At 43.4% G+C, this 118290-nt stretch overlaps 12 protein-coding genes across 20 annotated transcripts; 5 read left to right on the forward strand and 7 right to left on the reverse strand.

Moving 5' to 3' along the window:
• Positions 1-15251: 15251 nt before the first annotated feature.
• On the reverse strand, positions 15252-21883 carry LOC133899187 (uncharacterized). Its single transcript, XM_062340155.1, has 12 exons — positions 21263-21883; positions 21105-21166; positions 20933-21012; positions 20756-20851; positions 20584-20666; positions 19653-19704; positions 18979-19071; positions 17800-17868; positions 17606-17707; positions 17327-17395; positions 16810-16866; positions 15252-15615 (listed from the first exon to the last, which is right to left on the reverse strand). Exons 1-12 carry the CDS (start codon positions 21334-21336, stop codon positions 15529-15531), a joined length of 924 nt encoding a protein of 307 aa, XP_062196139.1. The 5' UTR covers positions 21337-21883; the 3' UTR covers positions 15252-15528.
• A 2641-nt stretch (positions 21884-24524) lies between these two features.
• LOC133899396 (uncharacterized) lies at positions 24525-32581 on the reverse strand. The gene is made up of 2 exons (XM_062340385.1): positions 32159-32581; positions 24525-25280 (listed from the first exon to the last, which is right to left on the reverse strand). Exons 1-2 carry the CDS (start codon positions 32499-32501, stop codon positions 24742-24744), a joined length of 882 nt encoding a protein of 293 aa, XP_062196369.1. The 5' UTR covers positions 32502-32581; the 3' UTR covers positions 24525-24741.
• Positions 32582-37733: 5152 nt separating this feature from the next.
• On the forward strand, positions 37734-40555 carry LOC133899740 (probable adenylate kinase 7, mitochondrial). Its single transcript, XM_062340795.1, has 4 exons — positions 37734-38219; positions 39327-39467; positions 39620-39856; positions 40112-40555. The coding sequence occupies exons 1-4, from the start codon at positions 37863-37865 to the stop codon at positions 40262-40264; spliced, it is 888 nt and encodes a 295-aa protein (XP_062196779.1). The 5' UTR covers positions 37734-37862; the 3' UTR covers positions 40265-40555.
• A 2059-nt stretch (positions 40556-42614) lies between these two features.
• Positions 42615-46678, forward strand: LOC133898962 (COP9 signalosome complex subunit 3-like). Of its 2 annotated transcripts, none has more exons than XM_062339801.1 (11): positions 42615-42980; positions 43096-43217; positions 43332-43578; positions 43657-43714; positions 43794-43883; positions 44704-44769; positions 45245-45334; positions 45525-45683; positions 45759-45880; positions 46250-46322; positions 46405-46678. In XM_062339801.1, the coding sequence occupies exons 1-11, from the start codon at positions 42793-42795 to the stop codon at positions 46471-46473; spliced, it is 1284 nt and encodes a 427-aa protein (XP_062195785.1). In that variant the 5' UTR covers positions 42615-42792; the 3' UTR covers positions 46474-46678. The 2 variants fall into 2 exon arrangements, with proteins under 2 accessions (XP_062195785.1, XP_062195786.1); XM_062339802.1 differs by having other exon boundaries at positions 42616-42980; positions 44707-44769.
• Positions 46679-48041: 1363 nt separating this feature from the next.
• Positions 48042-50825, forward strand: LOC133898963 (uncharacterized). The gene has a single exon (XM_062339803.1). It carries the CDS (start codon positions 48152-48154, stop codon positions 48944-48946), a length of 795 nt encoding a protein of 264 aa, XP_062195787.1. The 5' UTR covers positions 48042-48151; the 3' UTR covers positions 48947-50825.
• Positions 50826-52744: 1919 nt separating this feature from the next.
• Positions 52745-55585, reverse strand: LOC133899541 (uncharacterized). Of its 5 annotated transcripts, none has more exons than XR_009906370.1 (4): positions 54986-55585; positions 54699-54869; positions 53696-53806; positions 52745-53154 (listed from the first exon to the last, which is right to left on the reverse strand). XR_009906370.1 is itself a non-coding variant. In XM_062340534.1 (3 exons), the coding sequence occupies exons 1-3, from the start codon at positions 55583-55585 to the stop codon at positions 53759-53761; spliced, it is 819 nt and encodes a 272-aa protein (XP_062196518.1). In that variant the 3' UTR covers positions 52745-53758. The 5 variants fall into 5 exon arrangements, 2 of the variants coding, with proteins under 2 accessions (XP_062196518.1, XP_062196517.1); XR_009906371.1 differs by having other exon boundaries at positions 52745-53206; XR_009906369.1 differs by having other exon boundaries at positions 52745-53211.
• A 1286-nt stretch (positions 55586-56871) lies between these two features.
• Positions 56872-57774, reverse strand: LOC133899542 (photosystem II reaction center proteins PsbY, chloroplastic-like). Its single transcript, XM_062340535.1, has one exon. It carries the CDS (start codon positions 57597-57599, stop codon positions 57018-57020), a length of 582 nt encoding a protein of 193 aa, XP_062196519.1. The 5' UTR covers positions 57600-57774; the 3' UTR covers positions 56872-57017.
• Positions 57775-59682: 1908 nt separating this feature from the next.
• LOC133899540 (succinate dehydrogenase [ubiquinone] iron-sulfur subunit 1, mitochondrial-like) lies at positions 59683-63682 on the reverse strand. 2 transcript variants are annotated; one of them, XM_062340532.1, is made up of 2 exons: positions 62949-63682; positions 59683-60046 (listed from the first exon to the last, which is right to left on the reverse strand). In XM_062340532.1, exons 1-2 carry the CDS (start codon positions 63599-63601, stop codon positions 59869-59871), a joined length of 831 nt encoding a protein of 276 aa, XP_062196516.1. In that variant the 5' UTR covers positions 63602-63682; the 3' UTR covers positions 59683-59868. The 2 variants fall into 2 exon arrangements, with proteins under 2 accessions (XP_062196516.1, XP_062196515.1); XM_062340531.1 differs by lacking the exon at positions 59683-60046 and adding an exon at positions 60065-62156.
• An 18362-nt stretch (positions 63683-82044) lies between these two features.
• LOC133898264 (protein STICHEL-like 2) lies at positions 82045-86194 on the forward strand. Of its 2 annotated transcripts, none has more exons than XM_062338891.1 (6): positions 82045-82222; positions 82742-83971; positions 84104-84320; positions 84565-84750; positions 84856-85065; positions 85452-86194. In XM_062338891.1, exons 2-6 carry the CDS (start codon positions 82820-82822, stop codon positions 86075-86077), a joined length of 2391 nt encoding a protein of 796 aa, XP_062194875.1. In that variant the 5' UTR covers positions 82045-82222; positions 82742-82819; the 3' UTR covers positions 86078-86194. The 2 variants fall into 2 exon arrangements, with proteins under 2 accessions (XP_062194875.1, XP_062194876.1); XM_062338892.1 differs by lacking the exon at positions 82045-82222 and adding an exon at positions 82233-82403.
• Positions 86195-87174: 980 nt separating this feature from the next.
• Positions 87175-93329, reverse strand: LOC133898265 (MA3 DOMAIN-CONTAINING TRANSLATION REGULATORY FACTOR 1-like). Its single transcript, XM_062338893.1, has 4 exons — positions 93204-93329; positions 92772-93084; positions 89489-89583; positions 87175-89288 (listed from the first exon to the last, which is right to left on the reverse strand). Exons 2-4 carry the CDS (start codon positions 93046-93048, stop codon positions 87498-87500), a joined length of 2163 nt encoding a protein of 720 aa, XP_062194877.1. The 5' UTR covers positions 93049-93084; positions 93204-93329; the 3' UTR covers positions 87175-87497.
• Positions 93330-98961: 5632 nt separating this feature from the next.
• On the forward strand, positions 98962-101518 carry LOC133899136 (small ribosomal subunit protein bS21c-like). Its single transcript, XM_062340085.1, has 2 exons — positions 98962-99494; positions 100341-101518. The coding sequence occupies exons 1-2, from the start codon at positions 99118-99120 to the stop codon at positions 100456-100458; spliced, it is 495 nt and encodes a 164-aa protein (XP_062196069.1). The 5' UTR covers positions 98962-99117; the 3' UTR covers positions 100459-101518.
• Positions 101519-104428: 2910 nt separating this feature from the next.
• LOC133898914 (glycosyltransferase family 92 protein Os08g0121900-like) lies at positions 104429-107219 on the reverse strand. 2 transcript variants are annotated; one of them, XM_062339724.1, is made up of 2 exons: positions 106795-107219; positions 104429-106264 (listed from the first exon to the last, which is right to left on the reverse strand). In XM_062339724.1, exons 1-2 carry the CDS (start codon positions 106994-106996, stop codon positions 104706-104708), a joined length of 1761 nt encoding a protein of 586 aa, XP_062195708.1. In that variant the 5' UTR covers positions 106997-107219; the 3' UTR covers positions 104429-104705. The 2 variants fall into 2 exon arrangements, with proteins under 2 accessions (XP_062195708.1, XP_062195707.1); XM_062339723.1 differs by having other exon boundaries at positions 104429-106291.
• Between the last annotated feature and the right edge of the window lie 11071 nt (positions 107220-118290).

Here is a 118290-nt window from a genome sequence, read left to right on the forward strand (position 1 = left end):
CTCGCTGGATGTGGCGAGGGAGAGGGAGCGGATAGCAAGCGCTCAAAGATAAGGAGACAGGTGGAGAGTCAGTTGAAAATATTTTTTGGATTGATCCTTATTTTTTTATGATGAGGAATCGGATAAAAAGTCGGTTGGAGTTGATGTGAGCCTCTAAGTATGTGTTTGGTTTAGAAATGAGGTGGGAGGGGAGGGGGTGACCCCTGTTTTGGTGGTGTTTGGTTCAGAAACAGTAGAGATAGGATCATGTCTCATAAGGAATATTATCTCAATATGCTGAATGAAGCTATCCCTCCAAATCGGTGGGACGAAGTTATTCACCTTTGCTAATCATGTTCATTAGTAAAATGATTAGTGATATTAGTATGTTTGTATTATTTATTAGTATATATTACTATGAGATTAGAATTTGTAAGGGTTAATGTACTAATTAGTGGTAATTAATGAGCTAATTAAAGTATGATTAGGGTTAATTAGTATATTTTATTGTTAATTAGTAATGACTATGGTAAAAATAATATTAATACGAGTTAGTGCATGTTAATTAGTGTATTATTAATAATTATTATTTAAAATTAAAAGATATAATTAGTTGATAATTCTCATCCCATCCGTTCTCGTTCTTAAAAAAAAAAAAGCTCGTCTCATCCATCCAACCAAATAAAAAAGATGATCATTCCATCATAAAAACAGAGACGACTCTATCACATCTCACTTTTCCTCCTAACCAAATACACCCTGGAGCTCCTAGTCAAACCTACGCTATTCTTCTCTACGGTTTCACACATTGGGTGGACGTGTTCATTGCCTAGTCGGAAATTCACTGCTGCAGCCGTGCTGCAAAGCTTTTTTTGGGTTTTTATATGTTCAGAGGTCAGCCGATTATCGTTTTCTTTTTGACGACTCTTTCAGCACGACCCTTGCCAAATTAAGTACTAGATCATTGTCACCTGTAGATACATACAGCAGTACTAGTTCCGTCAAAACTGAACTGATTGGTAAGCATTTGAATTAACAAGCAAAACTGAAGAAATCTACAAAAACAAAATGGTTTATGTGCTGTTGCTACGTCTGATTATAGAGTTCTAATAAAGTATCTATGACCAAATCAGATCCATGCGCCAAAGACAAAGGGAGTTCCATTCATTAAGATAATAAAAATATCACCGGCTCTACATCTTTAGATGTACGTAACCGATATTTATTACAAAAGTTTTTGCTATGAAATAGACAAATCTATCACGTAGCCACCACTCATTCTCCACAAACGAAGGTTTAAAAATAGCAAATGTTCAACATTAAACACATATCATATTGATAAACCTCCACCTGTTCTCGGCAAAAATGTCCATAGTAATTGTCTTAAAAAACGGCATACGGTACGCATTGCGCCTTACTCCTTCTCGTTAAGTAACAACACCTAAAATCTAATCCAATCTATAGCCTTGTAGATAATCCGCATAGGAGAGTGAATCTTTATCTTTACTTTATCAAACACCATATCATCTCAACAGAGTCATAACACTCAAAACATTGCACTTGGTGCAATCAAAATTTTAGTATTAAGCTTTTGCCCTAATCCTATTAGCCATTCTCCAAACAAGTTGATACACCAAGAGCAGGTTGTAACTTGTAAGCCAAGAGTAACTTGCACAATTCTCCAAATAAACACAATAAAAAGGTGTTGAATAGTCTCGTTCATATTAAAAATTAATATTTTTCACTTTCCTACCAATTCCCATGGGGACACTAATAGGGGACGGCATATATAGGTGAACTGGTATGCTTATTCCAAGTGCGAGGGAGACAAATTAAAGCTGCCCATCGAATCATAATTGACTTTTGAATTAAGCAAGCGTTTTCTTTTATCATTTGACTTGCCTTGCGTTTCAACTTATCAGAGCAATGATTCCACGTACTACTTTTAACTCGGTTGACAAACGAAATAACCCTTTTAAAGAAGAGTACAATGAATTCTGGTCAAATTTTATAAAACGATTTCAGTATTACTCCGTGCTATTAGTCGATCGCTGGCTCCTGATGAATATTCAACCGCACGCGACTGCGGCTCCTCAAACGCTCAAAGGCTGGCCGATGCGATGTTCAGCCGGAGCTAAACGAAAGGCTCTATTGGACCAGAGTCGTTTGGCGCAAAAGCCAGGCTGCGACGTGCGAGTCGACGGTGGATCGGTATGAATGCGATCCATGATTTGGCATGGAGTGCTCGTTTCCACCAATGGGCTGTCGCCATGATCGATCGATCCAGGATTTCAGACGAAGATCGATCCAGGATCATTGCATCAACTCAACACACCGTGTCACATCCGACACCTGCATGAACGCTCTCGCTGAAAACTACGCTTTTCCCCGCGAGATTCTATTGGATAAACGCGCTTTTAGATTTAATTAAATTCTTAAATAAGCCATAAACGGAAACTGATAAATAGAAAATATGATTAGAGCGACAGTTCGAATAGACACGTAGATAATAGAACTACGTATGTAACTCCCTAATACAATCGCTAACATGAACATTGCATTATTGCACAGCATGGTAAACATGAAAAAATAGGGACGGAGCAAAGCACACGTACCGATCGGAAGCATAAGACGCACAAGCCCCCATGATGACGACGTAGAAGATGATGATGACCAGAAAGCAGAACATGAGCACTTGATGGCGATGAGGAAGCAGATCACGAGCAGTCATACAGAGCGCTTCTTAAAAATATTATTCGCTCTCTCATGATGCAAGGTCTAAAAAATAACGGGTTTCGAAGACATGCTCTCTCGATACCCGGCGCACGCCAGCGCAGCGGGACAAAGTAGAATACATGTGGCAGCGTAGCAGAGAGAAATAGACAAAATCCTACATGTCTTTTTTGGCGGCAGCCGATAGGTGTATATAGAGAAAATCGCGTGGTTGAGACATAGCATGATCGGATTCTTAAACGATATTGTTCTATACATATTTGTTTACCCACGTAGCAAAAGAAGATTGCACCTCTGGAAAACTACATGACTATTCACACAGGTGCCGCGCACCAGCACCCTTCGCCCCACCACAACCACGACCATGGCACGATGAGGTGAGTGAGAGCACGTGTGTTCTCTTAATCCTCTCATACACATATTCCAAGTTGGTGGATGAGACAACTTCCTTTTAAGTTGCTCTCACTCTAACTCTACTAGTAAGATGATACTAAAAAATATAACTCCACCTCTATTGAGTTGGGCTTTGAGATTTATTTAAAATTCTTCTTAAATATAATGAGCTAGGCCCATATTTCTAACATATTTATATGCTATAATAAAAGCGAGCTCTATCCGAAGAAGAAATGGATTTTGAAACGAAAAATCTAAATTGCACCCGGGCATTTCTTTGGAGTATGTCACCCACTTTTGCTGGTTAAAGTATATGTCGGCTATCTGCGCATGGAGCTCTTCTCCAACTCCGGCAATGCTCTGGTGAGGTTAGGGTAGGGGTTAGAATCAAAGTTGGTGGCTTATCAAAGTGTGGCGAGCTTAGAGAGGAGGCTGCAGTTGCAGGTGACTCGGAAACGGCGACATGTGTTGATGAGGTAGCGGGGGTGGTGGAGGATGGCTAATGGGATAGGTTTGGGCAAGGGCATCAAATTGAGATGAGCTAGTGTGGTCGTGGACGATGGTGACAGATCCACCGATGAGAGTATGGATGGCAATTGGACCTGTGGGTCTGGGTACCCGTGGGTTCTGCACCTGACGGATCCGAGTTCGGATCTATATTTTCATCCACAAGTCTGGCGGGTTGGGTTCCCGAAAGAAGTCGGGTCAGGTTTGGGTTTTTAGTTTCACCCGTGGGTGCCCACAAGTTGCCTAAAATTTATTCTCAAAAAGTAGCACAGGCCAACTCCCCCCTCAGCCCATCAAATGCACGGACTCCCCTTGTCTCGAAGCCTCTAGGCGTTATTCATTTTCGAATTTACTCGCTGTGATTAGATTATCTAGGTTGAGCCCAGAACTTCCGGATAAGACCGGAAGTTTCGAATTGAACCCGGATGTTTCAGATTCTGATTAATCCACTGCAAAGTTTTTAATTTTTTAGGAACGCCTATTCACCTGCTCTAGGCGACATCTTGATCCTTCACCCGACCCGTTGTCATCCCTAGACGAGAGCCTCTGGAAATGAGGAGGTAGGGCAGGACAGGGCAATGGGGTCTCGAGCTATCTATGGTGTCTCAATGGAAGGAAAAAAAGTGTGTTGGCGATGCCCAAAACACTCAAGCCTTGGGGTGACGGAGCCTTTTGAAAGATTGAGGACCTCAAAGTCCTAACCATGCAAATCGAGTATGAAACTCTTTAGTCCCATCTTACTAGTAGGGGTGAATAAAGATTAAATAGAATTGTGTCATCTACCCCATTAGCTAATGTGAATGAAAGGACTAGAAAGAACATATATGCTCGGCACGATTGACTTCCTCTAGGTCGTGTTCAACGTCAACATCTATTCCAAAAGGAGGCCAATCTTCTCCAGCTGCTTCTCCCTCTGTAGAAATTTAGTACGTTCACTGTAATCGTATATGTTATTTCCTTATGTCTATCATGATTTGTCTTTTTTCTATTCATATTATCAATTATATTAGAGAGATATTTGTGGAACACAATTACATACTGTCTAGAGTTTTCCTCTGCTAGTTATCTATTCAAGTTCCTGATTTATTTATGATTTAAATTAAGTATGAAAACTACTGTTGTTGTTTTTTTTTTTTTTTTGCAACAGAGCAACCATCGGGAGCCCAAAATTTCAAAATGACTCCGTCTGTTGATGACTATTTTGATTTGCCTCAAATCTCGGCTTTTCTTTTAAGAGAGCCCCTGGCGATTCTGACAAAAAATAGAAAGCAAACGAGCTGGTCCGATCAACTGTTGCAGCGCAGTGTTTCTGCATCTTGATACAGACACGTATAGTACCTCGCAACAGTACTAGTGATACAGCTGATCTCCTACGACGCTGAGCGAGATCGATCCATCTGTGACAGCTGAGCCGCGGTCGTTGTCGTTTCGAGTCGGCGTGAATCCTTGCACCCTGTCCATCTCTTCACAACTACTTAGAATCTTTTTTAAGTAATTTTTATTTTTTCAGTATTTTAATGATTTTCTTTGAGAGGATTTTTAAGTTTATTCTATCTAAAACGAAATTCTTTTTTTTTTATAAATTTCTTCAAAGATAAACTATTAAAGATGACAGTAATTTTTATTACTTTCAACACTCTAATGATTTCTCTTCACGATTATCTTTACAAAATGATTCTCAAAACCATTATCTACATGACGAGATTCTCTACTTTACTTTTACGAATTACTTCATAAAAAAGTGGTTAGAGACGAGAGAAAATAAAGAAATAAAAATAGAAAACGAAATCAGAAATAAAAGAAAATAAAAAAAATAGTTGGGATAGTCTCATGTGGCTAATCGCAGGGACACGATCACCCACACCGCCGCGCCAGGAAGAAAGAGCTGGAAAAGACAGGACCGGCGGGGCAGGAGAGCGGAGAGGGAGGGGACGAGCAGAAGAGAATCGCTGACCCCGCGCGCCGCGCCCAGCCAGCGTTCTGTCCCCGCACCGCAGAGCGACTGTTTTTTCGCGCCAAAACGTATGAACTCTCGGGGCGTTGGCGCCAAAACCGCTGCGGAGCCCGAGAAGACAGGAGAAGGAAAGGCGGGCAGTGATCGTCTCGCAGAGATTTTGGCGCCAAAACTGAACGGCCTCCTCCCTGGCTCGAGATCCAACCGGAGAAATTTAAGGAGGGAGCGCTATTCCATGTCAGATGTGACCAAAATACGGAGTATTGTGCTAGGTAGTCGAGCCAAAGTGCTAGTAGCACATTTCACATGGAATCAGTTGCAGAATTTGCTCAAAGTTGTCAGGTTCTTGTGTTGAAACAGATAATCTCTTTTATATAAAATACGAGTGATTTTGTATGTTATTTTTTTTCATTCTCTTCTTTCATCTAGTAATAAAATTTTAATATTAAAATAATTTATTTATTTTTATCATCCATCCTTATTATCTTATAGCATACCTACTTTATTAGCAGCTACGGATATAATATTTATTTTCTAAATAAAGAAAATATGAGAGAAATTAGCAAATAATTTTTTTAATATTATCTGAAATCAAACTACAAGATCACTTCTAACGTATTCATTCAATATCGCTCATATAATGCATTCGCATCTTCATAATTTGAATTTGTACTTAATATTAACATGCTTAATATTTATACTTTTGTTAAACAGACACTTAGCTGATGAGGAGTGAATTTGCAGTTCCCCAAGAGGACGGTGTTGCTGAGTGGATCAATGTGCCGCCGTTTGGAATCAAACCGTTAGCTGTGAAATTCCTTTTCCAACAGGCGTACGTGGTAAAATTCTTGCTGTAGCAGTAGCGTGTAGTAGCAGTACTAGTACGATGTTAGTGTAGCCTAGCATGCTATAGGCGAAACTAAATTTTATTGGATTCCGTACTATAAAAAACTTTTTGTAAAAAAAAGATAGTGTTCACTTTTTCTTTTTTAGCTCAATTATTAAATCACAGGATAAATAATATAAACATAATCTCACAAAAACCTTTATAGATATAATATTATAAAATGTGCTTCTAACCTAAGCAGTGCGCCATTGTCTCACCGGATAGTGCACTAGCATCCCAGGAGTGGTGCTACAGTAGTGTCCCCCAAAAGTAGCAGACGCCCGGGCATGGCCAGACCGGCCACTAGTGCATTGTCAGCATGCCCAAGCTGTGCATGCCTGGCTTTGCTGTGTCCGTTGTGCTCCGGTGGAGTTGGCAGCAGTCAAAAGTTTCAATCGATGCCCGGGGATCGTTGTTGGTCGTTGGGTTCGGCGATCCACAGCAGCGACAGGCAGGCAGTTTCCGGGGGAGCAGGGCATGCAGTCCCTCGGTTCGTGGGTGGAAGCAACCGCACGCCGACGGCATGTGCCCTGCCCGGTCGCTCGGTTGCTTTTGCGCGCCCGTTTTCTGGAGGCCCCTCCTCTCCTCTCCTCTCCTCTCCTCTCCTGCTGCAGGGACGAGGCAGGGCGCAGGATCAATCCCACTGCAGCCGGCCGTAGCTTTTTTTTTTCTTCTTTTAGACATATATGTATATATATTTATGGAAATGCATATTACGCGTACCTTTCGCCAAAATGCCATCATACAACACTATCCTATACTTCGCCATGAAGCATGGCTAATATCTCGCTCCAGAGTATTTATAGAAATATCAAATATCATAGCTCTTGCAACACTTAGAATTGTTTACACTGTGAGATATACATTGCTTACTAGTTAGACAACCAAGCAACCCCTTCAACCAAAACCTCTTATAAAAGCCGAAGTATTGGAGAAGAAAAGATGAAAATTAGGAAATCACATTTATCTTGCGAACAAGTACTTCAACAACAAACACCAGTTTAAGCCTAATAGTCATTGTTCCCAGGAGTTTTTTCAAGGAGCGTATGAAATCAAGGAGTTTCACCGTATATAATGACCCAATGTATTAGTACATGTAACTGGACATTCAAGAATTGGGATGACGATATTAACCATTACCACATGTTAGTTTTTGTAGTTTAGTAGATGCGGTCGTTTTGTACTGCGGCTTGCCTCCGTGGCTCCCCACGACTCTGCATTCCCATGCCTGGATGTGGACGTTGTCGTCTCTGGCATGTAGGCCCTATATATGCCGCATGTGCTCCTTCCCTGCTGGCCAACCTTGTTGTCCCGAGGACACGCCTGCTACCTACTCACATGCTTGCAAAATTTCATGGTTGTAAACCCAGCAATCCATAACATGCTAATCTATATAAAAAAAACTTTAATGTTTGAAGATTTGCAAAAAAAAAAGTAGTATCAATAGCTATTTTTTAAGTTGGGTGTTTTCAGTTGAAGTTGAGAACTTTCGCCATGCGCTCCACTCTAGTTTGTTTCACGAAGAGAAACACTCCTTGAAGGAGTTGTTCTATGCATGAGTTTAAGAATAAGTGTGTGGGCGTGCCAGTATACAAAGTATACAAAATAAAAGATAACACATATATGGAACACTGTATTTCATTAATCCGTGATAGAATTACATGTACAAGTTCCCCCTGGAATTAAGTTGTGCCTAAGGAATACATTTGACTACCAGGCGATTGTCAATTTTATGGTTCTTGGTTCTCGTGGCCTCATGAAGCCGCGATTGTCAATTCTATGATTCTTGGTTTCCATGGCCTTATAAAGCAGCGATTGTCAATTGTATAGTTCTTGATTCTCGTGGCCTCGTGATATCTCCGGTTAATTATATACACGGCTTTGGGTCGTAGAAGACCTCCGATTAAGCTACGCTGATGGTCGTTGTCTTGAAGTCTCAAAATGTACATGAGCTGCAACATGACAAGATGATGATAGTAATGTGTGCTGGGAGCAAAATTAAAGCTTTGTTCACTCACCCTCGTCAACTCAAGATTTCATTGACACCATAACTGGCGTCTCAAAATGCATTAACAAGTGTGAGTATGACAGACATCCATCTACAATCGCATGGGGATACCGAGCAAGTTCATAAAAGGAAGGTAAAAAAAGAAAGGGAAATTGACCACAAGACCAATATCAGAGTTAAGACAGTTACCTTAACCTTGCTTCATAAAAGGTCTGCATACATGCCGTATCTCTCCAGTACCACGGCACCAGCAGAACCTGGTGTTACCTTAAATCTTATTCATTTTCATGTGACGTTCCCAAGCGAGAGCTTCCTCATCAACCATGTAAAATGTTTGATGCTTGATATCCTCTTAATAAGGCCTCTTTCTAACAACAGCACAACCCCCATGAAACCTTTCAGTGTATGTGACAGCCACGCAGAACACCTCATCAGCAATGCATCAGTGTTCAGAAACAAAACAGTGTTGGTGGCATCATCGCTTGCACGTCAGATCATTGACGAAGGAAGCAACTGGTGGTTCGCGGCCAGCATCCGGGGAGTGTCATTTTCCCTTTCACAATGATATCTAGCTTTTGTCGGTTTTGCTACAGGTCGCTTATTTTGTTTACTGTACAGTACTCTAATCTCATTCCGTGCCATGTGAGGTGTATGTCTCATGTTGACGGATAAAAAAGAAAATGGTTGCTTGTATGTTGTGTTTCCCAGTTCTCTTAATGAAATACATGCACCGCACCCTCTCGAGAAAACAAAAGATAAAGAGTTTCAGACTGAACGTCCCAAAGGACACCTCCTAGCTGCATTAAGAATTCAGGCAGCTCAACACCCACATCTATCATCCGGGAACCTGGAACATGGTATCTACGACTGCATTAAGAATTCAGTAAGCATTAATGCACTGTTCGATCAGTCTCTTCGTTAGTTCGGTTAAGAAGCAACTTGGTGAAGTATGAGACTGAGTACTGAATTTGTGAGATGAAAAAAAAAACACATACATTTGCCGGGAGTTGAACCCGGGTCTATTGCTTGGAAGGCAATTATCCTAACAGTTGGACTACAAAATTTATTTAAACAATTTTATGTCGCAATGTAGCGCAGCTGATAGATCTACAACGAGACTGAAGTGTTAAAGTAATTCATACATGTGTTCCTCTGAATGAGGTTTGTCGAGAAGTTTGCATATCTTGGCTCCCGACCTATGGTTCATTCCCTGCCTCAATTATTCATAAACTTTGTCCAGTAAATTTAATCATCCTCATTTCCGAGCATCAGGGTAATCTGGCAATATATTGGAGTAGAACATGGAATCCGTGTGTTATGAGTATCTACAGCTTGAAGCGATTGATCGAACACCAGTTAGCATATGCAATCATGTACGGGAAGGAGCACTTATTTAAACATCACAGTTCCTAATTTCGTACCCTTGCATGGCAAGTGAAGTGAGAATTGAGGGTAGCAGGCTAGCAGCTAGCTCAATCCATTTTTTTCCTGGGAACTTCAGCTGAATCCATTATCTTTACAAGGTCCAAGCAAACCCAGGAGTACATTAGTAGTGCATGTCCATGTCCATGCCCATGCCCATGCCGCCGCCGACGTCGGCGAAGTCGCCCTCGGAGGCGCAGGGGATGGTGAGGCCGCCGCTGCGGTGGTCGAAGCTGAACTCGTCCTCCACGCGCTTCAACATTGTCACGAAGGATCTAACCTTTAGACAATCAAACCAACTAGGAAGAGAGGTGCGGCGAGAGAGTAAGGAGGAAGATCGTGAAGCCGGAGAGAGAGCTGGCGGAAACACATCTAGCTAATCAGTTTCTCGACTTTAATACTCGGTGAGAGCAAGAGGCCCGAGGGAGAGAGGTGAGAGAAATATAAAAGAATGATGTGGTGAGGATTTTTTGAGCTGGCAACTGAAGTCTGCTGAGGAGGACGTTGGATTTCTCTAGACTCATGCGGGGCAGGAGTTAGCATGAAATGAGAATGCAAGAGAAATGTAGAGGGAGGTGACAAGATTTTTTTTAAGTTGGCGACCAAAGTCTGCGGAGGAGGACACTGAATTTCTCTAAACTCACGTATATGTATATATATGTAGATATATACAATTGGTGAACAGTACCTGCAATTGTGAACAGTAGCTACAATAAGATCATCAGCTGCATTGCATTGCGCATGAGCTACAGTACTCGAGCAGTATGCACAGTGACAGGCGGGGCTCACCTGTTGTAGCGCGTGCTGCATGAGCTACAGTACTCAACGCGTTGAGAGTGTGCACGGTCCTGCCATTTAGTATGTAAGTTATACTAGGTAGAATGGCGTGTGTTGCTACAGCATCTCAAATAAATATAATGTTAGAATATTATGTGATTTGTAGGTTGCAATTTAAAGGGTAAGAACGGTCTTTTTTTATAGCCACACTCACTGAAATATTATGATTGTAGTTTTTATTTAATACATCAAGGCCCATGTATCAATTATGTGTTCTTTTTCTATCAGGTATTTATACGTCAAGCTGATAAACTGACAACGGCGCAATTTTTTATATCTTATTTGTATCTCATTTTTTATCATTGCCTTTTTTTTAGTAAGAATAGTTAGTGATGAGGGAAGCGGATCCAGAATTTTGACTCAAAGAAATTGACAAAAAATCTTTGTCAGCCCGCAGGTAGAGAGAGAGTCAGGGAGGAAGACCGTGAAGCTGGAGAGAGCCGACGGTGAGCACGCATAGCTAATCAATTCTCCGACTTTGCTATTCGGTGAGAGCAAGAGGCCAAGGGAGAGAGGGGGGGGGGGGGACGTGGATGAAGGAGGTGGCGAGAATTTCTTGGACTGATAACTGGAGTCTATGGAGGAGGACGTTGTAATATTTGGACTCACGTAAGCTCGGAGTTGGGATGGAGCAATAATGCGAGAGAAATATGGAAGAAGGAGGTGGCGATGATTTTTTGGCCGACGACTGGAAACAGGTAAAAATATTAATTTGAAAAAATGAGATCGAGAGGATTTTTTGGCACGATGACTCGAGTTTTCGGAGGAAAACGCTGGTTTTTGTTTGGTCTTACGTGTATGAGGGAATAAATGAGAGAAGTATTAATTTGAAAAATGACATCGTGAGGGTTTTTTGTCGGCGACTAAAGTGAGCGACATATTTAGTTGTTTTTTAGAATAGAATAAAAATTAAAAAAAAAATATCTGGCAACATTAGTTGCAGGGCGACACAATGTTTCCTCATACAATATTTGGTGCCATGGTAGTGTGGCAACAGTGCATTTTTTATTTCTGGTGCATGGCTGAGCTCACGGCATTATTGTATAAACATATATATACTTTGAAAACGTGTGAGCATCAGAACTCACCGGAACATGGCGATCTGCTGGGAACCAGATCCTCTGACGTAGCTATTTCTACGTCAGAGGGCAGTAGATGCTGCCAGCGCCGTTCGTCTTGTATCGAACGGTAGATTCCATGCTCAGGCTATCTCACCTGCGTCGTGCGGCCCAACAAGAGAGGCCCAGCTCTCTTCATGAGCTCGCTCGGTGCTCTCTCTGTCCTGGTTCGCTCTCGCCTCCAGCACTCCGCCGCTGGGACGGCAGTGCGACGCCGATCCCGTCCCACCAATGGAGGTCGTGGGTGCGCTGGCCTCGCGCCGTGGCGCCGATTCAGCACTGTGCACGGCTATTGACCCGGCCGCCTCGTGCACCTTGAGGAAGTCCGGCATGACTAGCGGCTCGTGGAGACCGACGACGTCCGAGACGATGCAGAGCACACGCCCGCCGGTCCTTGGGCCTCTTGCACGAGATCGACAGCAGCAGCTTCAGAAGCCGGGCTTCAGACGCAGCAGCAGCCAACGCTGGGCTTCAGAAGTATCTTCATTGAATGTTTTGGCTGAATGTTGAATTGATATTATAAACGGGAAAGAAGAGAAGAGATCAGAACATGGTTGTCAATATAACTCTTGGCGGGACCAATCAGCGATGATCTTTTTACTGAAGAGTTGTTTAGTAACGGAGTTGTGTTTGGGAGAGCAACTCTAGTAGTTTCGGTGCAAGTCTGTTGGAGTTGGATATGGACTCTACTTTCGGTGCAAAGAGTTCTGAACAACAACTCTAGTCCTGTATGTATGTATAGTTTTCTTTTGCCATTTTGCAAGCAAGCATTATGGGAGCATGACCACACATCGGCAGAAGTCTGCATATATGTTCAATCAGCACATTCTGGGACCATGGCCATTTTGCATGCTTAGCGTTCTGCGAGCATGGTCATATTCGGTCATCACATTCTCTATTCAGTGTTCAGGGAACTGCCACACTGTATTCTGTTCTTCAACTTGTCAAAACATTCAGTGAAATCAATACAACATTCAGTGATCTCAATCTTAATTCACAGAACATTCAGGGATCATAATCTTAAACTGACAAAACATTCAATCATCACATTCAACATTCAGTCACAATCTCGATTTACAATCTCAATTCACATCAAAAAAATTTCGAAAACCAATTCACATCAATTTACAATATCAATTCAACATTCAGCCAAAACATTCAATGAAGCTACTTCTGAAGCCCAGTGTTTGTTGCTGCTGCGTCTGAAGCTCGGCTTCTGAAGCTGCTGCTGTCGGTCTCGTGCAAGAGGCCCAGGGACCGGCGGGCGCGTGCTCTGCATCGTCTCAGAACGTCGTCGGTCTCCACAAGCCGCTAGTCATGCCGGACTTCCTTAAGGGGCTCGAGGTGGTCGGGTCGATGGTCATGCGCAGTGCTGAATCAGCGCCACGGCTTGAGGCCAGCGCACCCACAACCTCCAGCGGCGGGGCGGGATCGGCGTCGCAGTGCCGTCCCAGCGATGGAGGCGAGAGCAAGCCAGGACAGAGAGAGCACCGAGCTAGCTCGTGGAGAGAGCTGAGCCTCTCTTGTTGGGCCGCACGACGCAGGTGAGATAGCCCGAGCATGGAATCTACCGTTCAATGCAAGATGAACGGCGCTGGCAGCATCTACTGCCCTCTGACGTAGAAATGGTAACGTCAGAGGATCTGGTTCCTGACCGGGGACTGAAGTGGCAGAGCCTAACTGTAGGCACTGGAGCTACAGTGAGGAAGAGGGGTTGGGAGCGCGCCGATTCCTATGCGCATAGTAATATATATACATGTATATATGTATATACATACATATATATATATACATACATACATACATATATATACATACATACATATATATATATATATATTAAAACTTCAGGCAATCAGGAATGAAAGAGAGAGAGAGCCGTTTCTTGTTGGTCATGAAGCTGGACATGTCACAAGCTGACATGCCTAAGTAGGATTGACTGAGATAATTCACAATCTATCGAGATAATCTAGCTAGTGGTGTAGACTAGATACATATGGGCCAGGGTGTTCGAGGCAACAGTACGGGTGCATTGTACTTTGCACGGTGACTGGCCGATCACGGCCAGCTCAAGATGTGGCAGCTCTGGCCTGCCGGCTGGCCGGTCCATTCTCGGGCATGTGTGTCTCGCTCATCTCAAGGACAGACACTTGACACAGATGAGACCATACTCCCCAGATGCTTACTGATCAATCTGAGCCAGCAGTGAGGCGTCGAGTTGAAGAAGGCTGGAGGTCGACCGACATTATGGTGGCTCAAATCTGGGTCGAGTTGGATAGGTGGTGCGAAGCTGGGGCAGCTCAGATGGTCAGCCTCAGGGCGCATTTGAGGACGTTTGGTTCTGTTCTCTAGATAGTGTGGCTCTGTAACCTTATTCAGTCGATCATTTCATGTAATCTCCTCATTCGCTCCGTAAGTGACTATGGCCGGCTCGATGTGGTTATTGCGTAAGTTAAAACTTCTTTTTTCTCCTACTTAATATAAAGATATGTAACTCTCCTGTGTATTTAGAAAAAAAAAAAAGGCCGGGGGACTCGTTTGCACTTTAATTCTGATTGTGAATTTTCTCAGTGAAACGGTTCTTCCATGCGTCCGGAGAGTTCACGGCTGCATGCATATGAATTGCAGATAAGCTGCTTGTGGCCCATTAGTCTAGAGATTGTGAAAAAACCTATGTGTAAGATTTAGTACCCCTACAAATCTCATCCGAAATAGGGAAGCCAAAGAAGACCTTTTTATATCTAGACTACTATAAAAAGCACCAGTTGATTATCCTATCCATCCAACTAACTCCATCTAATGGCTCATGTTGATTTTGTGTCCTGCCTTCCTTCAACAGTTAATAGCCCTATTACAGCTAAATCACCATAAAATCACCTAACTAAAACATGCATTTCATGTGCACAGTTACTAGTAGTCTATATGGAGCAGTTCTTGATGGATAGTGGTTGACTATGTTTTTTTTTTTTTCTGTATCCAAGAAGGACAAAGAGGACCTGTTTCCCCGGAAGGACAATGGCATAGGGAAGCCGTCGCGGGTACAGCGAAACTTCACTCGTGTAAAAGAATGAACGAATTGTACTGTCTCAACAGGGAGATGAGTGCACAGCTGAAACCTTTTCTAGCACAACCAACGACATTTCTCAAGGGAACCATTCATCAAGCCTACCCACACACGATTGCTCTAAAATTCTGCCCACAGCTCTTGAGAACAGCGAGTGACAACTGGTCTCCCACAAGGCAAGGTGACACTAAACACGAGTTGGAAGGCAAAAGTTGAACAGAAATTCAAGCAACTATGCGAGTAGAACGCACATGAATAGCACCATGAATGATACGCACAAAACCGACAGCGGCATCACCATCTCATCAACTATGCTGTACAATGCAATTGGCAAACGTCTAAAAGCAGGGTACCAAAGCACTCAAGCCTTTCCTTCATATGAAGCATCAGGGGTAGGGTAAATATCTCTAACAAAAGTGTAAACTGAAATAGCCTGTACCTTCTGCTAAAAAGAACAAAAATAAAAAGACTACCATTGCCGTCTATGCTCGTCTCAAGATCCCATTAGACATCAGTTAGACAGGAGAAAAACAGGATGGCGGAGCAAAAAGAATTATTGAAACCACTTTGCACAATAGAGGCCACCGTTCAGCTCATTAGGACCACCATGTGCTCGCCCAGATATTATTACAGTTTTATTCTTCCACATACACGCCAATATGCCCCAGGGTGAAAAAGGGATCTTTCAAACACCCATATGTCTTTCACAAGTACCTACAGAAATATATGTAGATACCAGAATACATCATGAGAATGTATAAGCCTGTAAGCCTGATTGTTGCATTTAATTATGAATGAGCAAGAAAACAAAAGCCCAGTATACCTTTGAATTATATATAACAAAATTGTTTCTTAAATATGCAGCACGTTATTTATCTAGACTAATATAAAAAGCACCAGTTGATTTCTCTCCTACATCAACCAACCTTATTGTACAGTTGATTATCCTATCCATCCAACTAACTCCATCTAATGGCTCATGTTGATTTTGTGTCCTGCCTTCCTTCAACAGTTAATAGCCTTATTACAGCAAAATCACCATAAAATCACTTAACTAGAGCATGCATTGCATGTGCACAGTTACTAGTAGTCTCTATATGGAGCAGTTCTTGATGGATAGTGGTTGACTATGTTTTTTTGTTCTGTATCCAAGATAGTTCAAATTTTGTTCAAAATGCTCAAGATAATAATATGAGACAACAGGACAGACGAAAATAAATGTTCAAGTAAAGCCACTCAATATTTGAATTCCTGACGAGTGATGGTAACCAGTCAGATAGTAACTAGACAGGGTAAACCAGCTATTTAACTAAAATGAAACTGATTATCCACCATACTATTGAAGATTAGTTGCTCAGGCAATCATACTTATGATGGGTTAGGTCAATCTGGTATTGCATAATCTTAATTGTTACAGACAAGTAAATCATCTATAAAAACATCAACTAGTTACTATCTGGTACTTAGCTAAAAATGGTAGTTTTCGTCCACCACCTATCTAAGCTAGGGCCTCCTGCAACTGACTATATGTTACTGCCGGGAACTGCCCACCAGCATAGAACCACTAACATAGAACCAGCTAGATTCTGGTTATATCCATCACCACTAACATAGAACCAGCATAACAGCAAATACTTTTTCAACGTTTGACCTTTTGCACATAAGAGTGTTACTTGATATTAACGTAATGTTAGCATGCATGAAGTGTATCAGCCAGTAAAGCAATGTAAACAAGGTCAGCAAGGAAGACATTCTGAGGACAAATTGAACAAGGAACTATTAAACTTTGATAGAAATGTAAGCCATTTGAGGATTAAGTCATACACTTGGTGTTTTCTAGAACCTAGCTAATCTCATTCTCACTTGTTTGACACTAAAATTTCAAATGCCCTGCCATATTTAATTTACCTCCTTTGACTTGTCTCCAGACACAATCTCACCCTTTGAATTATAGGCTTCAAATTTCTACAGAACAAATAATTAAGAAATGGTCACAAGATGTACATGAAAAATGAAATACTACATGAAACAACTGATAGCATAACATCACAGGGGGTATCTAAGAAAATAAACTCACTCTTGTCAAGGTATCCAGACTAGATCTTAATATCAAGAACAAAAAACTCAACATCATAGGAATATTGCAAAAAAAAAAAAAAAAAAAAAGCTCTCATGCTTGTTCTATGTAAACAAGAGATATGTGCATTTTTAAAGATAAAGACCAGAACTTAAGTGGCAGGACAATCGATGAAGATACAAGTTTAAACTATGAACTTTGAAAAAGGATGAATATAGATAAAGATAGAGAGAGAAAGCAACCAGTGAATCATGTTCAGTATCAAGCCAATGGTTCAAACGCAAACAAAATATATGTATATGAACTGCATTGAATCGCAAGAGCACTTGAAGTCTGAGAGAATGAAACCTGTTTGGTGACAAACTCAAGTGTAAGCTGTATAAAAGCTTTATCGAGGTCATTCTTATCGAGGCCAATCTGCAAAGAAAAAAGTACTTAGCCAATTAAATCAACTGCATGGTCCAATCATGAAAACATAGTACAACAAATACAAATGTATTAGACAGATTATTATTAGAGTTAAAAATTTAGCATGTATACCTTGATCTTATATAGATGTACATACCACAGTATGGTACTTTGTCTACAAAACCTATAGATAATCACAGCGTAACAGAAGTTGCTTACCATGCGGGCCCTCAAAGTTCTTATACTCACAGCAGGCTCCACCAGTTCCCAGTGCACAGAATTCCACATGGATTGTCTTCTCTTTAGTTCATTTTTTATAGTCTTTAGCCAAAAAGAAAGAGGAAATGAGAAACAGAAAAGTCCCCACAAAATACATAATCTAGCACGAATTAACAGGCATGGTGAAAACTTACAGAATGCATCCTCTCTGTCAGAATTTTCCGGAGAGATGATGTGTCTCCATGTGCCATCAGAGTGTTAACCTGAATCAAGTAGATTGAACAATGTCGACAAAGGCATTCCTCACACAAAATAATTTGTATTGTGCAATTGTACTCCCTCTATTTTTAAGTATATGTTATCCTGAGTTCTTGCATGGGCAGAAGGGAAATGGCAATGATACGATGATAGTGTTATCTGATGACCATATTTTGTACTTTCCCATACTAAGAGGAACTAATTTCTCTTGGAATTGAGGGAGAGTGTATGGGGGAAATGTATAAATGTGCCTTGAAATGGTAAGATGACATGTATACCTAAAAGTTGGGGTAGGCTAGAGTTGAAACCCAACAAGATCCAACAATAAAGACAATGAAAAAGTAAAAAAGGTATTAATGATAGTAAATAGTATAGGAATAGTATTAATAGTAAAAGGAGACCAATAGCCTAAGTCATGGTTCGGGCATGTGGATTACTGATTTCCACGTGCTCCTATCCATGGATAACTCTTTGGGATATTCCATGTATCTAACATCAAAATGAAAAGGCTAAAATGGCACATGTTTAGTAACAGAGCAGACAGCCAGCAATATCAGTAAGCACTTCAATATGTGTCAAGGCATATAAACAATATTCATGGGAGGACACCCTTTCAGAACTGGGAAGGGGGAAACGATCAAAATTTCATGATTACAAAATGATTAGACTGCCAACACAAGTCACATATGCTATGTGTTGAACAGCTGTAAGATCATGCCATAAAGATAACTCGAGAAGAAAATCCGTATCTTAGCAACTATTGCAATTCAAAAGATGAAAAAATTCACCAGCCACACAAATGTGATCAGAACCATGGCTGCTTCAGTATTAACGTCATAACCATAAAGGATGTAGACCGATAATTTGGACAGTTGATAGGCTACAAATGAAACTACACTCGCCAACCCAGGTTGGGAATTATTTCTATTTCTACGGATTTAAACACTGATACACAGTAGGGACCTCCCCTACTGTTTTATCCTCAAAAAAGGATTTAAACACTGCATAAACCTATAATCAGATCGCCATACACGGAAGCAAATCTGAAACTCTCACCAATGAAGTCTAACTGCTTAAATTATATGAGCTCTCTCCAACTGATAAATAAGCTGTACCTCCTTGTATATTTTTAATGCTTGGTCATAGAATTGCTTTTTGGTATACCCAGTTTTCTTCCTCAACCTCGAAACGGCATATGCATTCTTCATCTGTCAAGGCACCTAATTAGTCAGCGCATATTTGGTGAAAGAAAATAGCATAAAGAAAAATTGCTAAACACCAACCAAATCAAGTATCTGACACCCTCATATCCACATAGTTGAAAACTAAATTACCAAAAGGAGATTATTGATAAGATCGGATCAAAAGTAAGATGTTCAATCACATCATTCATCATATGCAGCATTACACCATTGTAGTAAGAAATTTTAGAAATGAAGAGAACCCAGATTTTCATGAACCTAAATCAGTAGTACATCAAAACAGCTTATAGATTTCTGGTAATATATTATGACTTTTTATGTGATGTAAACAAGCAATGCTCTGCTGTTGAATAACCATGCACAGCCATTTACAATATATACTAGGTTGATCAGCAGTGGTGCACAGGTGTCTAGGCATTAAAAGAGAAATGTGCACCCAAGGATGAGAAAGCAAAGCTTTTGGATTTCAAACCCCTGAACTAAATGGTTGAAAAAAGATGAACCAACACAATAGAAATCAAAGTTAATCAGCAGAAAAACAAAGAGTAACTAAGGGGAAAATAGGTTTTCAATAGAAGTGTCAATACCTCCAAAATGATGTCCTCCTTTGTCCTTCTCCAGCCACTTAGTGTAAACCATCTAATTCAACAAATTAAAGTTATGGTGACAGAGAAGTTTCTTTTTTATCATACAACAGGAAAAAAAATTAAGAAAAAATTGCATCTGTGAAACTATAACACACCAAAAAAATGTGTAATTTTCAGAACTAAGGCAACAATATTGAGTACTTATTTATTTAATGCAGGAATAGACAGGAAAATAACACTACTCTCACTTGTTATTATCCCTCATACCAAATATGATATGCTTGAAACCGTAGAACGAAAATGTCTAGAATGCCCCAGACCTATGCAGCATGTCTGAGTCTGTTTAGTCAATAAAATATACTTTTTGTGTTCTCTCCAGTCAGAAATAGTCGTATCCTACAATGCTTGCTGTCAAACTATTTTAACTTTGAACAACCATAGATTTATGAATTGCTTAATCAAAATATGAAATGGAATGCATATGTTTGTAACAACAACTATTTTCATAATATTACAACTTTTAATAGGTTCTGAAAATATATTGCAGTAGAAGTTGCAGATCAAACTTGTGTTTCAAAGACTGTGTTAATGTCCAGAACATCATTCATTTGTGGCTATAGGCATTACATGCCACGAGCATACAACAAATAAGTTAAACGAATTTGGCCTGTAGTCAGCAAGCTTATCGCTCCCCTTGATTCATATGTGATAGGGATGGAACAATAGTACGTTGTTCCATGATCTTCGTTCACTAGCAGAAACTGTCAAACATAATGTTAATTTTTTTAGGCGTGTAGTCTAATGGTAGCTAGTACCGGAACACAAGCAGATGTTTCCCACGCAAACAGATGAATAGGAATATGCATTGAGTGCCATGTACTGATTTTTCTAGGAGAATCACACATGGTAGAAATATATACTGAAAACTTACCTTTTCCAGAAGGAAATACGTTCCCGTGGGCTGTACGGCTCATATACAAAACCAGGACTCATCATGACAACCTTCAGACCAACCTGCACGTATGATATAAGCATAACTACACTTAATATAGCACTCTTCCAAGTGGAGAAACTATCAAAAGTAAATCAGAATGTCCTCACACCTTCCGGGCACCAACAGGCACCTTTGACGATGCCGCTGCTGGCGCTGCTGTTGACATCGGCCTCGCATGATTCAGATGGACTACAAGATCCAGAACCTACAGAAACACAAACTTGAAACCAAAATTGAGCAAGACCCATTACAAAATCCAAAATTTGCACACTCAATTACTCGGAACCTTCACAACTTGGACGGGCGATGGACCCCCGAGCTTGTGACCAATCACGCTTTTGTCACTGTCCGTCAAGCTTGCAAAACCTAATTCCCAAGTCACCGACCAGATGGACTGATTGAAATGAGTCCAGGTGGGGGTTAAACACGAACAAACAAGCAAGCGTTCGTTGGATCACCTCTTACGCATGCGCCCGCGTGGATTGGCGCTAAGGATCGTGCAACGGTGGCATGGTAATCTCTGAAATGGAAACGGAATAGGGTGTAAAAATAACCGGAATCGCGTTGAGGGAATCAATCGAGATCTAGGCAGGTGGAGAAGGATGAGCGGGGTTACGTGACCGGCGGTGGCAGCTGGAGCGTCCGGTGGAGGCGACGGATCATAGACTGCCCGAGGCGAGCCAAAGCCATAGGTGAGGTTCCTTCTCAGTGACAGCGGCGGAGGTGGGAGCCAGGGGCTCGGCGGCGAGGGTTTTAGGGAGGGAGCTGTTATGCTTCGCCTGGGGACGGACCCGTAGCAAGTGGTCATCGCCGACCCCCGTCACCAAACAGCGCAGCCCACCAGAGCGTTCGACGGCCCAGCAAAAGCACCTGTGGCGGCCCAGCTCTTCATGAGAGCGCTGCCCCAGTACCCAACGTCGTTATCGTCTCCGACTCCGGCGAGCCATCTTCGGTGACTCTCGACCCCAATAAAAAAGGTTCCAAGCCCGGGAACAAGTTGTTCCGACAGAAGAAAAAAAATGTTCCAAGCCATAGAAAAAATCGTTCCAACCACAGGGATGATTTGTTCTACGGTTTCCCAGATGAACATCTCATCCTCTTCATCCTCACTGGCGCCGACGACCGGAAGCAAGGGGAGCAGCGGCGACCGTCGCAGCGCCGCCTCTCCCTTGCGCCTCCTCCTCGCCGCCTACCCTAATCGCGCCCTCTTCTGCTGTCGCAGCGTCGCCTCCCCATTGAATCTCCTGGTCACAGCGGACGGAGATCGAATTATGCACAAGCTTTACAAAAATGTTTGGCACCCAAAAACCGGGACCAGGGATTTTCCGATATTCACGAAAATCGAAAATTTAAGAATTCGGATAAATATACTTGATCAAATTTATAAATCAGAGATAAAAATCGACCGAACCGAGTCATAAAAACCTGGTCGAATTCAAAAAAAGAGCAAATTCTCTGATTTATCGACCAATTTTATCATATTATGAACGAACTTGTCGAAAACCAGTCGATTTTTTATTTCCCGAGTGTATTTCTCGAATTTTAGTGAAATTAAAAAAAAATAAAAAATAGCTCAATTTTATAAAATCAAAAACTAATTTATGATGCTTCAAATCAAGTGAAACAAATTTTGTTGATTTCCATATACATTATCTACGTGATAAAAGTATTTATAATTATAAAAAATTACTATGAGAAAATGTATTTGCTAATCCTAGTTAAATGCATAGTTAACTTTTTACTAATCCAAAAATAATGAAACCAATTTTGTTAGTCTTCTTACATGATATTATGCCTTTTAAAAATAAATTAACTCATGAAAAAATTATTTGAACATGCAAAATTAGTGAAAATGTGTTGTAACTAGATTAATTCATAACTAACCCATCACACCTCCAAAATTAGTGAAATAACTTTTATTAGTTTACTTATACTATGCTTTATATAGGAAAAATAATGGTAAACAAGTTAATTGCAGTGTTATTTCTTAACATGTCGATGCAAAAACATTGTGCTGGCCTCTCTGTGGAAACAGATTTCATCCATGTTTCTCTCGAGCCAGGCCAGTCCCGACGCATGCGCGAGGCTGGGCAACCAAATAACATTTAGATTTTGTTTGCTGTTTAGTACACTCTACCTTGTAGCTTCACGTCATATTTTAAGATTATAGATTAAAATAAAATAGTTTAATATTAATTTTTAATCTAAAATGGAAATAAGATAGTTCATTTAGATATTCTCAATGTATCTACAGCTCTAGCTTAAAATAATTTTTAGTCTAATCGACAACAATTGACTAGAGACATTCTATTACAAATGGGGATCAAAATAACATTTAAGAAATGATGGGGGAGTTAGACATTTAGAGAAAATTGTGGAAAAAATATTTGGTGGCAGACACGTGGGACTTGCCGTTCATAGTCGTTTCATACGAAATAGTTTGTGTATAGAGTTTTCCTTCTCAAAATTCTTTCTTTTCCCTCTCTGGACACAGAAATGCCAAAAGGAACAGCATAATAAAGCACTAATGCTTAGTGAATATTTTCATTATATGATAGATGAACGTCATTATTCAGTACACTACACCATTTGACACTCAACACCTGTGTTCTGAAGCACAACCGAACAAGTTGGTGGAAGGAGCTATATCAAGTACACTTGATGATCCTGCATGCACTTGCAGGATGATCAAGCATGAGTTCTCAATTATCACGGTGCGCCGTGATGTTCCTTGGCATCGTCGCACCTTCAAAAAAGGAAGAAACAAAAAGAGTACCAATTCTTCGGTCTTCAATCGTTTCAGGTTTTTAAAATGCACTGAAAAGAAACTGCATGAGAAGCGCCTCTCCGCTTGCGACAACTCTAGCAGCAACGGAGTAGTGGGTGATAGCAAATCTTACTCTCGTGCTTCAAAATCCAGACTTGCTATTTCTAAGTTACTTCAAATTTTTCATTAGTTGGAGTCAGTTCTTGAGACAGTCATGTACAGAGATTGTTATGGCATAAAAATTTTAACGTGCCTTTAGAGGGGCACTGATACAGTCGGTACCAGTGTTACGTACTGGGAGCTGTAGCAAATAGTGCAAGAAGTGCAGTTGCAGTAGAAACCTGGTGTAGATGATCGCCCTCTTCGGTGATCAATGATTGTAATCTAATTCGTGCCGCCGTTTGCATACGAGGCAGCGATGAAATACCGTGCTAGAGAGCAAAGGCCATTGTCGCAAGTGACCGTGTTCGTGAGCTCTCGTGCACGCTCAAAACATATTGATGACCAGTCTGAAAGACCACAAAGGTTCTAGACATGGAACTGAATATTACCCAACTTCAAAAAAGCCATCGATGAAGTTTTGGCCCAACTTCAAATATTCAACTGATTTGTTAGTATTGCTTAGCATGTTTTCATGAATTGCTGGCACCCGTTTCTTGCTTTGTACCAAGCATGATTTAAGCTATCAATTCAATATTATGAATATCGGATCTATCAAATCAATTCATGGTTGATAGTGGAATAATATAATATAGGAGGACCCCTTATCCATACTAAGACCAAAATGGTTTTTTTTTTTTATTGGATTGGGAACCCCCTCTATTTTTCATCTTTTTCTACTTTTGCTTTTCTATACGTATAACCCAGAATCTTTCTTATCTTATCCAATTTCCCTTCCTTTTTCTTATAGTTATACTCCATGTTTGACTCACCATGGTTGCAGATTAAGACTAGCGTGGACTCATACTGGCACAGGGCAGATGGGCAGGGCAGCAGCAACGACAACACGGCCTTTGTCCCAAGCAAGTTGGGGCAGGGCAGCAGATAAAAAAAAAAATGCCGAGTTGCCCAGGAAACTAATAACCTAATCAAGGAAAAGCTATACAGAAAATGACCAAATACGAAACGCATCCCATCCTCACAAAATCTCAATTAGAGATTAGCAGTCAGCAAAAACAGCAGCGAGTATAATTATACTCACCCAACCAAAATAACACAACAGGCTTACAACACATGATATGCGCATGACTCAAGCACTGGTATTTCCAACAACCATAATGATACAGCACTTTGGGGAAATATGCAATTGTAGTAACTAGGAGCTAAAACTAGTTCGGCCTTGGTGTCGCCCACTCCACTCGGAGGATCAGGTTATCATAACCATACCCATTGAGCTTGCTGATAGCCTTCTCAGCATCCTCTCTGTGAACAAAGTTGACGAAGCCAAAGCCCCTGCTTGATCCAGTCTTCTGATCCACCGCAACATAGACGCGGCTAACAGGGCCAAATGCGCGGAACAGCTCAAGGAGGTCAGGCTCACGGGTGTCCTCTGAGAGATTGGTCACACGGACAGAGTTCTCGTCATTCCTACGCCGCATCACATCTCCTCCACTCCTATCAGCACCTCCTCTCATGGTTGGAGGAACATACGCTCCCTTAACAGCACCACCTGGTGGTGCAGGGCCATCAGACGTCGGAGGCCTGTCCACAAATGTTTCAGTTGGTGGTGCAAGGTCCTTGTAGGGACACTTTGAGGTCCAGTGGTCACCCTTCTTCCCACAGGTTCTGCAAACCATGAGAACAGCACCTCCCTTACTTGCCACAGCCAGTGGATCACCAGAAGCAGCTGGTTCCTCAGCTTTGCTTCCTGCAATTAAGTGAACAGTTAGCACATATAAGAGCACAAGGCATGACAATGTTACTGCAAAGCCAGTAAGTTTAGAGGCCCCGGAACAAAATAAACGAATACATTCTCAACAAGAATAGCATACTGTCAGCTATTTAAGAGAACACTCTAGCAGAACATTAGCAATGGCTGAATGACAGACCAGTATCCATACGATGTATACTATTGAGCTGACAGATCCTTTGGCAGGTACTGCTCAAAAGTAACTACGTCATAATTTGTGAATGATTGGAAACAAAAATAGTAAACAAGCCAAGAAAAACTGGTATGACACAAAGTAGTTGCGCTAGATTTTTGTGGTACGCTAGCATTCAGGAGCAAGTGTAAGTTATAACGTAACAAAGAACCCTTCAACATACTGAGGCCGCCTGCAGTCGGTGCTACAACTACATACCAACTACGGGAAATCTCAGTCACTGGACGGGGATATGGAATTTGAGTCTTTGAGAAGAAGACCAAATAAATTCTGCCCAAAAAACTTTAATATACTAAACAACAGCATGTATTAGTGAGACTTGACTAATACAATATGAAGATGATCAGCGGAAATGATGAGTCATACAAAAATGCAGAATGGTAATTTCAAGTGTTTCATAGCTGATGTAACTAAAATATAATTCGGGTACAACATATGTCCATGACTAGCAATATGGTTAGCACTGCAACTGGAAATCCCACGACCAAACATTTTACATGGTCTAGACCTGCACAGCACAAAGGGTACCACAATAACCTACCTCACTCTTCAACAGAAACACATCTCCAGAACATAATAGAGCTGTCCCATTTTTTAACCTTTTGGTTCGATTAACAATGTCAATATAAATTCAACCACAGCTTCTCTTAAGCTTGGGGAATTTCGAAGTGAAATATATACTACATTTACAAGCCCACACATCAAGCTACAAATGCTCGGTACTGTAACATAAGGTAGTTTAGTTACCCATCTATTGCAACATCTACCGCCTACAAAACCCAATTGGAGATATTATCATTATAAAGCCAATGCTATAGCTAGATTGGATGAACATGTAAACATAACAATCCCAACCAACCATGATTTTTTTTAGATAATAACAAACCATGAAATGGATCAAACCACCCCCCCTGTCAGATCCCAGGATGGAATCGAACAGAGGGAACATCAAAGCGATGAAGAGCTCAACAAGAACAATTGAGTTGGAACCAGAAGCTACTTTTACTTAGGCTAAACTAGAGCAACTTCTTTTCACACCCCATCTCACCTGCTCCCTCTGCCTAAATATCCAAAATAACTGTTCAAAAGTTACAGGCAAAAAGCTACAGCGTTCTGCTGAAACAGTAGACAATAGTAAAGGAAAATAGTATATTCCAGGATGCTTCCCAGCCATCGGATGAGTTGAAACAATATCTTCTGAAGTGGACAGTTGGATCTTCAGTCTCGCGTCTCTGTCTTGCTCTTCTCTGCAGCCGTTGCCTTTAGCTTCTTCAGTTCATCAGGTTCTGATAGCTGCAGTGCCTGACAATTCCCCTCCCCTTGAGATGATCCTTGTCCACAAGGATTAGTATCAGGAAACCACTCCTTGATGGTGCGATAATAGAATCCAGGGAAAACAGCCTTGATGAATGATTTGTCTTCCCATGTAGCTTCATTCTGATGAAGATTAATCCATTGAATGAGCCATTGAGTAACTACAGTCTCTCCTCGTGGGACTGCTCTTGTGTCTAGTACTGTCAATGGTTCAATCTTGACATATCCATCACGTGTGACCAATGGAAGATCAGTTTGAGGTACAGCTTTTAAACCCAAATGTTTCTTCAACTGACTGACATGAAAGATAGGATGGATTTGAGCTGTGTCAGGTAACTGTAGTTTGTAAGCTGCCTTGCCAATCTTCTGCACTACTCGGAATGGACCATAGTATTTGGAAGTAAGTTTCAGGTTTTGTCTGATGCTAAAAGCAGCATGTCTAAAAGGTTGGAGTTTTAAATAAACCATATCTCCTTCACTGAAGTGCCTTTCAGACCTTTTCCTATCAGCATACTTTTTAATGCGAGCTTGGGCTTGAGCTAAATTGTGCTTCAGCTTTGTGATCATAGATTGCTTCTCTGCGAGGAAGTCAACAGCTTCTGATTCAGGCCCTGGAATCATGACTTCACTCAATAATGGTGGAGGAAAACCATATAGAGCTTGGAATGGTGTACATTTGAGGGATGTGTGGTAATTGGTGTTGTACCACCATTCTGCAAGTGGTAACCAAGATGACCATTTTTTTGGTTCCAGAAAAACCATGCAGCGAAGATAATTCTCTAGGCATTGGTTGACTCGTTCAGTTTGACCATCACTTTGTGGGTGGTATGCAGTGCTGAAATGGAGAGAAACCTTGAGATTCTTGAAAATGTCTTGCCATAAACTGCTGGTGAAGATTCTATCACGGTCAGTAACAATTGCTATTGGCAATCCATGTAATTTAAAGACATGATCAATGAAGAGTTGAGCAACATTATGTGCTGTGAAAGGATGGGACAAGGCAATGAAGTGTGAATATTTGGTCAGTCTATCCACAACCACTAGAATTACATCTTTGTGGTTTGATTTTGGCAGTCCCTCTATGAAATCCATGGAGATATATGTCCAAGCCATCTCTGGAATTGGTAATGGTTGAAGTAAACCAGGGTATTGACATGTTTCCCCTTTTGCTCTCTGACAGACTGGGCATTCACTGACAAAGATTTCTACATCTCTTTTTTGGTTTGGCCAATAAAAGATTCTTTTGACTCTCTGGTAAGTAGCTCTCATGCCCGAATGTCCACCAATAGCTGAAGAATGTAAAGATGTTAGTATTTTGGCTTTAAGTTCTGCTTGCTTGCCAATGTATATTCTTCCTTTGTATCTCAGTATACCAGCATGAAGTGAGAAACATGCTGCAGCTTCAGGATTTATTGACAGTTGTTGAAGTAATTCCTTGCAATGTATGTCATCAGCATAAGAATTCTCAATGTCAGACACCCAAGCTGGAATTGCAGTGGTGATAGCAAGGCAATTTGAATCTCTTCTGGATAATGCATCTGCTACAATGTTTTCTTTACCCTTTTTGTATTCAATTGTATAACTGAATTCCATCAGTTTGATCAAGAGCTTCTGTTGGATGCCTTCTGCTACCCTTTGTGTCATCATGAATTTAATGCTTTGGTGATCTGTTCGTATTATAAGTTGGCCACCAAGAAGATAATGCCTCCATTTTTTTAATGCTTTTAATATTGCCAATGCTTCTTTGTAATAGGTTGACTGAGCAGATGCTTTGGGACCCAATGATTGGCTATAAAATGCTAATGGTTTCCCTTTTTGCATGAGAACAGCACCTATTCCTTGACCTGATGCATCTGCTTCGAGTACAAATGGTTGTGTGAAATCAGGCAAGGCTAGTACTGGAGCAGACATCATGTGTTGCTTGAGGGAGTTAAAAGCTTCAGTATGTTCATTTTGCCAAGAAAAAGAATTCTTCTTCAAAAGATTATGCAATGGTCGACTGATGAGGCCATAGTTTTGGACAAATCTTCTATAATATCCAGTGAGTCCCAAGAAGCTTCTCAGCTGAGTGATTGTTTTTGGAATTGGCCAATCAAATATTGCAGAGATTTTTGCTGGATCAGTAGCAATACCTTGACCACTAATAATATGCCCTAAATACTCAATCTGGTTTGCAGCAAACACACATTTGTTCATATTAGCCGAAAGTTGATTATCCCTCAAAATCTGGAAGACTTTCTGCAAGTGTACTCTATGATCTTCAATAGTCTTGCTGTAAATCAGGATGTCATCGAAAAATACCAAAACAAATTGCCTCAGATATGGAGCAAAAATCTTATTCATGAGGGCTTGAAAAGTAGCTGGAGCATTGGTGAGTCCAAATGGCATGACTACAAATTCAAAATGCCCAAAATGAGTTCTGAATGCAGTTTTATGGATATCCTCCTCATTCATTCTGATTTGATGATAGCCACTTCTCAGATCCAATTTGGAGAAAATGCAAGCCCCAAATAACTCATCCAACAGATCCTCAATCACAGGTATTGGAAATTTGTTTTTTATAGTCTGTGCATTTAAATCTCTGTAATCTATGCACATTCTCCATGAACCATCTTTTTTCCTTACCAAAATTGCTGGTGATGAGTAGGGACTAGTACTTGATCTGATAATTTGCTCTGTCAGCATTGATTTGATCAATTTTTCTACCTCATTTTTTTGCTTGTAAGGCATTCTGTATTGTCTTATATTTGGAGGTTTGCTGTCATTTTTCAATGGAATGGTGTGGTCACATTCTCGCACTGGTGGTAAATTGACAGGTTCAGCGAAAATATCCATGTATTGGTCCAATATATATGCTACAACAGGAGGTATGGATGGTGATCGGTGCTGTTTATCAGGGTTGATGAAATTAATCTGCAACACATATCCTAGTATCTCTTTACTGGCCATTTTCGCCATTTGTGAGGTGCCAATGAGATTTAGTTTACTTGGATTTGTATAATCAGGAAAGGAGACATGTTGAACTCCATCTTTAGTGATAGCCAAAGCTCGTCTATCATTTCGTAAGTCCATCCGAATTGGACTGTGTTGCCTGACCCAATCACATCCGAATACAATGTCATATCCTTTCAGGGGCAGTAACTTGAAATCATTTGTAAATGTTTCTTTGTTGATTTTGTATGGGTATCGCAAGATCAAAGCACCTGTTTCTAAAAATCCTCCACCTGCCACTCTCACTTTTGTAGCCTTAGTAGTAATGATACTACAAGAAGTCTTTGCTGCAAATGCTGAATCGATGAATGTATCAGTGCTGCCACTATCCACCAAGGCTACTGCCTGTTTACCACCAATTTTGACAAGCAAAGAAAATGTTGTTGTAGTGCAAGTGTCTTGAACTGCATGAGATGATAACATCATAACTTGTTCTGCATGTTCTGGGCTGCTTGGTGGTGTCTGAAAGAGTTGTGTATTTTCGTCCTCCATCTCTTGTTCTACTACCAACCAATTTTCAGGGTTGATTGCCATAGCATTGATTGCTCTCCTGAATTTGCAAACCAGCTTGTGTTGTGGTGTCCATGGCTCATGACAGCCCCAACACTTTCCTGGCTCTCTATTTCGAGGTTGCATCGGTGGTTTGTTTACATCTGCAGGTGCTTGATTTGGAACTGGTGGAGCAAAGTTGAAAGCATTTCTGTGAAACTGAGGAGTAGGTTGGAATGCTTTCTTCACCAAAAGGCCCTTTTCTAATTCTTTGGCCTTCCAATAGGTTTCACAAAGAGTGACAGGACTGTGTGGAATCAAATAGTGCTTAATTCCATCTTTGAGACCAGCAATGAAACTCCTCACATAATAATGTTCTGTCAGGGCAGGATGCTCCATTTGTACTAAGGACATAATTTCTTCAAACTTCAGAATGTAGTCATTCACAGATGAATTCTGTTTGATTTGATGAAATTGCTCAATAATGTTATAGGTGCTGCATGCTGAAAATCTATCACACACCATAGGACGAAAATTTGCCCAGGTGATTTGATTGGCAGGTATCCTGAGTCCTCTCCACCAATGCTCAGCAGGACCATGGCAGTGAAGTGTAGCTAATGGCACCCAAACATCCAAAGGGACATTTGCTAGATGAAAATACTTTTCACATAGCTTTAACCAGCCAGCAGGATTATCATCCGAGAATATGGGAAAATCAAGCTTAGGTCTAGCAATAGAGAGGCTGAAATCGCTATTTGATGGAGTTGTCCACATGGTAGTTCTAGGTTCAGCGTGTTCAAGTGCTTTAGGTGGGGAAATAGCTATTGATTTAGGAGAATCTGCACCATGATTACCTGAACCAGTTGCACCTGGTGCACTTGTGCCTGAAAACTTGACTGGAGTATGTTGAACCTGAATTTTCCCAGCCGCTTCCTGCTGTTTCAGAAAAGCCATCTCTTCTTCAGTGAGATGAGCTTGTGGTTCAGACTTTGATGCACTGTCCGGGTTATTGAGAGTGTTCATCTGAAGAATTAGCTTGTAAATCGAATCCAACTTGTCATCCATGGAGGTGATATGGAGTTTCACCTCTTGAGTATTGGATTCCAGTCTACCCAGACGATTTTTTGTTTCCTGCACTTCGAGCTTGAGTTTTTCTACCGCCGCCAATGCCGCCTCACCTGCAGGATCTGGATTTTCCATAGCAGATTTGAATCCTGACTTCCGTCGTCGCCACTATGAAAAAGTTTCTCCCGCGCACCGGGATTTCACACCAGAACAAGCCTGGAAACCGATTGCTGGGGAAAAAAAAAAAAGCCAAAATTTCGATCCGAGGAACAAAGGCTCTGATTACCAATTGTCAGATCCCAGGATGGAATCGAACAGAGGGAACATCAAAGCGATGAAGAGCTCAACAAGAACAATTGAGTTGGAACCAGAAGCTACTTTTACTTAGGCTAAACTAGAGCAACTTCTTTTCACACCCCATCTCACCTGCTCCCTCTGCCTAAATATCCAAAATAACTGTTCAAAAGTTACAGGCAAAAAGCTACAGCGTTCTGCTGAAACAGTAGACAATAGTAAAGGAAAATAGTATATTCCAGGATGCTTCCCAGCCATCGGATGAGTTGAAACAATATCTTCTGAAGTGGACAGTTGGATCTTCAGTCTCGCGTCTCTGTCTTGCTCTTCTCTGCAGCCGTTGCCTTTAGCTTCTTCAGTTCATCAGGTTCTGATAGCTGCAGTGCCTGACACCCCCCCCCCCAATTTGACATAGAACAAACTGAATCGCAAAACATTTCAACAATCCATGCAGATCTAGGTGGTGCAAATAGCATAGAACGGGAACGACCTGGGGCACGCGGGCGCTCGAGGAGGATCTCCTCGGTGGAGACCATGGTGAGCCTCGACCCGGCATCCTCCTTGACGGCGTCGCCGAACTTGGGCCACTGGCGGCGCTCGACGGCGCTGCGGGAGAGGCGAGCCCGCGCGAGCCTGCGGACGCGGGTGGTGGTGGTGACCTTGACCTTGTTGCCCTCGTCGTCGAAGCGGTACTCGATCACCTTCTTGAGCCCGTTCACGTCGGGCCCGACGACGACCCGCGGCGGGAGGAGGAAGTAGAGGTCGCCGCCGTCGTCCTCCTCCTCAAGCTCGCCCCACCGGATCTTCTGCTGCGCCGCCGCCGCCGCCACCATGGTGCTCGTTCGGCCGCTCGGCCTCTGCGTGCGCTAGAGTTTGGGTGCGGCCGGCGGTGAAGGGCCGCAATTTGGGGTTGGATTGGGTGGCCCGAATGCTTTTATGGGCTTGCGTGGGCTTTCAGGCTCGAAATGGGTTTTATGGGCTGAAACATTTTTTTTATGAATTTTGCTATTTATCTGTTGACATAGTTAGAGGGGAAAAATCCGTCAAATTTCGTACCATATGATGAACTTGTAGATTCGTGCAGCCATCTCCTCTGGTGAGCGCGAAGAGGATCTGAAGAAGGAATTTTCAAATCTCTTCGACGAGCTTTTAGAATCTTGATGTCGAGATTCTGTTTAAGTGGGGTAGGTTTTTAACATTCTGAGTTCGAGCATGTTTATTTAGTTGCAAATTTAGTCTTAAATTAAAACTTTTAAGGATTTATTAAGCTAACTAAGCTTAAAAGGATAAGTATGTGGATGTATATATACATTCATGTACATTAGATATGCTAAATTGAATAAGTGTTCCAAATAACACTAGAGTCAATTTCAAAATAATCTCTGCATTAGGTTGATTCATATGTTTTGGTTTGAGATTCTTATGGTTCTTTGTGTGGTGGTTTAAAATTGAATGTCTCTCAATTTCAAAATCTACTCTTAGATTCTATTCATCTCAAATCCAATTCAAATTCAAATTCTTGGATTCAAATCATCTTCAAAAGTCTCGAGATCCAAGTCCAAATCATAAATCAAATATGTTTATTTGAGTTGACCCTAATCCAAAGTCAAAACTAAATTCAAATTCTCCAATTTAATTTATTCCAAAACTTTTTTTCTTTCTCTCTTTTTTTTTCTCCTTCTATTTTCTCCCGGGCCGATTTCCTCTCCTCTCTCTTTTTCGGCCCAGCAGCCGACCCAACTCTTTTCCTTTTCTCCCTCCCACGCGCCACACCCGGGCCATGCGCTCCTGCGCCGTCTTCCCCTTCGGGAAAAATCTCCCGACCGGCTCCCCATTCTTCGCTCTCTCTTCTCTCTCGCGCGCGCACACTCTCTCCTCCCATGCCCTGCACGAGCGACTTCCGCAACCCCCGCTCATGCTAGGCCAGCACAGGCAGCCCATACCCCGAAGAAAAAGGTGGGCGCCGGCCGCCATCTCACCATCGACGTCCTCGTGACGCCAGCACACGCACCGCGCTCCCCGTGCTCCCTCACCCGTCTATAAATAGCCCAGCCAGCCCTTCTCTCGCCCTTCTTCCCTATTTCGCCTCGCCACTGTGCTCTTGCCGTCGCTATTACCACCGTTGCGACCTCGCCGTCATCAATTCGCCGACCACGTGTTGCCGAGGAGCTTCAGGACCTTGCCGTCGTCCAATCGTCGAAAGCCCCATGGGAGCTCGCCCGAGCTAGTAGCCGAGCAGCGCCATCACCGCCTCTTCGACTTGTGGTCTTTGAAGTCGCGTTCGCACCCTCGCTGCTTGTGGCTTGGGCTTTTGCTTCCGTTATATGTTTTGATGGCCGCTAGACCATACTTGTAATATTCGGTATGGATTGTAAAACTTTTGTACCCAGAACCTTACTATTTACATACAAAATTTAACTGTGATACTACAATTGTTATACTATACGTATCAGCTACGTATTACAGGGACTGATACAGGAGGCGTAAAAGATCCCGATAGGGGGGGGGGGGTCTTACAGTGGCATTGCTAAGAGCGCGGCGGAGGAGTTCGAGTTCGACCACCACTGCCACCCTGGCGAGCTCAGCATCCCCTGCTATGAGTGAGACTTCACCGCGCTCGTGCGCAGCCTCAGCTAGCCTATCGGTCCGATGATCGTCGGCCGGTGGTCGTTTGTTCATTCTTCCTCGATCGCTCAGCTCCATTCTTAGCTCCATGTGTAGGTGATCAATGTAGCTGTCAGTGTATTGCTCATGAAGTTAAGCAACCTAAATCAGGTGTGCTGAACATGATGGCAAGAAACTTGCCAAGTTGATTGTGTCGTGTGACGTCTCACTCACAAGTCACAACGTTGGTCGTGGATTAGACGCAGGTCGAGCTAGATGGAAGGAAATTCTATAGGACTAAGTCTCATAGAAACATCCCTCTTGTACATGTCGTGTCATCCTCCTTCCTCTCAGTTGCATGTACCAGTCGTTAGATCAGAAAATGACAGTATGGATTATGATCGAATAAGATTTTTTTTATAAAAAGTTTTTGTAGAATTTACTTCTGAGCCAGATATGCCTGATTATTTTTTTCAAGCGGCCAAACGACCCCGGGACCGTCAGCCACCCTGCCGACGTAGAAGCCACTCCGCTTCCGGTGGACGTGCACGCCGATGGGCTTCACAGAAAGAGGCCGCACGTGATGGATGGCTATGTTTCGAAACTTTTGCAGCCGGGTGATGATCCCTACGATATTTGCCCTAGGTGCCGATGGGATCCAATCCCGTCGCTTGCCGCTTGGCTGGATAAGATATCAGACCATTGGTTGTCTTGCTCACTTACTCAAAGCATGTGCTGTCCAAAATTTAGGGCATGTTTGTTTCCAGCTGCTTTTGGCTTATGCTTCTGTCAGAAGCCCAGAAGCCAGAAGCCAGAACAAACGGGTTTGCTGAGAAGTGGCTTTTGGAGAAGCCAGAAGCTGCTTCTGAGGAAAATGAACTAGATGCTGAGAAGCTCGATGAGAGTGGCTTTTCTGAGAAGTTATGTGCTGAGAAGCCAAAAATTTATTGTAGAAGCCAACAACCTATTTCCAAAAGCAGCTTTTCAGAAAAACCAAAAGCACAGCTTTTCAGAAAAGCCAAAAGCAGATGCTCAAACAAACAGGCCCTTACTCTGTTTGAGCTTCTGCTATTAGTTTTCCTAAAGAGTTATGCTTTTGATTTGCTGAAAAGTTGTTTTTATATTTTAGATGTTGATTTTTACAACATATTTTTAGTTTCGTAACACGTTACTTTTAAAAAAGCTACTCTCAATTAGCTTTTCAACTTTTAGATTATTTCCTTATAAACCATTTCAACTTTTAGTTTATTTCCTAATAAACCACTTTTCAGCAAACTCGTTTATTTAGATTTCTAGCTTCTAAGCTTTCGATAGAAAAAAAAAACTAGAAATAGTTTTAGCTTCTTTAACACGTGACTTCTTAAAAAAAACTATTCTTAATTAGCTTTTTAATTTCTAATTTATTTTCTTAAAAATCACTTTTCAGCAAGTAGACTCCTGCGTTCCGAGCTTCCGATAGAAACAGAAGCCAATAACACATAGAAACAAACAGACCAAATGTCTCTCTTCTCATAAATCTGGTAAAAATCTAAAATTAGATAACATACATAAGCGTATTTATCAAAATAGACAATATATTATCGTATTTACAAATTTAACATCCGTATTCAGTGCATCATTTACTGAAAATAGATTTGCGGTACATCGTACGCTGAAAAACCTATATTCAGCACACTGTATGGCGAATACGGCACTGTAGCCTATATTCGACACACCGTGTGCTGAATATCGACCGTATTCGGCACACGGTGTGCCGAATACGGGCTATAGTGCCGTATTCTTCACACGGTGTACCAAATATGATCGTGTGCCGAATTAGTGACCGCACGTGTCGGTGATATAGGTACTAGGGGTTCCCGAATCCCGAGGCCAGGATAGCACAATGCCACATGGCACCTTCCCTCGGGGACCACCTCCCCGGGGGCCCAAGGGATGTCAAGTCCGGGAGGGGTGCTCGGGGTCAAGAACAGTTGGCCCCCGAGTACCCAGAGTGCTCCGAGGACCCGAGAAGAGCTAGGTCCGGGAGTGGGCACTCGAGGCTAAGTGCAGTTGGTCCCCGAGTACCCAGAGTGCTCCGAGGACTCGAGAATAGCCAGATCTGGGAGTGGACGCTCGGGGCCAAGAGCAGTTAGTCCCCGAGTACCTAGAGTTCCCTGAGGACTCGAGAAGAGCCAGGTCCGGGAGTGGGCGCTCGGGGCCAAGAGCAGTTGGTCTCCGAGTACCCGGAGTTCCCCGAGGACCTGAGAAGCCCCATGCCGGTGGACCCCGCAGGGACTCCACGATGATGTGTCAGTCAATGGGAGGCCCGATGCTGCATTTAATGGGGAGCGTGGACGGTCACATCCAACCACTCTCCCCCACGCCTGTCGTACTGAATACGTCAGTCCCTGCCACCGCCTGGCAGGAAGGCGTGTGCACATTTAATGCGGCGTGTCCCATCGCATGTTCCCTCGCGGAGCCCATAAAGAAAGACGACTCGACGATATCTTCGATGGGCTTGAGTCTTATCGCCTATCGCCCTGTTGCATTAGATCGTGTCAGACCTACTCTGACTAGACGGGCATGAGAGAGTACTATGAGACTGGCCGGTGGGCGCTCCTGCGCCTGCTAAAGTTGGGACGTGAAGACTGATGGGACCGTCCGAGGGATGTATTTTCAACCCTCTGCAATATCAACTGTAGACCCATAATGATTGCTTTCCATTTATTGTTTACGGGAACTTATGCCCTCGTTCTGGGCACTCCCTGGAGGGCCTCCCCCGGGTAGATAAAAGGGGGAGCACTTCATAGAGAGGGGACTTGAACACGGACCAAGGAAGACAGCAGATAGAACAGTAACAACTTGTAACACAGAGAAAAACGAGAGTGATAAAGATCTAGAAAAAGGCATTCAAAGAGTATTGATAATATACTAGACACACATAAGTATGGTATTACGCCTCAATACGGCCTGAACCTATCTAAACCTTTGGTGCATTCATTACTACTAGCCGACGATTATTCATCCCGCCTAAGTTCCACACGCATTAAACCCACGTACGAGGTAAATCCAGGACCAGTCCCCCGGCCGAATCTCAAAGGGGTCTCTCAGAATCTCCGCTTGCGGTGTTCATCCACCGACAGCACGGTAGGTAAATACCATATTCGGCACACGGTATACCAAATACGGTTGATATTCGGCACACGGTGTGCCGAATATGACTAGGCCTACGGTTTTTTTGACGTACAGTGTACCGAAATTATATTTTTATTAAATAATATACCGAATACGAATACTAAAATTGTAAATACGATAATATATTATCTATTTCAGCAAATACGCTCATATATATACAATCTAATTTTGAATTTTTACGCACAAATCTCGAAGCAAATCGAGATTGCGGATCACCGGAGGCGATCACAGTCCTCCGCTCTCTCTCGTCCTCGTATCCGCATGCAACTCCAACCCAGCCACCACCAACCACGATCTCGCCGCCCCACTTTTCCCATTTCCAAATACTCGTAAAAACTCAGCCACGACCTCCGCCCCCGCCCCCACCACGCGTTCGCCGCCAAAACCCTACGCGCAAACCCTAGCCGCCGCCAGCAATGGCCGCCCTCCTGCGGCTCGCCGGCGCCGCCCGATCCCTCTCCCGCCGCGCGCCCGCCCCGGCCCCGGCGCACCGGAGGCTTGCGGCCTCGGCGGCGGCCCTGGTCGAGGACTACTGGACCGACTGGGAGGATGAGGGGGAGGAGGACGCGCGGCGCAACGCGTCAGCGCCGGTCGCTGAGTCGGACCCCGCCGGCGGGGGGCCCAGGGGCGTGCAGTGGGTGGTCATGGGCCGCCCGGGGCCGCAGAAGCACGCCCACGCCGCGCGCCTCGCGGAGGTGCTTGACGTGCCGTACATCTCCATGGGGACGCTCGTCAGGCAGGAGCTCAACCCCGTGTCTCAGCTCTACAAGAAGGTTCGCGCTCGTTTCGCTCCCATTGCTCCCAAATCGAGTTGCTCCGCATTGACACCTCGAGTGATTTCGCGATCTCGGGGTCATACTCGCGTCCCTAGGTTGGATAGCTTGATTTGATCGATTCATTCATGTGTTCCGAGTCGCGTTTTGCCGCCAGGAGGATGATCTTTTTTCTCCGAGCAATTTCAGGATTTTTCTTTAGGCGTGTGCTGTGTTGTTAATCGAAGCCATTTCACACAACATTCCCCTAATTGATCACAAACTTGGCTGGATTTTTACGTCTTCCGGCCACTTTTTCGAGCGCTTCTGGAAATTTCTCGTGAAATATCTGTGGACTCTTATGATCCCTACGATATTTGCCTCAGGTTCCGCAAAGCCACAAACTTTTATTCTGGCCAGCCAATTCACTGAATTTTTCCTTATTTCCCACGAAGTATTCTGCAAATCAAGCATTTTCTGGAAATTTCTCGTGACATGTCTGTGGACTCTTATGATCCCTAAGATATTTGCCTCAGGTTCCGCAAAGACACAAAAACTTTTCTTCGGGCCAGCCAATTCACTGAATCTTTCCTTATTCCCCACGAAGTATTCTGCAAATCAAGCATTTTCTTCGCTGTGCACGATTAACTGTCTTTATTTAAAGGCCATAATTCGATGTTTTGGGGGGTTTGTACTGAATGATTGAATCTCATGATGCTAGGAAACGAGCGTGCCGGCCACTCCCCTTTGCGAATGGCTTCGGGGGCAGCCCCGTAATTTGCCTCTGTCCACACGATATTGGAGGTAGTTTGGGAAATTAGCATAGCTAGGGTTTCACGGAAGTTTGGAACATTCCATCCTAGCATCTTGTGGCGGCTGCATACGCAGCCTTCCCATTTTCGCCCTCCTGTGTAGCCTGCATATGTCAGGCTCTCTTCAGTCTCCTGTACGTTTATTTTAAATTGAACTATTTGTTCAAACTATTTGATAGTCTAATATGCAGCTGCTTAGGATCGTTCTCAAATTGAGCAAACATTGGTATTATCTTCCATGAATACTCTAAAAATGTAAGGAAATGTTTGGAGCTATTGGATTGGGCTGAGTTGGTTTTTCATTGCCTATGCACAGATTGCTAATTCGGTAAATGAAGGGAGGCTTGTACCGGAGGACATCATATTTGGATTGCTGACAAAGCGGCTTGAGGAGGGATACAACAAGGGTGAAACTGGATTCATTCTGGATGGGATCCCACGTACCCGTATGCAAGCTGTAAGTCCCCATTTACCTTGTATGCTTGAACAAAAAAGAGCATAATTACTTCCCGGCACCATGTAATCAGTGCAGTGAATGGGATGCCTTATTACTTCCAGTATGGTGAGTTGGTGACTGGTATCATATCTGATAATGTTCATATGTTTCAGGAGATTCTTGATGAGATTGTGGACATTGATTTGGTTCTGAATTTCAAATGTGCTGATGACTGTTTCATGAAGAAGCGGTCAAGGGGTGACATCTGTTCCCACTGTGGACAGCTCTTTGATGTCAGCAATTCGGCAACTACAAACTGTAGTCCCTGCCTTGGGAGTTATACATGGCCTGCTGGTGTTGTAGGCCTGGAAGACTCAAGGATGGAGAGGATGCGTACTTATGCTAAGCAGGTAATTTCACAATGAGCAAACTTTTTGAATCCTGTGGTTAGCATATCTCAAGCTCTCAGCTTTGCTTTGCACTAAATAATGTCTAGAACTTCACGTTCTCTATTGACTGCCGAAAAAATAATGTCTAGCTCCAACACTTTTTTGGGTTAAAAAAATGAATTCATAATTCTTAGACTTCATGGTGTGTGTTTTTTCATTATTATTGTTCTGACTGGCAAAGTTTGTGACCTCTAATATGAAACTTGCAATGTGCAGACCAAGCTGCTGGAAGATTACTACAAGAAGCAGAGAAAAATTCTGGAACTGAAGACATCAGCTCGCCCTGGGGAAACATGGCAGGGGCTTGTAGCTGCCCTGCACCTCCAGCATTTGGATGCACCCCCAACACCGCACAAACTCACCGTGTAAATATTGTTCCTGCTACGTCTGAGTAGAGTCTAAGGATCTGGATTTTGATCCTGCCTGCAGCATATCTAGTATACGTATGTTTGTGGGTTCTGACTTCCGAGGGAGTCAGTCGGCTATGTCGTTTTGTTCTCTGTTATAGATAAATGTAAGCGATTTTGCGGACGCGCTTATATGATTGTAACCGAGAGTTTTGGACTTGCAAGTGCAAGAGTACTCGCTTCTGTGGCTCCATTGTGCTGACTGATGTTTTGTGCTTCTGAGACATAGAATCGGTTGTGTGCACCATGTTAACATCGATTGTGTCCTGGAATCCTGATGAAGACATATGTGATGTTTTGTTTTACTTTTAGACTATGAAAATTCAGTCCAATATGTAGAATTTATGAAAGTTTTTTCTCACTAGATTGTGAAATTTTGTAGTATAAGATATTGCTTGTTTTTGTTTTGGATTGTCACAGCCTAGATTTTGTGGAGAAACCTGTTCCTAACAGATTGCGGATTGTGGGATTTTGTAGTATAATTTGACTTGTGGAGTGTGAGAATCGGTTTCTAGAATGTGAATGTTTGTTTTTACTTTTGCTTTTAGGCTAGAATCTATAATTAGAATTAAAAAACAAATATGATCTCATTTGGTTGATGGATCGTGACAATCACTTTTAGAGTTAGGATCCATAATCAAAATAAAAACAAACAGAGCCTTAAGTATATATCAACAATCCATGGCTGAATTTCATTCGTGTATTGAGTGGTAAGTCGGGTGAAGAGAAGGTGAGGAGCGAGTGCACAAGTTTGTATGAAAGCTGGGATATTATCTTGTGATCCGCCTCAGTAGCCAAACAGGCAAATACCATTTTTTTTTTTTTTTTGGGAAATGACATTCAACCAACCAAGTCAAAGTTGGGCCGATTTTTTTCATAATAAATTATAGTGTTTCCGAAAATTTAAAAGTAGTAATCCATGGCGCATAAGATAAGATGGCTAGTGATCTCCTTCCAACTTAACCAATGAATGAATCTGGTCAATTCAGTGAATCTGAGAACGCAAATAAATTCAGAGATGCTGCCGAAGGGCCTGATCGTATACGATTGGCTGGTCTACATTATCAATAGTGCAGATGAAATCCCCAAATCAATCGACGTCCAAGAGGCCACGGAAACCCCTAGCAAGGAGACCTAAACCCTAGGCAAATCCAAAACAATGGTCTTTTATGTTTGATAAATATTTACCGGTAGTATTTATTTTTATTCATATTCATTTATGATATTATCTATGGTCATATTTATATGAAAACTTGGTGAAGTTTGGTAACCGGGAAAAGAGAGGTAAGATAAGAAAAGAGAAATATATAGAGAATTAAAATAAAAAGTAGAGAAGAGATGAATGGCTAGATTAAATTTTCTAGATGTATCTGAACTCCTTTCTCCTTTTCACCTCCATCCAATCAGCACATAACGGTATTAGGATCCGCTTTTGGGTGAGCTTGTTTAGACCTGACATATTTTCGCTCATACGGTAGGAAGTAAATTTTATATAATCTTATTATACGAAAGATTCTATTTCTTATAATAATATATGTTCGCCTCTCTCCTATTTAAACGATCATTAAATTATAAAGAGAAAATATACGATTCACCATTGAATAACTACTAATTCTACAATTCGCCATCAAATAAATTCTATTTACTTCTATAACATCGAATAAATGCTTCAGTTCCATGAACAGTATCCGAGAATAAAAAAGGTCCCCAAAAAAATATATCGATTTTTGTGCATGCTCTATAATTCATAATTAACCCATTTTAACTGTATTCACCTAAAAATACTGTGTAAAATTCAAACTAAAATTTTTCAAAATGAGCTACTTTTGTAATACTGTGCATTACAAAGAACTAATTTTTTCACCGCGGGAGATAATTTTAGAAATTATTACATCACATTAGAGGAATATTAGTAAATTTTCTCAGATTTTTTGTAAATTTTTATGAGGCTTAAAAATTGCAAGAAGTTACAAAAGTAGTACATTTTGAAGAATTTTAGTTTGAATTATATACAGTATTTTTTAGGTGAATACAGTTAAAACGGGTTGATTATGAATTATAGAGCGTGCACAAAAATCGACATATTTTTGTAACTTTTTTTTATTCACAGGTACTGTTCATACTGTGCATGAACAGTGCAGTGGAGGGTAGTATCGGAAGCCGATGGCATATAAGGAACTGAAACATTTATTCGATGGTATAGAAGTAAACAGAATTTATTCGATGGTATATTGTAGAATCAGTATTTATTCGATAGCAAATCGTAGATTTCCTCAATTATAAAATAGATAATATCAAACTCACACCTTAACTGAGTAGAGTATTACAGAATTTGCTTACACTGCTGCACGCCTCTCCCCAAACCCAAACCCCACACCTCGGCGGAGGCGGAGGCGGAAGCGGAAGCGGAGGCGAGCGCGAAAACCCCACCCCTCGGCGGCGGTGGCGGTGGCAACGAAGGCGGGCACAACGGCGGCGGCAACGGCATTGATGGAGTCAGTGGAGGCCCTGGTGGCGCACATCCAGGGCCTCTCCGGCAGCCCGCAGGAGGTGGCGCACCTCCACAACCTCCTCAAGCAGGCGGACTGCGAGTCCCTGCGCGCACACTCCGCCGCCTTCGTCCAATTCCTCGCCCATCTCCAGCCCGAGACCCACTCCCTCGGCTACCTCTACCTCCTGTATTGCGCCTCCACCCCCTGGCCGAACCCTAATCAATCCCCTTCGAACCCATCGCTCCGCCCAATTCGAATCTCCTAACTTCCCCTTTGTTTGCGTGTTTCTTCTTCTCTGCAGGGAGGCGTTCGTGACTTCCACGGCCAATCTGATGGACCATGGCGGCAGGGACCTCCTCGTCACGGCGGCCGATTTCCTCACCGCATGCTCGGCGGACCAGATACGCCTGGCTCCCGATAAATGTGCGTGCTGTTTGATTGTCAGATCGAATCCAATTCCAATGCGCATTTTTTATGTTATGTTTTGTTTTGCGACAGGTTAAATTATCTCAAACCTGTACCTCTTTGTATTTGTAGTCCTGAATGTGTGTAGGGTGCTCAAGGATCAGGTCATGCAGCTCAACATGCCGATCAGAGGGATTGCCCCGCTGCGGGCGGCGGTCCGTAAGATCCAGGCTTCACCCGAGCAGCTGACCCCGGTCCACGCGGACTACCTCCTCCTGTGCCTGTTGGCAAAGCAGTACAAGGCTGGACTGAGCGTCCTAGAAGATGACATATTCGAAGTTGATCAGCCAAGGGACTTGTTCCTCTACTGCTACTATGGGTCTGGATCAAATGCGCTGCGTGGTATATGGTTTTTAGTCCATCTGATTTTTGCTTACTAGCTTGCCTTTTGTTGCAGAGGGATGATATATATTGGGCTGAAGAAGTTTCCTAAAGCATTGGAGCTTCTTCACAATGTGAGGCCTGGACCTATATCAGTATTCTGTTAGATGCTATGCTACTATTGTGTTTGATGCTTACTGAGTTATCTTCCAGGCTGTTACTGCCCCAATGTCATCGTTGAACGCAATTGCTGTGGAAGCTTACAAGAAGTATATCCTTGTTTCGCTCATTCAGAATGGACATGTACGTTTCCGCTTCACGTTCACTACTGCTGTCTACTCCTGACCTACTCTAGTACAGTTTTCAGGAAATTTTACTTGATGATCAGATATCAAGCTTATTCCCCACTAGAATTATGTGCAGTAGCAATGGCTAAATAAGACATAAAAGCGACACCGTTACGAACTGTATTTGTTGAGGACTTGAGGTAACAAGTTTGTTTCCTCCTAGCAGTAGTAATTAGCTGATCAGTTTAAGGTGAATGGATGCAGTGGTAACATTCTACTAGCAGTCTACTTCACTTATTGTAAGTCTATAGGCCAAATCGAAATACAATTAATAAATGTACCAAATCTAGTCTGATTTAAGATGTGGGAAAACTTAAGCAATCTAAAACCAATTTTAATTGGTGAATATATTAAACATATATTGTGCTGGTAGATCTATTGTTCAGTCACAAGGAAGCTGCAAATTGGTGCAAAAAGCAGTCAGAAACCAGAATTGATTTAGGGATTTGGGAATAAAACTCTGTTTTCGTAGATTCAGATATGCTTTCACTATATGTCTCTTCATGATGTGCTTGTTTCTCCCAATTGTTTAATTCTTGATTTTCAGTTTGACATAATGATACTAACATTTTTATTTGTTCCTTATTTTCTATAATTGCTGCTGTATACTTAGTTAACACCTGATGTTCTCTAGTGAGAGGAACCGAATATTCTGAATTTCACTGTGTTGATAGATCTGATATCTGATTTAAACTGTATTGTAACTTATATCTTAACATTCCATTGTAAATGTTGTGGTTATAAGTTGAATTGGCTAATACTGTGAATTTGTGTAGCAGGTCCCATCATTCCCGAAGTATACATCTTCAACTGCTCAAAGAAGTCTGAAAAATCACACCCAGGCATTATTCCACTGAGTTTTAATTTCAAAATCACCATTTGAATGAACTATGCTTTAATAGTAGTGAGTTGTTGGAATATTTGAATGCAATGTTGCAGTCAGTTGTCATGCCTATTTTTTCAATATTTTGTGTACTTTTTCTTATTTGATTTAGTTCTGATAAATGCTGATGACGGTTTCTTTGCATTAAAACTTAGGACGATGGTTAGCTTTTTATTTGTAGCAGATCATGCTTGATATTATGTGGTTACTTTTGCTTTTAATAATGAACTGTATTTTGAAAGTTGTAGAGACAATCAGTGCTCACATTTGTCTTCTTAAGATTGATCACTGGCACTGATGTCATGATGTAACCTATTTGGTAGATTTGTTATTATTAGCGATAGAAACTAACCCTTTTGATTTCCTGCACATCCTGTTTAGGTTGTCTAGAACTGTTACTATGTTGTATAATCTCCTTCGATTATCCTTTTCAGATTTATGTTGATCTGTCTACATGTTATGGCAATGGTCGCTACGTTGAATTAGAGTCATTCATCCTTTCAAATGCAGAGAGGTTTCAATCAGTGAGTATTTTTCTGCCTGCTTTGGCTACCATTCCGTACTGTTATCTTCTCTTTACATGCTACAGTAGCTGCTGCCTTGTTAGAAATTACTTGTTGCCTTTGTGTTAGATTCTATATGCTTTTTAAATTTAATTGGCAACGTAATGCATGTGTTGATTTCCCTGATTATCAACTCCCCTTCTTTTGGCAGGACAACAACCTAGGGCTGGTGAAGCAGGTGCTCTCCTCAATGTACAAACGAAACATCCAAAGGCTGACCCAGACTTACTTAACTCTTTCACTCGAAGATATTGCTAGATCTGCTCAACTTAACACACCAAAAGAAGCTGAGATGCACGTACTTCGCATGGTAGGTATCCTTTCTACAGACTGCTTGAATGAAGTAGCAAAAATATAGCGAATTTTGACTTCCCTACTGGTCCAGATCGAAGATGGAGAGATCCATGCAACCATAAATCAGAAGGATGGCATGGTCAGCTTTCATGAAGATCCTGAACAATATAAAAGTATTGAGATGGTGGAGCATATCGACTCTTCTATTCAGAGGTGTGAGCCTTATATTTACCACTCTTAATGTCTACAATGTTGCAACCTCAGATTTATGAAATTCATCCTAATTCTGGGCCTGTAGTTCAATTCTTGGCACCATGCACATTGTTCTAGCCTATCAGCAAAGAAGTTAGACATATAGTTGATACGATGGGTTAACCATGTAATGAAAAGTTCTCAGCAAAGGTTCTGTTGTTGTTATTGTTGATGCATGAAAGATCAAATGACCACCAAGTTGGTGTTCTTAAATTTCTGAGTGTATAAGAATATTGTATGGTGCCTAGGCTAACCATTGACTTAGAATTAGACATGGAGCACACACTATCAGAGTATCGAGACTGATTCATTCGATAATATGTTTCGCAGGTTGACAGCTTTGTCCAAGAAGTTGACTTCAATTGATGAGAACATCTCATGCGATCCTGCATATTTAATGAAGGTCAGTTTAGAGTTTGTGGCATGTTGCAGTTTTTACCTAGTCCCTGCCTTTTGTGGAGTGTTAAGTTTGGGAATTGATGCAGATTGGAAGGGAACGTGGTGCAAGATTCGACTATGACGATTTCGACTCAGTTCCACACAAGTATTTTTGAGATGGTCTGAGCCTCATGTGACTCGAAAGTACAATCGTCAAGCTAGCGGCCATTGCCTAAGGTTGCTAGCGGCCATTCCTTATGGTTGCTATTAGTTTAATCCATCTATCGCTATCGAAAATTGAAGCTGTAAATTCTGGTTTAAAGAATGGGACCGTTGCGATTTACAGATTTTTGGTTTAAGTATAAAAGATTTTCTATCAACTGAAGTCGAGCATCTTACTATATTCTGGAACATTTTCCTTGTTTGTGATGCAAGAATTTGTTCGGATTCGATGAGAATTGAATTGAATTGCCCTCTACGTGTAAAATCGCTGCATTCCAATCAGGCTTGTGAGTTTTTCGTTTGACAATTAGTTGGCCAAAACCCACTCCTCTCCGTTACAATGGCGATCGCTGCCGATTCCCCTCCCGAGGACGCGCCACTGCCGCCGCCGCCTCCTCGACGACGACGAGCCCCGCAAGAGGCCGCTTGATCTCGCTCTGCTACTCGTCGCCTCCGTCGCGGCAGGGAAGAAGGAACAGGTGTGGCGGCGCTGTGCAGCTGGGTGCGCTCTGGTGCACTTGACACTTTGATAGGCAGATGCTGGTTGTTGGCAGGTGTAGGAGACAAGCTGGATCAACCATGGATTTCATTCACATCAAGCCTACTAGTATATATATGTCTAGTTTTCTCGTAGTATTATAGTATTAATCAATCAACCACCAGTTTCAATGCCACAGCTCATGCACCGCACAAACAAGTGAGTGTACTGATTTTTGGACCATAGTTATGGATCATCTCATGTAGTTAAGTTTCTAGACACCAGACGATTCTCTCAAACAAACCAATCGAATTCTTGGATAGGTTTCAACTTCTTCACGATAAATGCAATTATAAATATATATTGTTTTGGATACCGATACGATCCTTAATATATAATCTTATTGTATCCCACCTATCTTAAATATATTGCATTTTGAATATTGATATGGTTTGTGCGAGCCAACAAGTAGCTGTAAAATTAATCAACCGCACACTTTGTACAGCGTTATATGTGTGTTTGGTTAACTGGACGATGCTTTATAGAATTGTATCATATAAATAAATTGAGTAGAATCATATTTGTTAAAAAAAATAGTTTATTAGTTGTATATGTCTGAATATGTTGAGCTGAGTTTCTATTTGGTTGATTAAATCTGAATCCGTATAAGTGGATGTAAATGTTGAGATTATTATTGGTTATTCACAAAATTGATTTTGTGATATTAACAAGTGGACTCTCGTGCATGGGCGGATATAGAGTCTGTATTCGTTGAACTAAAATAAAACTGTATATTTGCATCATCGAACCAGACAGGAACAATAAACATAGACTATCAAACCTTATTCTGAGATTATACGCATCTAACATATCAGACTAGGGGCCATAGTGATACTTGAATTAGTGGTAACACTTTTGTTTAAATGTTTGCATGTAGTTAAGGCACCAATTAAATACAGTAGTCCGTAAAAGGTAATGCATAGATTAATCAGAACGGAAAACAGGTTAACCGGCCGGGCCCACCTCCACGCTAAATTAGGGAGAGCACCGATCCAACCGCATTCCGTGTCCGGACAGCTCACGACGCGTCCGCACAGAACAAAACCACCGCACCGCCATGCGACCCCATTAACCACCACGCCATCGCCGCCGCCATGCCCGCCGAGGCGAAGGTCCCCCGCTCCGCCGCCCTCCCCGTCCGCCCTCTCCTCCTAGCTCTCCCTGTCCTCTCCCTTCTCCTCCTCCTCTACGTCTACTCCTCTTCCTCCTCCTCGCGCCCTGCCATCGACTCATCCACGGCAGCGCTGCCGCTCACCCCGTCCCCGCCGTCCCCGCACATCCGCATGCGCCGCGCGCGCTTCCGCTCCTACGACGACTACCTCCGCCACCAGCTCAACAAGACGCTCGACCCGCGCCTCCGCCGCGTCTGGGCCACCCGCGACTGGCGCCGCAAGGTGGACGCCTTCGCGCGCGCCTTCGCCCGCCTCCAGGCCGACGGCCTCCTTTCCAACGCGTCCCGCGCGCTCTGCGTCGGCGCGCGCCTGGGCCAGGAGGTCGCCGCGCTCCGCCAGGTCGGCGTGCGCGACTCCATCGGCATCGACCTCGCCCCGGCGCCGCCCCTCGTCGCCAGGGGCGACTTCCACGCGCAGCCCTTCGCCGACGCCACCTTCGACTTCGAGTTCTCCAACGTCTTCGACCACGCGCTCTACCCAGACCGCTTCGCCGCCGAGATCGAGCGCACGCTGCGGCCCGGCGGCGTCGCTGTGCTCCACGTCGCGGTGCACCGCCGCGGGGACAAGTACTCCGCCAACGACCTGCTGGACGTCGAGGGGCTCGTCGGTCTCTTCCGGCGGTCGGAGGTCGTCAGGATCTCCAAGGTCGACGCATTCGGCCTCGACACCGAGGTCATCCTCCGCAAGAAGAGGTCGCCCCCATCACCTGATCCCTAACCTAGCCATCCATTGATCCATGCATGCACCTCGATCGATCGATCAATTCTTCTCCAAATTAAACCAACCAACACCACACACGGTCCAATCTTGCCTTGCAAATTATTCAAAAAAAGAAAAAGTTGCGTTCTTTGTGCACCGATTTTTTTGGTCGATCGATGCGATTGATTTTCTATTGTAGGTAGGTAGCTGATGTTTTTTGGGTAGCAATGCATCCATCCACCCATTCTTGTTCTTGTACCAATTTGTAGAAAAAGAAATGAAATCATTTGCTTTCTCCCAAGAAAAGAAGTGTGAGGAAGGGAAGAATGATTAGGAATGGCACGCACTTTCCCTTCTTTTCTTGATCACCTTGTTCCTTGTTCTTCGCTTTTAAGACTTTTTGGAAAGATTCTTTGAACGATTTTGGCCGTGCATGCGCGTGCTGATACGTACTGTGGAGTAGCAGCTAGTAAAAATGTATACTTGGTTCACAAATGTATAGTAGAACGCTGCTGTTGCTTGTGGTGGGTAGTAAAAATGTATAATTGGTTCAAAAAAAAGTACAGTACTCCAGTAAAAATGTATAGGGGATCAGGACCGTTGGGAAAGGGGGCCATGGAAATGAGCAAGCGATTGGAACCTTGCAGGCATGCATGGACCATGTGTTTACAGAAACGGCAGAGCACTGTTTTGGTTGGAGCTTGGAAAGAGAGAAAGCTGGCCGAAAAGAGCCAATAGGGAAAGGTTAGTTTAGTTCCTGAATGAGGAACTGAATTATGCCAGAATTAACCTAGGTTACTGTAATAATTAACTCGATGGCATCGTATCAAAATGTAACTGAATGCCTGGTTCGAGTTGCTCTGTGTCTGAATTGGCATTGGTTAATGTAGCTACAAGTATTCATCCAGTCAAACATAGAAGTATTCATGAAATGGCAAAATGTGCTGCTACAAGTTACTCCTACCAATACATGCTTGCAGCAGACTTTTATGGAAAAGGCATCAGCAAGCAACCTTCTCCTTTTGAGGGGTAGAGCCCTAGAGAGAGAGATGCCTGCTCTGTTGTTGTAGTATCCTCTCCCAAGTGTGAGCAAGTTTCTAGAATCAGGAGTGCAAGGCATAATGCAGTTGCTTAACTAGCTAGCAGTTTAACACATAAATATATGCCACTGTCATGATTTGTTCTCCCTAAATATTTTAGTGATGTAGTAATTGTTGCAAAAAGATGATTTTTTAACATTTTTGTGGGCCTTTTCTATTGTGGACCGGTTGGCTCATTGCCCTTTGAGCAGCCCTGGCCCATGCGGTGAGGATTCTTGAGCTTTGGCTTGGAGCAGCTAGGGTAGACGATGGAAAATGAGAGGGAGCAGGGAAGAGAGCAGGCGGCGTCCTGGTGGTGGCGGCGTAACCACTCACCGATCCTGCTAGGATTCGTGGGGACTGGAGGGCGCAGCTGTAAGGATAAGTAGGCCGGCTTCTTCTACCTCCTGGTTCACCGATTTGGAAATCTCCTCCTCTCTCTTGCTTTCTCTTCGATTTAATCTTTTGGCTCTTGGGGTTCACCATCTGTTCTTGACCCGATTGGAGCTCAGGTTTATGGAGTGGTGATCTGGAACCGCAAGGGATTGGTGGAGGAGCTTTTGGTGGTTGGTGCTCGTCGGAGCTGTATTCGCCGAGGGTTGCCCGTACTTGCAGTTGTGATACACGTTGTATCTCCATCTTCCTCTCACCGGCAACAACTGGCGAGTGATCGGATTTCTAGGACAGCGGTTGTGAAGTCGTGCCTTGCCTAGATTATTGACTCATTTAATTGATTTTCACTATGAGTATTCCCCTTTCTATGTTCTGGACAGCAAGTTCATATTTATGGCTGCTCGATGATGATGAATATTTGTTGAGATTGAGCATGTTTCTGAGTACTCTAGCATAGGTCTGTGATGAATCTAGTTCTGTGATACAACAGCTTATACCTGGAGGTTGTTTCGGATGTATCTCGATTATGTTCCTGTACACCAAAATCCTTGTTGCCTTTGTAATCCAGTGCAATACGAAGTAGAAGAGGCTGAAATGTCATATATTTTGACACGAAGAAAATAAGGAACCTTAAGACCCATATCCGGTCTTTAAACTTGAGGTTAGGTCTTAATAAACAATAAAATATTATTTCTATACTTTTTTTTCTCACTCCTATTCACCACCTACCAACTAGCACCAACCAGAAATCTCGAGAAGAAATTTTATTTTTAAATAAGACATACCTTAGAGTTCATCTGAATCTTAAACAAAAAAATAAACAAAACTTAAACCAAACCAGCACGTACAGGACCTATCTTAAAGCTAGTTCCCTAACAAATGTCCCCATGGCCAGCCCACACAAGCTGCACGTAATTCGCACATCACATGCATGCACGTAGCAGAAAGGCTTTTCATTCACATGCACCACCCCACGATGTACGGTCGTATTGTCTCATTACAAGGTACTGTACATATCCCAGTATCACATGGACACAGTTCCCCTACGCTTTTACTGTTTACTGTGTGTTTTAACCTGCTAGGGATAACCTGTAAATCGTGGTAATTAAGTTCCGCGAATAACACCAGTAATAACGTATGGTTGAGTCCTAAGTGTATGTCTTATGTTGAGGTTGGAATAAAGATATTATTTATCTAAAAAGAAGTTAACACATGTAAATCCACGGTGGTTGCTCAAGTTGACTGTAAAACGCTGATGTTTGGACGAATAAAAATGGTTCTACAGCATAAAATTAAAACCACCCACCCCCACTCCCCTTTAATTTTCCGTAGAAGCTAGCTGTAATACTGCTACGTTGACAATTGATGAAATACAATCCATGAAGATGATTTTTTTTCAGCATGTCGCCCTTACAACGGAAGGTAGTTTAAAAATAAAAAATGTTACATTCTAATGCTCTCAAAATTCAAAACACTACCAAAATAATCATGAATTTTTTTAAAAAAATTATGTTGCAGAGGATGCTATCATTTAGCTCTCCAAATTTTTTAACTCAAATAATTACTTGTACAATGAGAAACGAAAATGACAAATTTAAGGATTCCTGAAATTTATCTTTTTTCCTATTGTACAAGTCATATTTTTATCTAAATTTTTTTGAAGTGTTAGATGATAGCATCCTATACACCACAAAAGTTTTTCAGAATTTTTCAACACTATTTTGATATTTTTTTGAATTTTGAAAGCATTGAAAAGCTGTTTTTTTTAAAAAAAACATGTTGTCTGTTGGAAGGACGACAAGGACCCTGTTGAAAGAGCGACATGTTCCTGTCACCCTTCAAACGGGAGACAACAGTATAGATTTGCAAAATTTCAAAACAGATACATATATTTGCAATTTTTGAATTTAAAATATAAAAAATAAGACCAAGAGAGTGTGAAAAGTTCAGAAATCGTGAGCTTAACTCAATCTATGTACACGGAGGCCCAAAAGGCCGTGGTTTTCTGCTTCAGTCAATGCACCTTAAACCCAAAATTCTAAGCTAGACTTTATATTAGAATATAAAAAAATAAAAAAATAAGACCAAGAGAGTGTGAAAAGTTCAGAAATCATGGGCTTAACTCAATCTACGTACACGGAAGCCCAAAAGGCCGTGGTTTTCTGCTTCAGTGAATGGACCGGGCCTGCTCTTCTCGTACTTCCAGTTCTCGACAGTAGCTAGTTCTGCAGTTTTTTCAAACAGATATCTATTTTTACACTTTTTATTTTCAAAATATAAAAATAAAAAAGCTCGGAGATGACAAGCTTTCTGTGTCGCGCGATTTCATCGTGACCCTTCTCACTCTGGCTGATCTGCACCAATTGGATTGGTTTGGAAAGCATGAATTCTACAGATATTCTACAGGATTTTTGCAGGAAACGATTCAGTTCATTTAGATATCAGACGAAATTCATTGGCCAAACAGAGCCTTAATCCTGTTACTTTTTACAGCAAAAGGTCAAAGGTAGTACACGGCCAAACTGCCAAACTGCCGCCCGGTGGTCCAAGACGCAGCCCTGTATAGGATCTCCGTGCCGACATCGACAGTTGGGCCAGGTCGCAGCCAGAAGGAACAAGACAACGATCTGCGCTCCAGAATCATACAGAAAGGTCCAGCTCTAGAACGGTTCACATGACTGAGAGTGCCTGTACCTGGCTCCAGCAGCAGCAGCACAACGGCATGGATCCATCCCTCCGGCCACTGCTGAATGCCTGAATACATTTGCAATTGCACGCCCAGGCTCAGTACCATTCACCAGCTTTACTGTTCTACAAGTTTCATATATTGTTGGTTACATTACAGTTGTTTTGCCATGGTGCAAACAGGCTCTGAAGAAGATGCACTATAGAAATGAAACTGCAGATATGAAGCATTTGATCTGTGCCAGAAGAAATATCTCTTGTTATATAAGATCAGAGAAACAGGGTCCATTTTTTCTGCTAATTCGATGGCTCAGACCTTGAAATCTCGAGCCCTTCCTAAGAGTCAAACCGAGTTGTTACCAACTCTGATGAACATTGCCCCTTTTGACAAATTAGAACCCATCCTCTGAAGAAATACATGATGCACCGGTGAACAGATTCACCATTCACCGACTTGCATTACTAGAGTGGACCGCATGATTCACTCTCAGTTCTGTTATTTCCATCCTATGAAACATATCATTCTACATTGCGTCTAAACCTGAAACTTGCAGCTTGTGCAGGGCAGACTGATACATCAATTGAAATTTGGATATGAAAGGCAACTAACCGGGTATGTACACGAGAAAGATAGATGCGTCCATCCTTGTGGCAACGGAAGAAGCCAAGGAGGCTATGCAGGCTGGAGCTCGCTCTCCCCGTTTTCCTTTATGAAACGGCCCTGCAATGCGGTAATGCGAGGAATGCAAGGTTTGGTGAGAACAGAATTCAATGACAAAAGGTGAAGCAGTTTTTTCTCTCGAGTAAGCGGGAGATCCGTGTATCATTACATTAAGATAGAAGAAAGATAAAAATAACCAAGTTGACCTAATTTATAAGAAGAATCAGGCTCGAAAACCTTACAACAGCACGGTTAAAAGGAACCAGCAGAAACCCCGAGACGACCACACGATATCGAAAAACAGAACGAGACCCACACCAGAGGTATAACCAGACATCAGATATGTCCAACCTAACTCAACTCACGCGCTAAACGACCAAATTATTGACGCACACACAACTCGGCCATGCGGAGTCCCGCTCCCACGCCACCGCAACTAGGCTGGCGAAGCCCTGCTCCCACGCCGCCACAACACAACCTCGATCGGCGGAGCCTAGCTCCCACACCGCACCTCACTGACACATAGATCGGCAGCGCGTCGCTTCGGAGGAGTGCTAACTGGAACTAACTGTTGTCGAGGAGTGCCACAGAGGCATGAAGAATCGCTGTGAGACGAAGATGTAGGAGTCAACCTACAAAGGAAAAAGACAAACACCGAAGAGCACGGTGAGCATTCGAGCTGACGCCTTAAGGAAGAGAGTGACGATGACGCCGTCGTCGCGCAACCGAAGAACCGGTCAAAGTTTTCACCCGGATGCAGTGCAAGGGAGAAGGGTTCGCCACAATGACACCTTAAGTAAAGAGATGACGCTCAAGGGCGCCAACGTTATCGGCTGGCACGCAACCGGGCGAGACTTCCGCCCGCGACTACTCCGCGATCACAGCAGCTCATGTCATGGCACTTTGACACATCGGCAATGGCGTATCAAGAGAAGAGTGGCGTCGTTGTCACCTTGAAGCGCGGCCGCTTGACGGCATTGACCCGGCGAACCTCGTACCGGATCCGCTTCGCGAACAGCCGGCTCCGCCGTTTCTCCTTGTACCGCCGCACCCTCTCCGCCCTCCCGGGCCTCGCCGCCGACGCTGCCGTGGCGTGCTGAGACGGCTCCACCTCCACGAGCACCTGCACAAACGGCGCCACCGTTGTCACAGCCTTGCCTCCAAGAGGCAAGAAGGCAAGAACTGTACGGGCAAGACCAGGAACCCCAAAGGCTGCTCTTTTGCTAGGAGCGGACTTACGTTGTCGAGCTCCGGCTCCGGCGTGGCGTGGCAGTCCCCGCCGCCGCCGATGTAGAGCGATCCGCGTTCCGCCCAGGCTGCCAGGATCTCCTCGTAGTCCAGCTTAAGCAGCAGCGAACGCGCTGAGGCGCCCGTGCTCGCCGCGGACGAGCACGGAGACGGCGATGTGGTGGTGGTCGTCGTCGTCGGCGAGGAGCTGCTGCTGCAGTACACCCACCGCTCCCTGCCCCGGAGCGCGCGGCGCGCCAGGTCCTCCTCCTCCGCGCCCGGGAACCTCGCCCTTCCGGATACGTCGTCCGGTGATGCGGACGGCGATTCGTTACCACCGGCGGAGGCGCCGAGGATGTCGGTGAGGGACGGCGCCGGCGAGGCCAAGAACAGGGTGGACGCCTCGTGATGCAGCGCGAACGGCTCAAGCTGCTGCTGTCCGCCTGCATCGCCACCCTCCTCCTGCTTCACTTCCGCCTCCTCCCACGGCGCCGGGGACTGCGGCAGCGTCCCCACCTCCGCCTTAATCAAGTGCCTGGTCAGGCTCAGATACTTCGTCTTCTTGGCCTTGGCCCGCGACCACCCGCGAGTCTTCCGCCGCCGGCTCGCCATCGTGCCTGACGCAACCTGAGGAGCCCTCGCTGCGAAATGGGGCGAGTGAAGCCGCCCGCGCGCGCACTGTTTGGAGGGAAAGCGAGAGATCTCCCGCGAACAGGCAAGGCAGGGTGGCAAAGGGGAGGACGCTTTTCCATGATCCCGCGCTGACGCGGCGGAGTCCCATTGGAGGGCTGGATTGTGGTGTCGCCTTTGTGTCGTACTCGAGGCCGAGGGGGAGGGTAAGGTACGAGGACTCGGGAGAAGAGGTGTTGAAGGCCATCACGGAGAAGAAGTGTGATGATGGAGGAGATGTGGTGGACCTTCACATCATCGCCGTTGGACAGCACGGGTGTGTTTATTGTCCTAATCTTTTCTAGCTTAATTTTGGTAAATATGTATAATCTTAGAAATAATTGTATTTAGTTGTCTGTATCTTTCAGTATCTCGATAGATACAAATATATGAGTTACTTAGTTCATCGAGATTAAGATCAGGTACTCAAACTATGCAGCGGAGAAGCAAAACATAAGTCCTTATAGCAACAGGTAATTTTTCAAATAATATTTCATTAAATAGCATTGTACAATGTACTATGTATGGCTTTTCATATGATTACTATGTGATTGTGGTAATCCTTTCCGGCTTTCCGGGAGATATTTGAGATGCAGCTGCATAGGTTACACATGGAGACTCATGCGTCTTGTCCAGGTGCAGCATGGCGGCGATGTGTTGTCTACTCTGTATCGGGTGCCGCCGCGGCGGCGGCAGGCCACAACGAGACGCTAGACGCTGCAGCTTTCAGCTGTGGTCCTGCAACGTATGCAATTCCATTCTATTCTATAAAATATTTTTTTCTCTATGATAATATATCTTTACTCTCTTTTTTTAACTTAACTATTAAATCATAGAATAAATAATATAAATAAGATCTTACAAGCTTTCTAAATAAGATCTTATAAAATTTACTTATAGCTCGCAGGAGCAGACGTGTCACGGGGATCTCCACCAAGGATGCCCAATTGCCCAATGCTCACTGCTCCGCTCGGGTCGGCTGGGCGGCCTTTGGAGCTTGGCGGCTTCAAACTGTGGAGTTTTTTTTTTTGTTAATAAAGCTCATATACAGTACTCCGTATTTCAGTGGAAACAGAGTTCATTGGCTGCTCAATATCTAAATGTTTGGAATGCATGGATTTCACAACAACATTAGAGAAGTTGCTTCCTATAAGAACGATATGAAATAGTAAATTTCAGTGTTGAAGGAGTAGAGGGGGATGTTCTCGATGGAGAGAGAGAGAGAGGAGGGAGAGAAAGAGCTGCATCTGTTCAAGAATGAGGATTGAAACACATGGTACGTAGACCACTTGTAGTTCTACCATCCTTACTACACGGACGCACACTGGCATACATGCATGCACACTCTTGACGCACGCACGCACGCATGGCGCGCTCAGTCGGATCGCATGCGGTTGAGCTGGTTGAGCGCCGGCTGCAGGATGTTGAACAGCACCCACCCGATGGCCGGCGCCACCACGATCAGCAGCAGCAGGCCCCGGTTGTCGTCGGCCGGAGCCGCCGCCGCCACCGCGGCGAGGTCCTGGACTGCGGAGGCCTCGGGCGCGCACGCCAAACCCGCCGCGCCGAGGCCCAGGCCCGCGATGAGCGCCTGGCTGCGCATGCGGTTCAGCTGGTTCAGCGCCGGCTGCAGGATGTTGTAGAGCACCCACCCGATGGCCGGCGCCACCACGATGAGCAGCAGCGTGCCCCGGTTGTCGCTGCCGGCGTCCGCCGCCACGTCGGCGATCTGCTGCGCCGCGAGCGCCGCGTCCGACGACGCCAGCGCCGAGAAGAAGGCTCCCGCCATGGCCGCGGCCGCCGGAGACGACACCGCCAGGACGCCCTTCTTGCCCGCGCCCTTCTGCAGGCTGCGCAGCGAGACGCTCTGCACCTTGTTGCTGCCGCAGGTGGACGGCGCCGACCGCGCCAGGATCTTGGCGGGCTTGAGCATGGCCATCGTGGCTATGGTCGCCATTGACGCTGCCTCCTTGCTGCTGGCCGCGTTCTTGCGAGAGCAGCGATGGCGACGGCTTTTCGCGGCTGGCGAGGTGTTGCGCGACGATGCGTGGCGAGCTTGGTGTTCTGCTGGCTGCGTGTTTCTAGAACCAGGGATGGGGCTTATCTGCGCGGGGTAGGAGGAGGGCAGTGTGCGCTCGAGAATGGCTGCCTTATCTTGCCGCGAGTTGCAAGGCCATTGGTCGGGAGGAACGGGGTGGGTCCCACATGAACACAAACGAGAAACATAGAATCTAGGATGCTCTAGAATGCTCTAGAATGTGCGAGAATCATTTGGAAAACTCTAACCACTCCTTCTCTCTTACATGCGTGAGGGAAGGGGCCCTGCTTGGGCGGAATAGGCCAAAAGACCGTTGAGCCTTAGCTCGGCCTAACCCAACCGGCCAAATAAAAGAAGAAAAAGAAAAGGTAAAAAAATGCACTGCAATTTAACAGAAAAACACTTATGCTTCTTGTAAATTTTAATAAATGTCCTTGTGCTTTATTTACGTATTGTATTTTTTTAGATGGTACAACAAGGACACATATAACCTACGTACTCCACACTCACACAATACGCACAAACACACATGCATGTCCAAACATACGCTAAAATAAGATTATGAGGTCTAAGGTCTCTACTGCGCGAAAATGCGTAGTACCACTGAACGTGTATGTGTGTATCATATTCTAACTTGAACTCAGTCAGACGCTCTGTAGAAAACCCCCGTGAGACGCGCACGGGTGTGTGTATGGTGTGACTAGCACATGGGCACGTGGCCCTACGGTAACTGTGGAAGCTATTGTATTTATATACCTCCTTTTACTAGCAAATGAAAGTAGCTTCTTTTGGCAACGGAAAAGCTTTTGACTTATAAATAGCTTGTCTCACCCATATGAAATTCCTTTTGCTATGAACTACATTCTACATAACGTGTGCCACTGTGTAATATACATCACAAGTACTTATCTATACTTATGTTCTTCAAATTATCCCGATGAACTAATGACCCGCGTATGGAAATTTCAAAGTAGCCTCACACTTTTTTGCGTATTAGCTCCACATGGTTACCTACTCCAATGCTATCATGCTTTCAAATTGATCTCTGAAAACTATCTAACTAATGGTGGACCTAAAACTGGTAATGTAATGTTATGTCTAAACAGAGTACATGCCTATTACTTCACTTGTAGTCACTACTATAGAAAGGATCATATTTACTATGTCATCACTGCCGGATCACCAAAATCTGACAATAATAATCATATCACGGTAGGTTCATAAAAAAATTAGTATCACTGTATGTTCTAGAAAATAAACGACAATAATAATAACTTATCACGGTTGGCTCGACATTTAACATGCATGCATGTATGAATACGTGAACTTGTATCCATAATCATCCACACATGAACAAGGCGCGTACTTATGTACATGTCCTCATGTAGGCACTAAAAACATGTATTCATACATGCATGTTAGACGTATATAAAAATGCTCACCCATATCAACTTTATAGTACAAAGCACCAGGAACATATGTATAATATTGGTGCTATTGTATTTAAAGTTGCATCTAGTTCTGTCTCTGTACTATCTGGTATGACATATTTATACAATTTCATTTCATGCTTATTAAAAAAATTATCTTATATATATAATTCTAGGATAATGAGTCGGTTATAGTACAAAATACAAAGGAAGTGCTACTGGAATTTTGAATTTTGGCTAAAATATGTTTTAGTGGTAGAGTAGGACGTCACATAGCGCAAGAGCGACGATGGTCCACACAGTTCAGAAACAGGAATGAAGATCTCGTTCAAGAGGTGCATGGAGATGAACATCTTGTTCCATATCTTGATGCAATTGTCAATCCAATGTACAAGTATTTACGGAGTGGTTTTGTGGTACCAACTGATGAAGGAGCCTTTGATCTTTCGAAGAATGGCGTACTGACAAGATTTAGGCAGGAAGACCTCAAAAGATACCGAATTTGATACTATAAAACAACTCTTAAGAAATGGCCATCATCCATGAATTACTGCGTCCATAACAGCATACGATGCATGGCAAACGACCAAACTAGATATAACATAAAATCAAATCCAATACGGTAGCAATTATTCACTCGCTAAGAGCATCAGAGTGAAGGTCCAAACGGGAATCCTGCGTTCCAGCGATTATTTGTCAGGTACAAACTATGCAGTTTTTCACAGGTTTGTTCATAATTTTTGCAAGGCACAATATGCTCATTTTTGGGCCTCGAGCTGCAGCTTCTTCATCGTGTCGATCTGCTTAAACGGGTTCAGCCCCTTAGGGCAGGCATGAACGCAGTTCTTGATGGAGTGGCAACGGTAGAGCTTGAACTCGTCATTGATGGAGTCCAGGCGCTCCTTTGTGAACTGGTCACGGCTGTCCTGTATCCACCTGGGAAAACAGTGGAGGTTTATAGCACAGAGCAATCGTGGTATGACAAGCACGTTCTACCGTCGCACCACAATTTCAAACTCAACCAAAGGCGAGAACACGGAAACATGTAAAATAGCACACACATCTATAACATATATTATGAGCCAAGATTTCGAGCGCTCCCAGGTCCGGCTACTGCAGCTACTGTAGCAGTAGATCTCACATATGTGTGCATATAGATATACAATATGTACATATATACATATACGTATATATGTATATAAAAACATATATATACACATATACGTATATTTACATATATAATATAATTTTATTTTCAGGAAATTCCAAAAAATATCGACATGAATATTAGTTATATTGATAAATTGACTGAAATAATCTAAAATGCACAGAAAAATATTTAAAACTCAAAAAATATGGAACAAGTTTTGTTAGTTTCGTATTACTGTTATCTACGTACTAAAATTATGTGCATGCATGAAAGTACTACTGTTTTCCCTATAATTAAGTGAATGTGCTAAATATTGATAAATTTATAAATAAATATTGAGATATTCTAAATTGGTGAACCCAATTTTTTCAAGTCTTCTTTTGTCATATTCTGTGAAAAAAAAAGGCGTGGCGTAAGCGCGCCAATCAGACTAGTATATTTGGTTTCTACACACCTCAGCGTTTTACATACAGATATACTACTAAATAGGCTATTTGTTTAACGAGAAAGCCAGCTTCTTATGACAGTAGGTACTGAAAATACTCATAAAATATATTACCTAAAAGTACATGTTCATTAAAAAAACATAAATGCATGACAATGTAAACTGCTGGATCAGTTCTATCAGATCATGTTTAAGATTCCATTTTATGTTGTATGAAGTTAAGGCAAACAAAACTAGCTCCATTAACTCATTTTGATTTGTCTCAACTCACATGACTATAGCATCTAGGAATCTGATATTGTTGTATATCAAAATACATTTATGCTCATTATACTAGCTGCAAACCAAATTATTTAACATATCTGAATTCCAAAGATATAAAATAAAACCTCCATGCGCACATCAAATCAATGAAATAGAGGTAGATAAAATAAGATCAATTGAACAGCTAATGCAAAAAATTTGGTACAAATAAATCAGAAACAGAAACACCGAACATACATAATGCTGAACTGGCTACGTAATTAATAAGGTTTAGAGTAGTCCAGAAGGTAGAACAAAAATTGCTGGACAAACATTTGCACAAACAAGGGACATAAAAAAACCAAACACAAACAACTGGCAGGAAACAGGAAGCTGAACTGTTAGTGAATTCAGATTTGATTAGCAATAAAGATACAGTACTCCAAAAGTCCAAAGCATTGAGAGCAAACAAGGTATGCTTTGCAGTGAAATAGTACCTACTTCATTAGGAACATGGAAAACTATAAACATAAACAGATACGAAAATGTAACATGACACATTCACAATTGCAAGTGTAGACAGCGACCAAAAGAGTAACATTACCACATTCAGAAATGTTCCAAAACTTTAACTTCATAATGCTGAATAGCCGGAAGAACAGTACAATACACTGATTCAACTAAATAATAAAAAAGAGAACACATTGGCTGCTGGCCAGAAACTTGAAAGATAGTTTCAGGGATCCCACACTGAAAGATTGAATGCAGGCAACCTTATTTTGCTTGACTACTGCAGAGCTAGTGGTTTGTCCTACTGGTTTGTTAACATCTACCAAGATGCTTTCTTTACGCCCAACACTTCACCCTTATTTGCCAAAGAGCGGAACACAATACGGGACATGCGGAATTTCTTGTAGACAGCACGGGAGCGGCCAGTGAAAATGCAGCGGTTTCTAAGACGTGTCATGGAACTATTTCTTGGTAACTTGGACAACTTATAGCGGAACTTTTCCCGCATATCTGACGGAAGATCAGGGTCCCTACAGACAGCCTTATAAAGTTTTCCTCTCAGTTCATATTTTGCTGCAAGCAATCTACGTTTGTGGTCCCGCAGGTTTCTCTTCTCTGACACCCCATGATATCCTCGAGCTTGAATGTGCATGAACATGTTGGGTTTTGGTTTGATAAGCATCCCCCACAGCGGAAGCCTAAAAAGGGTGAACGTGTCATGGACTTAGCAACATCCTAAAGCTTACAACAAAGAAATTAATCATATTAGACAACTATCATTCAAGGGGAAGAAGTGACACACCACAAGAAAGAATTTTAGCATCCTAAAATTGGGTAGATCATCATCCATAAATTACTGGTGAAGGGAGAAACTAGCATTCTCTATACTGAAAGAGGTTAGCACTAGATTAAAAAATCACCGAAGGAACAAATTCACAACAATAAGGTTAGCAATCTTGTGAAGAATTGACCACTACAACAACCACATTGTACAGATTATTTTCTATTCTGAGAACATCATACTCAGAACCGTAAAAGGATGTCTAAGCAATCATCAACTTAACATATGCATTTAACACATTTCCTTCACTGGTGGTGCTACTATCATCAGATCAGAGTCACCGTACCCACCCAGTTGTGATCATCTAAGCTGCTTGGCAGGGGTGATACTGCTACCAAACAAACAACAGGGGATCACCACATAAAAGGATCAAACAATTCGTCATCACATGAGACCAACGACCAATCCTTCTAAATCACAATCATTTCCACGCTTGCACACTAAAGATAGCAGCTGCATCAAACTGATCACACATAGCACATGATCCACAACTATTTCGCAATCAGCAGAGTATGACTTATCAAACGATCAATCAAACATCATTCAGCAAATCAAACTGATCCAGCACAAGAACACACAATTCTTAAATGATGCCATCACAGCAGAATTAAGGGGGGCAGTATCAAGGGGAGTCGTGGCGGTGGTATACCTATTAGCGTGGAGCAGCGCTGCGGGGCCCAGGTACTCCTCGGGGTTCCACCAGTAGGATGGGCATGAAGTGGAGCAGCAGGCGCAGAGGATGCACTCGTACATGCCATCGAGCTTGGCGCGGTCGGCCTTGGTCTGCGGGAACTCCTTCCCCGGCTGAGGCGGCGGGTTCTTGCGCTTGAGCCAGGGCTCGACGCTTTTGTACTGGTTGTAGAAGTTGGTCATGTCGACGACAAGGTCCTTGACGACGAACATGTGCGGCAGCGGCGAGACAGTGGAGGCCGAGGACGCGGACGAGATCTTGGTGAGGCAGGCGAGGCCGTTGTCGCCGTCGATGTTCATGGCGCAGCTGCCGCAGATGCCCTCGCGGCAGCTCCGGCGGAAGGTGAGCGACGGGTCCTGCTCGTTCTTGATCTTGAGCAGCGCGTCCAGCACCATGGGCCCGCAGTCGGAGAGGTCCACCTGGTAGTCCTTGAGGTGCGGCTTCGTCGACGGCGAGTCGGGGTCCCACCGGTAGATCGAGAACGTCTTGGTGTTGGGGGCCGCCTTGGACGGCGGCGGCGACGGGGCGGAGGAGTGGGGCTTGGACGCGACGAGGCGGGACGAGAGGAGGGCGCGCGCCGCCGGCGAGCGGCGGAGGAGGGCGGCGGCCATGAGTGTGGATTCGATTTGGGGGCTCGCCTTATTTTTTTTTTCTTCTCGTTTTCTATTGGGAGGGGAGGAGGCGCGTGGTGGGCTTGGGCACCGCTGGGTATTTATACGAGTAGGCAGTAATGGGTGGATGACATGTGGGGCCAGGGAGGGATGGATCGGAATGGCGGTTCTAGGGGGCGGGAGAATGACAAGTGGGGTCTGGTTTGGGTCTGTTCTGTGGGTGGGAGTGTGGAGATGTGGACGGCAAACCAAAATTAAATTGGTCAACAAAACGCTTTCTTTTTCCTATTACAAGGTGATGCGTGGACACACAACTATATATATATATATGCACGTTACAATCATACACCGATAAATACATCTCTATCATACGTCTATTAATAATACCGTTGAAAGTATTTATATGTGCGTAAATTATTAATACTAGAATATGAACTTTGTGGGTGAAGTTCTATCCTCACGCCTCCACATCATTTTAGATTTTTTTTCTTTTCTGTTCTTACCTTTCTGTTGGCCTCATGAGCGAAGCTCTCACTGGGGCACCTGAGTTGTGGCTCAGGTCATGGCCTGTATTTTGTCTCTTATTTTTTTTAGCTCTTATGGGTTATCGGTCATGATCTGTGTTTGACCTTAGACACGACCTAAATCTTGAATCAGGCCTAGCTCCGCCTCTGGTTGACCTTGATATCATGCTTGGCATATTTCGAGGGTTAATTTATGATTTGAGAATGGTGTGGATTGTCAACAACAATGGTTTATGATAATTGAGAGGTTCTGTGTTCATTGATGTACTCGACTAACTCGAGTGTCAGTGAAGAAACGGGCTGATATGAAACATTGGATCATTGCTTCTAATGCCAGACAAACCTTTGATTCCAATAAAGTGATCCGCATTAACGTCTGCTGCTTTATAGGGATGAATATGAATCGATCTGTGAATAAAGATAATTACTTAGTTAAATAAGTTAAATTAAAGTAAACTGATGAATCGCTCCACATCTATCCCTACATTTAAGCGCTGTGACGGCCCAAGTAGGCCCACGATCGGTCTTGCTGATCACATGAACACAAACGGTGGACAAGCTCATCAGTCTTGCTGAGCTCCATCGCAGGCTTGCCATTGCAGCCCGTTTCAAGGCCCATGTTGTTGGAAATGTCTAGTTAGGGTTTATTTGTTTTAGTTTTAAATTGTGATAATTTAGTTAATTTTATAGAATCTATAAAAGCTCTTTTCCACCGGATCGTGAGACTTTGTAGTACAATTTAACTTGTGGATTATGAGAATCAGCTTTTATATTATGGTGTTTGTTTGTGCTTTTGCTTTTAGGCTAGAATTCATAATCCAAATAAAAAACAAACAGGGCCTTACTACCCAATTTGTATTTGTTTTTTGTTTGTGAAATTTACTAGACTTGCTAGATTTAACTCCTCTCAAAAAGGAAAAAAAATGTCACTACTTGTTAGATTAACTATACTTTACTCTTTTTAACAAAAAAAAAGATTTCAGATACTACTATGATAGCCACCATGCTGATGATCACTCACAGCATCCTGGCGTTCCACAGACACTGTAAACAAACTCTGATGGAATTGTATTGGTATTTTCTCTCTCTCTGAAAAGACCAAAGATGGTTGCCTAGTTAGTTGGTTCCGACTGCTAGATTGCACTCTGCATTAAGGTGGTTGTTAGGATTGGAATCCAAAGTAGGATCAATCGTAGAATCATGATTCTATCAGATTTTAAAAATACATATATTTGATATAAGAATTGTAATATGTTCTACGAAATGGATATTTATAATGTTGATTTTGATAATTTTAGTCAAATTATGTAAATTCGAGTGAAAATTTTCACAACAATTTCAATTTAGCTTACTATTACCCAATCGATATCCTACCAATACTATGCCATCCTACACGATTCATTTGATAATACACATCGGATCATAATTCTATGAAATTAAGATCTAGATATCGATACGGACCCTTTTGACTTGGCAGGATCGTATGCCATACGTATCGGAATCCGGACAACCTTACTCTTGCATGCAGATTGGTGGCCCATGTTCTGCATCTTCTCAACCCTCTCAAGTCTACTCCCTCCTTTACAATCTTCTCCAAGATCTGCACAACACAGCCAGCGAAGTACCATTGCTGCATCCATTGAAGTGCGTTTACTCCGCTGATCTTGGTCCTTGCTGCATGTCCTGCTCCATGGAGATCCTGCCCCACTAATGGAGCACTGTAGCTGATGAACCCTCCTTGCCCAGCTAAGCATATGCACCTCTCTACTCTGTAGTACAGTACCACAGCTAAGCATATGCACTTCAGTTATTGCACGGTAAAAGCCCCAAGGAGCGACCTCTGTGTAGGGTCGAGTGCTTCACTTTGGTCAGGTCAGGTCAGGTCACCTCCATGAGAGTGTGAGACCATGACCGTGACCATGGAGCTTTCAGCAACAATGGCGGCAGCGGCAGCGGCAGCAACGCAAGGCCTTGTTGACAGGAGTGTTACATGAAGCTTTTACCGTCCTTTGTTTTAGCGTACCAGCTCATGGATGTACGGCTCGGCAGCTCTTGTCTTTGCCTGCTTGCCTTCCAGAGGCAACGCAGCAGCCTTCCTTGTGCACACCTAATCCACATGCTCTTTTTCTCACACCATGGAAGCCAAAGAACAAGTGGAGAAGAGGACACGATGAAGAAGCGAAAATAAACCCCGGGGGGGGGGGGGGGTGTTCATAACAAACGAAATAATTGGGTTTCTTTGGATTCCATTCTCCAATTACTTCTTTTACTTGTCATATCTCCAGAGCAGAAAATCCCATTCCATTCGAGCTACTGCAACGATTGTATTTTTTTGTTCTTTTTTTAGGGCGTCAAAAACATTTGGCATCTGCCAGTCAGCTTAGTTTGGCATTCTTCTGATTTGTTCACCCATATGCTGCTAACATCCTCTAAAGCTCAGGATGTGGGATGATTAGTGGAGGTGGTTATTCTCTTACCTATTAGGGATTAAACCTTATGTTCACTTATTGTGTATTAAGAATGTAGTTTTTTCTTAGCAATGGACACAAGGCGTTTGTAATGATTTCATCGATCTTCAAGTTTTGTGATCTTTAATAGACATTGTATAAATATGTGTATATGATGATTTGAATGTATGCGTGCGTCTATAAATTATAGTTCAGGACAAGTAATCCCACTTCAATCCATTCACCTAAATATTACTGGTGCAACACTTCACATTTTTTTTAAAAAAAAGGTATTGTACTTCATGGTCATACAAATTACATATAAAGATAAATGGGACAAACATATATCATTTCAAAGTACAAATAGATCAATGAAACTTTTTTTTTTGCGGCAAAAATAGATTAGTGAAACTTGTTAAGCAGCAAATCCCAAAATTGAAAAGGTAGATATGTATAATCCATTGAACAGTAGATTTTTAGACCGAATTATGTTCGATAACTTGTCAAGTGAAATTTTCCATTATTGAGGCAAACCACGAAAAATTTATAATGTGATAATATGGCATATTTGTCCCTATATCATAACAGTAACATAAGTTAAACGACGAGTCAATTCGTGCACCCCAAGGTGGAATCTTTCAGAACGTGTGACCTATCACCGCAAGCTACGTGCATTAGGGTAGACTCCAGTTTTAAATAACAATCACAGGATAATGACATAATTAGTAGTACTAGTAAAACATTTAAAAGATGAGCTGAGGATGTGGAGCATGGCGGGGGCCAAGAGTTTAGGGCAACTTACCCTTTTCGCGCTTGCTCTTTTTTTTTTTTTTAACTCTGTCCGTGGGGGCCCCTCTTCCTTAATATAATAGTCAGATTTCATGTCTATTCGTTTAAAGAATAGAACATTTACAGTACCCTCGAATGAACGTGAGCTATTCATTTTCCTTCCTCTAACAGTTCATATGTACTTTATACCACTAAAACTCTCACCGGTAATATGACTTAGTATTGATGACTAAGTATAAGTAGTACAAGGTTATTATTGAAAAAGAAGTTGTGGCATCTAAGTAAATTTGAGCATGTAGTAGGGCAATTAATAACTGATAATCATTTTCTTCTTTTAATCGGGACCCATTCATTTATCATTGGAAGATAACATCTCTCATTTTCTGATGCTCTTCTCTTCTTCCTTTGTAGCTCCCTGGCAGTGGCGATTTGGGAAAATCGGATGCAACGATTTAGAGGTTCGGCGGTGGCAATTTGGGGAAATCAGATATGGCTTCATGGGGGCGAATGTGGTGCGTTAAGCGTCTGTGGCTTCATCAGGGTCCTTGTGCGCGTCGGGTTGGCGAACCTTAGCTGCTGGCATAGAGGGAGACGACGTGTTGGCTCTGCGGGGAGGGAGTGCATGGCGTCGATGGGGGCGAGGTTGCGTGAAGGCAGATCGGGGGCGGGGTTGGGTGCGTCGACTAGGCTAAACCCTAGCCACCGTGGCTGCTGTTGCCATGGCGTTGTGGCCTCCACCTTCCTACATTCGAAGAACGTGTCCGCCATTGAGCAAGTAAGGTAGTTAAATATTAAATTTAATCAGGAAGGATGCAAGTTGTACCATATCATGTTTCAGATAAGTTAATGCTGTCTCTAAGTAGACAGTTCTATCTTTCCCATAACGCACCATATCATGCTGATCTATATCTTCCTCGTCTATTGTGCATTCTGCATCCCGTCTTAGCACGCTGGTAATATATGTTGTCTCTAAGTAGACAGTTCTATCTTCCCCATTCTTTATGCGATATACATCCTTTAGAAGACGGATTGCTGCATTTGTAGTTTGTGGTTGGAAGTTAAAATCGGGGTTATATTGCGTCATGAACTGGATATGAACAAGATTGTTGGAGGATTAACTCCTGTCGCAGGGATCCCGAGAGACCCCTTTTTAGAGATTTGGCCGGGGGGATGATCCTGAATAAGTTCGTCGGAGAAATAAATGGGAATGAATGCAACGACCGGTGGTGGGGGTGTTGACCTAGTGCAAGAAGAAGTAAATGCACCGGAATTTAGACAGGTTCGTGCCGCACGGGGGCGTAATACCCTACTCTTGTATGGATGCTATAACTGTCCCGAGGAAGTCCCTCAAGGATGTTGCTGGTTACAAGAATATGGGCCTATCTAAGAGCTTGAGGCTCCTTGTTCTTCGGCTGGGACTAAGCTCAGCCTTCCTCACAGTGCTCTCTTGCGCTACGTTCTTCGTGTCTGCTCTTGATCTCTGTTGTGCTATTCTCCGTCTCTTGTTTTGTCGCCCGGTCCATCCGTCCCCTGCTTTTGTGCCGCCGGCTGCTTTAAGTACACGCCGGCCGCGACATGCCCCGAAAGGAAGGAGGGGGCACGAGTTTCGAGACGCTATAAATGGAAAGGGCATCATCATTTCTTCTGAGCGAAGTGATCGGGGGTGGAAAATGTGTCACACGCCCGGTCACCCATCACCATAAATGCCCTGGCAACGGGCGCCGTGGAGAGGGCACACCGGGCAGCCGCAGAGCAACCCGGCGTGCTCGCCCTGTCTTATTCCCCTGCCACAGCAGCGCGGCAGACGGAACGCCTTGATCCTTACGACGTTATCCCGAGACAAGCCGGATGGCACGGGACGGGACCCGTGCAATTAATGACCCCACGCCTCTCTGCCAAAACATGGCAGGAACTGACGCTGAGCGCAGCGGGAGCAGTTGGAGGTGTCAGGCCACGCACGCTCATTAAATGCGGCCTCGGACCTCTGACTGGTTGACACCTCATCGGTGGGCCCCTCGGGGGTCTTTCTGGGTCGTCGGGGTATCGAGTGCTCGGGGGTACTGTTCACATCCCCGAGCACTCTCTCCCGATAATGCCTATCCTTGTCCTCGGGGTGCCGGGTGCTCGGGGGTACTGTCCACTTCCCCGAACACTCTTTCCTGAGCACCCCTGCACGGACCCTCGGGGAACCGAGTGCTCGGGGGCTGCCGCGTGCAGCCCCGAGCACTCTCTCCCGATCACTCTTGTACGGATCCTCGGGGAACCGAGTGCTCGGAGGCTGCCGCATGCAGCCCCGAGCATTCTCTTCCGGAACTTAGCTCTTCTGACCGTCGGGGGACTAGGGTGCTCGGGGGTGACCGCACACCTCCCCGAGCACTTCCTTCCTGGTACTTAGATTCCGTGGATCGTCGGGCAACTGGGGTACTCGGGGGCCACCGACCGTGGCCCCGAGCACCTTCTCCCGGGACTTGATCTTTTCTCATCCTACAGGAGAGACCTCGCGGGATGACGCCATGTGGCGGATGGCTGGCCTGGCCTCGGGATTCGGGGACCCCCGGTTCCTGATACACCGACAAAGATGGACATTGACCTTTTGAGCTGAGGTCCGTATTTGTTTGTTTGTCGCTTTTGCTAGGTCCTCCTTGTGACCAGATTCATCATCTTTTGATGGCTTCGACATTCGGAGGTTATTGGCCTTCAGCTTTTGTGTTGGACTTGCACTCTACAAAGGTCGAGACATTTAAATGTCAACTCTTCTCTTTTGGGAGGTTCACAAAGGTATGAATTGCCATGGTTAAACACACTTACCCGATTGCCTTCTAATGCATCAATGCGTTTGTGAATTCCTATGAGCCCGCCTTTGACTATTATCCCTAGTGTCACCACAATGTAGTAATGTACTGCTTGCTTTCTTGTAGTTACTGCATAGTTGTGAGGTTATGGCAACAGCTTTTGTTTACTTGTTCATGCAAAAAATGGATTTATATAAATACCTTCATGTATGGGCTGCCTGATTTACACTTGTCACATTCTTGTGGTGGTGAATTGATGTCAGTAGTTGTGCATGGTTTGTGAATGCTATAGGTCGCATGGTGTCATGAACAATCGATTACATAAGTAAGAAAATGAATCTGTAGCAGAATCCTAGATAGCAATTGAAATAGTAATTGTTAAGTGTTGTGTAGCCTGTTTTACCGTTCCTTCTCCAAATTGATGATGATGTTCAAGTTTGGCTCGTTTATTTCCTCTTGATTGGTCCCAGAACTGCAGAAGTGTTTTTTCACATCCGGTGAGACATAAGGTAGGATATAGATGAGTCATAGACACCTTCTCCGAGTACCATACCTGCATGCAAGTAAAAGTGTAAACTTATTGATTTACAATAGAGTAGACTATTTGCATGAAGGCCCTTCATAGAAAACTTGGTAGAATGTACGTACCTGCAACAAAGCTAGATTTCCCACCAAATTGGCAGCTTCATTATTAATGTATTTTGTGATATGAAACTATTTAAAGTAAGGCTGCGCCAGTTAAGATTCTTAATATCTTCAACTTTCTCTATGAGTCCGATAGAGTACGATTTGACATACAACTGAGTTGTGGGGCAAGGATAAAAACCAATTGTGTAGAACACAAATATTCGAACAAAGTCATCATAATAGCTCTCGGTGGTCTTGAAATACTACTTGAGTACAACAGAACGAATTGCTATGTCATCTTTCCATTTGTACTGTTGGAACAGATTCGGCATATGTCTCTTTGGTGCTTCTTTTATTTAATCCCCTTTGGCTGGTAACCCAAGTATATGTTCGACATCCTCGATGGTTATTTTGACCTTGTTTTCTCGAATTATAAATTCTTCAGTTTTGATGTCAAAAGTATTCACGATTTCCTTGCACATGTCACGTTGAATTTTAAGAGGTTTTAATTGAAGCAATGAACCAAAGCCTACTTTTTGGGCATCATCCTTCCTTTCCTTTCTGAATTTGCTAATGATTTCTACGAACATATACATGTGCCCTGCTCATCATCATATAAAATGAACGTCAGTTAAGTGTGCATATATTGATAATGGCATATCAGTAATGTAATGCATCATATGTTTGTTGGGTTTTGCCTGCCATATATTAACAGACTATATAAGCACGCAGTAGACTTGTGATTGATAAGTTGCACAAGTAAACAACATGATGTACATTGAAAAGTTCAGAGAATGGCAATTGCTTTTGTTGTATAGTTTATTAATTAATTTATGAAAATAGGTGTACAGGGCCGTAAGAGATGTTAGTCAGAAGTTAAAATTGGCTATCTATGGAGGCCCAAGAGGGAGAGGTGTTGACCTAAGTGGTGAAATTGAAGTTGAGGTAATCCCCTTCTTAATCTGATTTATTCCTATTGTACATCCTGGTAGCAATTGTATGTGAACTAGATAAGGCAACCTACTTTCATCCATCTACGACTATAGTCTTTGACTTTAATTTTCAATTTACCTATTCGTTTAAGTACTAGTTTGATTACTGAGGATGATATGTTAATGTTACTTTAATTTTTTGAAATCAGATCATGTCCAGATGCATATCACCAAGGAGATCTGAAATCAATTATACAATCCACCTAATGCAAGTATGATGTTGGCGGATGATAACAATGTCTGTTGTGTTAACTAGTGATGGTAGTGCATAAGGCATACAATCGAAGTACAGAGTGATGCTTACCGGGTTGTTGCTTTCAGACTGCTGCTGCTTTCGACTAAGAGGTGGCTCATAGATTGGCTCCTTGCGCCCTTCCATGTTGAAGCTCATTTTCTTGCCTGCGTATGCAATTGAGTAGAATTTTGCTGTACGTGAACTTGATTTCTTGAGGCAGTGGTTTGTTAGTATGAAATTGAGAACATCTATAGATGATGTGCTTTTTGTCATAGATTTTTACAATAACATTGTTGGATTATGAGAATCCAAGAAACTGATTTTCGTCTATTTTATTGAACTCCCCATCAAAATTTTTTAGAATCTATAATCTAAATTTTTTTCACAATCCACAATCTACAAGCTTCTTTTCAGAATCCCCAACTAAAACAAACATGCCCTAAATATGTGAACCACGGGTCGATCTATTTGGTATATGATCTCATGTACACATGAAATACCAAGTGTTGTTGTATTTCAAGGATATGCCAACTCATTTTGTTATTAAAAAATTTACAAAAAAAATTAAAATTAAAATTATGTAAAAAATTGTATGAACTCATTAAAAATGTATAAAGTCATTAAAAATTGTACATAACTTATTACAAATCTTTGAAATGTGAAACGAAATCCAAATTTAATATTGGATTGATACCTTTTTGTTTGACAGGCCCATAATGAAGCTTGAATCAATTTTATCCTAACATGAGCAATCTTGTTTCCCCGGTTGGCCTAAAAAAACATTTTCTTTCGCGGCGTGCACTGGATTCGTCTTCGCCTGCCTGAAGGTCATTTCTTGCGCCGTGTCGGATCCCACGGAATCGACCCACTGGATCTCAGGCAGATGTACATCAGTAGGCGACGCATGAGCTAATCAATCGAGTTAATGATCTCGTGGTCTAGTGCAACAAAGAAGAGACCCCTTGAGCCTGTCAAACTACATGCAAGAGCAACTAAATTTTGAGCAATCCAACCAAACCATCATTTTCACGCTATAACTCTGTACATAAGCAAGATGCTTTTAATTCATGAGATAGTCAACAACACCACTACATTAAACAACCATGAGCAACTTGGACTTGGATCGGAACACAAAAACACGGTGGACTACAAGCAGTCACTGGAGTTTGTTCAACATATCAAGAGGAACAAGTCTGGCAAGCCACATACATAAGTTTTTTTGGCGGTTGCTTATTGCACACTTTCTGGCATGGCGGGCACCCTCCTTTTGCCTATGCACTAGTCAGCTATCCAGCTCTGCTCCACATCAAGGATCAATGCAAATCATAATTTTAACATACTAGGAAATATAGACATCAAATTTTCTACGTACATTCATGACTTCTGACACATATTTTTCAAGGATTTTCAAGCAAGTGAAACATGAAACTCGCAATGAATTAAGAAAATTTGATAAGCAACAAACTAAAAATATAGAAGAGATACCTCAGGATATAAATGAGCATAGTCTGATGGTAACCCATTAGTCATCCCGCAAACTAATCACATATGCCTCACAACACTTGGTTATTAGCCATTTGATAACCCCATAAAGCCTCTATATGCCTAAACATCACACAAAACATCCAAAGTTCATATATACGAATTATTTCAAAAATTACTCACTTGCCCCTAGAGAAGTTCCTTACACTTAATTTGTCCTCCATGATTCTTGGTACGGCTTCCACATCTTTGTTCAATGATGGAGCACCTTTGAAACAATCTTCTTTGGATCGAGGACTTTGCTGGTGGACGGTCGGTTCGCCCTACCGGCAAAGGCCTTAAGGACGTCACATCTATCCTCTCATGGTTCTCGATATCTTTCCCATAATATCATCAAAGAACTGCATCACCCTCTTTGTATCCTCCACGCTCCTTGAAGCTTTGAACAAAGCACAATTACCCTTGTTGCGGAGTGCATGAAAACAGTCCATTTGTTCTGACCATACCTGCATGTTGGTACCTATCTCAGACAGGAATGCACTCTTCGCTTGCTTCGTCCACCTATTGCTAATACAACAAGGAGGAATGATGTCTATATGGGCTGACCGCATAACGCAAAATATGTGTGCACATGGAATGGCTTCGCTCTCCATCATTCGGCATTGGCAGGCAACACTAACCATCGAAGAGCCCTCAAAGATACATTTCACATGAACCCGACGTTCACTCTTAACTTTTGATGCAACTTTATACCTTATAGTTCTGTTATTCCATGTCACCTCTATAACCTCCCATTTAGATAGTCTCCAAACCTACTCCCTCACCTTCAGGAACATCATCGATGTGAAAACACGCACAACCCTCTTTCCAAACAGGTCAGTAGTTATATCAGTGAAGGGGACAAAAACTGAGACTTTTGCGTCAAGCTCAACCTCATTCCTATGGATGCTTAACAGGAAAAACTCGTAATGCTCCACTAAATCTATCATGGACATCTTCTGGTCTAGATGATTGTGAAGCCTTGAGTTCAGGCTTTCACTTCGTTGATTGCTCTGCATGCTCAAAAAATGTCTCCTTTTCATGTATGCCGTGGACCACTTCTTCCTTAGTTCAGACATCCTCCAGATCTATAAGTTCTTTTCTGTGATATTATGCTTTTCCTCACCACCCAGCATCTCTCAAATTCATCAACCTCCATAGGATGGTAGATGAACTTTCTAAACTCCCTAAGCTTACGACCTTGAAGTTGTTTAACCATGTTCTGTTCTATGTGCCAACTGCACAACCGATGATCCGCCTCTGGCATAACAATCTCAATTACTTTTGCCATTGCAGTGTCCCCATCTGTGATCAATGACCGTGGATGTTGCTAGCGCATCGCCTCCAAAAATGCTTCTAGCAACCAAACATACGAGGAAATAGTCTCATCAGATAAGATACTACAACCAAACAATATTGTACTGCAATGGTGATCAACTTCTATAGAAGGGACAAATGTGAGGTTGTACTGGTTCACGCGATACATATTGTCGAATACGACGACGTCACCAAAGGCACCAAAGTTTATCTGGGACTGTGAACGTGACCAGAATAGATTTTTGAAGTCGGTCTTCATCATCCGTACTATATTTGAAATAAAACTCTGGATTCTCATTTTCCCTCTCTTGCATATAGTTTAGGACATATTTTGCATCGCTTTCTTCAACTTTTTGTTTCTTCTCTCTAGCAATAAAGTTGTACAAGTCATGCAGTAGAAATCCAGTCTCCCTGGGACTACCATGACTCTTGTCCATGACATCCATGATCTGACATGGCCGAAGCCCACCCAGTCCCAACGCAATTGCCTCGGCTTTCTGAGCATCATTAAGCCCATGGTGCGACCACAATACAAATACATGCTCAGGTTTTGCAAGAAGATGATCATGGATATCCACAAAATCCTTAACATACCAGATGCCACCCTTTTCACTCATCTGGACACTGAGCCTAGAAGGGCATCTGCACTAGGTGAGTGCATGTGGCTGCCTTTGTCGATTCGTTCTTTCAAAGTAATCCACATAACTGAATCCTTCACATGAGCATACAAATCTCCTCCATATCACCTTACTGCTACTAGATCTTTTCCTCACACTATCCTTTCGAACACTAAAGCCTTTCCCTCTTGCATAATTATTGTAGAACACATAGAACTCGTCCTCTCTCCTAAACGTCTGATTTGCTACAAAGTTATATTCCTCAATCTCCTCCAGTGTAGCGTCCTCTTTCATATCCATGTTGCCAGGCACCTATTCAAAAACAAAAATGTCACAACCATAGGATAAATAATGGGAACTTAGGCGGCAACAGCAAATCTCCAGGAACCTTAGTAGTTTTCTTTACATTTTTGTTTCCCCTTTAACAGCCAGGGGCTTGGTCTTCGTACTGATGTCATTTACTGTTAAGCTCCTTGGTCAGCCTAGGCTACCTGGATCTAAACCCTAACTCTGATGCTTATCTACCTTAATGAAAGGGCACACCACCATGCATGTTATTCTAAAAAATTGTCGTAACCATTCTTCAGCTAAACCTCCTGAAGACCCCCTCAACAAAGCAAATCCTAGAGAGCTAAATTACCGTAAATCATCAGCCTAGTTGGTATATGACCATAATTGGATCTGATATCTATTGTTCAACTCTACTTATAACTACACTAGATTGTAGTTCAGACTTCTCTCTATCGATTTCCTCTAACATCAAAACCACTAGTCTGTAATATGCCAAGTTTCAGCTTGCTTCCTTTGTTACTTGTTCAAAATATGCACAACTATACTGATGATGATGATTCTATGGCTACTCCTCATGTTTGATTAACTACTTGAACTACAACCTACCTCACAATTGGCTAATAAACTATCATATTGCTTTTAATTTTCTTCATATCCTCTTGTACATATTTCTACAAGTGTTTGAACAATGCATTCAGGATAACTACTCCCTCTAAATGCATCAATTATCGCTTGATTTACCTGCACAAATACCAACACAACAACAACCCTCCTTGTCTGATGGCCACGCCGCGACGCTCTACTGATGAAATGTGCCAACAGTCGCCACCGTCCGACAATGCAGTCAGGTTGGACAGCAACCTAGGTTATAGCTCCCGGATGGCTCCTACTTCCGCACCACAACGTGTTGCCAAGGGAGGTCCCGTGTCCATGCCGCAGCGATGTGCACCTGTGCATAGCTGAGTATGTGGTGGCTGTAGGGATCGGTGACATCTTAAAAGGGAGATGAATTAGGACACCTAAAATCAACCGGCTCTAAAAACTTCACAAGATAAACATAAATCAATTTCTATCTAAATATGCTATAGGTTCATCAAGTGTGTCTACTCTACCGCTTAAAAGAGTTTGTAACCTATAGCGAATTCTAGCAAACTACTCTAGGAGCTAAACATGCAAATGTATATTATAAGAATGTAAATACGAAAATATAAAGATGGTAGATAGAGTAAACTCAACACAAGGATTTTTTATCCTGAGTTATCGATGGTATAAATGTCACCCCTAATCTACATTGGAGCAACCACCTAGGCTATAGCTCCCGGACGGCACCCGATCACGACCCTTGAGTCACTTAGGTCTCAACTAGGTTGAGCCACCAAGTTATTAAGGTAAGATCTCACCACAAGTCTCTCTTCGGGTCACTTGCCGCAATCTCCACGTCCTCGTACAAGCTTCTTGCCGCCGCTCCACATCAAATCGGTGGGTCAACAAGTATGAGCCACTAAGGCTTATGATACTGACGAGTCACCAAGACTCTAAGGTGCTGACGTACCACTTGGTACACAATAGCATTACTCATTGATCCTCTCTCTATGCAGCAATACCTAGCAACAACTCTCTCTATGCCTAATAGTAATAATTATTCTCTAATCTTGTACTTAAGTTTCTTGGATGATCACTTTTAGTACTTTGGTGGCTTAGATATTTTTTCAAGTGTCTGTGAGCTTCCTTGGACTCCAGCACACTCAAATGGCCGAGTGAGACGATATTTATAGCCTCAAACCCATGAACTAGTTGTTGCTCTAACGATAAAAAAAGATTGTGAACACCGGATGATCCGACGTTAATAGTAGTACAAACACCAGGCCATCTGACGTGTATAACAGCAAAAACTAGATGTTAACTAGCCGTTGGACCCACACTCAAACGCATTATGAACATCAGATGTTCCGGTATTATCTTGAACTGTATCGCCAGACTATCTAGTGTGTATACTTGAGCCAACCAAGTCACTTCTCACTGAGCATTATTCGGCGTGTAGATCTTCTGATTACCAGACCATCCGGCGTGTACGACCACGCCAAAACTTGCCATTGCAACATCTTCTACAAAATGCTCCGGCGTAGCCAATCTTTATCATTGGACCATCCGGCGTGTCCAACCTTTGAACCATCTTTTGAGAATGTTCCAGCATGTACAAGCCTCTGAGCGCCGGACCATCCACTGCCAGGGAAAATGCCCCGACGTGTACAAATGTCTCATCATCAGACCATTTGTCGTGTACAATTTTTCTGAGACTTGTCTAATTTAATCCAATCTTTGTCCCGCTTCGGTGGCTTCTTCATGTATTACATCCATAAGACTTACTAAATCATATACTTAACAAATATGTTAGTTATATTAACTATATTGTCATTAATCACCAAAATCACATACATGCCCTAGAAGGGTCATGTTCGCTGCAACGACGCCACCTCCTAACTTTGCACCGGAGTGGATTGCCGACGGAGGTGTTGAACGCGGGCGACAAAGACGGGATCCGCATTAAAGGCGGGCAACAAAGAAGTGGTCAGCGGCTAGCACAGGTTGCAGGGACACCACGACGGCGTCAGCACGAGTTGCGCGGTGGCTGCTGCTGACCAGATTTTGGCACCGATGCCATGTAAGTCGCGATCCAAAAGAAAGTGCTGGACACACCACCCCGCGAAGGTAGCCAACACTGCGCCAGAATGGCCTGCGCGTCAGCTACACCTGTTGGCCAAATGTGCATGTCGATGGCACATCGGCGGGTTAGATCCAAATGATCATGCTGGGGAGGACTGCCGCGTACGCAGCCACCAGAACAACCACTTTGTTCGCCCACCATGTTGTCGCCCTAGGTGCAAATGGCGCCAAGAAACTGTAGCAAATATGGTTCTTTTAGAGTATGTATGTGATTTTGGTGATTAATGACAACATAGTCAATGAGACTAATATGTTTACCAAGTATATGCTTTAGTAGGTCTTATGGATGCAATACATGAAGAAGTCACCGCAGTCAGGATAAAGATTGTTTGATTTGGATAAGTCCCAGAAAAATAACCACGCTAGATGGTCCGGCACATAGGAGTTTGCACACGCCGAAGTGTTTTAACCCATAGCAACTGTACACACCAGAAGGCCCAGCGTATGAAGTCGGCAACGCCGGAGTGTTTGGATTGAAGAAAGAGACGAAGATGATACACGCTGGGTGGTCCAGTGCTCTGAAGATATACTCACCAGAGTATCTTGTGCAGAGAAGATGTCAGGTTCGGTTGGCTCAAGTGTACACGTCGGATGGTCCGGTGATTAAGCTGATGAACACGTCGGAATATCAGGTGTTCATGGTAGGTTTGAGTGGGGTTCTAACGACTAGTTTTTTGGATGATGTGCACGCCGGATGGTCCGGTGGATACAATATTGTTACCCCTCCACTCGGTCATTTGAAGGTGCTGGAGTCCAAAAAAACTTATAGACACTTGAGAAGACATCCAAACCATCAAAGTACTTAAAGTGATTATCCAAGTTAATTAGCACATAGATTAAGGAGTGATTAGTGCTATTATGCCTAGAGAGAAGTGTTGCTAGGTGATTGCTGCCTAGAGAGTGGATAAAGGAATGATCCTACCTTATATCAAGTGGTATGTCGGCACCTTAAAGTCTTGTTGACTTGTCGATACCTTGAGCTGGAGTTGCTCAAGCTTGTTGATCCTCTGACTTGGTATGGAGTGACGATAAGAAGCTTGTACGAGAATGCAGAGATCCTTGCCTTAGTGGCTCAAGTTCCGAAATGAAGACGGCGGTAAGTGACCGAAGGAGAGGTTAGCGATGAGATATTGCCTTGGTGGCTTGGTGGCTCATCCGGCTTGAGATCTTACCTTGGTGGCTTAGTGGCTCGAGAGCCGTGACTGTAAGAGTCTTGATGACTAGGAGCATATCCTTGGTAGAGCTCCAACGTGGACTAAGAGTGATATACATACCATCAATACCACGGGACAAAAATCTCTTGTACCAAGTTTGCTCTCTCTATCTTATTTACGTTTTTGTATTTACATACTTGCAATTTACCTTCCTAGAATATGTTGCAAACCTTTTGAACGGTAGAGTAGACACATTACTTAAACCTAGAACACATTTAGATATAAATTAATATAGATTTATCTTATTAAGTTTTTAGAACTGGATAGTTTTAAGTGTCCTAATTCACCTTCTCCCTCTTAAGACGTCACTGATCATTACACAAACTTCAAGACCAGCGACTCAGTTGCAAACGGTGGCTGAAGCCCAATTGGAACAAAAGGCTTGTTTGGTTCGACGGGAACAAAGACACAACTGCCCCTCGATAGCGAACCCCATAAATTTTAAGATAAATCGGACAATTACAAACCTAACCTCCTAGCGGTTGGGGCTAGGAGCCTAGGGGTGGAGGGCTGGTGGTGGGGCTCTCTGACGGTGGACAACAGAGGGGTGGTGTGGTTGGATTGGGGCAACGGACGACGGAGGGAGCCGAGGGACGCTGGTGTGAGACCGTGAATGCCAATGGTGCTGGGCTGTTGGCGGCGGGTTAGATATTAGGGTTGAGACTAGAGAGTGGAGTTTAGAGTAAGTTGGATTGAGTTACTGGACCCACTTGTTATATATATAGACGGGTAAACGGGTTTTATTTATATGGGTAAACCTTACTCATACTTGTGTATCTATTCCTATCGGATAGTGATTTATGTTTATAAACATACCAAACCCATGGACAACAAATAAAGTGACAAACCCGACTTTATTAGATATTTACTGGGGGTAAACGGATAAAACCGACTTCCTTAATCCTCACGTTCAATCGTGATTATAAACACTCCAAGTCCAATGATGACACGATTAGAACAACGCAACGCTAATTTCGGACGCGGGGGATCATAAGAAATGTGCAGCGAATAAAGCGGCATCGGTGTCAGTTGCGTCCAGCGAGATGAGTTGACGAAGTGAAGACCATGCATGCATGCATGGCTCCAAATGCAAACTACCCTACTGATTAAACAAATGGTGATTAGAAAATGTGATCAGAGAGCACTAAACAAGTCGCCGGACGGCAACTAGCGTTGGTCCCCCCCGGGCGGCCGTTGCCGGCGTCGACCGGATCCTCGTTAAAAGATGAGAGGGATTAAACAACAACGCTGGAGAAGGTCCCAATCATCCATCCATCCATCCATCCCAGCACTGCAGAAGAAACAAATTCAGAAAAAGCGTAAAAAAGAAATGCTACTACCAACGTAAACCACCACCTTGATTCTTGTGACAGAGGCAGCAGATGATAGGCTGAGAGGGAAAAGGAGGTTTAGGATAACAATGCTGGAGTACTAATCTTTATAATCATGCAGTTCCAAAGGTTTATGTTCGTTTATCTTGTAGCCATCACGTTACCATAAGTAATATCCTCTAAGTTGAACTTAGTAAACGTTGATTAATGATTAGTTAAATTATATGCATGTTTAGTGTATACAATATACATCAATGTATGAATAGATTCATGTTTTATATATCTTTTAGTAACATATTAGCTATTGATAATGAAAATACTATTTTATTGTAATATATTGATAAAATATAACAAAAAAATATTATTATGAAAATATTTTTTGAGACAAATCCATCGTATCATTTTCAAGTATCCAAATTCAATATATAAAAACTAATTTGTAGGTAAAATTTAAAACAACCGATTGCACGTTACACAAAACAATACTTATTTTATATTGAAGGGAGTATATTATAAGAGAATTTAATGGTCCGAGTATATTTAAAAGACTTTCTCAAACATTAATATGCCTAAAACAGAAGAGTATAAATTATAAAGTTTTTCCTCGATTTATGCAAAATTTAACATGCTCGTGTGAAGTTGTTGGAGAGCGAGAGGAGGAACAAGACGGGTCGTCAAGGCAGCGGTGGGGTCACGAGCTCCATCACCCGGGAGGCCGGAGCAGTGAAATCTCACGCGACCCACCTCTCTCGCCACCCACACAGCGACGGAATCCTCTCGCTGGCCCCACCTGTCATCGACTCGCGCTCCACCCCCACCGTCGCGTCCGCTCCAATTATTTCCTCCCCGCCAACGGAATTGTACACGATCCCACAAAAAGACGAAACCACCCCTAGACCTTGTACGTAGTTACGCGGGCGTGCCACGGCGGCACGCCGTCCCGCCAGGTCGCTCCCTCCGCACGCCTCCGTTCCCACTCACGCGTCCCGGCCTCGCCCCGCGCCCCCCCCCCCACGCCTATTTACGGCCCCTGCCGCTCTCCCCGCCTCGCCTAGTCTCGCTGTTAATGCAGCGGCGCCGGTGGCGGCGGCAGGGAGCGGAGTGGCGCCGTAGCGGTGGGACCGACGCGGTGAGTAGGGGCGGGCCGCGGGAATAGCCGCGGGATTTCGTCTCGCTCTCTCGTCGTCGTCGTGGGGAGTGGTAGGATTCTGCTCTGCGCTTATCCCCGTCTCTCCATTCTGTTACTACTTCGTTTCTTGTTTTTTTTTTCCGATGGATTGTTTCTACTTGGGTCCGTGCGCTTGCTTTGGTTCGTGCTGCTTGGGTTTTGTTGCATTTTCGGCCCCCTTCTCGAGGTTTCTGCTCCGTGAGATTGTTCAATGTGAGAAGCAAAATTATCCTTCTTTGGTTTTCGTTGCCAAAATTTCCCTTGTCTTCCCCGCTTGTGGATGCATCTTGCATTTGTGTTTCTGTTTTGTTGGGGAAGATCGTAAAGGAGGTTCTTTTCTTCAGATTTTGTAACCTGCAACTCCTGCCGTGGTCGGAGATTGAAACACCGACCACCGTGGCCGGTGAACGAAACTCCGACCACCGTGGCCGGCGAACGGAGGGGGAGATATATATATTTTTTCCATGTTTCTAGTGTGTACTTACCGCGCAATGCCTAATTCCCTATACTTCTCTACCATGTGTTCTTTAACGCGCTAATCTGCATTGCAGGATTCAGCCGGCTTGGACTCGGAATTTCAGCGAAAATTTCAGTACTAGCAATAGTCTAGTTCCTTTAAGACTTGCAAGATGATTGAGGGCAGGAGGCATTCGGTGGACATCCCGATTTCTCGGGCCCTGGTGACCATCATGAGGTCTAGATCCCTGAGGGACCCTGACACCAACTCGCTGGCCAAGTTCTCGGCCAAGAAGACCATCTGGGAGGGCTGCTCCCTCGAGGAAGACGAACCGGAGGGGAACAATTATGGCAGGCACAGCTTTAGCTACAATGCTTATGATCATCTCCAGAGGAGGAGGGAGGAGTTTGGGGACAGCTTGAGGTCGGGCCGTCTCGCGAACTCGCCGATCAACATCATCAAGGCCAATGCGATGGCGAAGGCCGCACTCCATAACCAGAGTTGTTGCTCAGCGATTTCCGGGATGTCAAGGGCTGCAAAGGACAGGGCTATATCTTTGGTGATTGAAGGGGAAGAACTAGGACGGAGGGAGGCCAGCACATTCCAGGAGAGCTCAAGAAGTTTGCTTCAGAAGTACCGGCCCAAATCTTTCTCCGAGCTGGTTGGGCATGATGTTGTTGCTCAGTCTCTTTCGGGTGCTGTTTTGAAAGGAAAGCTTGCTCCTATCTATCTCTTCCATGGTCCTCACGGCGTAGGCAAGACGTCAGTGGCTAGAATATTTGCTGCGGCACTGAATTGCCATTCTCCAGGTGGGAACCAGCCATGTGAGCACTGCGAGGAATGCATGGCCATATTCTCAGGAAGCAGCAGCAGTGTGGTAGAGGTTGACGCTTCCAAACTAGATTGCAAATCTAGAGTTGCGGCCTTGCTCAGGAATGCCTGTGAAGTTCCTGCTTCTTCACACTTCAAGGTTCTTATAGTGGATGATTGCCAACACATGAACAAGGAGGGATGGTACTCTGTCTACAATAGCCTTGAAGGAATTCCTGACAGCACAATCTTTGTCATGATCACATCTGACATTGATAAGCTACCAAGCAATTCCATCGGATGGTGCCAGAACTACAGGTTTTGCAAGATAGATGATGCACAGATTGCCCACCGATTGATCAAGATTTGCACAAAAGAAGGCATGGAATTTGAAGCTGAAGCACTGGAGCTTCTTGCTCGCAAGGCCAATGGTTCCATTCGCGATGCAATTCAAACGCTTGACCAACTCACTCTACTTGGAAAAAGGATCAGCAAATCAGTGACACATGAGCTAGTAAGTTGATTACTCCAGTTTTCTTATTTTCATATACATATCATCATCAATGAAATTTACCATTTTTTACTTCGGAAACTTTCAGTTTTTCAACACCTTAACTGGCTATGATTGCCTTTTTAATTTTGGCAGATAGGTGATGTCTCAGATGAGGAATTGCTTGATCTTCTCAATCTGGCTATGTCATCGGATGCTGCTACTATTGTGAGGAGGGCTAGGGAGCTTTTGAGTTCAAAGGTCGACCCCCTGCAGCTATTAGCCCAGCTTGCAAATCTTATCATGGACATCTTAGCTGGAAAGCACCCGTCAGATTCTTCGGAAGTCAGAAGAGTTACTGGGAAACATACATGTATGCTCTCTTCCCTCCTAAGCTTCAAACTTATGCAGCTGCATATTAAATGGCCTCAGATCTGTTATTCTATTGTTGATCAATTTTGTTGAAGTGCAATATATTATCATTTCTACTGAATATTCTCGCCGAAGATAGTATCATGTTTCTCTTAACATGAGTAACAGCTGAACATTATTCTCTTACAGTGTACACCTGTCTATTGTTTCCTTCTCCATCTAATTTTTTTAATCAAATTTCGCAGCCGCTGACGTTGATGTACACAAACTTAGGAATGCACTGGAAATACTCTCTGAAACTGAAAAGCAATTAAAGACCACAAAAAACCAGTCTACGTGGCTTACCGCTGCGCTGTTACAGTTTAATATGAGAGAGCCCTACTGTCTAGATGATACTGCAGTTTCAAGCATGTTCACTGAGAGTCAGACAGGTAACTAATATTCTCTGCCTCATGTATTTTGATCTCCTGAAAAACATTACTGTCAAAATATCTGAGAGTTTCTATATATTTACTGACAAACTGTTTATTGTGCAGATGATGGTACCGCGATATTGAAGGATGAAAGCTTAGATACGAGTTCTCATCTTTGTTCTCAGAACAAAGTTGGTTGTCTGGATATGAATTTGGGAGATCCAGATGTACTGGAGACGATATGGATGAAGGCTCTTGAAAACTGCTCATCCCGGTCACTTCAAAATCTTCTGCGAAAGGATGGAAAGTTGTCATCTCTGTACACAACCCAAGGTAATTTTCTCTGTGCGTGGGACCTTTCTCTTCTGTTTTGTTTGGAAGACAGATTCGTTTGTTATCTTAACAGCATGTCCCTACTTCCTGTAATTCTTGTTTCCCGTGGTCCACCATACACCCTATCCAGCCAATAGCTCCCTGCTGCATTTCAGAAAGCACATGTTTGTCTGGACATTTCACATGTGTCATAAAGCAATAGGCATACTTGATGATAAGATAGTGTTTTGGTCTTCCTGGTTGGGATGCATCTTGCTCAGTAATAAGCATGAAGCACTGCCTGTAAAATAGAACTGCTCGCATTCCGTTAGCATCATCGCACGCCTGCACTTTGGTTTATCTTTTTATTCAAGTCAGATTTCATTCTATTGAACTCTGGATTGTAGGTGTAGCAGTAGCTGAATTACAGTTCTGCCATCCTGAGGAGGTACCAACCTCAGAGAGCTTCTGGAAGCCACTTTGCGCTTCTCTGCAGAATTTGCTGAGTTGCAATGTGGATATCCGAATCAACCTTTCGCCAATCTCCAGCAACAGAGCTGGATCAAAGGATTCATCTGTCAGCCTGGTCATGCAATCCAGAGAAGACCAAGAGGCGCAGGATCCAGTCGCCACAAATTGCAGAACCGTTGCATCATCCAGAAGAGACTGTCCCTCTCCACTTGTGGGGCAAGCTAAAGAGAAACCGTCGCACATTCTGGGGTGCCTTCATGGTACTACAGACAGCGACACAGGGGACACTGAGTCGAGGATCTTGAGCTATCAGAAGATATCTGCCATACCTGCAGCATCCACTCCAAGAAACGCTCCCCTGAAAACCGGAGGAGATGCATCGAAGGTTGATGAAGACGGAACTCACCATGGCTGCTTGTCGAGCATTCTACCTTGTGCCTGTGCTCCCCGTGGAAAGTCCGAGCCACGAGAGAAACACAGAGCTGCACCTCGCAAGCGGCTGTTCAGCTGCTGTTTCTGCAAGATTAGGCCAGACTGCAAAACGAAGGGGGAAGCGGTGTAGTATACAGGTCAGGATCATCAAAGCTGTCTATTCTCTTACTATGTTTTCTGGTTTGGCTGTGGTGGCCGAATCAGTTCAGACTTTTTTAGATGGAAGCGTGTGAATCTGTTAACTGCAGATGGAAGTGTGTTCATCTGTTAACTGTAGCTTGTCTCTGATGTGATATTGATTAGACACAGTAGATGTTCATCGCTAACATTACGATAAGAATCAGGTGTTTAAACTTTGCCGGTAGCATAACCATATTGAGAGTTATCCATGGGATGGCATACTTTTGTGACATTTTTTTGTCGGTGATGAGAATTTTTATTGTCTTAGAATCATGATCCAAATCAAGGGAGCAGCAAACAAGATACCCACATAAACAAATGGCCTGTGCTGAATTCATTGTTTACTACTGAAAATAATTCCGCTTGCGGTGCCGTTTGGAACACAGGCATTTCGCAGGAGTTGATACTGTTGCAGTTGATCTCATCGTCGCTGTCCAGACACCCGTTGGGGGGGTGGGGGGTTGCCTCCCCAAGAGCACCCCTTCCACCTGTATAAATGTATATGTACATCAATCAATGAAAGCAATGAACTCATTCGAATCTATTTGATCTACTGTGTATACTTGAGTTCCAACATGTAATCAGTATCTGGTTCTCCATTCGAGCAACAAGCGCCGAGAGAGGAAGGAAGAACAGCGCAGACACAGAGCAAGAGCGTCACATGGATCCTTCAAAATTTTGCAAAAATCCTACAGAATTCTGAAAGTTAAAATTACATTAAAATGAAAGCTCACAAGCTCGGTATGCTCTCACAACCCCTTGCCCACGAGCATTCGTTGCCTCGTCAAAATAAGACGAACATCTAGAATACAATCCACCATGGCTGGGTGGCAGTGGCACAGATCGGCACACATACCATTCAGGTATTCACCACGCCACAACCCTTTTTGCACCAGAATAACAATCACAATAACAACCATCCAATCGCACAGGGAAACAGCGAATGGCGCAAAATCACGGCAAATTCGGAGATCGCTCCCTTCACCCGTATTGGGTGATGACGTTGTCTTCCCAGCAAATCATCAGAGTTAAAAGCCACCAGCACAATGAAACGAAGAAACAGCCATAAGATGCAGGCGGACATCAGTAAAACTTTTACAACAAGGTCTTTTTTTCTTTGTTTTTACTTGATGTAAAAGGTCTCTGGAGAGTTAAAATGGAATCCAACAAGAAACAGCATGAGTATGTCAGATGCAAGATCTAGACATAAGCCGCCACCACCACAAGCAATAGGGGCTCGCTCCTCTACCAACGCGCAAACACGACGACATGCGACAGAAACGCGGGTGAACTTGGTGAGCTGCACCACACAACTGCACAATGGCCAGCGCTTGCCTTCTGCTTCAGCTCGATGCTCTCTGCCTGGTTGTTCAAATCGAAGCGGCAATGCTGAATGAGGGCAGAAGCCATCCGCTCTTCTTTGCATACTCCACATAGGAGAGGAACTTCTCCCTGGCATCAGGAATGTCAAGAGCCAGATCATCAAGCCCATCCCTGACCCTTGAGAACCCCTTGGTCATCTGGTTGATGGTTATGATCCCTTCACCAAAGCACTCCTGCAGCAGAGCTAGGATCCTCTCGTTCTTCTTTTCCATCGCCATGACAAGCGCCTTCTTGACAACTTCATGGTTGAAGAAAGACATGCCCAGCTCGCGGATGCAGTTGCATGCTTCCCCTACATCACCTCCACTCTCGTATTCCTCCAGGAGATTTGTTATCTTGTCCTTCGTGTCCTCCACGGCCCATCCGGTTCCACCACCCCAGCATCTCAGAAGCCTCTCCCCAGCATGGCGGGCTGATGCAAGTGAGCGTGCCATGTTCAGTGTTTCAGCTCCGCTGCAGTTTGGTGGAAGCTTGCTATTAATCTCATCGAAGTTTAGAGGCACGAGAACATCATCAATCACTGCCCTCGCTAGGAACAGTCCCAGTTCATCGGAGGCATCCAATATATCCAGTGCTGTGTCTTCTGCAGATTCAAGGAGCATTATGAATCCCTTGGCAATGTCTTCAGTAGAGAAGAGCTCCATGCTTAATGATGATAGAAGAACAGATGCCATCTCTTTCTCTCTGTTCTTACGGTCCATAGCAATTGTTATGAGCTTCTTGATAAAGATTGGATTATATTCTGGATAACCAAGCTCTTTGAGGCTACGGATAAGCTCTGGTGTATCATCAGAAAGGAAGTACTCGTGTATTATAGATACAGCCTCTCTCTTGTACCTTGCCAGCTTCTCATGCTCGTCATCTTCAACATCTCCGTTGACACTAGAACGTACATAAGAAGAATCTAGCCATCCCTCAGAAATTGCTTTTGATACCAACAGCTGGAATTCAGATTTTGCAGATGGTATATCAAGAGTGAGATCATCAAGACTCTCAGCGAAACGAGAGAATCCTTTCATCATCTGACTAGAGCTTATCAAACATTCTTCCGATGCTTCCTTCAGAAGCTTGACAACAAGAGTTTCAGAAACTGGGCTCTCCATTCCAAGCGTAAGAGCTCTCTTCACTACCTCATGATGAAAAAATGGCACCGCCAACTCTCTTATGCACCGGCACGCCTCAGCTGTATCACCATTCTTGATGTATTCCTTTAGAAGATCAGTAATCCTCTTCTTCGCCTCTTCTACTGTGATGTGTGTTGAACCACCCCATCGCCGCTCAATTAACTCCGCGTGGTGGGGTGCTGAAAGATAGCTCTTCTCTGCAATTTGTACAACCTGCATCCCCTTTGAAGACTCTGAGAGACTCCCTTTTGCCTTGCTGAGAAAAGCAGGTGGCAGAATGTCATCAACAACTGCCCGTGCAATGAAAAGCGCTAGAACATCGACAGCATCAGGTATGTCAACAGCCAGATCATCGACAGCCTCTAACAGCAGCAGAAAGCCCAGTCTGATTTGAGTTGAACCGATCACATTGCCATAAAGAGACGATAACAGCACTGAAGCCATCTCTTTCTCCTTGTCATGCCTGTCCATTGCCATGGAAACAAGCTTCTTGACAAAGTAACGGTGGAAGTCATCATAACCCAACTCTTTAAGATCAGAAGCAGCCAATTTAACATCACCATTGCTGAAATATTCCTCAATTATTGGGACAACAGATTTTTTGTAATCATCTAGTGGGGTTGAAACAGGGGCTTCAACAAGCTCATATGGCTCCTGATTAGCAAAGCAAGATCAACATTAATGTACATGTATGGCTGGGTACTAACCACATAGACAACACACTTAGATAAAGCTAAATACAAGTCATCTCCAATAGTTTATTTAGATTGAACATGAGTCAACATTCAACAGTTTAGAGCTGCATGAAAGAACAAATGGCAGGAGTATAGGTCAAGACCACCAAAAGTAATTACCTCACCACTGTCATAGTTTGGATCATTTCGGTCAAGGCATGCATCTGCATCAGTATCAATAAGTTTGCCCCAGGTTCCTTTGCCACCAGCACCATCTGCAATAGAAGCTCAGCAAGTCAGATATTTGGATACAGTGGAAAAGAGAGAATTTTAGCATTTTTCTAGCACAGCAAAAGTAGAAACATAGGACCACTAGTCTAAGTTCGAACTTACAGTGGTGTCTACTAGAATCCATGTAAACATACAGGACCCCAACTATGTGTTGTATTTGGATCCAAAATGGTTAGGCACCAAATTCACGCATCAAACACTCACATACTAAACGATTGACACCCCATACCATGCATCAGGATCAGAAAGCACATAGGTTTTCACAGTAGTAGAGTCAAAAGTTATGCATGGCACATTTGCATTTCATATCCATGTGCAAGACACGAGGCTATTATATGTCATGAAAATAAAGTAGGCAACATGACATGAAGGCTATACCTAGACTGCATAACAATTAATTTCAGTATTGCATTTAAAAGGACATAGTTTGTCGCTAAACTGATAAATTAGATCTAAATAGTAGATGGATAATTTTTAGTTCTTACATAACAAGGGCCGCGACAAGCAAAAGAAAATGGAAAAACATGAATCTCTAAGTATCCCTGACAGCTCGTATTTAGTAATATCAAATTATGTCAATATGTAATCTGCTTTCATGTAAAACAGCTAACGATATGCAAGCATACCGAATGGTATCACATTCTAACCAAAGTTTCTAAGCAAAAAAGGATGCGGATGACTAAGCAAGGCCATAACAACAATGCAGGTTGTGTACGTATATCTATAGATAGTTGCAGCATCAAGGATGCATTGAGTGCAAAGCAATGTGATACAGTGATCAGTGACTACAAGAACTGACAAAGAAATCAAGCAATATTGCAGCATGTGTCCCCACTTTCCAATAATGCATAGACGGAGGCCAATATCAGCTAAAATTATCAACATAAATGGAAAGAAAAGTTATGAATGAACCAGGTTTGGATAGAAACTATGCTCTATCAATTGTCCTACAATGATGATCCCACAAATGACCACAAGCAGGATGCAGTTCTCCGAATAGTATGGAGGGTGACTGTTACATATAGGAGAAATTTCAGGTAGCTGTACTTAATAAAATAATAATCACATATAGCTCGTGCAACATGGCACATATAGAAGAAATTCAAGTGTTCTCTTGGATTAGCAGCTGGCCTACAGTGTTATCTGGACACGGACACGGGTGTCAGAATCCGACTCGGATTCGGGTGTCCGATTTGACAAAAAAAATTTGACACTGCTAGCCTATAGAAGATGGTTCACATCTTTCCCATGCGTAGATTAAAGGAAAGCTGATTATCAAAACCACGTGCATAATGTGTTCTGTCAACTTTACGTTACCGTTGCCATATATCAATCTAAGAACATTTGTACTGTTACACACGTATAATACAAATGAGCACAGTAGCGACAAAAATAACTAAAAGTGTAACTGTCGGTGATATGGGAACCGGGGGTTCCCGAGTCCCGAGGCCAGGACAGCACAGTGCCACATGGCGCCTTCCCTCGGGGACCACCTCCCCGAGGACTTAAGGGAAGCCAGATCTGGGAGAGGGTGCTCGGGGCCAAGAACAGTTGGCCCCCGAATACCCAAAGTGCCCCGAGGACCCGAGAAGAGCCAGGTCCAGGAGTGGGCGTTCGGAGCCAAGTGCAGTTGGTCCCCGAGCACCCAGAGTGCCCCGAGGACCCGGTAAGCCCCATGCCGGTGGACCCTGCAGGGACTCCACGATGAGGTGTCGGTCGGTGGGAGGCCTGATGCTGTATTTAATGGGGAACGTGGACGGTCACATCCAACCACTCTCCCCCACGTCTGTCGTACTGAATACGTCAGTCCCTGCCACCGTCTGGCAAGAAGACGTGGGCACAATTAATGCGGCGGGTCCCATCGCATGTCCCCTCGCGGGACCCATAAAGAAAGACGGCTCGACGATATCTTCGATGGGCTTGAGGCATATCGCCTATCGCCCTGTTGCATCAGACTATGTTAGACCTACTCTGATCAGACGGGCATGAGAGAGTACTCAGAGACTGGCCGGTGGGCGCCCCTGCGCCTGCTAAAGTTGGGACGTGAAGACCGATGGGACCGTCCGAGGGATGCATTTTTAACCCTCTATAACATCAACTGTAGACCCATGATGGTTGTTTTCCATTTATTGTTTACGAAAACTTGTGCCTTCGTTCTGAGCACTCCCTGGAGGGCCTCCCCCCCCCCCCCGATAGATAAAAGGGGGGAGCACTTCGTAGAAGAGGACGGGGAAAAAAGAAAGCTCAAGACTTCACACAGCCAATAGAACAGCAGCTCCTTGTAACACAGAGAAAAACGAGAGTGCTAGAGATCCAGAGAAAGGTATTTGAAGAGCATTGATAATATACTAGACACACAGGAGTAGGGTATTACGCTTCCGTACGGCCTGAACCTGTCTAAATCCTTGGTGCATTCATTACTACTAGCCACCGACGATCCATTCTGCCTAAGTCCCACACGCATTAACCCCACGTACGAGGTAGTTTCAGGACCAGCCTTCGGCCGTAGTTTCAGGACCAGCCTCCGGTCGAATCTCAAAGGGGATCCCTCAGGATCCCTGCTTGCGGTGTTCATCCACCGACAGTAAGGAACGCAGATGGAACGCACATAACTAAATCCATCAAACTTTTAATAAAAATTAATACACAGCCAAATATCTAATTGTCATGATCCGACTAACTCATTCCCCTATAGGCAGCTCAACCACCAGCTAATCCTCCATTGACAGCTCAGACCATCAGTTAACACGCACACGGATCTCCTAATTCACACCATGCATGCAAAGCTAACCATCTGCGTACCAAGCATGTAGTAACGGAACTAATCAAAACACAGTTCTTCTATACTTAACCAACCAACTAGGATAAATTCAAACCAGCAGATGAAATAACAGTAAAAAACACCCATGTTCTTTCAGATCAAATTTCATGGAAGCTACATTTCTACAAGAACTATCATCTCCAAACCAAAATATGCAATCTCGACAAATCATCAATTTTTCCCTGATCAACGCAAACAAGGCAGCAACAATTAATAATAGCAGAAGAGAACTGACTACACATCGTATCCTAAATAACCAAGCATGCCAAGCTCTGGAACCACCTCAACAACAATAAGTAAGGTACTAAACATAGCAGAAACAGATGGAACCACCGCTCGTCACCACCTCACCTTTCTTAACCTTGATGGTCTTCCCGGAATGCGACCGCCGCACGTGCCTCAGCCCACCTCCCCCTCCCCCGCCGCCGCCGGCCGCAGCCGCAGCCGCGGCCGCCGCGCGCTTCTGCTCCAGCTGCTCCTCGTACTGCTGCAGCAGGGCCGAGGTGGTGGCCCCGGTCGGCGAGCGCGGCGAGGCGAGCGACAGCGTCTCCGCGTTCTGCACCGCGATCCGCAGCTTCTCCCGCTGCTCCTGCGTCAGGAACCCACCGTCCTTCCTCGGCGACGCCATCCCTCCTTCCCTCACTCCCTCCACCAACACCACCACCTGCAGCAAAGCAACAACACAGCAGCCAAACGCGTCAGCCGAAATGGGGGAGGCGCGATTCGAGTTCGAGCGCCGGGAAGAAGGGGGGTCTCGGAGCTCGGAGCCCTATCCATCCGCACCTAGGGTTTCGGCCGCGGATCGAGCCGCCGCCCCCAACCCGTGCGCGAGATTTGTGTGCGAACGAGTGGTATTTTCTTATCTTTCTCTCTCCTCCCGCTGTTTTGTTTTCTCCGGGTAGAGAGAGAGAGAGACGGGGGAGGATAGGGGAGGGGATGGCTTTATACGGGGGAGGCGGCGCGGGTCCCGCTCCGGAGACACGTCGGCTGCGTTCCGGCGCGGGCCCGCATGTCATGGGGCCGCTCGCCGCTTCTGATGTGTGGGCCTGCCCATTTCCCCGGCCCGCTGGTTTGAGCCGGCAGGCCGCCGCGGTTCCCTATCCCCTCTCCACCTGGCACTGTCCGCTCGCCCGCCCAGGCCGGTGGCCGCTCCGCTCACACGGAAGAACGCACGCTTGTTTCACTGACACGTGGGAGAAATTTATTTTAGGCTCACTTGTTGGTGAGGTGAAAGTATAAAAATTCTACTAGATCTTCCACCGAAAGATTTTTATGAGATATTGATCTATATTATTTTTCTTTGATCTAACGGTTAGTATATACAACTAAAAGTAAGGAGGAGAATACGTGATATACACAAGATGAGGTCTTTCTGTGAGACCGGATCTTATAAAATTTTCTTCTAATTGAAAAAGTTGTGTGGCCTTATTCCTGAGGATTTATGAGATTGGACCGGACCACAATTACTATTAAGGTTTTGCAGGGGAGGGTCGGGATCCTCCGTGGTTGATAGGATTGTCGCCTTATTTGTGTGTCAGGTTGTGATTGGTACTGGTGCGGTGGAGAATGACGCATCGGATTTAAGTCAAAGATTCTGAAAGGGTGTGTTTAGCTATTCCGATGAGGTTTCGTTGAATGTAGGTTAAGTATAACTATTGTTAAAAAGAATAGTATTTATATTTGTTTGAATAGGTTGGGCTAACTTTCAGTTTAGATGACCGAATCTGAAACTGTATAAGCAGATACAAAAGTCGAGATTGTGATTAGTTGCTTATATGAATATGATTTTATGACATTGATAGGTTGGCCTATATGCACGAGTAGATATAGAAGTCTGCATCCACCTGACCATATTGAATGCGTATATTTGTATCTGTTGGTAAGACTGGAACAATAGATATAGATAACCAAAACACTTTTTCATAAAATTATACGCATCCATAAAAAAGGCTTGAACAAATTCGGACAACCAAGCACGCCCTAGGTAATCCACGTGTCATAAATTTCCCAATTTCTTCCGTTTCAAGAGAAAAACATTTCTTTCAGCACAAGCACAAGCACATGCTTCTTCTTAAAAAAAAAAACAAAATCAGCATACAGTAATCTGAAATAGACGAATCCTGCTGAAAATAAATTTAGTTAAACTGGTAACTGGTTCATAGCAAGTGTTCTTGAATAAAGGAAACGACAGCATTGCATGTGTTTTTGCAGTGGCTTCGATTTGGAACTTGAAGAGAGCTTCTCTTGCCTTGAGCTTATCCAAAACCAAGGTTGCTCTCAGCCTTTTATATCCGTAGTGCATGGGTAGCTTCTTCATTCTATCTAGGATCTCATACCGTTCACAATGTTACGCGACATGCCTCGAGCAAGATGTACACAAATCATTCTTTTGACGTAAAAAAATATCACGTCAATACACTGAGGATTTCATGTGTAATATTCGGTGAACAGCACTAAAATACTTTGGTCGTGGTACTGCACCGTCGGACCTTTATTATCACCTACGTTCGAAAGAGACCCCGTCGGAGCGCAGATGACTAACAACTTGTCCTTAGTCGTTGGAAAAAAATATATAGCAATATAGATTAGGAAAGAGAACGAAACTATATGAACTAAACAAAAGATGAAAGTTAAAATAGATTGATTTTATCGATTGTTTATACAAAAGAAAGGACGGATAAATTGTATATCTAGATTGACTACCTATTTGTCTACGCAAACTGAGACAAATGAAATGTCAAGAACATGTCATAGACCTGGAACTAATGAAAATAAAAGGGAAAAATAAAGAAAGCTGGGCCGGGAAATGCCAAGATTCTGCCATATTCTTCTACTGGGTTGGCCTGTTCATCAGCAGAGCTCATAAAAATTAAAAGGTGTATATAACAGATATATTTTCCAGAAAGCTGAGTGACTTCCCTCGTATTAAGCCACTAATAGCAGGTTAGCAACCACCAGTGTTCTAAGCATTCTGTCCAAAGGCAACCAAAACCAGTCAATACAAATTTTCGAAACACCCCAATTCAACAATGGCGTTAGACAGTTTCCGTAATAATCATGTGACACTAAATAACCATTAGCTGCCTTATAATGACTTAGGATTAAAAAAAAAAGGAATTGCACTTCATGGCTGGGGACAATTTGAATACTGGAAGTATCCAACGATATCGTTGTGATCTGCAAACCATTATAACCTGCAATGCAAAAAAAAAATCCAGAGAATTGTCAGTAAATAAAGTGTAGAAAACAAAATAGCATAGAACTAGCAATGCCAGTGTCAAAATATAAGACAAGGAATCAGAAATACATCAATTGGGTCTGATGCGCAGAGAGATAAGCTAATGGGGGCGTATAATCCAGAAGCAAAATACAGATCACTCGCAGAATATCGTTGTGTACGCAGGAGAGTGGCAGAGATGGCGTCCTCGCCAGCATAAAATTTCCAACAACACATACAGAGCGTACGGTGTTGGAGCTGCCATTCGCCGGGCGGCCCTCATCGGCTTATCACAAGAGAGAAAACCATAATGACTCGGGCGTCTGGTGCTTCACCATGGTCCAAGAACACGGCAAGGTTCTTCTGGAATTGCAGACAAGTATTTATTTACAGAGCTATTGTGCAAGATTTGGGGAAAGATATTTTTTCGATAAATGAAAATTTATTATCTCTTATCGTTACATTAAGGTGATACAATATACACAAAAATTCACTTTATACTTCTGCATAGCACGGATGCACACGGCTAAAAGGAGAGCAAAGCAACAATAATAATAATAAAAAAAAAATAAGAGAACACAAATGATATAGCTCGCGGTCTATGATGGAGCATCAATTCGATATCTAAAAATCGGATAAAAATCTCTTTGGGAAGATATGCCGTGACATCCAAACAATTTATGCCTCCAGCTGTCCCACGTCAAATCTTTTTCTCGGAGAGTTGTTCAATGTGAGGGAAGTTTTACATTCTGAACTCGCACTGGTCAGTGAAGGCAATGCAAATCCTTACAATGGATGTAATGGTTTTCATGATAACAAGGATGTTGCAGATGTTCTACGAGGCAACAGACATTTTAGACAAAGCTATACATGATTCCTACCTGGTCTGATCTATAACACTGATCCTGGACCCCGGTACAAACTCACATACATCAAATTCACCTTCACAAGAGCATTTGGTTCCGAGGCTACACACTACATCTCCGAGGTAACAAGAAAGATGAAGAAGCTGTACAGTGATTACGTTGAAGATAATCTTGACAATGCGATGGCCGCTGCCAATGCTGATCCATTGCGACAAGCATGGGATGAGCACTGCCGTTTACTACAGGATGGCACCGGGGAACTTGGGAGTCACACAGAATCCCAGACGGAACTCGACTCCTCCCTCCCACAGACGGTTTTGACATCCTGAACTGGTGGAAGGTCCACAGGTTTGCAGTGCTACGTCGACATAGATATAGGTGTCAGAATTTAATTTGGATTTAGGTATTTGATTTGGTAAAGAAATTTTGAATGTCGTAAAATACAACTCGGAATTTAATATGGGTGTTAGAATCTGACTGAAGTGTTCGATTCGAAAAACAAAATTAAACATGGGTGTAACACTGCAGAATGGCAAGGGATGCACTGGCCATGCCCTCATGCAGGAAGCTATCTTCTGAGCAACTCGCCCATGTCAGGAGCATGATTCGTGGTTATTCCGTGGAAGGCTTCAAGTAGGTGCAAAGATTCACCGGCTCATAAAAATGGCGAGAGCCTCAACCACACTCATCTCAGTTTCGCTTATATCCACATTATTTTTACAATATATCTAAATAAGTGTATGTCGTTCATTTTTTTTATCTGATGGTTTAGATTGCTCTAATGATACTCTATCGTCTATTAGTATCATAGGTAATATTAAGGAGTATCATGAGTATTATAAAGGTTCTCTGTATAATAGATGCCCTTCTTTGGCAGGTTTTTCAGCGCCCAGCTAGCTCCCTGGCTGCGTTGGTGAATCTCTCTTCGTTTGTGCTGTTGTGTGTTGAAATGTATTCCACAAACGATCGTGTTACCATCTCCCTCGTGATGATCGGGCTGGGGGAGATGGATGTTTGTTCAGACACAAGTGACGGTTTCTTCAGTTGTTGTAAATATAAATGTCCACTGCTCGATCCTGTATGGGAATCAGTTGTGGCCCGTATAATTCACTCTCTGTTTTGTTTTGTTTCTTCATCCTGATGATTGAAACCTGGACATAGTGCATAACGAAGAGTTTTACATATCATTATCAGGTATACAGGAAAATGTAGTACTGTCGAACACTGCATCAGTGCTTCGCCTCCTGGGATGTTCCTCTGACACTAGCACCCGATATAGTTCGCAGGATTCGGCCTCGTTGCTCGAAACAGTAATACTCATTTTGTCTGTTAAAGAGACGATGTTTGGATAGCAGGACAGCTGACAGCGCATTCATGTGCCCTGTACGTCTAGTTGCTTATAATTCCTCGTGCATATAGGACACATGTCCTGTGCCCTGTGCTCTCAGCTTATCATATTTTCCTGCCATTCTCTTACACCCAATTGGTTTCGTTAGAGAGATCCACGGCGTTTGGATCGGGCATTCAAACTGGTTCTCTCTCGCGCCCGTTACGAAAGAGGCATGTCGTGCGGAGACCACAATCATGGAAATCTTCACCAATCGGGATCCTCTACAGTCAAAGTGGTAACTGTATAGGGTCTACAATCAATGACCTAAAGTTAGTCAAGTGGATCTGGAACTATCTTAGAATCTAATCTAACTTTGATTCAGTATGTGGCTTAGCTCACGATTCACTAAAGAAAAATGAAAAAAAAAAGTCTAATCTGATGCCTACCCACCGTTGTAGCACTGGTTCCGCCACTGTTTACAGTAAAGCGCATCAGGAGTCTCCTCAACCATCAGATCAAAATCCAACGATGCAGATTAGGTGATACAGTACCCGGTGAATATATATGGGTCGCTGTAGATTTCAAACCGTGATGGACTTTGCTTTGTGGGCTGAAAGGAAAGTCGGATGAAAAAAACAAACATATGTTTTTTTTTAAAAATAAAATCAAGCCACGGTTATCTTTAACTTTCGTTCATAACCTCGCTTACGCTACAGCTTTGGTGCCACACCTCATCCTCCTATGCCATCTTTCTCCACCTCTCCAGTCACTAGATCTGCCCCCTTGCCATCGACACTAGCTCACCGACTGTCCTCCACCGTCCAAACCAACAACGTCATTGCCGTCCCACCCCTACACCTACCTCCTTCATCGAACTGACCTACTTTCTCAGATATCCCCCGAAACTCTGAAACCTCTCTAAATCCTAAACCTCACCAACAGCCGTGGCCTGATTTAGGATGGGCTGGGCAAATTGCATCCATACCATCACTTTGAAGCCCATTTTCATCCATACCATCACCCGTGTCCATGACAAACGGGCCCGGGCCCATGTGTTAGTGGCACGGGGTGGTGGTATGGATAAAAATTGCTTGCAAAGTGATGGTATAGATGCAATTTTCGGATTTAGGATCGTAAATTTCAGTAGTAAGCGTGGAAAGCAAAATATAAGCATTCCTTTTCCGGGTGTTCTCCTGCTAGCCTAGTGGGGCCCAGCAACCAGAGACCTCGCCCGTGGGGGCACACTCTCCTCTGATTCGTCCTTCGCCGGCGTGCACCACCACCATGGCCACCTCCGCCGCCGCAGCCGTCTTCTCGTCGCGCCTACCTCCCCTCCTACAAGGTAACACCCAGATCGCCTGTGTATCCTTCCCGCGGCGGTTGCCCCTCGCCGCCACCCTCGCCCTCTCGGTCTCCACCTCCGCCCCCGCCCTGCCGGCGGCGCGGCGGTTGGCGCCGCCGGCGGCCAACCCCAAGTATCACAACGCGAAGGTGGACGCGGGAGACGAGGACGTGAACGGGGAGGAGCTCCTGCGGCGGTTCACGCGGGAGGTGGCGCGCGCGGGCGTCGTGGAGGAGATCAGGCGCCGGCGGAGGCACGAGGACGCGCGGGACAGGCGCAAGCGCAAGGCCCGGTCTTTGGCCCGGAGGTTCCGCCGGAGGTACTCGCCTTCGTGATCTCGCGATGAGCAAACTTGATCATTTTATTTCTCGCTTTGTGCGTATTTGTTTGGAAGCTGTGGTAACTCCTTATGCGTTCATTTTCCAAACATTTAGGTTCTTTAATCACATGATGATCGCAGATTGCTGATGAGGATCAGTGTTTTTGTTTAATTTTAAGCTCGTTTTGAAGTGTTAACGACTGATTTGATCTACTTGTTTGCAAGACTGAAAGTTGTTGTACATAAAGCAGCAAATTCATCTAGTTTTTTTAGACAACAGGCTTACTGTGTATTTTTAGGCTGCTGTGTTGATCATATCTGATAACAGTATATTTTTGCCAAACTATTTACATGCATTAGCAATACATTTGCATGCAACCATCCTAATGCTAATTGTCATGATCCTGAGGGTGTGACAGCTACCTTATGTCCGTAATGATTAGTTCTGAATGGAAACAATTGTGCTTGTGAAATGATCCTTTCAAAGGTCATCCTTTTGTCTTTCGTATTTAAGTTGTTTTGTAGACCAACAGCTCCATATTTGTGGTGATTGTATTTGCATTCGTTCTTGATCATTATCTTAAAATAGTTTTATTCTTGATCATGAATTCGCGATTGTGCATCTCGTGTATTTGCAAGTTTAAGGAAATGCCTAATCAAATATCCATGATGCAATCATGCAGCAAACTTTATGCTGAATTTTGCAGTGTGTGTAACATGAGGGGCATCTCTACTTTTTCTGAACACAAGATAGTTGGTCATTTCGAAATGCCTTGAGTTATTTCAATTATATCAATAATGTAGCGAGCTCTTGACTCTTACCTGGTCCCAATCATTCTGTTGCAGGCACTTCAAGGGTCCATATCCATTTGATGATGAGCAGGGGCCGAAGGAGCGGACGAGTGACGATGATGAGAATGACAACTGGGAGCTTCCAGGAGGAGAGTTTCCTTCTTACAGATGAATCAACAAACTGCACTTAATCCATGTTTTTGGTCTGCCGAAGAGTTTCAGCACTTCAACTCCCGACTTCAGTTCTTTTTTCCCACCAAATATTTGAGTTAGTTATTTGATGGAAAATTGGAAATAGGGCTAGTGGTGCCAAAACATTTCAAGCTGATTGGTGACGAAGGCGTAACGGACTTGCATTCTAGATGTAAAGCTTTGTCCTGAATGTTATGTCTCAAGTGCAGAGCCTCCTGAGTCCTGACTGTGCTGCGAATACTTGATCTCTTTTGTTCTTGTGGATGTATTGGCTAGGAAAGAGACCAACGGCTGCAGTTCATAGAAAAATTCTGATGCTAAAAACAGGAACTCTGATGCAGAGAGACATGATTTAGCGATCTATTACTCGAAAATTGTGATCCAACTTCTGTCACTGTTGCAAATCTGCAATGCTGGTCCTCAATCAAACCAGGTTGCAAATTTTGTTTTGGATAAGTTATCACTGAGAATTATACTACTGAGCATCTGCCAGAACTGAACAAAAACGACGTGAAGAAAACGATGAGAAGGACGAACAGCGAGGAAAGCTTGTGGCCTACTGGCCTCCTCCTATATGCCTGTCCATTTAGCTGAAGTCTAGGGATGTAAGTGGTACCTAATAAATTATTTTCGGTCACTTAGTTCATTTTTTTCTTAATTTAATCAGGTGATAGTGAATCTATAGTTTATTTTTTAGTTTTAGATCAACCAATGACACAAAAATACAAAACTTGTATCTCTACTCCGTCATATTTCGGTGTTAGTATTAGGCGTATGATTGGGACTTCTTTGCCGTTGAGTTGGCAGGTATCAGGGTTGGACACAGGCTCAGTTGCAGAAAGCTCGAACGTCCAGCGCAGGTTGCTTCTGGAACGCAGCATCCGACTGCCTGACTTTGGACCGACCAGTTCTTCTCTTTTTGCACCATTCTATCACTGTCTAACATTCAATTTTTACCGGCATTGGCAACGACGTTTTTTCTTCGTTCTTGTGGAGATATTGGACGAAATTGAAACAATACAGAGTAGATTAATATTCTCGCGGACAAGAATCGATACGTCTTTTTTTTTTCTTTCCTGAAATCGCTATCCAAACTAAGGTTCTGTTTGTTTGTACTTCTACTTCTGGTTTCTTTAAAAAATTGTGTTTTTGGTTTTTCTGTGAAGCTGTTTTTAGATTTTAGTTATTGGATTTTACAATATTTTTTTCAGCACATTACTTTTAAAAAAACTACTCTCAGCTAGGTTTTCAGCTTCTAGTTCATTTCCTTAGAAGCAAGCTTCTGACTTCTAAGAAGCTATACAGAAGCTACTTTTTAGTAAATCCGTTTGTTTTAGCTTTTGACAGAAGTAAAAGGTAAAAACAGTCTGAAACAAATATGCCCTAAGTTACAAGTCGAGCTATGAGTTTGGCTGGCGTGACTCACCAGGTCGGTTATCTTGAGCTACTCCTATCAAGCCGAGCTATTTTCTTTTTATTTATTTTGCAAAATTAGACAACTGTTTACAAAAATAACGAAACTAGATGCTCGTCACCCTATCATCGGCCCATTAATTGGACGATAAGGTAATTTTTATATGAGAATTATAGCCCTCGATGAGATATATAATTTTATAATTGATTATTTTTTATTTGAAGTCATTTGAATGCCAAAAAAGTGATAGAATGTTCAGATCCACAATTTTCATATCTAAACATTATAGCAACTTTTTCAGTATAGAAATAGCTTAAAATGAAAAATATTCAATTACAAAGTTATAGATCTCACCGAGCTATAATTTTTATATAAAAATAATCTCTGTCCGAATTCGTATAGAAAAATTATGATTTCTCAAAAATATATTGCCTGGTGAGTAACCCTATCGCCCATGAATGGGCATCATGCCTCGCCCGTTCACCAGGCGATATGTCACCTAAATTGCTGCAAACGGTAGACCCCACTTTGTCACCTTTTTATTAGATGATTTTTATATGCCGCTGGTTGTCGCTAGTTTTGTCATTATTTGAAACGATCGACTAAATTTATTAAATTAATAAAAGGAAACTATATTTTAAATAAAACTCGATTTAAACATGCCTCGGCACGAGTTGCAAGCCATTGCCGTGCTTGATCAGCTGGTCTTCGCTGGCGGGCCAACCCATGCCGACACCATCACACCAGCCGACGAAACTACAAAGACGGCATGCAATTTGCCTTTTCCTTTGTATGCTCAATGATTTTCAGACTTTTTGTCAAAGCACTCGTCCAGCTATTAAAGTTTTTTTAAGAACATTTTAGATGATTCAGTCCATGCAGTTGTCTGCGACTTGCATGCAGCAATCGATGACATTGCATGGTACCGAAGTGAGTATCAAATGTACAAGGATTCATTCGATTGAATCGCACTGGCAAGAAGAAGAATCCATGCAGCAGATCTACAGACAAATTATTAATACCCACATCTAGAGCTGCAATATACCGAAGAGGTACAGGAAGTCTGAACCCAGAGAAACTCCACCTCTCAGCTAGCTCTAACTATTGGAGCTACCTATGAATCTGTCGTTCTGACCTGCATCATCAGGAACAGACCTGAGCACTTGTACATCACCTTGTGTGGAGCCAGCTGCACACTGCACTGCATCCCTCCTCAATGTGCAGTGAGCAAGATGCAACAGATTTTCACAGCAGCTAGCACAGTGGGAAATTTCAGGGTGCAAAGTGGAGGAGCATTTTCAGATATGTCATTGGTACAACTTTGCAGTGCCAGAGGCAGAGAGACAAGCGCAGCAGTGGCGTGCCAGCTTACTGCAAGAATTTGAGGCACTGCTGTCCAATGCAAGAACCTTTCAAGATTCAAATGAGCAACAGTATCCAGGTATCATGGCAGCTCATGTGTCTACATACATGCATTGTTGTATTATCACTATAAATATTATACACGTGGACATTATTTTAGCCCTATACTATACTGACGTGGTACCAAACTGCAGCTCAAATTTGTAGTTTATTCCTTGAGCCTTTCTCAGCTCTTTGATTGTATCTTCAGATAGCAACATCCCCAGGAAGCACCAAACCAATCCACACACACGCCAGCTTTTGTATTGTTCCCCATAGTTTTCCTTGATTAGTACATCTAAACTAACATCAGAAACAAGGAATAGTCTGGGGGTTAGAGATTAGGATATCAGAAAGGCTATGTATGTTTGCTTCCCATTGCTTTTTGACTTCGCTACGAGGAACCTGTCCTGATAAACCTGTGGTTAGTGGTAAAATAAAGAACTGAGACCCTTGCAATGCATCCAGGCAAGGCCATCCTGTCAAGGAACTTTAGATAATAAAGTATGAACAGTTAGGCACTAAAGAGAAAGACGAAAGAAACCTAGGTTTCATCTGGTGTGAGTTGAAGAATAAAACAATGGTTATGACAGTGACCTGGATGTTGATCTGGTTTTTCCTTTTTCTAAGAAGTTGCTGATTTGATACAAGATAATACTTTCCCGAAGCTACTAGTTGCATCTAAAGATGCTAAACATAAACTCAGGGGGCAGGTCCACCTTGTGTCCATAGGCTGCACAGGACCGGAATTTTTTTCGCCTTCCAGTGATCATATGTAGCAGCCCTAGCAGGACAGCCTGGGACACCCGGACATTTTTTTTCTGGGTCCGCCGCTGCCATTATGCAAATGTAAAGTAAAAACAAGTAAAAGAAAAATGTTATGGATGTGAATTTTCCCTGAAAAGTCAAATATTCTTCCAGGACCACTACATCAAGGAAGGTGCACCATCCTTGTCTTCGTCACAAACTGCCAGTTAACCAGCTTGTGCTTACTGAATTGAATTGTAATCTTCTCCATAACTAATTTGTTGGCATTTGCAGAATTGGTGACTATCTAATAAGGTCCTCAAGTTTTAGTATTTTCTTATCCATCAGTATGAGAGCATATAGCAATGTAAAATAGCTGAAGAAGAAATTGAGTCTAGTAGTCATCCTACGCATTCCCTCTTTCACCAACGAAACTTACAGTGAGCGTGGTACCTATCTGTATCTACAAAAGAATCATGTCCCTCTTAGACATGTCAAAAAATGGATGATTCTAAAAAGAAATAAGAACAGTGAAATCCTTATGTCTAAAATTTACCAACGAGCAAATCACTCTTCTACCTAATTTCTGTGTCTTCTTTCCCTGTCTGTCTGTCTCCCTGTCATGTATTGTGTGCCGTGCCAGATCAAATACAATGTTTACCCATTTACCATGGAAGACTTCCAGTGTCTGGATCTGTGAATACTTTATGCACAAAATCTTTAAGACCAGTATCGAATACTTCACAGAACCGACGTGGCCAATCCTCCGGTTCCACCGGCTTGGTCCCTAGCCCTGGTGCCCTGTCCCTGGATCCAACATTCTCCTCATCCTGCCAATCAGCAACATAGGTCGCGACTCGTCCAGAGAATTTATCCTTGAACACCTCCCAGACTTGGTACTTGTAGTGGTTGATCAGCATCACTCCCTGACCAATGTTCACATACCTCACCCCTTCTTTCAGATGGAAGTGGTGCACCACATTGATGAGTGATGGGTTTAGTGTGTCCGGCCTGATAATTGACTTGTGGCGCTCCGGCGCAGCCAGCCGGCAGGTGTAGCTTGTTGTAACGCCTTTCTTGGGAATTTTAGTTCGACCTGATGGACCAAAGCTGTGGCATGCAGTCCTGAGCTCACCGATCCGCGGCCTGTTTGAGTAGTTCCGGAGGACATCTTGTAGAGTCTGGTTGGCAGGGAAGTGCAAGAACTCGTCAATGTCGATGAACCCTACCCACTCACAGCTCTCCCGGGCCCTGAGAGCACAATGTGCAAATCCAGCCTCCTGAGACTTAATCCATGGCCACAGATAGCGCGTCACATTGTACCTTGATGGATCCATGGTATTGAGGACCTGCTCAAGGCCATCGTCACTGTTGTTGTCGTAGATGAACCATCGCTGCACGCCAATATGTGAGTGGTAGACGATCCATTCTCGGAGGAACCGTGCTTGGTTGCGCAGCATAGTGCATACACACATTGAGTGTGCCTTTTGCCGGCGATGCCTGTTATACCGAGGGAGTGGCTCAGGTTGGGCGATTGAGGGAAGCGTGGAGCTCCCCCGGCCCTTGGTCCTGATTGAGGCCAACATAGGCTTGTCATCACTGCCTCCATTGTTGTTGGCATCAGTTGTCATCCTGAGGTACCGGCGAATACGAGCTGGTGTCACACACCGGAATATCTCCTGTGCAGCAGAAATCACAGGGGAGGTGAGCACATGCTTCGGCTTCGACAGGTCCCGGCCAAAGACGCACTCATACCGCGACGCCACACCCAAACGTCCTGGCCGGAGGTTCATCCCCTTGGCGAACACAACGGTGGTGTTGTCCCGGCTGTCAATAAGTGCGGTGTACACCAGCCGGTCCCATTGCAGCGGCGCCGCCGGAGGTGACAGGGACAGTGAAAGCGATACAGCCACACCAGACGGCCCGGCAGGGCAATGGACGAGGCTGGGTCCATCCGACAAGGAGGCGGCCGAGAGGGGCAGGCGGCGGAGCTCCGAGGAGTTGAAAGGGGAGTACAGGCACTCGAACTGGTCAGGAGCTGGCAGCACCGATCCGTCCCTGAGGATTAGGAGAACCTGGTCCGGCAAGGCAACTGCGTGCCTGATTTGGACGGACGGCAGCACGCTGCCGGCACCGCCGCCAGCTTGCTGCTTTCCGGCATCAGACGAGATGGCGTTCAGGGTGGCCGACGGCCAAGCCGTCCTGAGCACCGGCCGGAACGATGCTGCGTCAGAGACAAGAACATCAGCACCTCGCGTAAAAAGAAAACAAAACGAGCGGATTTAGCATGCTTGAATCCAGAAACAACAACACACACATTCTTCATGTGATGGAGTCAGCTATTCCTATTCTAGTATTGATTAGTCAAAAAGAACACCACCACTAGTATAATATACTCGCTCGCTAACGCTCCAATCCAGGAATGACAAGCTGTTCCTGCTCCCATGAGAACACCAAGGGACGCAAGAATCCAACGAGAAACATTGCAATTCTGCCGCTAGTGGTAAGACCCCATCAGATCTATCGCAACCCCCACAAAAAGGAGCCAACTTTTCCCACCTCCCCAACAACGAACACCAAACACTTACCAAAATTGTATCTAAAAATGATAAGTTTTTCACCCAAATCATTATTATTCCCGCCACGCTCCAAGCACAAGATTGCCGTGAGAATATAATTCCAGTGACCCACCAAAACCCAACCAAGATCCAATTCACACCAGGAGAAGGCAGGGAAGTGGGAAGGAAGGCTCACCTCCAATGACGTGCACGCCGCCGAGGACGACCACGCCGGCGCACAGGAACGCGAAGAGCGCCGCGAACAGCCGCTGCTGCGGCCCCGCCGCCGCCGACGCCCGGTGACCCCTCGCGGCAGGGGAACCCCCGCCGCCTCCTACCGCACCACCTTTGCAACTCCCGAGCCTGCTCAGCTTCCTCTCCTTCGCTGATATCGCCATCGCCGGCGCCCGTCGCCACCGGTCACCGCCGCCACAGCAACAGCTCAGATCCCCAAGCAGCAGCGAGCCCCACAGGCAGCACCATTCGCAACGCGCTACCCGGCGGCTGGAAGCATTTACGCCGACCTCTCTCCACGGTTGGTTCCCGTGAATGGCGAGGAGGGCGGTACGGTGGCCGGCGAATCCGAAGCGGTGGTTGCGTCCGGTGGGAGGTGGGAACGAAGCTTGCTTCTACTGCAGCTGGGCAAGCGGTGCGTTTATACCCGCGCGCACGCCTCTGATGGGTGGGCCATCCCATCTTTCCTGGTCCCACACGTCGGTGACGGGAGGCCGGCCGCGCGACGCGGTCTTGCGGCGCGTGGCTCGAATGACGTGTGGGCCCGTGGGGACGGTCTGTCAGTGGCAGGTGGGGCCGCGTCTAACGGCACGGGCACGCCCGACCAATGGGGCGGCGGGTTCGTTGGGTGGTTAGTTTCGGAGTGGACACCGTGGATGACAGTGGGGCCAGAGCATATGGGTCCATCCTGTCAGTTGCTGAGGTGGAGATGTGTGCTGGTGTCTGGTGATTTGGATGGAACAACAATATAATTGTAGTGCACATGGGGCAAGGTATCCAATTCTGCCTGTTCATCAGGGAATTTATTTATTTTGGAGAATATAATATTTCTCATAAGAGCAAGGTGTTCTTTCCATTTCCATTCATTTTGTTGATCTGTTTTTATGCAAGTAGGTAAAGAAACAAGCAATTGGAAGTTTGGAGCACTGCAGTTGGACAGCAGATTTAGCAGAGCATGGCCATGGATATATAAGTCATTCCTGCATCTGATTTTTTTTTTTTTTTAAAAAACAGAACTTAAGCTCCTGTTTTCACAACACTTTTAGAACTTTAGATAACTCACAAAATTACTGCTCTGTGTTAGTTCCATTTGGTTTCAGAGTATTGAGTTTAATTTCTAGAATACCGTTTGTACCAGTTGAAAATTTGCTATCGTTTACTATTTTTGAGATACAAAAACATTTCAAGTTTGATAGGCTAAATGGGAGGAGCATCTGGACGAGGAAAGTTTATACGTGTTAAATTTCGTGGTCACAGCAATGCTTCGTTAGGACCATAAGGGCCCTACTTGATCGAAACGTTTTGGCATTTTTATGCATGTGATACATTGGTCCCTTTACTCTACGTAACAAAAATGAACTGAGTTGTGAATTCCATTGAATTTGAGTTACTCAAAAGAGTGTATCAGGTTAATTCACATTTCACATCTGACTTCTCTTTCTGCGGAAAATTTGACAAAAACACAATATCGCTGAACCATAGAGTAATTAATATTTTGTTACGATTTTAAATAATATAAACTTAGCGTTTGGGTTGTTCTAGGAATCTGTTGGCCTACCTCCAAGGGCAAACAAAGTCAAATGTGGTCCACTAAAGGTTCACTATATTAATCTCTGCTTTAACCCCCTGTTAACAACTTGTGGGTGCGGTGGTGGTGGTGGGGAGTTGTTACTGAAAACCTGCATCTATCCAACCAATCCAGAGCCCATACGAAAAAGCTACTATAAAGAAAGACATTGTCCTTAGTAATACTTTATTACCTGTCCTGCTGTTCCTGCTACTATTTTTGCCTTTCTGTACAATGTAAGACACATGGCCTGTGGGACTTGAGATTCTTCAGCTCGTCTGAACTCTGAAGCAGCAAATAAATAAAAGGATTTCAGAGAATCAATTGTTACCAGTTCTGTAATAGTGGTTGCCCGATTTGATTGATTGGCATTAACATCTCATGGAGAAAGAGCAAAATAAGTTTTAGTTTTATATGGAACAGATAGCAGAAGCTTAAGATTTGATTATGTTTTATATTCAGCATACCATGTTTTAATAGGGAACAGATTATGCTTATATGTTTTAAAATAGAGCATACCATGTTGATGAAGGTTCATCAAAGGCCTGATTTGAAGGAAGCGGAATTATCTGACATGCGAAAGCATAGCAAGAATAGTTCTGGTCACAGTTTGTCAGAAAGCAGAATTACTTTTCTGATTTTCTTTTTCTGGACAGCACAGGAACTTCAGATTAAACTGGTGTATAAAAGGGCAGTACCATAAGCTTGAAGCATTGCAAACCAAAGAGATGAGTTAGCTAGCTCTGAAGGTAAGAGTTGTAGGAAACTGAACATCTTATCTTCGGCGCATCTATCAGTAGCCAGTGCAGATCAGATAGGAGTGATGTACGTATCTTGGCTTGGCATCAGAGACAAAACTTTGGCAGTTGAATTTGGGAATTGGACGGAACCAAATCTTGTCGCGAAAGCGAGACAAGGACTTGGTTTCCTCCAATTTCATGTTCAATTGATCAGATGATGAATGGTACATCAGAACCAAAACTTTGGCAGCTGAGTTTGAGAATTGGATGGAACCAAATCTTGTCGCGAAAGTGAGACAAGACTCGGTTTCCTCCAATATCTCATGTTCAGTTGTTCAGATATGAATAGTGCAAGTATTGCAACTAGTTCAACTTCTCTGAAGAGTGAAGAACTTGGAAGCTGGAAGTGAGCGTTGGATCAAACCAAATCTCCAGTTACGCAGGATTTGGTTACCTCCAATGTCTCACCTTCAATTGTCCAAGATGTAGCTTGAAATTGAGATGCGTTTCAGTCGTTAGCATTCATGGTGTACATGCAACATTTTCAGTTAAGCAAGAAGCTTTGCACTCGTTTGGGAATACTTAGTTTAAGGAATTTCAGATTTTCTTTGATGTCTAAATTCAGCCAGCGGTTCTCAAAGCTGAACAGCCAGAACTAGCAGCAGCACACTTGGCCTTTCATATTCTGGCTCCATACGGTATTAGGGTACTTGTTTGCACATGTTTAAACTCCAAGCATCTGGCGCAGGGTTTGAAAATTCGATCGATCATTGGAATTCGCTACTCAATGCAAATTTGTTCAAAATTCACTCGGTTAAATCTGTAATTTGGTGGAAAAATGTGATCGAATCTACATTTGGTAACCACTTGATTTGAACCGAAACCGATCGAATTTGTTTGAAAATGACCAAATTTACCCTTTTTTTCCGAATTGACCGCATTGACCGAATTGGTTGTATTTTGAATGATTTTGTCGAAAACTAGTCGAATTGACCGATTTACCGAGCGTGTTGTTCAAATTTCAATGAAGTTCAAGAAAAAAATCAGAAAAAGTTAAAAAAATAAAAAAAATGAAAACAAATATGACATGAGATTTGCTATGTTTTGTTTAATCATACTATCTACTCCATGCATATATCATACAAATAGATATTAAAAGTAATATGAGCATGGCCATACAATTGTTTTATCAAATATATTCAAACATTATATAAGTAGCACCTCAAGTTAACAAATAAATCGAATTGTCCGTACAAAAGCTAGGAGCACAATCACATGCTACATAAGCTCACCTTATACTAGCATATTGCCATCCACATTTACCAAAAGTGATGATCCGTAGTTTTTATTGCATCAACGCCATGTGCAATCTACGAGATGGAAAAAAATTAGTCAGATATTTTGTTATGTATAGAGAATTAGAAAAACATCACCTTCAGTACCACCAGCTTCTAACGGTCCGATTAAATTCAGTTGTATTGTACTCATCGGTGGACATGAGCATTATTCGTCATATAGATAGCAACTTTGTCTTAAACTCTACCCAACTTCGTCACGTCCATGCAGAAGTGATTAACCATTATCCTTGCAATATGACATAAAACTCAAGGTCTTGTCACTGATACACCCACTGAATAGGAGGCTTTAACTGAGCATCGGGGACAATAAAGTGGTACAGATATGATCCAGAACTCCTCCTCCATGCCATAGTTGCTGCAAGAGCTCGCACTATCTTATAGTACATCATAGCCATCCTGCATGACATGCCTTTGTGAGGATGGGGCACCGTGGTCCGGGTCTTGTGTGGTATGTGTAAACTAACTCTCAGCAGTGAATTACACAGGAACAATGGCAGAGGATGGCGTGGAGGAGCACCGTCTCCCTAACCATCATCATCACTGCTAACTATCTTTGAGCTGTTGTTATTAGACTCTTGGTAAGTTAGGCTCTTTGAGCCACTATTCATACTCTCATCGTTTTGCACTTGTCTTTTACCTTTGCCCTTAATCTTATTGGTCTTCTTTGGATGTGCAATTTACTTCTTCCTCTTTCCCGTGTGTGTGTCACCTACCACTTTAGCAGTTCACTGTGATAGTGTACGTTTTCCAGTCTGCCATTGTAAGTCATGTGGGTTCACTGTAAGATATGCCACTGTGTGTGTCCTCCTCATCAAGCTCTGAGGTAGTATTTGATCTACCGGTCTCCATCCAGTTTCGGAGTGGATTGTTCTCCTCATTTAATGTGAGCTCCATAAGCCGCTGAAATGATCATCATCAACAATCGATTGATGCCTACATCCAAATTATTTTGCATTCTCATGTTGTAGTTTACATATACCTACTTATGAAGCTTCTTGTAGCTTAACCAGTTGCGAACTTTCGTGTGGATAAATACAAAAATACTCCAATTCCTCTCTCACCTACTAGATAAAGCTCACTGAGACACTAGATGCCTAGCAACCATCGTTATTGTAGGTGTAGATGAACTGAACATAGACCACCATTGCGCTGCAAGTAGATAAAGAGATATAATGTTTAGAAAAGTAGATACAGTGTTGTAACAGTTATATATGTCAACGTAATACGTACCAAGTGGAGTCTTATCGTCGCATGCCATCCGTGAAGCGAGCTGGCCAGCAAATGACCGGGACTTTGTTCGATATATTTAACCTCATTAGGTGCTTCCACGGCAGTATTAATATATGTCATCCTCTCGAATGCATCCCGAAGATCTTCGAACAAGGTTGGATCCATGCCATACGCATAGTGCATGCGGGGATGCAATATGACCGCTGCAAGTTGATGATCAAAGTATTAGTACCATAAGCATTAGTCCTATAAGAATGCAAGTGGTAAGAGTGTTTCACCAGCATTCATGTAGATCACATGCGTTAGATCATACATTCTGCGATCGACAACTGCCATGTACATGTCAAAGGTATCCCTATCATTGTGATACAAGGAATCGTACTCCTACTTAACAATGTTATATCTCAGGAGCACCTCACTCAATGTCTGTATCTTGTCTTGATCAGCAAATTGGAGAAAGACATACAATGGCTAAATAGAATCAACAATCATTTTAAGGTTATCCCACCATGTTAAGCTGGATAGGCAAGAATATGCATATCTCCTAATGTCAGAAACAATGTAGCAAGACTACTACAGCTCACTAGATGCTAAGAATCACACATGATGGTCACACTATACTCTTCAAATCTCACATAATGGTCACACCTAAAAACGGACCCTAACCGACACTAACCAGTTTGTATTGCCTCTGTTCCAAGAAGAAAGCACAATGGCTATCCTAGTGAATATACTCTATGAACGAAATATATGATCTATTTTAAAAGAACCTTCAAGCTAAATTAATTATGTCCATACATATTAAAATGATAAACATGTGTTGCCATGTTGATAACTGAGCTCACAAGTGCTAAAACCGACCGCATCAGAACGAAAACCGATCGCATCGAGCACTAAATCGTTTAGCTCCACTGAATCGACCGCATACGCAAAAATTGCTCGGATTTAGGCTCTTACCACTCGACTTGCGTCGATATTCGCTCGGTCGTCAGGTGCTCGTGACTCCATCTGCAAATCGTGAAAACCGCGTCATTGCAGTCGGTAACTGCCTCAACCAGATCGACTTCTTCGCTTTCTCCACCGGATTTTCTTCAGCCCCACGGTGGATCTGGCCAGGCTCGCAGAGTTCGTGCGATTTTTGTTGTTGGTAGACGTGAGGGACTGAGGGAAGAGGATAAGGACCTCCTGCCCTTATCCCATTGAGATGGGCCGAAACGGATCGTTTGCACTGTGCATTTAGTCTGTTTCGGACTTTTCTATATTTTCAGCCTTTTTTCGAACTTTCAATGTTTGATCACATATTTCCTGATGCAAACAACATTTTTTGAATGTTTTTTCATTGATATTCTTAGAATTGTCTCTAGTTTTTTTGGATTTTTTTGATTTTTTTTCAAATCCGATTTGATTTTTTTAATTCAAATTCGAATATTGTTCGACTTCTGAATACAGACCGCAACTCATTGACCGAATATCACAAATACCGAGCGATTTTCAACGAATTTTCGAACCCTGATCTGGCCCATTGGTGCAACTCTGGCTGCATCTAGGTACTTCATCACACAGGTTATTTTCCACTCGTCTTTTCTGGGTCACCCGTGCCACATTTTACCGGTTCTGCAAGGGAGAAGCCAGGATCTAAATGAATGGGTGCACTACTGTTGAAAACACATATATTTTTTTAAAACATATTGTTCATTGTAACTGTTTTTATAGTAACTAGTTGAGTGTCCATACGTTGTAAAAAAACAAAAATTACATAAGATGACATCAAGCATATGCAAAGTTATTACTTACATCAATAGTTTTAGGAGTGATTCTCTATTGTAACTACCTCATAACTCAATAATTGATAACTTGGTATGAAATAAAACAAAAAAAAACCCAATATTACTGGGCATTCATGTATACAAATTATCAACTCTTGTTCCAGAACTTTGCCTAAAAATTCTGCATCAACATAAGTTCGCTCAAGCAATGAACAAGATGAGCTCAACATATCCTGCAACTTGACAAGTATAGTATTGGTATATACACGAGGTACAGTCCTGACAAAGCTATTAATTGCCAAAGGTTGTCTGACTAAGATGTTATTTACTGAAGAGTGTTGACCTGAAACTATCAAATCACAGAGAAGGTCCGATGCTTTTTTGCTCCAAGATCAAGAGCAAAGGTTCTAATTTGTTCTTGCCTCTTTGGCCGTGCATGCAACTAAGTAAAATCCATTATCTTTTTAGACAAAAATATTAACTAACACAATGAAATAAGAACTGAAACTCTGAAATGATCTTTGTTTCTGCCCATTTGTCCTGCGAGCGTGACACTTAGTGCAGAGCCTGATGAGGATGTGGCTGCCAGCTGGGGAGACATCGTGGCACCGAGTGTTCAGCTCATCATAAAGATTGATGCAGGCTCGATTGCATCATTACATGTTAATATGGTCATAACCAGAAAAGCAACCACAATATCTTGCATCATCAGGGTATCAATTTCGATTGTAAAAGTATGCACTGACGATGAACAACCATGATACAAATTTACCTGTTGGAGTTGCACATGTAATCCTTGAGGCACCGAAGCACCAAATCGTGTCCCTAGCAACTGATGCGAAATGGAGGGCGCCATAATATATTATCTCAATTCTTATAAAAATGAACAAAACATAAGAGTATTTTATCATCACACTATTCAAGCAAGCAGGACATGATCATGGAAGTGACTATGCATGTTCTTACCCATTCAATTTTGCCACTAGGTTTCCTAAGGAAGACACAAATCAATAGATAAACACAGAATCATCCATTACCGGGAATAATTAAATCTAGGATACCAACTGCATCTGTACACGATTCCACATTTTCCATAACAGATTTGCTCAAATGAACAAAAGAGGAGAAAAGAAGGATCCATGTGATATTAAATTTAGAATGGAATTGGAGACCAAACCAATTCCAATCCAGGCATAACCTCACTGCATGATACACTGGGAAAAAAGAATGCATCAACTCGATCCTCAAACGGAAGAGGCTTGCCCACATGATTGAAAGTGATGGAAATTAATTGGACGTACCTATGAGGAATTCAACATCAAACAACAAGACCATATGATGTGTGCTGTTGGTGACCGCAGCAGGCTAGCGCGGTTTGCCAGCCGTGGCTGCCATTTCGATTGGATCCTTCTGCGGAAGCTGCGTCCAAAAGCGGTGCGAGGGTGAAAGTGCACGACGAGCGCGGTGACGGTGGTGGTGAAGCACGAAGGGGGAGACGGGATGATGGTGACGTGCAGCTCACCAGTGTGGTTCGCTGGTCATGGCTGCCGACCTGATCGCGGATCCCGTTGCCAAAGACGCATACAAAAGCAGAGCAGAGGAGTGGAGAGAAGCGCACATTGTCACGTTGCTTCGGCGGGAGGGTGGTGCCTAGGGTCACGCGTCGGAGGGCAAATACGGTGGGGCGGCATGGCTACAATAGGAGGGTGGCACCCAGGGTTGCGAGCTGGACGGAGAATCCAATGCGACGATGTGGTTTCAATGGGTGGGTGTGCAACGCGACTTTGTTGGAGGTGGCTTGCAGCTGACGGAGGGAGACGAGCTGACGGTGAATCCAGGAAGAGGGAGGCTGGGGTGGAGGCTCCATGGACAAGGAGCAGCATGTCACAAAGCGGCAACACGGGGGTAGGGAGGCGGTGGTGGAATGTTGGCGCGGCGAGGAGGAAGCGACGTGACATTGGAGGAGGCAGTAGATTGGGCCAAGTGGACGTCGAAGTGGGGTGAATCCGGCAACTGCGACGGACACTGGCGCATTTTGGGAGGGGAACGGGGAGTGCGTTGACCAGAGTGGCCTGAATCACGGAGGACGTTGGGTGGAGAGGGGCATGTGAGGCCACATGTCGGGGTCGAGTTTTGGGAGAGAGGGTAGATCATGGAATGGAGCAGACCACGACAGACATCCTCCCTGGTACGTGAAGGCTTCAGGAATCTATAGATTTTGGATAGGAGGGGTGTACAACGTGGTGCCGCCCTTGTTCTACATATAGGCCCTTCTGATTGATTTGCGCTAAAGTGCCAGTTCTGGTTAGGTATTTGTAATAGCCCAAATTTAGTTACTAAAATTTTCTTGAGGAAATAAACAAAAAATAGAATTATTTGCTTTTGGAAAATGGAAAAGAAAAGAATTAGGAAAGAAAAGGAATAAAAACCAAAAGAGAAAGAGAAAAAGCCCACCCATGGCGCTCTCTCTCTCAGCCTGGCCTAATCCACCCCCTCTCTCTGGCCTCAGCACACCTTCCCCTCTTTCGTGCCCTCCCGGCCCAGCCACCCCGGCCCACTCCCTCCCCTCCCTTTCCCTCCCGCGTGCTCCATTATGGGCCACAGCCGCGTCGGCCTACTTGCCTACCCTCGTCTATGTCCCGCCCTCTCTCTCTCTCTCTCTCTCTCTCTCTCTCTCTCTCTCTCTCTCTCTCTCTCTCTCTCTCTCTCGCCTGGGCCCACTCATCAGATCCTCCTCCCTACTTCTGTCGCCCCTTTCCTTTTTTGCTACACTGTGACCGTGTCTGGTAATCCCGCCAATTGGCGCCCGAGACAAGGAAGGGAATCACGCGCAATCATGTAGATGGAAGCGTCGGCCCGAGAGATGGAAAGAGGGGGGAAATCGCATCAGGATTGAAGCTCAACGCAAGGAAATTGATCGTGCGATTGTTGCCGGCTACCGAACTCTACCTGACTTCAAATTAACATAGATAGGCTATAAAACCCCACCCAAGACCCCCTCTAGCATCCCATAGCTCCCCACGTCCTTTCCCCTTATTCTCCCAAGCAAGAGCGCCACCCAGGAGGCCTCTCGTCGAGCTCTAGCAGGCCCAAGGTCCGCCACCATTGCCACACCTCTGCGAGCCGTCCGGACACCCACATGCCCCTCAAATGGGTTTACCGTCATCCCAGGAGGCTTTTTTCGCCGTTCACCTGAGCTCTTCGGCCATCACGTTGACGTCTCCACCTCTTTTCGATTGTTCACCGCCACCCCGAGTCATCGGATCCCATGTAGGCCCGCTCCCCGTCATCGAATCTCATCTGGACGGGTAGGATTAGAAGTAGCAGATACTGGTTCTACCTTTAAAATTCCCGCAAGTTAGCACCTACGTTAGTGTGCCATGTGGGCATACTTGTCCTAAGTGGCTACCTAGTTAGCGAGTTCTTGTCTCGTCAGCAGCTCCGTCAGCCAAGTGGCGTCACCATTACGCAATAAAACCCTTTTCCCTTTAGAAAAATAATCCCTGAAAATCCAATATATCTGAAAATAGGTTTTTCTTAATAGAAAATTTTGGAAAATTCTTTAATAGTTCTGTAAATCCTGTATATATGTTTTCCTTCAATAAAATAAAATCTTATAGTTAAAAAATAAATAAAATATTGAATAATGTTTAATAAATATAGAATATTTGTTTTAATGTTTCAATAAGTTTTCTTTAATGTTTCAATTCGCTAAAATTAATAAATAATTAGGAAAAAAAATAATAAATGAGTTTTCTTTAGTAAAATATTTTTGAATAAATTGTTTTAATTTTTTAGTATTCCTAATAATCTTTTTAATTCTAAATAATTGTTAGAAATTCTAGATAACTCTCAGAAGTGTCCACGAAAATTCCTACGCCCCTCCCCCTTATCTTTCCAAGATTTATATCTCTACCGTTGCAACTCTGATTTAATCGTTTTCTTCACCAATAATTCACCAAAAATAATAAAAATAATAAATTGAGTTGTTTTGTTTGTTTTTGGCTCTTTCTTGGTTCTTGTTGTTTATTGCCTTATTTTCTTTTGCGCTTAAATGCCAACGTTCTGGAGGAGTAGTTTGTAGGTTTTCAGGACCAGGAGTTTAGGAACCAACTAAGCATCAGGGTGAAGACAATTTATCCTTAATGCATTTTGCTCCTAAGTTTCTAAATGTTTTTTTTTTTTGCAAAGTTGCATCCTTGTAGTTATATATGGGAAACACAAGTTACGATTGACTTAGTTTTGTCCACATCTACCTTATCGCCTCGATTTTGGTGGGATATAGGGTAGAATTGCTTAGCATTTCTTGGGAGTTGGATCATAACACTTGGATAATAATTTTGATAATGATACTATACAATATGAGATAAATTGGTGATAATGTTTTTAGTAATATGGAACTTAGGATCTGGACAAGTTTGACATGATGGTTGGTATGTGATGTGTTTCTAGGTAGATTATGGGCATGTCGAATAATTGGTGATTTTTCTGTGTTGGATGATGGCGGTCTTGCCTAGACCATGTCAAGGACCGATTTATGGTGCGATCGGACCGAGCTTTACAGTACAACCATAAGTCTAGGATGAAATATACCTAACCAACTAATTAGTTTTCTCCTTATATAGTATAGACCAGAGGATGGAGCGGGGAAACAAATGGAATTTTCTGGGACCGTAGGGCGCAAGATGGGGCTTCCGTTGTTGAGGTTCTAATTCACGTGGAAGTGTAACCTTAGCGGGTAGGCACTTGTTGGGAGAGACTTTGTAAAAGGCTTGTAGTGTTTTTCTAGTCACATAC

The sequence above is a fragment of the Phragmites australis genome, chromosome 18 (assembly GCF_958298935.1).
Source record: "Phragmites australis chromosome 18, lpPhrAust1.1, whole genome shotgun sequence".
In the NCBI taxonomy this organism is placed as follows: domain Eukaryota; kingdom Viridiplantae; phylum Streptophyta; class Magnoliopsida; order Poales; family Poaceae; genus Phragmites; species Phragmites australis.

What these genes read in the sequence shown, in the direction of transcription:
- LOC133899187 (XM_062340155.1), bottom strand. Translation starts at nt 21,336, where the DNA reads ATGGCTTTGGCTCGCCTCGGGCAGTCTATGATCCGTCGCCTCCACCGG. An exon ending in TGCCTGTTGGTGCCCGGAAG is followed by an intron (nt 20,667 to 20,755) that starts GTGTGAGGACAT and finishes TCATACGTGCAG; the next exon opens with GTTGGTCTGAAGGTTGTCAT. An exon ending in AGGAGGACATCATTTTGGAG is followed by an intron (nt 19,072 to 19,652) that starts GTATTGACACTT and finishes GTGCCTTGACAG; the next exon opens with ATGAAGAATGCATATGCCGT.
- LOC133899396 (XM_062340385.1), bottom strand. Translation starts at nt 32,501, where the DNA reads ATGGTGGCGGCGGCGGCGGCGCAGCAGAAGATCCGGTGGGGCGAGCTT. An exon ending in CGAGCGCCCGCGTGCCCCAG is followed by an intron (nt 25,281 to 32,158) that starts GTCGTTCCCGTT and finishes ACTTAATTGCAG; the next exon opens with GAAGCAAAGCTGAGGAACCA.
- LOC133899740 (XM_062340795.1), top strand. Translation starts at nt 37,863, where the DNA reads ATGGCCGCCCTCCTGCGGCTCGCCGGCGCCGCCCGATCCCTCTCCCGC. An exon ending in TGTCTCAGCTCTACAAGAAG is followed by an intron (nt 38,220 to 39,326) that starts GTTCGCGCTCGT and finishes GCCTATGCACAG; the next exon opens with ATTGCTAATTCGGTAAATGA. An exon ending in CACGTACCCGTATGCAAGCT is followed by an intron (nt 39,468 to 39,619) that starts GTAAGTCCCCAT and finishes CATATGTTTCAG; the next exon opens with GAGATTCTTGATGAGATTGT.
- LOC133898962 (XM_062339801.1), top strand. Translation starts at nt 42,793, where the DNA reads ATGGAGTCAGTGGAGGCCCTGGTGGCGCACATCCAGGGCCTCTCCGGC. An exon ending in CGCTCATTCAGAATGGACAT is followed by an intron (nt 43,884 to 44,703) that starts GTACGTTTCCGC and finishes GAATTTGTGTAG; the next exon opens with CAGGTCCCATCATTCCCGAA. An exon ending in GTCTGAAAAATCACACCCAG is followed by an intron (nt 44,770 to 45,244) that starts GCATTATTCCAC and finishes TATCCTTTTCAG; the next exon opens with ATTTATGTTGATCTGTCTAC.
- LOC133898963 (XM_062339803.1), top strand. Translation starts at nt 48,152, where the DNA reads ATGCCCGCCGAGGCGAAGGTCCCCCGCTCCGCCGCCCTCCCCGTCCGC.
- LOC133899541 (XM_062340533.1), bottom strand. Translation starts at nt 55,585, where the DNA reads ATGGCGAGCCGGCGGCGGAAGACTCGCGGGTGGTCGCGGGCCAAGGCC. An exon ending in CGGAGCCGGAGCTCGACAAC is followed by an intron (nt 54,870 to 54,985) that starts GTAAGTCCGCTC and finishes CCGTTTGTGCAG; the next exon opens with GTGCTCGTGGAGGTGGAGCC. An exon ending in TCAAGCGGCCGCGCTTCAAG is followed by an intron (nt 54,379 to 54,698) that starts GTGACAACGACG and finishes TTTCCTTTGTAG; the next exon opens with GTTGACTCCTACATCTTCGT.
- LOC133899542 (XM_062340535.1), bottom strand. Translation starts at nt 57,599, where the DNA reads ATGGCGACCATAGCCACGATGGCCATGCTCAAGCCCGCCAAGATCCTG.
- LOC133899540 (XM_062340531.1), bottom strand. Translation starts at nt 63,601, where the DNA reads ATGGCCGCCGCCCTCCTCCGCCGCTCGCCGGCGGCGCGCGCCCTCCTC. An exon ending in GCGCTGCTCCACGCTAATAG is followed by an intron (nt 62,157 to 62,948) that starts GTATACCACCGC and finishes CACCCTTTTTAG; the next exon opens with GCTTCCGCTGTGGGGGATGC.
- LOC133898264 (XM_062338891.1), top strand. Translation starts at nt 82,820, where the DNA reads ATGATTGAGGGCAGGAGGCATTCGGTGGACATCCCGATTTCTCGGGCC. An exon ending in AATCAGTGACACATGAGCTA is followed by an intron (nt 83,972 to 84,103) that starts GTAAGTTGATTA and finishes TAATTTTGGCAG; the next exon opens with ATAGGTGATGTCTCAGATGA. An exon ending in AGTTACTGGGAAACATACAT is followed by an intron (nt 84,321 to 84,564) that starts GTATGCTCTCTT and finishes CAAATTTCGCAG; the next exon opens with CCGCTGACGTTGATGTACAC.
- LOC133898265 (XM_062338893.1), bottom strand. Translation starts at nt 93,048, where the DNA reads ATGGCGTCGCCGAGGAAGGACGGTGGGTTCCTGACGCAGGAGCAGCGG. An exon ending in GACCATCAAGGTTAAGAAAG is followed by an intron (nt 89,584 to 92,771) that starts GTGAGGTGGTGA and finishes CTTCTATTGCAG; the next exon opens with ATGGTGCTGGTGGCAAAGGA. An exon ending in CAAACTATGACAGTGGTGAG is followed by an intron (nt 89,289 to 89,488) that starts GTAATTACTTTT and finishes TTTGCTAATCAG; the next exon opens with GAGCCATATGAGCTTGTTGA.
- LOC133899136 (XM_062340085.1), top strand. Translation starts at nt 99,118, where the DNA reads ATGGCCACCTCCGCCGCCGCAGCCGTCTTCTCGTCGCGCCTACCTCCC. An exon ending in GCCCGGAGGTTCCGCCGGAG is followed by an intron (nt 99,495 to 100,340) that starts GTACTCGCCTTC and finishes ATTCTGTTGCAG; the next exon opens with GCACTTCAAGGGTCCATATC.
- LOC133898914 (XM_062339723.1), bottom strand. Translation starts at nt 106,996, where the DNA reads ATGGCGATATCAGCGAAGGAGAGGAAGCTGAGCAGGCTCGGGAGTTGC. An exon ending in CGGCGTGCACGTCATTGGAG is followed by an intron (nt 106,292 to 106,794) that starts GTGAGCCTTCCT and finishes TTTTTACGCGAG; the next exon opens with GTGCTGATGTTCTTGTCTCT.